At 40.5% G+C, this 144,179-nt stretch overlaps 1 long non-coding RNA gene across 1 annotated transcript; it reads left to right on the forward strand.

Moving 5' to 3' along the window:
• The first annotated feature begins 18,405 nt into the window (after positions 1-18,405).
• Positions 18,406-69,147, forward strand: LOC122464596. The gene is made up of 5 exons (XR_006288786.1): positions 18,406-18,689; positions 40,803-40,876; positions 48,014-48,167; positions 48,665-48,787; positions 68,902-69,147. It is a non-coding gene; the product is annotated as an uncharacterized LOC122464596 (long non-coding RNA).
• Positions 69,148-144,179: the final 75,032 nt, after the last annotated feature.

A 144,179-nucleotide genomic window follows, 5' to 3' on the forward strand; every position in this document is an offset into this window, starting at 1 on the left:
CTTCTTCAAACCCTTTTCCAATCAATTTTAGCCACTAACCATATCCCTTCCATACTGAGTACCTGCACTGGATGTCTGGCACAAGTTTTATGTGCTTAGTTGCAACATTACAACCTCAACCCTCTGACCCACCCTACCGAGTCCAAAACGTGCTGGGGGGAGATGAAAAACTCAACCCACCTTGGCCAGTCTGGCAGTGAAGGAAAAATTCCTTCCCATCCCTAAAAAACCAGAGGGCAATAACATAATGCCCACAGCAGATCATGAAGGTCCCCAGTCCTTTTTAGATCCCAGGAGTGTGAGGGGAGGTGCAGCTAGATTAACCCAAGTGAAAGAGGGCTTCGTCAGGACTGCATGGAGTAGAAATATTCCCACTTCTGATCAGAAGGGCAGTGCTTCCCCTCTTACCTGACCTGGTGCAGCCATTTCCTGCTCCTCCCCACTCTTTACAAGTAAACTTTGCTACCAGTTGCAGGGAAGCACTCCTACTGTCATTGCAAATTCATTTGCAAAACATAATACATACCATAGTTAAGGTGTTTTGGGAGATACATTTTGCAAAGACTATCCCAGATTAAAAAGCATGATTTTCCTAGTTGCCTTATTTTTTGTACTTTTCTTTCAAACTAACCATCTACTTTGATTAAATTCATTCTACACTTGCAAGCTTGGTGAATTTGGAGAACATTTTGTTTGATAAAGAACTAGCAAAATGGGCTGAGTTTTTCCCAGTTCTCAGAACTGTAATATCTATATATGAATAGTGGATACCATTGCAAAAATGTAGGTAATGGATATTCTTCAACATACACATCTCTACTTCATAGTGGTGGAAAATTCACTGAGCCATTATATAAACTGCATTATTAAAATTTCAATGGTACGTGACATTATTATGATGAAGTTTGGCGTATCATGCTGAATATTTATTGCTCTAAGATTTGCTAAGTTAAAATTAAAACTCCATTCTCAACATTGGTTTATAATTCTGATAACATAGTAGGTGAAACATCAGCAAGAAGAAAGATTAATGGCAATGTAATTTCCTTAGAAGAAAGAACCTCTGCTGTTAACATTCCAATTTAATTATTTAACTGACATTTTAAAAAATTAACACATGATATAAAAGGCTATACATTGGTTTACATTTTATTAATTTTGCCAAGATTGAAACTATGTATTTCAACACATTTTTATTTGGCAATCCTAATGTGAAAGGAAGTGTGTAGCTAACTGCTCATTTAATGACCTCTTGTTTAAACATGTCAAAATAATTAAAGGTTTAATCATTTTATCAGCAAAATCAGCTGTCAAAAAGTTATTTTATTGTTGATCCTATTGCCAGTGGTGAAATCACATTGTACCAGATTTTTTTTTTTTGGGGGGGGGGTTAGCATTCAAAGAATTTGAATGAATCTTAATCATGTAAAGAACATGGATGTTTTAGAAAGAGGAAGTCAGAGGGAAGGACTGATGGTTCATAACCACCAAAGGCAAGAGGTCACAGCAGTATTTTGCACAACTGGATATAGATGAGGGTGGGCAGGCTGTGACCATCAGAGAGAAGAGGACCAGGAGGAACTCCTCACATATAGAAGTGTCCAATCGATACCAGGTTCTCAGAGTGGAAACTGTGGAAGATACCTCTCAAGATCCAGCAGGTTCCAAGAGAAATGGAGAGATGTATGGGGACCCATCTGTAGGTGGCAGCTGTAAGAAAAATCAAGCTTGTCCATGAAGTGTTCGCCAACCATCCAAGGAAGACAGACAATCCTTTTTGGGCATTCAGTACTCAGAAGAACTAAAAGAACATTCTGACAGGGACAGGTGGACCACAGGAGGGAAAGCTGCCTTCCTGGAGCCAAGAGATGAGATGTAATTCTAAGATTGGATAGGCTTTTGAAGTTGATGATAAAGACTCTATTGATGATGGTTCATATTGGCACTATTGAAGAGCATTGTGGGATATCTCACATATGCCAGATGACTTCAGGGAATTTGGAAGCTTTCTGAAGAAGAAAAATGTCCAGGTGATCTTCTCTGAGATCCTTCCTGTGGCACACGCAAAGGAAGGCAAAAGGCAGAAGATTCTGGAAGTGAACTGCTGGTTAGGTAAGTGGTATGAGGTGGAGGATTTTGGCTTTGTGGAACATTGGTCCACCTTCTGTGTAGAGAAAGGGCTGTATAGTTTGGGAGCCCTCCACCATAGTAAAAAGGGGGACCAATCTTCTCAGGGTCAGGCTGCCTAGAATACTTAGCAGGGCATTAAACTAATTATGTGGGGGGGGGGGAGTAAAAAGAGGAAAGGTATGGGCACTCAGCACAAAATTGAGATTTTGGGGGGGAAAAATTAATCAAGGAACCAAAGGACACGAAGAGAATAAATTCTTGAATTGCCTATATACCAGCCTGGTCAACAAACAATTAGTATTGCTTATTACTGTAAATGTGATTGAGTTGGTATTATTGAAAATGGGTGGGATGATTCCCAGGACTGGAATGTTAAAATTAATGGTTATAACCTATTTAAGAAGGATCAAGTGGGCAAAAGGAGAAAGGGAGTGGCACTCTATGTCAAAAGTGGCATTACCTGTTTCCAAGTCACTGATAACTCAGAAAAAAAATGATCTTGAATGTTTATGGATCAATGTTCTAACAGATAAGAACAAGATGGATATTAGTTGGTGTCTGCTACAGACCACAAAATCACACTAGGGAACAGGATGACTGGCTCCTTATCTGCCTATATATGATGTATATGAAAAAAGCAACATGAGCCTGGGGGACTTCAGTTTGACCGACATATACTGAAGGTACATGTCTGAAGGCTGTCGGTATTAAAACATCCTTGGAATTTTTAATTATTTCCTAACTCAGAAAACTATTACACCCACTATGTGGGAATTCCATACTAGATATTAAGAGGAACTCATCACAGAACTAAAAATTAATGGTAATATAGGCACAAAATGATCATGATTTGATTTCATTTATAATGTGCAAAGAGAGCTGTATATATACTTAGTGTTTTAAACACCAGTTTCAAAAAGCTGAAAAGAATTGTAAGCCAAATCATCTGGGAGGAAGACTTTAATTTGAATAATGTGAATAATTATTTGGAATTGTTTAAGAACACCTTACTAGATGCCCCAAAAGCCACAATCTCACAATCGAGGAAGAAAGCCACGTTGGTTAGAAAAACAACCTGGTATAGAAGAGAAGTGAAGGCAGCTTTAAAAAAATAAAATAATAATAATAATTAATAACAATTAATAACAATATATAACCTTTCTTGTGTCTGATAAGGTTTGTAGTGCCCAGTTTCTCCAGCAGTGCAGCTTCCTCCTACAGCTCCTGACATGCATGCCTCACTGACTAACTGGGAGGCTTTTAACTAGTTCCAGACAGCTTTTGATTGGCTTCAAGTGTCCCAATCAACCTAGCTATCTCCACTGCTTTCTAGAAGGATCTTAATTGGCCCCAGGTGTCTTGATTAACCTGGAGCAACTGCCATTTGGTTACCATGGTACCTGGGATTTGTTCAGCCTGGGGCTAACATACCTGTTCTTCACTACTTTTCTATAGCCATCTGGCCTTACCCTATCACAGCTTAGACACCTAAGATATTAAGCAGATTTCTCCATTGATTTCCCACTGGTGATCCCATTTCCCTATTTTATTTTTCAATCCCCCCCCCCCCCAATATCTAGTCTTCTGTTAAGGGCACCTTTGTATGCTTAGCTGTGAGCTTTTGTCTCCTGCTCCCTTTGAACCAAGTTTAAAGCCTTCCTCACTAGGTTTTCCAGTCGGTATATGAATCCCTTCTTGGTCAGGTAGACTCTATCTCTTCCCAACATACCTTCTTCCTGGAACATCATCCTGTGCTGAAGGAAGCTGAAGGTTCATCAACTCTCTCTGTGCAGGCATGTGTTTCTCTCCAGGTGTGAATGTCCCTGTCCCTTACCCTCAACTGGGAGGATGGACAAGAACACAGCCTGCAACCTAACTGCTTCACCCTCACTTCCAAAACCTTTTAGTCACTGCTTATCTGCTCAGGGTCATACTTGGCAGTATCATTAGTGCCTACTTGGATGAGCAACATGGGGTAGTGATCAGAGGTGCAGGATGAGCCTTCACAACCTTTCCATAATCTCTCAGTTGTGGGCTTCAGACAAGCAGCACACCTCCTGGACCATTATGTCAGATCAGGAGATGTATGCCTCTGTCCCCCTCAGAAGAGAGTCCCTGATAACCCGCACCCTACGTCTCCTTCTCTGGGGTGAAATGCCTGTGATCCTCCCAGCTTTGGGGGCAGGTGGCTCCTCTGCCTCAGCCATTGTGGTCTGCTCCTCACCCCCATGTGTCAGCACAGCTTACCAGTTCTGCACCTGGATGGAGGGGGATCTTGGGGGGAGAGTGGAGCACTGCTACTGCCAAGGTGACCAGCAGCCAATCTCCTTCCCATAGAGCAGCCAGTTCTCCTTCCTCCTCTGTTGATGCAGTAGTCATCTGTTACCAGCTAGCATCCACCATCCCTGATGTTTCCACGTGCCTCCTGTTGATGAAGTCCTCATGCTCTCACATGCTACTTTGATGAGCCATCTGCTCCTGCCGCTTTTTATGCTGTTTTCTTCCCATTGAAGGCTTTTACTTGTAGAGTACCTGCAAGTTAAGGAAAGGGAGGAAAAACAACAGCAGACAACCATACCTTCCTGCCTTCCTCCACTAGTGAACTCAGTTGGCTAACTCTTTTCAGCTGCCTTTGTCTTAGCTTTTTTAAAGCCTGGGCCGTGCATAGAGCTGGAATGGATGACTCAACCCCTCTTGCTCAGATTCCACTAATCACTGCCATATCCAAACAAAAACTGCATTGCTCTGACTTCAAAGGGCCTTCTAGAAAGCAAATGCTAACTCACCTAACTGCAGTGCAACCTAGCCCAGACAGTCAGCAACCAGGCATAAATTTCAAAACACACTAAACGCAGCAACCAGCACAAAGTTCTACAAAAATCAATGACAAGTTCTCAGCACAGAAAATGCTCCTCTTTTGTCCCCCAAAGTTAATCAGTAGCAGTAAGACAGAAATGCCCCAGATATACTCAGCAACTGGCAAACTCCCTTAATCTCCAAGCTCCCTTTCGCTCACCAGCCATGTGTCTTAATCCTGAGTTGGTCTCACAAAATCATTTTCAGAATAATATTTTGTTTGGTCTTTCACAGATTTAGTAACATTTTCTGAATGGCAGTCCAGATATTAGGGGGAATTAGTGGGAGCACCTATTGCCTCACCATTTTTCCCAACCAATTTGCTGCCCAGACCACTAGAACCAATATAATACTCTTGCATTTACTCACAGAGCCATGCTCACCTCCTTGACCTAATTGTTAGGGTGAAAACTAGAGTGCCTAAAGTTAGGCACCTGAATTATATTTAGTCCCTAAACTAGGTCCGTGATTTATTTTCTAAAAGGGTTAGCACCCACAGCTTTCATTGGCCTCACCACCATCCGGCAACCCCCTAAGTTCTCTGACTCAGGTCTACCACTGGAGGGAGCAATCTGGACTGTGGATTCTTTGTAGCTGGTCTTATAGTATAGTGCCCATTAATCAGAACTTTAAAAATAGAACTAAAAATCAGAACTAAAAAAACAGGTCTTTAAAAATATTTGTAGTTAATCATTCAAAACAAATCATTATACTCCTTATAAAAACCAAAACTGTCTGAAATTGAATCATCGTAGCCAGATTTTTTGAATGTGGGTATCTAAAGCTAGGCCTCTAAATCCATATTTAGGAACCTAAATAAAAATAGTCTGATTGTCAGAAGTGCTAAGTGTCTGCAGGTTATGTTAAAGTCAATGAGAGCTGTGGTTACTCAGTACATTTGAAAATCAAGCCACTTTTAGTTAGGTGCCTAAATATGGATTGGGAGGACTAGTTTTAGGCATCCATGTTTGAAATCTGTGGCCGTAATAAAGAATCTTGGTCTAATTCTGGTTTTAGATGTGTACAGGCGCTTCATATGAGAAAGCACGTCCCATCAGCTTGAATTCTAGAAGAGGGAAATAAAGATAGCTGACATGAGGATTTTTCATCTCTTTGCTGTTTGGATTCTTCCAAATGCCGATGCTAAGACACAAAAAAGTAGAGATCCCCAGGGTCAATGACAGGTTACTGCATCTCTATAATCTTTTTAAATCATAGACTAAACTCATTTGTGTATATATGTTGCCTGCTTTAACCTGTAACTAATCCTTTCATTTCTTTTTCATAGTTAATTAATCCTGGATGGCAAGATAGACTGGAGTGCCCACATGGACTGTCTGTGAGTACATGGTAAGAATGTTACAGTCATCCAGGAGTTCACATTTGTTACTTGGTTGGTGAAATCTAATTGTGTCACATATCACCAGGTTGGAGCGTCTGCCCTGCTTTTAACAGTCTGCCCAGAGGTTGTCATTCTTGGTCATGAGCTACACCATACAGCGTGACAATTGATGTAGTCTTGGCAGGATTCTCATGTCACAAGTCAATTGTGCTTATAGATCATAACCCCAGTGCTCTTAAAAGTTTAAATTTGATACAGAGAGTTTATAAGGGTTAAAGATTTGTCACAATGAGTGAATTGCAATCATATGAGGGTCTTGCGACAAAAGACCTTGGAGCAAGGTCTTGGAAAGAGAAAGGTCTTGGACCTTATGCTTGGAAATAGAATTATTTTTTGAGAGGAAAATCTTTGATCAGAAGCTGAGAGTTTTGCTAATAGACTTTGATCTGGTAGCAGGGATTGGAGCAGGGTCTGAGGTCCCTCCTGCCCCAGAGACAGCTGCAGGGGAACTGGTTTGGCTGAAGCCTCAGGCAGCCCATGTAGAATGTGAACACCAGTTACTGATGATGGAACTGTCAATCAAGAAGAAAGAAATGAAGGAGGCAGAGCAGAGGGCCTACCAAAGATGCATTGCCAATGCAAGTTTTTAATGATATGGAGGACTGTGATGCTAAGGTTTATAAGAAATATAAAGAAACTATAGTGAAAACTTTTAAGATTACCCGAATCCTAGCAATTGAATTATAGAAATCTTAAAATGTTTGACAGTATCACTCATGTTGAACATGTACACAAAATGTATAAATGTATGAAAAATGGATAATACGTGCAGGTGATAAAGGTAACTATGAAAAACTGTTTGATCTGATGGTGCAAGAACAATTGCTGTTGACATTCACTAATGAGGTGAAGGGAACCATCTGTGACAAAAAACCTTCCACAGTTTTAGAATCAGCAAAAATTGCTGATAAATATTTTGAGTCAAGGGTTCATGGGGGATGCAAACCCAAGCTAAAGGGAAATCTCCCTGTTCACCAGGTAAAGAGATAGGAGGGGGTCTAGGAATAAGCCTAACCCCAACTTTGATTAAAAAAAAAAACCTCAAGGGAGCCCAGATTGTAAAACCCCTTACCCTAAGGGAAGGCTGGTAGTCTGTCATCATTGTTGGGCTCCTAGCCATACAAAACCATTTCCCCCCAAACTTAATGTCACCCCATGAGCCATACCCACAATCCACACTGAGAATGCCAGTGCTACTAACATAGTTCCAGAGAGAGTAGTAAAAGAGGTGAATGGCCCAGTATGTTAGGACTGGGTCTTGTAAAGGTAGTGAAGAATTTATTAAGGATGCTAAGGTAAGGGCTGATAAGGTAAGGTAAGACACATTATCCCAAGTCATTTGGTTAAGGCGAGTTTTGTGAGAGAGAAGGACAAACTCCCTGGTATTAGCTTTGGCTGAATTTGCTGTGACCATGCTAGTAGCTAAAGTCCACCTTGAGTGGAAGGGCTTTAAGGGTGGTGGTATTGTAGGCATCAGAAATGTTCTCTCTACTGATATTTTAATAGGTAATCACATTTTAACCATTCTAAGTAGTTTCATGTTATAACCCGGAGCTAGAGAGAGTATGGCTCTGACTCACCTGCTTTGTCTGTGGACAGCAGGGAGGGCTGCAAGTGTGTGTGTGTGTGTGTGTAGGAGGAATGCCCTCTGTCCTTTGTCTGTTGACCATAGCCTCTTGTCTTCAAAGGAGGAATTTGAAAATTCCATCACCTTGTAACAATCTTTTATGTACTTGAAAACTGTAATCATGTCCCCTCTCAGTCTTCTCTTCTCCAGACTAAACAAACCCATTTTTTTCAATCTTTCCTCATAGGTCATGATTTCTAGACCTTTAATCATTTTTGTTGCTCTTCTCTGGACTTTCTCTAATTTATCCACCTCTTTCCTGAAATTTGGCACCCAGAACTGAACACAATACTCCAGTTGAACCCTAATCAGTGCAAAGCAGAGCAGCAGAATTACTTCTCATGTCTTGCTTACAACACTCCTGCTAATACATCCCAGAATGTTGACTTTTTTTGCAGCAATTTACACTGTAGACTCATATTTAGCTTGCGATCCACTTTCTGCAGTACTCCTTCCTAGGCAGTCATTTCCCATTTTGTATGTGTGCAACTGATTGTTCCTTCCTAAGTGCAGTACTTTGCATTTCTCCTTATTGAATTTCATCCTATTTACTTCAGACCATTTCTCCAGTTTGTCCAGATTATTTTTGAATAGTGTGGAGCCCCTCATTAACCTTCCAGGAATGGAAAGAAATATATACTTGTGGTGGTGGATTCTGCCACTGGGCACTATGAGGCTATCTAATGTGGATGTTGAGATTGTAGCGACTGTCCTAGTCACTGTTTTTAGAAGAGTAGGTTTTCCCAGAGAAGTTTTGTCAGACCATGGTACAATTTTGAAGTTGGTAGTCTTTAAAAACGTATAGGAATTATGTCGAGTGAGCCACCCCCTATCATCCAGAAACTAATGGTCTGGTAGAAAGATATTATGGAACTTTGAAAGCTTTGTTGAAAATGTATGTCACCAAGCAAGAGAATGACTGGGACATGTTACTTCCTCATTTGCTATTTGCACACACAAGTATATTCCCAGAATCTACTGGCTTTGCCCCCTTTGATCTCCTGTATGGGAGACAGGTGAGGGGACCTCTGGATTAAATTCAAGATTCTTGAAAGGGTAGTACTGAGGAGACCTTGAAAGAGGTCTGGAATTGCAGAAGGCTTGGTATTATAGGCAGGCTGAAGAAAGGTCCTCTGATATTGGTGATCTGATGTTAGTGCTGATTCCAGTAAGGAAAAACAAAACATAGGATTGTTGGGAAGGACTTTCTGAGGTGACAGAGTGAATGAAGTCACCTCTAGTGTAAAGAAGCCCCATGGCAGGGAAGCTATACAAACTGTACATATTAACAGACTAAAAGTTTACCATGAAAGGGAGATGAGAGTGAATATGATTTGTTCTGCTAATTGATTAGGTCAGGGACAATAAGGAAGAGATTACTCTGGAGAGCATTAAGATATGTGAGGATCTGAACTGCACCCCAAACCAGGAAATGTGAGCCCTTTCAAAGCATCACAATCAAGTATTTTCCAACCAGACAGGTTTACCTGACAGAACTGTACATTCCATTGAAACTATAGGGCCACATCCTGCTCCTAGCAAAGCATATTGTGTTAAAAGAGAGACACAGAAGCAAATTCAGGAGCAGATGGAAAGCATGCTGGAAATGGAGGTAATTACTAAGACAAAAAGCCTCTGAAAGCATCTCCTATTGTGATGGTACCTAAAAAGGATAAAACCATGAGGTTTTGCATAGACTTTGGGAGGTTAAATGCTACCACCCTGACACATACCTCACACCCCACAAAGAGGACTTACTAGATCTTTTTGGGGGGTGCAAAATTTATATGCACATTGGATTTAACTCGTGGCTACTGACAAATTCCCTTAGATGCTGATTCCCAAGAGACATCTACTTTTATAGTGGAATGTGTTTTATATGAATTTGAGATTATGCATTTTGGATTAATCAGTGCAGGTGCTACCTCTCGGAGGCTTGTCCACTAAGTATTTCAGTGGTTACAAACCTTTGTCAGGCCCTATATAGATAAATTGGCTATTATCAGTAGCTCCTGGCAAGACCACTTGAACCATGTGGAAATTTTGTTCCAAAGACTTAAAGAAGCCAACTTCACTGTCAAGGTCTCCAAATGCAAAATGGGGGCTTGCAGAGGTATCTTACGTAGGACACAGGATGGGCAGTGGGTTTGTTTACCCTGATCCTTTAAAAGTAGAAGCTATGAGGAGTTGACCTGCTCCACAAACCAAGAAGCAGGTTGAATCCTTTATTGGTCTGGACATCTATTACCAAAGGTATCGAGTGACATTGTAGCCCCTATAACAGACCTTACAAAAAAAAAGAGGAAACAAGACCAGATGGTATGGTGGAAGCCTGTGAAAGAGGCTTTCAGAACATAAAATAGGTCTTGTCTAAAGAACCAGTTTTAGACTGCCCTGATTTCAGCAGATCCTGTGTGCTGTGTACTGGTGCTTCTAACATTGGGTTAGGTGAAGTGCTAATGCAGGACAGGGTGGGAAACAAAAGGCATCCCATTTCTTTCTTGAGTAAAAAACTGACTCCTGCCGAACAGGACTTAGCTGTCATAGAGCGAGAATGCTATGCCATCATTTGGGCTGTTAAGCATCTTAAACCTTATTGTGATACAGCATGGCCAGAAGGCAGCAGGAGAGTGATATAGGAGAGATATGTAAGTCCCAGGATGAGGAGAAGCCTTATTCCTTGTAGAGGGAAGAAAGGTTTCTATAGATTAAGTAAAGCACCTGAAGCCAATTAGAGCACCTGAAGCTAGTCACCTGATAAAAACCCCCTGCTTCAATCAGCCAGGGGACGGAGTTGGAGTAGAGAGCAGTTTGGAGGAGTTGAAGTAGAGGAGAGTTTGGAGAAGTGCCATGGCTGGCTAAAAGACCAAGACCCTAGGTAAAGTGACACCTGGCTTGTGCAGAGAGAAATGGCAGGAAGCCCCACAAGCTGAAGAGCAGAAGAGGGAAGTAGCCCAGGGGAAGGAAGCACTAATTCAAGTGGTTTACCACTATCCTTAGGGCCCCTGGGCTGGGACCCAGAGTAGAGGGTGGGCCTGGGTCCCTCCCTCTCCACTACCCTTCTCTGGGTTACTAGTGGGACAGTAAATACCCTAGTTCAGGGGCAGGGAATTGTGCCCTGAATCCCTGCCCCCCCCCCGCCAAGAAGAGGAAGCGTGGGACCCATCATAATCCTACTGGCAATTTGCCACACTTATTTATTAATTTTTTTTAAAAAAAATCAGGTTTTGACAGATCTTTCCCCTCTAGTATGGTTATATCAAGCTAAGGGGCACACCAAATCTAGATTATTGCATTGGAGTCTAGCTCTACAGTAATTTGACATGGAAATAATTCACATTAAGGGGAAGGAAAACATAGTGGCAGAAGCCTTATCAAGAACAGAGAGACTCTATGGCATATTCATGAATGTCGATAACACTCCTTCCTACACCAATTTTGTGTTGGGGGTGTGATGCTGGTAAACCAGGTGCTAGCTCTTGCCAAGACTGAACTCATTTGTGTATATATGTTGCCTGCTTTAACGTGTAAATAACTCTCATTTCTTTTCCTGGTTAATAAATCCTTAATTAATTTACTATAGGATTGGCTACCAGAATTTTCCTCAGTGTGAGATATAAGGTACAAATTTATCTGGGGGAAGTGACTGATCTCTTGGGACTGGAAGCAATATTTGTGTTTTTTTTGTTGTAAGTGACCATTTATCACTAAATCTAGATTTCCTGGGTGGCAAGATAGACTGGAGTGCCCAAGGGGACTGTCTGTGTCTCCATGGTAAAACTGTTAGTGATCCAGAATTTCACATTTGTTACTGGGTTGGTGATAATTAACTGCTTTTTAACAATCTGCCCTGAGGTCAGAATTTGGCTCTTTCTTTTATTTCCCTCTCCCCCAAAATTTTGTTTGATGCTTCAGACTGCTAAACTGGGACCATTTATTTTATATTTTATAAGGTGGCAGTTCTTTACAACTAAATTCTATTCTTGGCAGTGGCAGATTATCCAGTGGGCCCATAGGGCCCATGCCCAGGGTCCCAACCAATTGGGTGGCCCTAGAAAAATGGGCACCCAAGCAGAAATCCACTGCAGGGCAGTGGAAGACTGGAGCCCTCGCAGAAGCCATGGGACAGGGAGGGGAAGCCCCAGCACCCCAACCCCAATCCCTGGCACAAGCACAGGGTCGGTGGGTGCGTCGGGGGAAGCCCCAGCGCCCTGACTCCAGTCCCCAGCAGAAGGGCAGAGCGGCAAGGAAAGCCCCAGCATCTGGACTCTAGCTGTGGCCCTGGGACTGGAAGAGCTCTGGTTCTGTTCATTCCCTCTGGGGCACCTGATATTGACCACTGTTGGAAGACAGGACACTGGCCTAGACAGACCTTTGGTCTGACCCAGTACGGCCTAAACTGATTTAAACTGCTGAGGGGATCTAGCCTGATAGCTGCTTTATACATGCATATGACTAGTAAAGATAGAATCCAGGTTTGGTGATGAAGTTAAATTTGATCATCCAGTAATAATATAGACGAAAACGATCACATTCAAGTAGACTAGAGACAAAGATCATTTAGTGAAACAGCTCCTCAGTCAAGCCAGAATTCAGTGCTCTGATAAATTCAATATAACTAAAATGGCAGCCCCTTCTTTTTGGTATCATGGACAATTGCTGTCCCCTCAGGTCAGACCTAGACATAGGTAGATTAGAAGCATGACTGGACACTTTACTATGGGCAAGTACAAGGTGATGAGTTTAAGTGTTAATTATTAAAATATGAATTAAATGTGAAGAGCACATAGCAGGAGAAAGACAGGGAAGTGGCAATGAACAAAATATGAAGCCTTAAGTACAATATATGACTGTTCATTAAGTAAACAGGAACACAGAAAACCAGTGGGAAGAGAGTTGTTATACCAAATGCAATGAGTTTATAAAAATGCTTGACTGTCTTTTCAATTACAATATATTTTTGTACAAAACTGTACTTGTACAAATTGGTTCCAGAATTATTCCATTTTAAAGTATGCTAAGATGTTCACATAACATGAATATAAACATGTCTTACCACACTGCTAGTTATTAACTTTTATGTCTGTGAAAAATATCTCATGCACATTCCGTCTTCAAACGTGTGAAGAATTATTTCATAAAGGGGCTTTCCCGAGCCTGGACATGTTTTCCATATTTACTATCACATTTAATTTGTAGCTTTTGATATCAGATCTTGAGTCAGCTTAAAACATTTTCTTTCTAATATAAACCCATAGTAATTATGTAAGGCAACTCTTACAAAACTAAATCCCAACATTCAGATTTCTTTTTTCAAATTTTCAAATAGGCTTATGAAAGCACAAAATGTCTGATTGAAATGTATCATTGTATGTTTGTACTTGTTCCTTACTGCTCTTGCCTTTGCAAAGTCTAAATTTCGGTTTGTCTAAGATATTACAGGTGATAAAATCATTTGGAGTTAACTGTTAGTTGAAATAACAGCTTCAAAGTTTTGATATTTACCTGCAGCTTTTGGGTCTTTAAAATGGGACTGGAAGACTTTCAAGAAGAGAATTACTTCTGGAAATTCACTTCTTTTGGTCCCAGCCCAGATACAAACAGGAAGTAGAAAAAATGTACCTATGTATTTTAGAGCCTTAAAAATTGTATGTCTCAAATTCAGTTCTAGAAATGGGTGCATATTTGGAAGAAGTGCCTTATGTTTTTCAAGGTGATTTGCTCATCTGTTGTAACTCCCCAAGCCTACCATCTCCCCACTACCATCACAAATAGACCAGACTTCTTCCCTACTATCCTACCTGCAAAGATCTGGAAAATCAAATTCATTGTTGAAAGTAGTGTTGATGCATAGTGGTTGTTTGAGTGGTGAGCTCTATGTCTCTGGTGAAGGAACAGAACGTATGTACTGTTAGCTACTATAACTTTTCATCTCTTTGCTTGTGTCATTCTGTGTTGGGTGAGTTATGTGAACCTAACCTTACCTGGAACACAACACAATGCTTTTTATTTATTACACAGTTTGTATTTATTTCTCAGATTTTTAAATTTAAAAACATCTCCAAGACAGCTATGGGAAATTTCACAGAGAATTGGCCCCATCTAGCTGTAGAGCTTTGCTATTGTGAAGGAGCATTTTCATGAAGTGCTTCTTATTCCTAGAAGTAGCTTATGCTTTGTCATAAGTATAAAGGGAAAGGTAACAGTGCTGTATACAGTGCTATAAAATCCCTCCTGGCCAGAGGCAAAACCCTTTCACCTTTAAAGGGTTAAAAAAAAGCTAAGATAACCTCGCTGGCACCTGACCAAAATGACCAATGAAGAGACAAGATACTTTCAAATCTGGAGTGGGGGGGGACAAAGGGTTGGTCTGTCTGTGTGATGCTTTTGCCAGGAACAGATCAGGAATGCAGCCTTACAACTGTTAGTTAGTAAGTACTCTGGCTAAAAATGTGTTACATTTCCTTTTGTTTAATGGCTGGTAAAATAAGCTGTGCTGGATGGAATGTATATTCCTGTTTTTGTGTCTTTTTGTAACTTCAGGTTTTGCCTAGAGGGATTCTCTATGTTTTGAATCTGATTACCCTGTAAGGTATTTACCATCCTGATTTTACAGAGGTTTTATCTTTTCTTTAATTAAAATTCTTCTTTTAAGAACCTGATTGATTTTTTCATTGTTCTTGAGAGCCAAGTGTTTGGGTCTGTGTTCACATGTACAAATTGGTGAGGATTCTTATCAAGCCTTCCCCAGGAAAGGGGGTGTAGGGCTTGGGGAGATATTTTGGGGGAAGACGTCTCCAAGTGGGCTCTTTCCCTGGTCTTTGTGTAAGACGGTTGGTGGTGGCAGCATACAGTTCAAGGCCAAGGCAAATTTTGTACCTTGGGGAAGTTTTTAACTATGCAGGTCCCCACATCTGTACCCTAGAGTTCAGAGTGGGGAAGGAATCTTGACATGCTTTGTTTAAAAAATCTCATAATATTCCATGTTAATTATATTTTTGTTCTCATTTTTGAATTTTTAATTTTCAATTTTTTCAGCTTTTGTTTTTCATTTGTAAGTTTTCTTTTGTCTTTGTTTTCTCTTTTTCTTCACCTTTCAGATTTTCCTTTTTATTAGTTAATAAAGAACAGGATCATTGACAAAGTAATAGCTAATTTCATGAAGAACAGGATCTCCAGCAGAGGGTTTACTGATCTCAAGGGCCCCACTCCTGAACTGGCTGAAGAGTTTCAAAAAGAGCTTGGACTTCAATAGAGTTGCCATTCTTTTGTTAAAGATTTTCTTTTCTGACACAACACATCACTCAGCTAGCAAAATCCATTCCCCTGTGTGTTGTTCTTTTTAAGACTTCAAAATCTTGTATTTGTCATAGTTCAGGACAATTGTACTTGTGTTTCTCCTCAGCAGTCCAGCAAGGTTACCCACTCTCAGGATTCTGGGTCCCCTGGAAATCACCTCTCTTGAGTGGAGACACACATCTTTCCCTTCTGACCAGGGTATCTCCAAGCTCCACAGTTCCTTCCTTCACTGTATTATTCCCACCAAAAACAGGTTGCTCAAGGACACCTGCTTGCTTTCTCCTCAGAGACAGTAAACAAGTGTAATTGCTACAGTTATAAGTACCATGTGGCTCTTTCTATGCAAGCCTATTCTAGTTTCAAGATAAAAAGCTTTAGAGACAACATATAAAAGAACCTACACATGTGCTATTAAGCTTACAAGAGATCTGCCCCTGACAATTCTAACATGGATTCTGGCACAAGTAATTCTTGGAACCCCCACCCAAGAAGAGTACTTGTGGTTACAATTTCATTACAGCTTCAGTTCAGAACAAGCACCTAGTCTTATGTGGCTTTCCAATTTGGATTGGGATTGGGGCCCTCTGTGGACCTGGATCCTGTCCATTTGCTGGATCAGGAAGAAGACCCTGAGTGAGGTTAAAACCAGTCTATTGATTCAAAAATCCTTTCTTTGTCTACTCATGCCTGGAGAATCCAGTTTGAACTAGTATATGTTGATCTCACCAGAATAGTCTTCAAAGGGCTGATACCAGCAACTACATTAGCATTCCCCTCCCTACCTGAGAAGGTACATGCAATGTCACAATAACACATACAATATACAGCATAGGCATTATCCCTAATTCAATAAGGTTAAACTTAATTCTATAAAGAATATCTTATTCCATAAGGTTTGTCCAGGGTATGACAGGATATTGTCAGTCTGTCACAGTATTTAATGTTTATATTATTTTTATTTAAACATCACGTGGCTCTAACATAACAGCAAGTATAGCCTCGTGCTGACTGTAGCCTGCAGCTCCCTGCAGGCCCACACTCTGCATTCCAAAATGGAGGATGGTTCTGCAGATACTCCTCAAGTAACATGTGGTGTTTAGATGTTGCTTGTAATTATTAGAATTGGGAGCACTGGCTGTTGGGAGTCTGAAAGGACCGGAAACAGGAAGGAGGGGGGAGGAGTTGAGAGGCTGGGAGAAAGCTACGCCGAGTGCAGCAGCAGCTTGGTAAAGAGGTTTCCACTTTGAAAATAAAGTCTTGTTGAAGCTTGTTAGTACCTTGCCTGGTTAATACAACATAACAGCTACTTCACACACTGTACACCAAATTAGCCCCCCATTTTGGATGCAGAAAATATGACTGAGTGATAGAAAGAAAGAAAGTGTTGTATTCCTCTCATAAACTGTCAAAAATATCTTCCACATAAGTGCATCATTGACATACTCCATTTCTCCTTTGGCTAACTGTTGCACATTAGAATACAGTTTTTGGTAAACAATACTATTTTTTTTCCCTAAAGTCTGCAGTTTGTAAGCATAGGTGCCCCCAAAAGTCATGAGAATCAAAATGTGAACATTTCTAAAGGCCAATTTTTAGCTAATTAGAAAAAAGAAATTAATTAACTGATTTACTTGAAAATACTTAGAGTCTTAATTTCTGCCTGAAGTAAATCATACTGAGAGTTAGGAAAAGGGGAATGTGATGGAGTGTTCACCACCACACTAGTCTGGAAAGGGTTAATGTGGCCCAGGAAGCAGGGGGAGGGGCGGGGGAAGGAACACAACAGGCCACACCTGAGGGAGAGTTAGTCTTGATAAGTAATCTCTAATTAAGAATGGAGCCCAGCTGAGTAGGAGCAGGCAGTGCTGGTATAAAGCCAGGAAGTTTTGAGCAGAAAAAGGCTTTAGTGTAGAAGCCTGCAGTCACTTTCTGGGTTTACAGAGGGGAAAAGGAGAAAACCCAGCAGGTGAGCAGAAGCCCTGAAATTCTGTCCCTGAGGGAAAGGAATACACAGAGACATGGTGGATAAGGAAGCCTGAAAGAGGTGGAATAGGAAAAGGCCTAGCAAAATGGAAACAAGGTTTGGAATGGTACAGACCTTTGCTACTGATTTGAGGGTCCCTGAGCTGAAACCTGGATTAGTGGGTTGCCCCAGGTGGCCCCAGGTTCCCCTACCAGCCAATGGGAAAATGGAATGGTCTGGACAGTGAATTGGAAGCCTGCCTCACACAGTTTGTACAGAAACCCTTTGATACCCCTAAAGGGTGAAACCACATAGTGACCTGGTTGGAGGGACAAGCCATGAAGAGGGAGCATCCTGACTCTCAAAGATGAAGCACCATAACTCGTGGAGCATGACAGGGGCTTCAGCATGAGCGAGAGACAGAAGGAGGTGTCAGATTGCTTGGAGCTGCTTTCCAGATTCAGCCCCAAGGAGGTGTCCCAGCAGTGAGTAGAGTATCAGTTTAAAAAGCCTGAACTCAGATCTCAGTTCTCCACTGAATTTATTGCATACAAAATGCAAGAGAAGAAATGGTAACCTAACTAATCAGATACATGCTGCTATTTGTTCACCCTGGATTAATTTTGAAATGTAATTAGTAAAACAAAGAATCAAGAAAAATGGATTAAATAATTCCTTGTAATACCTATACTGTATAAGGTATTGGTATTACCTTATTAAAACTGGTGTTAAACTGGTAATTAAAAGGTTACTTTTTATAACATGGCAATTTATTACCAACAGAGTAAATGCTTCTTTATGTAATCATTTTTCTTAAACACTGTGGGTTAGATGCACAAAGGGATTTAGGCCCCTAAAATGGCAGTCAGGTGCCTAAATCCAAAATCTAGATAATAAAAATCCCCACTCAGCCCAATCCTGTAGGCACGATTGGATTCACAAAAGGACTAGGAACCCAATTACCACTTTAAGAGTCTAAATCCCTGTGATGGGGTAGAGAGCAAGGGGTTAAGGAACTGCTCTGTGCTCAGCCAGCCCTGCCCCACCACACATGTAGGAAATGCTCCCACTGGAGGACAAATTAAAAGGCAGGGAAACAGCTCTCATAGTGGCAGACCAGGGTGGAGATCAGAGCTGCAGTTCCAACAGAGAAGAACTGAGGAAAAGGCAGAATCTCTCTCCTCATAACCAACTGCCCAAAGGTCCCTCCCTGAGAGGGAAACATTCCCCTTTCCATCTTGTACAAACTCTGGACTTTGGTAATTCTTTGTTTGGTTTGGACTACCCCAGCAGGGGAAAACCCTGAACTAATCTGGTCCAGGATAGTGGCCATACTACAGAAGGAGGCAGTTGTCACAAGAGAAAGGAAGAGAGTTAGCCTGCTACATGCAGCCATGAGAACGTGCGTTGTGGTGAGTAGACACCCTTCATGCTGCCTAGATCCAGACAGCGACTTTGGGACAATAGTGGGGCAGGGGAGGATGAGGTGCAGTGATAGGAAGTGGTCCAGGGGAGGGTAGCCTTAAGCAACTCATTGGCTGTTAGATCATTGATAGCTCTTCAAGAGACCTGGGTAGGAGCCTGGTGGAGTGGGAGGACCCAGGCTCCCTTACCAACAACCCCACTATAAGTCACAGGCCTAACCCCTGTCCATTGTGTGAAGATATCCTACCAAACAACCCCCAAGCAAGGACTGTCCCAATCCCAGGATCAGGCCCTACTGGGATTCACAAAACCCCCACTCATCTGCCCCCAAACCCTGTTACATGCCTAAATGTGCTTAGTGCCTAATTTTTTTCAGTAAAAGTTCCTGAAGTGCTTATGTTTCTGCCTCTGAGGATGCACGTTGCAGCTCCACACCAGGCAACTGGATGTCTAAGCCCTAGGCTGATGCACAAATTGGGAGAAATGAAATATTCCTCTATCTAACTCATCATGCAGCCTGATCTGGCAAGTAGGCTCAGAGCCCTCTTACCAGATTGGGCACATATAGACAAGCTTAAACATAAATAAAGGAGGAAGAGAATGAAATATCCCCCATAATTGCAAACCCTCTCTTGGTATTAGGCAATTGCCAATAGCTTAAAACTCAGCCAAATATGAATGGAATTTTGGGACCTGCAAAAGGCACCTCTCTGACCTCTGGGATACCCCTCCTGCTGAGTTACTTGAAGTCCTGATTTAAATAATGGAGGTAGGAAAGGTTCTCAATGTTTCACAAGAATCCTTTAAAATTGGAAGTGCTAGGCAACCTAAATGGAGGGGTCATCGCCAGCTCCCCATAATATACTTTTTTCATTAAAAAATTGCTATTTTATATTTAAGGCCTTCCAAAACTAAAGAATTATGAAATCACCAGTTATGGTAAAATTATCATCCAGGCCAACCTCAGGTCACTCAAATATCATGACAATTAAATCACATTCACACATCACGACTTCAACGCCAATTGCAGAGTTCGGTCAGACACATTTCAGGTGTTGCCACTAACCCCCCTGGCCCCCATCTCTTCTCAAGTTTAGTGTTGCTTTTAAGTACTGTTGGCTCATCTGTAAACCAAAATGCAAGTGAAGTTTTTGTTTGGACTACTATCCCACCCACTTTGCAGTGAGGAGGCAGGCTAAATCACTCAAATGCTCATAGTCTTCTGATGCCAGCGTTCACTGGGAAAGAATCGGAGCACTCAGCTTAGTGCCGCAGAAAGGATAGTGGTCTGTGACCCCAGAGGTCCTAGCAATGCACATGGGTGAATGCAGCACCACAGAGAACATAATCACTCAGATAGGGCTTTGTAGTGTGGCTGCTCAGACCCAGACTGTGCTAACCTGGGTGCTAATCACCCAAGTTCGCTCTGTAGTGAGGACATAGCCACAGAGTCCGTCCTCCACAACAAACTGCCTTTCATCTGCAATACACAATCACACTGATACAAATATAGGAATATTTTTCATTGCAACCTATGTTACTTTGCATGAAAAGGGCAGCTGCAGTTTTCTCTCAGCTTGTTTCTGAAAAGAATGTAAAAGAAAAAATAGATTATTCTCTCCTAGCAAGTTTTGCTTCTTTTTAAATTGCAGTTGACTAAAATATAAAATAATTCTTAACTATACAAACTGTGGACTTCCTTTTTTCAGTATAAAGGTTAGTGTTAGTGTTCTGTTAAATACTTTATCATGACAGCCAGATTGTGAGAGAAAGATTAGTATAATATTTATACTGATTTTAATGAATATTGGCTGTCTTTAAATGTACAAAATTTCTGTAAAACAAAACTTCTAGTGTGGTGGTTTTTTTTTTTTTTTTAGTTTGTCAACAAATTAAATGAAATTGGGCCTGAAATATTTGTTTATATCTCTGGTGTATCTCTATTGGATTCAGTGTGCGAGTCAGGAACACTGGAATTTGTTTGCCATCTCTACTATATCAAGTGTCTTTAAAAATACCTTGCACTCATGGCACCTTATGAACATGATTAAGATATACCTCAGAACACCACTATGAAGAAATTATACAGCACATAGGATGACCATACCATTTTGGCCGATACAATCCCTTTTTTAAGCCCTATCTCGGCCGTCCTGACTTTTTTTTTCAAAAGGAGGCATTTGTCCCCTTTGGTAAGAACAAATGGAACAAATGCCTGCTTTTGCCAAAAAAGTGGGGTGAGGGCGAGCGGAGATGCCAGCCCCCTGTGAGGGGGAGGGAGGGCTTGGGGGGAGGCAACATTCCAGCATGGGGTGGGGGAGAGGGGAAGCAGGGTTCCAGCAATGGGCAACAGCCTCAAGTGGGGGGTAAGGGAGGCTTGCCTGGGTGGGTGTGTTGGGGACACTGGGCACTACACTAGGTAACTCGGGAGGGTGGAAGACCACGAGTGACAAGGAAGCCCTCCTGATCTAGGCCCGGATAAACTAAGGCCCCTTTGCTCCTTGAACCCTCTGTGATCGTGCATAACTCTGAGGAAGCTAGCACACAAACAGACAGGTTTGCACACAGCTCGCCAGCCAAGCCCAGCTTCAGCCTGGGAAACAGATAGATAAGGCAGAAATGTTTAGCAAAAACTAGTAACAAATAGGACCAAATAAGGCAAGGCTCTGGCAATGCTACTGAGGAAAAACACAACTGGCTGCTTTAGATGATTGGCTAAGGTATTGTACGGGGCAACAGGTAATTGGTTGCATAAGCTCGTGTAGTGAAATAGGCAAAGGTATAAAATGTATACTGGAATCTGCCGCAGGATTTGAGACAGCTCAGTCTCCCTGCGCCCTATTTGGAGCTCCAAATAAATCTCTCTGCTTCTCCTCCCCGTTGTGGTCATTGGCGCGATGCACACCAGGCAACGAACCCAGCTGTTGCTTGCCTCGGGCACTCTGTGCTGGCAACAGGTGTGTCCCATTTTCTCTTTGAGAAATATGGTCACCCTATGCACGAGTCCAATTTTAAAGGTGGTGAAATTGAGGCCCAGACAGTTTAAGTAACTTGTTGGCAAATCAGTCCAAGATTAAAATTTACTTTTTCTGACTCCTGATCCAAGGTTTAATCTATTAGATTACACTTCTCACACCCAGACAAATTACTTAACTTGCTTCATTCACTGCAGGATCAAGCTTTAATATTATTAGCCAAGTAGGAAAATGGAGAATCAGAGAACTTAAGGGACTTATCCTGCAAACTTCCCATGGGGAATTTAAGGTGTTCACAACTTCATAGGAAACTTCCAGGTTTCATTTGATTTTTTTTTTTTTAGTTTGTCACTGAATCAGAAATTAAGCCCAGCTCTGCAAAACATTCATGAACCTAGATTGAGTTTCAAGCATACTTTCACTAACTTCTCCTCCTTCTCCATAGGCTACCTAACTTCCTGCCACAGACCTTCATCTCTCAATCTTCAGAGGGAATGTCTCTGTTTAACACTTTCTTTCTTGCCCCAGTCTACACTTAACGCCTCCTGGAATCATCTGGGCACAGAGTGGCAAGAGACATCCACTGTCTGAATCCTTTATATTTGTGGTGCCCAAACTCTAGGGAGAGGTCCAAGATAGGATACTTTGGTTTAAGCCCTTGTTGTGCCACATCCCTCTGTGATCTCGGGCAAATCACTTAGCCTCTCTATGCTTCACTGTCCTGTCTGTAAAATGGGGATCATCGTATTTTGCTATCTCACAGGCATGTTAGGATAAATATATTAAAGATGATGAGATGCTCTGTTACTATGGTAATACGGGACATATCTTAGATAGGTTTTCAAAGGATATCTTGGATAGGGGTTTGGGCAGTGGCTCAATTAGAAATTCCAAAAAAAGCTACCACCTGGAATCTCAGAAGATTCATGTTAGGGCTAATAGAAGACTGGAGCCAGAAAGTGAGAGTACATACTTTGGCACCTCTAATAATGCCCCATCATTTACAAGTTGCTCTGTGAGAAAATGATTTCCCTATAAGAAGTCACCATTATATTTCCAAGGGTTTTATTACTTTGTGATTATAATTTTGGGGGTTGGACTAGATGACCTCTTGAGGTCTCTTCCAACCCTAACCTTCTATGATTTTGGAAAATCAGACATTTTATGTAACCTGTAAACAATGCAATTTACATAAAAATGGAAACACCTGCTGCTGCTGCAAATCAACAAGCAAAGATAGCAATACAAGCCATATTTTAAAATATATATAAATTTTCCATGTCTTACTGAGCAATCCTGATAATAGTGTTGGCTCCACTTTCAAGGGCTTATTTTGAGTGCCTGGGACACACACAAAGCTACACAATATGGAGATTAACGCTGACATATTGATTACAAAATACTGTACCTGTTCTTAACACCCTGCAACAGATACTGAACAAGATAATAGAAGCCCTGAGGAAGAAATTCTCGTTTCACAACTAATTCTAAATTTAAAAGGAAAAACTTGCACACATGATTGTAGACATCATTTCAACTACAAAGTGTCATTATTATGAGATGCTTTTAGTTACTCTGCTTTTGCCAGCATGATCTGTATGTGTTTAATGTTTTATAGGGCCATTAGCAACCATACAGAATCTTCGGCAATATAGGTGGACATCTCTTTTGCCCTTTGTCTCTTTCCTATTTAAATATTTGAGAGAAAAATTGTCAGCACGTTTGATTTGAGATCTAGTAAAATTACTGTAAATTAAGTTTAAGTATTTTTCCAGCAGGAGTTGCAAAAATATAATACCTGTCATAAAAAACCTAGTATTGCATTTTGTAGATTATGCTCTTTTAGTCTAAACATAGCCCTCAGAGGAGAAATATTGTAATGGGGCCAGGTGCATCACATAAAACAACATATAAGCAAAGTGCTCATCAGATTAGGCACCTAGTATATAGGGAATATTTCAAAGTACAAAAAATAAGACTGAACAGAGCTCGGTGTACAATCGTAGCATTACGTTTTCCATACAAAAGTTTCCAGAATCAAAATAAATATGAAGCTCCACAGCATCAAATGCTTTGATGTTACCTTTTTATTTTTGCCAGTAGGTTGATGGACCAATGGCATTTAAAACAGCTTTGGCCAATGCTGGTCATATGAAGTGAGAAAGTACACATTAGATTACTTATACTTGAACTAGGGAGTAAACCATTTTTCTGTATTTTATTATCTTTCTTGAAGGTCCACGCAAATAAAAAACATCTAAAGTCTTGCCAGTGACCATCAATAGATATAATGCTTCATGGACAGTTTTACAAAAATATTTTTTTAATAAATAAACTTCCATAAATATGTTGCATGTGCTACATGACAAGATTAATTAGATGCTTGTCTTTCTCTTTTTCTCTTTGCATTGTTTGTCTGTCTGTCTGGGCGGGCTTTTGTCTCTGGTAAGGGGGAAAATGTCTGTGCCCAAGTTTGAGAATGTTTGGCCTTTCTATGTATCTTTAATAAAGCTGAATTTTTAATAGTAAGATTGTGCAAAATATTTGCAAAAGAATCCAAAATTGGGTGAAACGCCACTGGTTTCAGGCTTTGTTTTTACTGCGAGTCCTTTATACATGAACATCATGACCCACGCAATACAAAGTTCTTAATTATAATTTATTATAGTATAGGCAGATCTGGCAGTGACTCTATAGTTAAGGTTATCTAACTCTTTCCATTGAAGACCTAGTTTTTAATTGTTAACTTTTTGCCAAACTTCAATAGTTCAGGCTGACATTTTTCATACCAGGTGTTTACCTCTTAAATTCTTTCATTAACAAAAACCCCACAGTACAGACACTTCATATCACAAGATTTAAAAAAAAAAAAGCTCTTTTGCCAATGTTAAAAAAATTACTGTTAAAAATTCTCACATCCATTGTACTGAGGCTGTAGTGCCTTCATGCTTTGGAGCAGGGACTTGAAATTTGGTAGCGGGACAGCTGTGGTGCCAGGGATGTGTCTTTTCTGTCCTTGTGAGAACCTACCAAGTGTTTAGCCAATTTATAAGCCTCTTGTCAGCTGGTGGGCTCTCTCATTAGATATGGAAGGAACTAGTGTTTGACAGGGTGAAACAGTCAGGAAAAGGTCAAGGGCTGCCTGCCTGTCACATGACTCAGTGGGGGATTGAAGAAAGGGACATGTATTCTTTCCAGGTTGAAGGGGATCAAGGGAAGTGCTTGGCTTTGTGTTAATCTGGAGTTTGTTTGTGTTTTGAATAGTAAATTGTGCCTAGAGACCAGGGCCTGAAACATGGCCCCTCTTTGATAGTGAGTCCAGTGGTAGCTGGGATTTTAAGCAGGTTGCCAACATTCCACCAGATTTCTGGCCTTACTCTGCAACTCAGGTCCACATAAGGCTGGAATACAAAAATTACAGTAGCTATGCCTGATCTTTAGCCTAGCAGCCAGTCTCGTAAGGGAAGCAGCTGAGACCATACAAGAGTTGAGCAACCACACCAGGGGAAGAACAAGCCAGTGGAGATCTTTCCCTTCTCTGATCCTGAACTCTTCAAAGAGAATGTCACCATGCCAGGAGGGAGGCCCTTGGAACCCAGGCTCTTGGAGCCCTGGAAAAGGAACTGGAAAAGGCGCATGTATGCAGTGTAATAATGGACCCTACTGGGGTGTCTGCACAAGGGACCCTTTGGTGTTCTCCCCACCCCCAGGGGTCAATACTCAGACTATAGCTAGTGGACCTGACTTTGAATATTCCATCATCCCTCTATCTTTGAATAATCAGCTGTATGGCTGGCTGGCTAGGGTGAATGGGTAAATGGCTGAACCTGGCCTAGTTTCACAGTACTCCCACTTTGAACTCAAGGGGGAATCCTGGCAACAATTGCCCAAAATACCCAGACATGGACATGCCACACCCAGCTCCTTATTCCCAAACTGTACTGGAGAAAGTTATTGAACCTACTCCATGATGTGCTGTGTCCAGGGCATTTAAGGGTAGAGAAGATCAAGAAGGGGTGCTAGGTTGGTTCTGTTGGCTGGGAGTCTATCAAAAAAATCAAAGAGTACTGTCCTTTCTGCCTTGAATGCCAATTGGTGGCACCCAGGCCTGCCTGCATTCTCTACCACATATAAGCTAGTAAACTCCTTCATCAGCCCATGAAATAATTAGTCCCCTGCCTGAGTCCGTTTCGGTCCCTTGCCTTAAGGTATTTTACTATTCAAACACACACAAACTCACAAAGCAACACAATATAATTCCCCTGACCGACACAGGCTGCAATCCCTAGAGCCATTTCCCTTGTCTCTCTCAGCCCTGGGAGAGAGGACATGCTCTTCCTTCAATCCCTTTCTGAGTCAAATAATAGGCAGGCAGCCACTAACCCTTCCTGACTATTTCAGCCTCTCACACACTTGTTCTTTCCTGAGCTGCTGAGAGCCCACCAGTTTACAAGAGGCTTATAAATAGCTAACTTTGGGTGGGTTTTCACATGGGCAGAGACAAAAGCAAAGAAGCGCACACTATTGAAATACAGCACAGAATTCCTGAATCCCAAGCTTTGTCCACTGTCAACGAATAGCTGTAAAAATGACTGATCAAGTGTGTGGTTTTTGGTTTTGGTTTTGTTTTTTTATGGCTGGTCCACAGAGAAGGTAACAGCCAACTACTACTACAAATTAATCTGTTAACTCAAGTCATTAGATGTTTGTGCAGTAGGTCTAAAGGTTCCAAACCTGCTGATGATCAGGGATCCTAGAAAGCCATTTGCTGTGGAAAAATCTGGAATTTGTGAAGTGGGTAGCAAAGTGGGGATGTTAATTGCCTTACAGGTCAGGGTTCAAATCCTGCTGCTCCTTACACCCATACACTTGGGTAGGGGTGCCCTAGGCAAGGTTTGTCTTGGTGGGCTGCAAGGAGATGGGATGCTGGCTCCTAGGATCATCCCTCAGGGCTGTAACATCCCCGTCAATGAGATATCAAAGGGAGCCATGTTTCATTTTTAAGTCCAGTATGTCATTGACTACATATTCATCATGACCCTGGATCTGCAGCGGGGGATAAGGGAGCGGTGTTTGACGCACAAAGGGTTGTCAATGTATGGCTTTAATAGAGACACATGAAACACTGTGTGTACCTAGAAAGATCTGAGTAGTCGGAGTTGAATAGTCACAGGGTTAATCACTGTCTTATTGGGTATGTACCGAGATAGTCAACTTTGCAATAAAGCTAGTCTGTGCAGAGGCGTTGTGCAAACAGCCCCACCTTCTGTACCTCAGTAAATGCTGGGCCTTCCCAATGCCGAAGGCCAGCATGTCATTTGTAGTCCTCCTTTGCATTCTCAAGATGTGTTTTAAGCTCCTTACGGACATCATGGATCTGCAAGATGCAGTCAGCAGGTATGGGGTTTGTAGAGGTGGTGGACACGGTCAGTTTTAGATGGAAATGGAATCCAAAGTTCACGTAGAAAGGACTCTGCGGTGAAGATATGGTTGATGATGTTGTAGGCAAAGTCCGCTTGGAGAAGAAGGGCTGACCAGTTGTGGCAATAATTCGTAAAGCACAGCAGGTATTGTTCCAAAACCTCATCTACTCTTTCAGACTGGTCATTAGTTTGTGAATGGTAAGCAGAGGACATATGAGCATGGACCCAGACAATCGTGGAGTTTTGCACCAAAACTGTGACACGAATTGTGGTCCTTGGTTGGACCTGATCTATGTTGGGAGCTCCTGAAGATGGATAAGATGTATCACCAGGAGCTGGGCCATTTCTTCTGTGGAAGGCAGATGTGCAATGGGGGCAAAGTGTGTCATCTTATTTAATTAATCTGCCACAGTGAGAACAATTGTGTGTGCCCATATCCCTTTTTATAGATTTTTTTCCCCCTTCTTCAAGAAGCATCTCTAGCGGAGGTTCAGGTGACAAAAAAAGTCTGTGTGGATGGGTACCCCAAGCTGTTTCTTTTTAAGATAAAGATTTTTCACCCATTTCCCCTTTCCCGCCAATGAATAGCCACTTAAGCAGGTGATGACACATTTGACCTTTTTTTATGCCTGACTGAGGCATCATTTTGTCTTTGTCTCTGAGGAACTGGTTTGGCGCTACCCAGACTTAAAATATCTTAGTAACATTATACAGTAGAATCTAATAATTTTACACACAATGTTGCAACACACATTTTTCCAGGGCAACATTGACCAGTGAGTTATGAGTTTTCAAATGAGACCTCCCAAGGCTTACTTTGTACCAAGATTATCATAATAGTGTGGAAGGGGTGAATACAGGAGTACACATCATCACAAATGTATAAGTGATCCTTGACAGGAAGCGAGCTGTCCACACCTAGTGTTGTCCCTTACATACTGGCTCAAGGTCTCTGGAAAGTGGTTCCTCCTTTGTAGCTGAATGGATTAGGGACAGGAGGTCTTGGGGAATGTCAGCATCCAGGAAATTATGGGCTTGAGGATGTGCAGTGGCTCCATGTGGGAATGGTCATGGTCAGGGAGGTATTCCCCTTTTAGGGACAAGGTGGCAGCTGCCTTGTTCTGAGCTCCTGGGTAACAGGTGAAGGCAAAATTTAAAGCATATGAAGAATAGGGCACATCAAAACTGTCTTTGGTTCAGTGCCTGTGCTCTATGGACATACTCCAAGTTTTTATGATCTGTGTATACTTGTATTGGGTATTGTGCATCTTTGAAGTGGTGGTGCCATTCCCCAAAGGCAGCTTTTAATGCTAGATGCACCTTATCTAAAATCTTATAAATTTTGTTCTGCTAGTGTGAGTTTCTAAGAGCAATAGGCACAAGGGAGCAGATTCTGTTGGGGGCCAGATCTTTGGGAAAGTATTGCCCCAGTTGTAACATTAGATGCTTTGGTCTCAGTGACAAAGGTCCACATTGGGTCACGATGTTACCAGATGGGCCTGTTGCTTTGGGGTATGCTCATTTATTAGGGTTACTCTTCGGGGGGGGAAAGGGGGATTCTGTAATTCTATTAATGTACTGCTTATGTCACTTGTGTGTTCATATGGAGCTCTACTCCTTCCTTCTGCAAGTCCCCTCCCAATGGAGCTATCCTGCAGTACCTAGGTTCCCTAGGACTGGGTTCCTCCAGCCCTAGAACTAGATGAATGCACACACAACACATACTAACAGAGCAGTCTGAGCGGACCGGGTCAATCAGCACTCTCAAGTTGATCGCCTTATCTGTCACTGTACTCAGTGGGCTGGATTAAGCAGCACTTTCAAGCTGTCACCCTCATGTGCCCCTGGGCTCAATAGGCTGGGCTGAGCAGCACTTTCAAGCTGCCCACCCCTTTTGTGCCACAGGTTTAACATGTCCCTATCCCCACTTTCACGTATACTTGTTACTGATAGTAATCCACTTGATGAGCAAACCCCACAGTATTTTTGGGCACTACAGGGATCTTTATCTTAGGTAAAAGAAGTGTTGCTGCAGAGTAATTGGGGGAAGCTAAAAACACAAAAGAGTAGAGTTCAGAGAGAGAGAGAGAAAAGCTTAACCATAAGTTATTTATTGAATAATAGTTATAGCTGCACAAGGAGAGCCTAAACCAACATAACATACATTATTAAAGGTTAATACCTGAGGTAGAAAGGAAAACAGAGAGAGAGAGAGAAAGAGGGGGATCTCACCCACTCCAGGATGCTTGAACTGGTCAGGGTTCCCAGGTGATGGTGGTAGCTCAGGGTCCTGAGGGCAGGAGACAGGCAGAGCCCCCAGCACAATCAGTCAGGAGAAGATGGAGTCCCAGTGGAACTGATGCATAGTTTGGATCTAAGCATCAGAACCCTGACTGGAGGGTGAGTAGGGATTTTTGTACAGAAAATACAATGGTTCAAGGGAGAACACTAGATTTGTTTATAGGTAAACTGATGACTCAAGGGTTTTCTTTAGGCTAGACAATAGGAGCTGATCACTCTTGGCTCTGGGTGGTGGTTTCTTCAAGGGAGCTCACAATGCAACTAGGCTGCTTCAGTATTTTGGATATCAATCAAGGATTTATTACTAGAATTGGTTTGATAATTGCTGAGCTGGGTGTGTGCAGGTGTAGGTTCATTAACATCTGGAGTCAGAGATTCCCATGATGCAGTGCGTCCCTACTTTTCTGGTCCAGAGTTCAGTGCGGTTCTCTGTTCTCCATTCTGTATGCAAATTGAGATGTCTCCCTGTCCCATCTTTAATGCAGATGAGGCTAGGGGAGTCATCTCTGGTTTCCATTCTGTATGCTAATGGAGATGTCTTAATCTTGTCACCCTTGTCAGGAGGGGTCTAGGTGTGTCCTCCCAACACTCTTCACTGCTCTCGTCCAAGTTTTTTTTTTTCTGATGGGTTTTGGTTTAAACACAGGCTGGTGGGGGTGGTCTTTCATGAGTCAGACAGGCTGGATACTGCACCCTGGTTCCTCAAGAACACAGAGCTGACTGGTATCAAAGATGAGTGAGGATTGGAGTGCTGGTGAAGGCCATCTTGAGTTTGTTGAATGTCTATTGAGCCTCCAGAGACCAGATAAATGAGGGGAGTTTGTAGAGGAGCTCTGTCAACAGGACTATCAGGTCCAAAAACCCAAGAATGAAGCACTTATTAAAATTAGTGAACCCCAGGAAGCATTGCAATTCCTTGATGTTCTGGAAGGCTGCCCAGATCCGAACAGCATCTACCTTCCTGGGATCCATTTGGAGGCTCTCGGGGGACAAGATGTTATCCAATAACTACATGGGGTGCCGGTTGGAACTGCACTTCTCAAGCTTTGCATATAGCCATGTGTCAAGTTTCCTTCCCCACTCTGAACTCTAGGGTACAGATGTGGGGACCTGCATGAAAGAACCCCTAAGCTTATTCTTACCAGCTTAGGTTAAACTTCCTCAAGGTACAAATTTGCCTTGTCCTTGAACCCTATGTTGCCACCTCCAAGCGTGTTAAACAAAGACCAGGGAAAGAGCCCACTTGGAGACATCTTCCCCCCCAAATATCCCCCCAAGCCCTACACCCCCTTTCCTGGGGAAGGCTTGATAAAAATCCTCAACAATTTGCATAGGTGAACACAGACCCAAACCCTTGGATCTAAGAAACAATGAAAAAGCAATCAGGACCTTTTAAGAATTTAATTAAAGAAAAAGTAAAAGAATCACCTCTGTAAAATTAGGATGGTAAATACCTTACAGGATAATCAGATTCAAAACATAGAGAATCCCTCTAGACAAAACTTAAGTTACAAAAAGACACACAAACAGAATATACATTCCCTCCAGCACAACTTATTTTACCAGCCATTAAACAAAAGGAAATATAACTCATTTCTAGCTAGATTACTTACTAACTAACAGTTGTAAGGCTGCATTCCTGATCTGTTCCCGGCAAAAGCATCACACAGACAGACAGACCCTTTGTTCCCCCCCACTCCAGCTTTGAAAGTATCTTGTCTCCTCATTGGTCATTTTGGTCAGGTGCCAGTGAGGTTATCTTAGCTTCTTAATCTTTTACAGGTGAAGGGGTTTTGCCTCTGGCCCGGAGGGATTTTATAGTTCTTTATACAGAAAGGTGGTTACCCTTCCCTTTATATTTATGACACCATGTCACTGGAGTTAATCCAGAACTCAACGGACATGTTGAGTGTGCTGCTTGGGAATCTCCAAGAAGATGAGTATATCATCAAGATAGACTATGACGTATTGGTCTAGGATGTCATGAAATACCTCATTCAGAAAGTGCTGAAATGTTGCTGGGATATTTTTAAGACTGAATGGCATTAACAAATATTTGTAGTGACCACACTGGTTCAAAAGTCTGTTTTCCACTCAACCCCTGCACATCTGCATCAAGTTATACGCTCCTCATAGGTTGACCTTGGTAAACACCTGGGCTGATTGTATGCAGTCAAACAATTCCAGAATGAGTGGGAGATAGTACCAAGTTCTGATGGTTAGCTGGTTGAGGGCCTAGTGATCCACACACAAAACACAGGGTCCCATGTTTCTTTTAAATGAAAAGAATTGGAGCCCAGGCAGGGAATGTGAAGGGATGGATAAATCCCTTGACAAAACTCTCGTGGAAATAGGATCACAAAGTAGCCAGCTCTGGCTCTGATGTGGCATAGATGTCGCTGAAAGGTATCTTGTTGCCAGATTGCAGCTCAATCAGACAATCATAGTCATGTGCGGTGGTAGGGGCATCCACGTTCTTCTTCACGTTCTTCTTCAAAAACATGCCTGTTGTCATGGCAGTCGGAGGGAAGAGCAGGAGTCGGTTCTGATGGGGGTCCCATCTGGGCAAGAGCCTGGGCCCACAGGCTCCTCGACGTCCTCCTGGATTTGGGCTGGAAGGTTGCATCTTGAAACCAATATTCATCTGATCGTGCATGCAGGCAAACTTGCTGACAAGAAACTGACTTTCTCCTCACACCAAAAGACATGCAGGTCATGATTGGTCAGCCACAAGATGCCAAGAATTATGGGGCAGTGGGGTCAATGGATTGTTCTGATTCCATTCTGTATCAGAGACAAGTTGCCTGAAATGGGCAGTGTCAGAGTCAGCCAGTCCCTGTCCTTGATGTAGATTTTGCAGGGCTGCTTCTACTGAGTGAGTGTGGTGTCATCTGTGATGTTATCTGATTAGAATATGACCGTGCAAATCATTGTTGCGACCAACTATTATATTATTGCAACAAAATCTATACAAAGCGTGACGCATGGCCAGAAAGGGTTAAGCAGCTCGCAAGCTAAATGGCCCGATTCAACCTTTAGGTACATATTGGTAGATATTTTTTGTGTGTTGACATATATATTTTTAGAGGTTAACACTGTAATCAAAGGTTTCAGAGTACCAGCCGGGTTAGTCTATATCTGCAAAAAAACCAAGGGTACTTGTGGCACCTTAGAGACTAACAAATTTATTAGAGCATAAGCTTTCATGGGCTACAGCCCACTTCACTGGATGCATTGAATGAAGCATATAGTAAGAAAATATAGATAGATAGATAGATAGATATATCTATATATATACATACAGAGAAGGTGGAATTTGCCATACAGACTGTAAGAGGCTAATTAATTAAGATGAGCTCTTATCAGCAGGAGGGGAAAAAATATTTTGTGGTGATCAAGATGGCCCATTTAGACGGGGGAGGGGGAAGCGATAGCTCAGTGATTTGAGCATTGGCCTGCTAAATCCAGGGTTGTGAGTTCAATCCTTGAGGGGGGGCCATTTAGGGATCTGGGGCAAAACTGGGAATTGGTCCTGCTTTGAGCAGGGGTTTGGACTAGATGACCTCCTGAGGTCCCTTCCAACCCTGATATTCAATGATTCTATGACAGTGGACAAGAAGGTGTGAGGATACTTAACATGTGGAAATAGATGCAATATGTGTAATGACCCAGCCACTCCCAGTCTCTAATCAAACCCAAGTTAATGGTATCTAGTTTGCATATTAATTCAAGCTCAGCAGTTTCTTCTTGGAGTCTGTTTTTGAAGCTTTTCTGTTGCAGAATTGCCACCCTTAAGTCTTTTCCTGAGTGGCCAGAGAGGTTAAAGTGTTCTCCTACCGGTTTTTGAATGTTATGATTCCTGATGTCAGATTTGTGTCCATGTATTCTTTTGAGTAGAGACTGTCCGGTTTGGCCAATATACATGATGGAGGGGCATTGCTGGCACATGATGGCATATATCACATTGGTAGATGTGTAGGTGAATGAGCCCCTGATGGCATGGCAATGTGATTAGGTCCTATGATGGTGTCACTAGAATAAATACATGGACAGAGTTGGCATCGGGCTTTGTTCCAAGGATAGGCCCCCCCCCGGTCAGTGCCCTTGCTGTGTGGTGTGTGGTTGCTGGAGAGTACCTGCCCCAGGTTGGGGGGGTTGTCCGCGAACGAGGACTGGTCTGTCTCCCAAGATCTGTGAGAGTGAGGGATCATTTTTCAGGATAGGTTGTAGATCTTTGATGATGCGCTGGAGAGGCTTTAGCTGGGGACCGAAGATGACAGCCAATGGCACCCTGTTGTTTTCTTTGTTAGGCCTGACCTGTAGTAGGTGACTTCTGGGCACTCCTCTGGCTCCGTCAGTCTGCTTTTTCACTTCAGCAGGTGGGCACTGCAGTTCCAAGAATGCTTGACAGAGATCCTGTAGGTGTCCATCCCTGCCAGAGGGCTTGGAGCATGTAATCAAACAGTCCCTGTCTATAGTGTATTCTGTTAATTCGGATATCAAAAGGACATCTTAACATTTAAATGAACTGTAAACATAGTGATATCACTCTTTGAAATATATAGCAAACCACCTGCGAATGGTGGAGGACAGGCATTTGCCTTATGTTAATCTGTATAGCTAATTACTGGTGATGCTTAGGAAATAGATGTACTTCAAAGTCTCAATGATTGCCTATTGTTCACCTAAGGACCCCAACCTGTCAAAAGAAGGCCTGGAACTATATAAAATCCCCTTGGGTCCTGATCCCTTTTATCTCAGATCTGCTTGAGGCTTCATGCAGGGGATGCTTAAGTCATAAGGCTGAGATCTCCTGTCCGATCTGGATCACCCTGAATATGGACATTAGACTATAAGCTATGGACTAATTCTGAAAGAACTCTTTGCAACTACAAAGCTCACCATCTCTACTACTATAAATCTGATCTCAGAACTGTACTCACATCTGTATATATACTGATCTTTTAACCAATACTCTCTCTCTTCTTATTAACTAAACTAAAATTTATTAAAGAATTGGCTGTTAGTGTGTATTTGGGTAAGATCTGGAATATTCATTAACCTGGCAGGTAATGTGTCCGAGCCTTTGGGACTGGTAGAACTTTCTTATATGATGAATAAGATTTTCAGTAATACTCATCATATTTGACTTGGGTGTCTGGGTGGAGGCCTAAGGCTTGGTTGCTTAAGGGACCTGGGTGTTGTTGGCTTCCGGTAACCAGTGAGATATTATAGAAGCTGTTTTGTGCTGGTTTAGTAAATCTAAGTATTGGAATATCCACCAGATTTGGGGATTTGTCTGCCCCATTATTTGCAGTTCAGCTAATTGAGTGACCTCAGGTGTGGATCCCTGGGATTCTGATCACATGATCTTCAAAAATAGATAAGAAGGCTTCAAAGAAGGCATCCAAGTTGACAGTATTGGCTTTGTCACTCCATTAGAGGCAAAGACCACTCCAGCATCTCTCCCATCAGGATATTAATTAAGAGTCCCACTTTGCCCTGGTCAGTGGAGTAGAACAGGGGCCAAAGCAAAAACAGAAGGTGACATTGGTTGAGGAAACCCTTAAATTTTTGGTAGTCTCCACTGAAATGCTCTAGGAGGTGGATAGTTGGCCCAGGGTCCATGTGTGCTGTTGTGTGCTACAGGCATGTGCCACTATTCTCATCCTGCAACTGGGCACCCTGCACTCACATTATCTGGTTAATGGTGGCATACTGAGCCAGCTGGGCCCTTACCACAGCATTTTCATCAAGTAGCTGAGAGGTCTAATAAAGAAATTACCAACTAGTAGCTCATATCCACTAGAAATAGACGGAAACTTTGGACATATCTGAGTCATGTACTCTGGATGCGAACACACAGACACTCACATGAAGCTGTCAAATGGAAACCAACTGGTGCAAGGAAATAAGGCCCCCAAGAGAAACCTTAAGAAGAACCCTTTGCACGGAGGGCAAACCAGTCAATTTCAATACCATTGAGCAGATAGAAGCAGCAGCTAATGACAGAGGGGAAGGAGGAGACAAGTTTCTGCCCTGTGTGCAAATTATGACTGAGTTTTTCCCATGCATAGAAGCATGGCAGAAGAAAGCACTAAGGTGCTTGAAAGAAAAATAGACAAGCAGGCAATCAATGCTGCCATCACTGGCAGGGTGAAGGCAGAAGAATTTACTGGATCTGATAGACAGGGCAAAACTAACTAGTGAAGTACCATACAGGGGAAGACAAAAAGCTTGTGGTATATGCATTGGAGGACTAGGAACCAGTGGAGGGATGCAAAGAAAAGGATGCTATAGGCTGAGTAGTGAGCCAGGAAAATGATCCTAGCAACAGCAATATGAATGGACTCAAAGAAGGCAATGTGCTTTATCTCTCTTTGTCTGTGTTTCACATCACAACTCATGCCAACCCATCAATAAAAAGAAACATGAAATTTTGTGCAGTTCATCCTTTTCTCCTTCTTCATGGGGTTTGGGGGAAAGTGAATGTCCACATTAGTGCACAGCAGAAAAAAAAACACAGGAAAAAAATATAGCAACTAAAACATAGGAAAACTCTAAAAATATAGTATGCAAAAAATAGCATTAAAAACCTAGCACTTTAAAAGAATTGGGCTTAAAACATTGCTTTATAAAAAATAATGCAAGTGAAAATAGTAGAAGTACTTCCTTACTCACTTTGGTGAGACCTTATTCATATGAGTATTCCCATTGATTTCAATTAGACTGCGTGAGTGAGTGCTCCCTGCCCTGAATAAAGGGTTGCACAATATAGCCTAAAGCCTATAAACATATACCAGAAAAAAATATTGCCAACTTAAACCTGCCAACAGAAACATCTAGTAGATAAAACATTTATTGAAATATGCAATTAAATCCAATCTTTTAATTAATGATGATAAAGGTGAAAAGGTTTGATTGTACAACAGAGTTTGCTAATTGCATACTAAGTGCAGTAATTATATAATCAACTAAGGACCCAATTCTGCAATCCTTGATTACAATAGGACTATTTGAGGAGTAAGGTGTTACTCAACATTGGTAAGGGTGACTTTGTCAGATCTTATATATATCACTGATATAATGAAAATGAATTTAAATTTAAACGGAAATTCTGGACATCTATTGAATTACACACACACAAATATTTTACAGGAAACAAACCCTCTGCAAACAAAACTATTTACAAATACAACAGTAAATTTACTAGCATGAAAATTTGTGATTGGAATTCATGATCATCTTCAAAGCTAAATGCAAATTATTCAGCTAGCTTTTAAGATGATTGTGCTTTTCAGTCACACAACATGTGTGCATAGTGTCTATTAGTTAATTACTGCTTCAGAGCCAAACAGTGTGTAACATATTTGCTATTGTTTGATTCAAGGACAAAAGTGTTTCATCAAAACACTTCAGTTTTATATAGTTTAATGAAGCCCCTTGATAAGTTTAAAAGTAAAAAAAAAAAAGGAAGACTCTTCTTTTCAATCTAAGCTTGGATATCTTTCTGTCAACAAGTTGTGAGAGTAATGCAAAAAAATCCCCTGGGATAGTGTGGTTCAATTTAGGAAATAATATGTAAGGATCTCTGGGACTAGAATTTGGATCTGCAGAGGCAGGGCATCTGTCATTCCTATATCACCACAGGGAAGGCATGCAGAGCTACATCCAAAGGAGCACTGCAGAGATTAGGCACCGCACAAGTACCACCCAAAGGATCCAGAGTGATAGCACCCTGTGGCCCTCTGATTAGCTGTGCTCACTATTTAACCCTGGAGGGTGCCACCAGAAGTTGCTCTGGCCTGCTGTAACATCAGACTGCACCTTACTCTCTGATCTCCAGTCTCCGACCCCCACCTGACTCTGACCCAGACTCTTGATTCCAGCCTCTTACTACCTTGTATCTCTGGTCTCTGACCCAGCCTGACTCTGACCCTGTCTCTTGGTTACCAATCCCAAATCTAGTGATAACTCTTAACCCTGATTGCTGCCTCATGTCATCCTTGACTTGTGGAAACCAGACCAACTGCGACTGCTAGGCCAGTCCACCTATGTCCTGGTCCCTTAAAATGTAATGTCTGTAATGTCATTTGTGCCTTAGCTAATCAGCTAAGGCTCAGGCAAGTAGGCTATAACCAGAATGACTGGAAGACCTTCAAATAATATTGCTTGCATAAAAAAAAATTGCAGATGAAGAAAGAGAGGCTTCCAAATCCCAATGACTGCCTTTGTGCCTTTGAAAATTTCTCGCCCTACCCACAAAGTCCTGACTTAAAATAAAACAAAGTTTCCTGCTATTCAGCTGATGGACCCTTCCAAACAAATATGACATTAACAACACCTCTTACTCTTCTAAAAGTTTTTCTCAGGCTTATAATTCGATTAGTAACAGCTAGTGGAGAAGATTTTCTGCTTTTTAACATCGGCATAGACTAGATCTTCCTATTTCCCTCCAGGGTATAATACTAAAACACCAATAGTGTGTCAGTGATGACATCTTCAAGATCATTGTATCATTATTGAGCAACTCTTCAGGGAATAGTGTGTGACACACCTTAATGCTGAGCCTAGAGTTTTTGCACAGATGCCAGCAACCCATGTATGTCAGGGTGTTGACTACAGTTAGCAATATGTGCTCTTTACATTAGCCAGTTTACATCATGGTGGACTAAAGCAAATGGTACAAAATGTAGCTGGAAAAGTGTGCAATGAATATTCAAATCTGAGGCTGTTTTTAATTTCTTTGTCACAGTGAATTGATAATCCTGAATGATGGATGGAATCACTCTTTTAGTTCCCTATTGATATCTGATAATCTTGCTATTTGGACATCCAGTAGGACCTTCAGTCTTAAGGTCCAAATGAGCTTAATATGCAATAGCTCACTGAAAGAAAAGATCCTATATGTGATATAGTAGGAAGAGGGACAGAAACATAAGCCCATGTATCAGAGGCCTGGTCTGAGGCCTGGGCTAAAGTAGTCAAAACCTCGCTGATATAAAGCAAAGTTAAGTTATGAGCAAGAGGAAGGCCTTGCTCGTGGAATTTGACAAGCATAAGGTTAATATTATAAAAACACATAATTCCAAGAGGTGCTAGGCAACAAAACACTCATGCAAGCACATTCCAGAAGGGTGGTACCAGAACGCCTCGATAAACACATTCCCGAAAGATAGCAGGAACATGCTGACCCATCTTAAGGATAAGGTCAGGATGGCAGCATGATGAATATAGATGTTTTGATTGAACCTACAGGTAGAAGGCAATGGTTGGTACCCTAATACGTCAGAGGGTGGCACCCTGATATGTCAAGGGTAATACGTAACTTATTGTATTGGTATATAAAGATGTAACTCAGCGGGCATGTCTTTGTCCAGCTGAGGGGGCAGTGGAAAGCCCTGCCATTGACTGAGCTGTGTCCATTGTCATAGGCATACTTGTCACAGGCATACATGTGCTCGTGTAATTGTCAACATTGATCCGGGGAGCTAGGACCATGCTTTGCTGACAGTAAACCTGACCAAGCGCCTTCGCACCTTCCTGGATTTTGTGGGCATTGGGCAGTTCACTCCTCGAGATCTGCTGTGCTAGTTATCTGTGGCAGAGCTGGGACAAAACATAGGGAGAACAGACCATACACACAGCCAAACATCTGACGACGTGGGAGAAGAAATTATAGACACACCACAGAAAGAATTCAAACAATTGCTTGTGATTATACAAACTGTGACTGCCTGAAGTTCCTTTATGGGATTGCACACATTTTGCAGTTTCAAACATAGGATATTCTGGGGACTGAACCAGTCACTCATCCTTAGAACAAAAACCGAACATAACTGCATCCTGAAGATCTGGGAAAATTCACGTCAACTCTCTCTCCTTCCCCCTCAGTTTTGCCCTCTGGTCCCCTCACATTTTAAAGGTAATATCTAACCTGCTGCTACAGAATTTGAAGGCTTAACTGGTATTGAGGCACCAGCATGCACCATGTACCTGAAGAAACCCATATCTCATACAGTCAGGCTTCTCAGGCATTCTGCGCAGACTGAACATCGCATCTGGGAAGCCACAGGGTGAAAAATTCAGCAGATACAACATAGAGCCCAATACTACTGACACGGCCTCCTGCTGCTAAGTATGCTAGTAGGCACTACTTTCTGCTCTCAAATAAGCAGTGGTCAGGGGAAAATCACAGAACCTGTCCTAAACTTTCTGCTGACAGAAACATAGGGAGAGGACAGCAGTAGGAGTGTGTCCTCAGAAAGTTTGGGCAATCCTTTCATTTTCCAGCCATGTTTTAGCATGTCCTCAACAGGCACAGATTAAGGCAATTATGGTTGCCAGTATAGATCGATTTTGTCAAACAGATTAATTTTCATAAATAGGTAGTTTAGGTTCTGATAAAATCAAGTAGGTAACATCTAGATTCCTTAGCGATATAAAAACTAATGTATCTAGATTCATATTTTTAAGAGCGGAAATTTACCAAAAGCAAATCTATTAAAGCTGTGACAGCAGCCAACAAAATAAAGGAAACCAATTATTATGGGGCTATTATACCATATATTTCCCAATGTCTATTTACAATGGGACAAGCCTTAAATGTTTTATTTAACTTATTTGTACCATGGTCTAGAGGAACACTTCTCCCTTAGTGATGCCTTTCCTTCCTTGTGTCACAAGTATGCTCTTTTACTGTGTTTTTGTGTGAAAATATAATAATATTTGGTATACCAATAGTTTATTAATATAGTTGATGTCTTAAAATTGTTTTACTGTTGCAGCTGTTTTCGTTGCGTTCGGTATTAATAAAAATATTTGAACTATCATAAATGTATAATCGATGTGATGTTGTACTACCTCCCTCTTGTTACCAGGACATACTTTTCATAAATTTATCAGTGTGTTAGTGCTCCTAAGCCATAGCACTAAAGCATGTGACAGTATAAATCAAAGTTCCTTTATCTTTCTACTGCACTAAAGAGTTATTTTTAAAATCAGGATCATTTTGTTTTCACCTTCATCTTACTTATCTTCTCTTAGTAATGTTGAATATTAACCGTCACCTTTATTTCCTTTTTACAATAAGTATGCCAGCCATAACTAGTCTTGTTTACTCCAGAAAAGAAATGCGGCGATGTAGATGCCTGGGGAGGGGGAGTATATTTGCATAGCCTCTGGCTATAGGTTAGCTTCTTTTGGTAATAAATCATCATAAATAAATAAAATAAGTTGACAATGCAGGGTAATTGGCATGACATTCATAGTGCCATAATAGTGATCTTACTCTTCACCTCTCAGGGACTACTCTTTCCATAGGAGAAATATTTCATGCTCATGAGTGGTGGAGTTTCTTATCCGATCGTTTTAATGCAATTATTCCTTTTTAAATCTACAGTAAGAATAAACTCCATACACTTCAGAGGCTAGACCTCACGTTGAATTCGAGATACTGGCATTGTGGATGAAAAGGTAGGCTTATGATGTTTTTCAGTGTATTTTTTTCTATTAATAGTGGCAGCATTTAGTAACGTCCTCCATTCTGAGTCCTGTTGTAGATGCCAATATCTGGTGTTCACCTTGCAGTTTGTTTTTGACAGTTGCTAGAAGGTGAGGATCATATTTCCTGAGCAACTGCTTTTCATATGCAATAATTTTGTCCTTTCCAGAGTAAAGTCAACTGGCATTTCAAACCTTATTCAGAGCTTATAAAGATCAACTGTTTGAAAGGAAAGTTGATTGTATAAGTCTCCATTCCCCCTTCAACTGAGAAATTTCCTCTACTTCTGAGTTAATTCTCAACACTTACAGTTTTTCCTGCAGTGTGTGTCTCCCATTTTAACCTAATATACCTCTGACACCCTTTAATTTGTTTGTTTGTATTTTTTACTTGATGTATACAATTTACAGTAAATCATATTCTTCTTGAACATGCTCTCCACTCCACAGCAAGTAGCATAACTTTCCCTGTGTAAGCTGTGTGCCTATAGAAGAGGTTGACAGCATTTCATCCCCAAAATTAAGGATCCCAGATGTAAATCCTGTTGGTTTCATTGGTGTGGCTATACGCTGAATATAATATTTCATCAGATGGCAGAAAAATTTGGTCAGGTTCTGGCTTTTTGTGGCATAAACATCAAAGGCATTAATATAAATTAATTTCATAGTCAATACAGTGCATCACAGCCACATGGTTTCCAGATACACTTTGCGTATTATTATCCAGAATGCTCTTTGTATGATATCCACACCCAGGTTATCCTCTGCACCTCAGTGAATAACACCCAAGTGTACATCAAGGAATGGTGGAAGATGATGAGGTAAATAATAAAACTCCATAACACATATCTAGAGACCTCATCTCCCAGGTACACAAACTGAAACCAATGGCTTTGACTCCAAAGGAGGACACACTGAGAATTTCTGTGGGCTACATCTCTCTTCCTACCTAACCTATGTCCTCTCTGCCCTGACACCAAAAGGATATAATTTGGATGATCCTCAGGGAGACTTATCAAGGTCATAAACAGAGGTAAGACTAAAGTCACTCAATGTACAGCAGAATATATGGGCACACCTGATAAAGGGGAAGAACCAATCATCCCTGGGCTACTCTTAGCAGAAGATTTTAAAAGATTTGCTTTTCAGAGGGTGAGTACTCAGCACTTTCCAGAAATTAAGCCCCTTTAACAGTGACCCAATTTGGACACCCAAAAATTGAATCACCCAAAGCTACTAGCCATTTTTGAAAATCCTGTATTGTTATTTATAACTCAGCCATTGGCTCAATGGCCACAGATTGTAGCCCCACTATACTGGCAATGAAAGGAAGAAATTTCCCACCAAGTCCACATATAATTGGTTATATATACCATCTGCAAACACTTGAGCTAAAGGCCTCTCTCACTGTCACACCGCTTTGTCTATTTTTCTGAAACAACTATTTAAAAATATGCTTTCTGTGTGACATTTGATATCAGGATATGGCAAGATGCAAAAAGCTGAAGGAATAAATGGCCTCCAAGTGGAACAGCCAATCATATAAGCAAAGGTTCTTTTTAATAGAGGTGGGCAAATATTTTTTGGGCAGTTTATTTGCCCCAAATGCAGTTTCAGGTTGACTGAATTTTTTTCATACATTTGGAATGAATTTGGTGAATCATTTTGGCTGGGAAAAAAAATGAAAAAAAAAATCAGAAAGGTTGAACTGTTTCAACTTTTTCAAAATGAAACCTGTTGACTTTTTATTTGAAAGTGCTTCAATGTTTTATTTTAGAAATTTAGCTAAATTTATTTTTAAAAAAGCAGCCAAAGAAACAAATGTTTATAAAAGAGTATAAACACCCCAATACCACAAATAATAATGAAAAATATCCTTTTGAGCAAACAAAATAAAATGTATCATTTCAGGTCAAACAAAACTTTTTTTATCCAAAACAACATTTGTTTACTTATTTGTTTCAGTGCAAAAAATGAAACATTCCTGTTTCAGGTTATATTTTTCTCAGATTTTTTATTTTACTACCAAACTAAAACATAAATGATTCGCTCGAGCAATACTTGTAAGTTACTTTGTGGCAGGAGGACTTGGGGGATATATTTCTTGTGCCCTTCTTTTGCCTCAGGTGTTACGTGCTGCACTTTTCTGTAACTTGTTTCTGCAAACAACTTGTGGGCTAACTCTTTCAAACTACACAAATCTCTTGCTCAGGTCTAGGAAAGATAACTCCCATCATCACAACTAAATACAGGGTCAAACAGATAGTTTAGCTTAATGACAGGTTTCAGAGTAAACAGCCGTGGTTAGTCTGTATTCGCAAAAAGAAAAGGAGTACTTGTGGCACCTTAGAGACTAACCAATTTATTTGAGCATAAGCTTTCGTGAGCATCCGATGAAGTGAGCTGTAGCTCACGAAAGCTTATGCTCAAATAAATTGGTTAGTCTCTAAGGTGCCACAGGTACTCCTTTTCAGTTTAGCTTAGTAGTTAGCGCATATTCTAAGGACCATTCAAGGTGAAGTGGCCAGTTAGCACCCTCCCCTGCCATTGTCATAGGACAAAAAGGTGGGTTAGTGGGTTAGAGTAATTGCAATATTGTGTGTTTTTTGGAAAAAAAAAAAAAAAGGGGGGGGGGGGGTGTGGGGGGGGTGAGAAAAACCTGGATTAGTGCTGGAGGTGACCCACCTTGATTATCATGCGCATTATAAAGAGGGGTTTCAAAGAGGAATGGGCTGTTGCCAGCAGGAGAGTGAGTTTGTATGTGTATGTGGGGGGCGGGGGGGAAGGGTGAGAAAACCTGGATTTGTGCTGGAAATGGCTCTACTTGAGGATCACTTTAGATAAGCTGTTGCCAGCGGGGGAGTGAGGTGGGAGGAAGTTTTGTTTCATGGTCTCTGTGTGTATATAATGTCTTCTGCAGTTTCCACGATATGCTATGCATCCGATGAAGTGAGCTGTAGCTCACGAAAGCTCATGCTCAAATAAACTGGTTAGTCTCTAAGGTGCCACAAGTACTCCTTTTCTTTTTGCAATATGCTATGAATCCAGTGTCTTTATTAAGACTGTAATTTTTATCTATCTAGCAAAGTTATGAATTTAAGCTGCCAACAGTCTGTAACCCACTAACTTCTCTGTTTTGTCCTATGACTACAGGGGTGTTAATGGGTCACTGCACCTTGAATGGTCTCTTACAATGTGTGCTAACTACTTATGCTAAATCACTTGTTCTACTTTGTATTTAGCTGTGAAGCTGAGTACCTTTCTCAGACCTGAGCAAGAACTCTGTGTAGCCCGAAAGCTTGTCTCTCTCACCAACAAAAGTTGGTCCAATAAAAGATTTTACTTCACCTACCTTGTCTCTCTAAGATCCAACACAGCTACAACAACACTGCATACAACTTGTGGACTGTCAATCAACCCCTTCAGCCTAATACACATGATGCTATCTAATGTTATTCTTTCATCTATTCTTCATAAACCCACAGACCACACTAAATTCCCTCCTAATTGCTGACAATCTCCATGACAAGAAGACCTCTGTGTATCACACTGATGACCGCCTACACAATGCAGTGCTGAAATGAGGCATACTGGATCCCTCAAGGTCCACATGCATGTCTTTCCTTTGATCTACACACAAGGGCATAGCCTTGCAAAATGGGGTTCAAAGAGCTCAGAGGGGGGTGGGTTTTTTTTTTCTTCTTGCTCTTTTCTTCCATCGTGGGCCCAAGCCAACTCCAGTTAGTGTCCTGAATGGTGCATTTGGATCCCCAGTTAGTGCCTCAGATGGACCACTTGGGGCCCCTGTTTAAAGACCAAAATGGTATATTCAGAGTCTCATTTAATGCCCCAATTGGTGTACTCTGAGCCTCATTTAATGCCCTGAATCGAACATTCAGGCCCTGTTTTCAGCCCCAAAGAGTGTATTTTGTAACCCAAATGGTGTGTTCAGGGCCCTGTTTCCCTAAATGGACCTTTCAGGGCTCCGTTTAATGTTTTGTAGATTTCATTGATATCAACAGCAAAGCACATATTAGGGTGGTTATTTTAGAGAAGCTAAAAAAAGACAGTTTAGATATGGCTGCATGCAGGGGACAAAACTATGATGATGGAGATAAAATGGCTGCACCATAAAACGGTGCTCAAAATCAGATTCGGCAGGTAAATCAGTATGCGTCTTTCATCCTATGTGCTGCCCACTCACTGAATCTTGTTGGGGCAGCTTCTGCAATGGTTGTTCGCCAAGTTCTATTTTTTGGAATTGTTTGAAGAGAAGATTCTACACTTTGTTTTCTGCTTCTACTAGTCATTGGGATGTATTGAAAAAGTATATTAACATTACATTAAAATTCACAGCAAGATGGTCAGCAAGGGGTAGATACAGTCTTTCCACTACAAAATCAGGTTCAAGGTGTTCCTGACACAGAACTTAAGTTGGAAGCTGCCAGCTTGCAAACAAACATTTCACAGTTTTTGTTTGGTTTTTGAGTTCGCTGCTTGTAAGGCTGAAATACTAGGAACAGCCATGCAGTTTGAAGAGAAATGATCTCAGAGAAGGAAAGTAATGCCAAGCAAACTTGCAAAGGACAAAGGGTCATCAGATCTCCCTGCCCCCACAAAAAATCAGTGAGAGATTTTCAGCCCCATCTTAGGCACAATATTAACACAATTGGACAATAGGATGCGCAAGTATGATGGAGTCAGAAAAAGGTTTGCTTTTTTGATGGGCGAGAAACTGAAAAGTCTCAGTAGCAAAGATCTAAGATGGCATGCTCGAAACTTAGCAAGCAGTTACCCTGAGGATTTAAACTCTGAGAATTTTGAGAACAAGATTGAGCTATTCAGCAGTTTTTGCAGTTGCCTCTTTAACGATGACTAGGAAACGAAGGTGTTCATTGATCTCCTTAGCTGCATTCACAAAAGGTCTTCAGGTATGAGTTTCCCTAACACAGAAACAGCACTGCATATTTTTGTTATTTTCCAGTAATCATGGCTGCTAATGAAAGAAGTTTCAGCAAGCAAAAAATAATCATAAGCTTTTGAAGAATGTCCATGGGGCAGGAAAGGTTAAGTGATCTGGCAGTTATTTCTATAGAGAACTCAGAAGCAAGGAAGATAGACATGGATGAGCTAATTAATGAGAGAGAGAGCTTCAGAGAAGTCTAAGAAGGTCCCTTTGTAAAAGTACTTAGTGGTGATTGTGGGTTTTTTTGTGGTGGGGGACAGCAAGTCCCAGATTTGAGTCTTCAAACTGGGCCTAGGAGACTCTTGGCACAGCATTGTACATGGAGGTCAAGGAGAGGGGCTCCCTCTTCCACACACACACACAAGGGCACGGTCTCTCAGATCATCTCATATCACAATCACAGCCCTGCCAAGCTGCTCAAATAAATCTCTCCACCATTCAGTATAGCTACACTGAACACAGTGAATGCCACTGGAGTGTCTGTAGAAAATTTCCAGTTGCTATTGCCAGCTTCAGGGGAACAGAATTAAGGTTCCTTGTTTTCAGAAGTTTGTTTTCCTGAATATGGCATTCTGGAAGGGCATAAGATGCCACTAGGCAGCCTTAATTATGTGTTAATTAACCTTTTTGTCAGTGAATTGACAGTGATATTCTGGTAGGTGCCAGGACATAGCATAGTAAGTAGCAAAACCATCAGTATAGTAGCCACCTTCAACTTGTGTCTCAGAATGTGCTGATGGCATGATGATCTGGGGCTGTCAAGGTTCCTTCCCCACTCTGAACTTTAGGGTACAGGTGTGGGGACCTGCATGAAAACCCCATAAGCTTATTTTACCAGATTAGGTTAAAACTTCCCCAAGGTACAAACTATTTTACCTTTTGCCCTTGGACTTTATTGCTGCCACCACCAAGCGTCTAACAAATATATAACAGGGAAAGAGCCCGCTTGGAAACGTCTTTCCCCACAAAATCCTCCCCAAACCCTACACCCCCTTTCCTGGGGAAGGCTTGATAAAAATCCTCAACAATTTGCATAGGTGAACACAGACCCAAACCCTTGGATCTTAAGAACAATGAAAAAGCAATCAGGTTCTTAAAAGAAGAATTTTAATTGAAGAAAAAAAGTAAAAGAATCACCTCTGTAAAATCAGGATGGTAAATACCTTACAGGGTAATTAGATTCAAAACATAGAGAATCCCTCTAGGCAAAACCTTAAGTTACAAAAAGACACAAAAACAGGAATATACATTCCATTCAGCACAGCTTATTTTATCAGCCATTTAAACAAAATAGAATCTAACGCATATCTAGCTAGATTATTTACTAAGTTCTAAGACTCCATTCCTTTTCTGTTCCCGGCAAAAGCATCACACAGACAGAGAGACCCTTTGTTTTTCCCCGCCTCCAGCTTTGAAAGTATCTTGTCTCCTCATTGGGCATTTTGGTCGGGTGCCAGCGAGGTTATCCTAGCTTCTTAACCCTTTACAGGTGAAAGGGTTTTTCCTCTGGCCAGGAGGGATTTTAAAAGTGTTTACCCTTCCCTTTATATTTATGACACGGGCATCCAAATCCTCCACTGGCAACATGAGCCTCAGCTTCCTATTTGGTTTACCGTGTGCTCCTGTACCAGGCTATGCATTTACATGAGATGACAGAGGAAAATTAGAAGTGCTAAGCTGGGTTTTGGCTCTCTCCCTGACCCCTTTTTGTTTCTTTTTTCATGGACAATTGATTGAGATATATTAAAAGTTGCACATCAATACAGGTGATGCAATGTACACAGGACGATGGCTTATTCTTTGGTCCACACTGGCTGCTTTGTGCTGCTCTGTCATTGCAAAGCAGTCACAAAGTAAATTTTAACCAGCTCCCTATATGGCATTGTACCAGTAGCAGCTTTATGCCATATGCTCCTGGCCCTCAAAGTAGGGGTCATTTGTGGCAGGAAAGGCAGGTGGCCAAGGCACTGATCTCAGGATACCTGAATGACCCCCTAGGAGGCAGGCACAGCTAAGTATAACTTATAACATCATTTCACTGATCAAAATCAGTAAAATAAACAAGGAAACCAAACCCTATATCCCCTTAAATAATGTGCACTTTTAACATTCTTTGTTTGCTTTTTTCATGACTCCTGCAACAGAATGGTGAAATCCTTAATTACCTGATCTACGCGGGTGGCCTATTAAGATTTGGAATGGCTTATCATGGTGAAAATTATACACAAGAGAGACTTGTTCAATGCCTATTTGGATATTTGGGCCAGATCTTTATGTCCTTACTTACTCTTTACCAAGGTAAGAATCCATTGGTGTCAAAGAGTGCCTGATGGGTCTACACTTGCAGCCATATCCTGAAGTACCTATTAAGGCAAGGCTCCCAACTCTGAGAAGCTCAGTAAAGACTTCAGAATTTGATCCATGGTTACCATTATTTACATATGCCTGAAAACCAAATCAGGCTCAAACCTTCTTGACATCAGCGTTTAATGATTCAATTTAGTGCAGCTCTGTTTATCTCATGATTATTATTACTGCATTATTTTACATTTATGTTGAAATATTTTGTATATAACTATAACATTCCTATTAAATGTGTGCTTGGCTATCTATCTATATACATAGATAATCTCCACTCTACTTTACATAAGTAGCACATCAGATTGTAGGACATTTTCTAGTGTTTTATCCAGTATAGTTTTAAAAATCCCAGTCAGTGGAGCTTCCAGCACTGGAGATTATTCCAAAGACAGTTTTTCCTGGTCTTCTATGTTTTGTTTTGTTTTTCACATTAGGTTTGCCAAAGATGCAAAATATATCGTAATAAATCATCTGTGAAAATGAGAATGGAAGAATGTGTTTTTAAAAGTCATTTTCCTTCTGAACATATGTTTTCCCACAACATCCCCATTTCAAAGGTACTGTACAACTCTCCTTCTTGAATTCTATTAAAAGAGAAAGCTAAATATTGTATTATTTAGTTTGAGAGAGCATATAACAACAAATGTGCTGGCACATTTCCCTCTATCCTTCTCACTTCCACAAGCTTTCTGATGTCTTTCCAGTTAGGAGCTCCTGCTTAGATAAAACAGATGACTTTCTGGGCCTGCTTCTGCTAACAGCAGGCAGGAGCAACGGTGACTGATTGGTTGAAACATGAGGATTAATGGGTATTTATATTTCATTAAATTTTATGCTCACTGGAGAATAATGTATCACTTGCAGATATTGAAACATATGTCAACCCTATCCACTTACATATAATTCAATTTGACTTAAATGCATTGATCAAATTTTATTAAAGTCCAATATATCTTCCAAAAAGGCCTGCTAACACAATATTGCTGCTTCACATTCATCAGATAAAAGGAGGCAATTGTGTTGTAATTCTATTTATACCATTTTTCGGGAAAAGGGAGATTATTGTGGAGAGAATACTCATTACAAGGTGACTGGAGCTTGCTGAAGGACTTGTGGCTGAGATTATTAAGAGAATTCTCAAGTGATGCCCTTTAGTTAAAATTTCCCCGGGGTGGGTTATGCTTGTTTTTGTCCCCATCGAAAAAGAGAGATCAGTATTGCTAACAATATTACCCAGGAAAGTTTGCCATGAGAGATTTGGGAGCATGCTAACAATTTGCCATGTGTTTTTTGTTTTTGTTTTTTTTTCCCCTAAAAGCTCAGTTTATGAATCACGCATAATTGGCTTGCTTTGAAAAGCTACTACTCAGTATTTATTCCACTCCTCTCTTCTCTCTGCACATCTCTCTCTTTTATTAAACTTTTACAATTTTTATGTCCGTAGATATGAAAACTATTTTTATATTTGTATTTGTTTATGAATCCTACATAGAATAGGAGTTTTAACCTTCTCTCAGATATGGTTACTGTTGTTCGAAGATCATAGGCTTGATCTTTCCATCCAGTATGCACCATGCACCTTAGCAAAAATTGTGTAGCCATCCTACTGAAAAAGAGTGGAGCATACCTAAACTATGATCCAGCAAAGCTCTTGAGCATGTGCAAAACTTCAGTATTGCCAATTTAAAGCATTTTAAAATGATAAGTCAGACCACTCCCCAAATTATGAGCTTTTTAAAATAATAATTTGGGGGGAGTTATTTAAGCTACTGGGGGGAAAACCACCTGTCCCCAAACTGTATGTGAACATCTCAAGCTCAAAAATGTACATGCAAAAATATAGGATTCTCTTTGGTTGCTTGGATGGGAACTCCACTTACCCTCTCTGTTCCCCTGGCATATCAGCACCTGTCTCTTCTTTCCTTCCCTATCCAACCCAGATATGCCACCTCTCATTCTTCTGTCTTCCATTAGCATTCATCATTCAACATATGGGATTTTCCCTTCTTTTTCCCTTACAGGAACATACCCCAGAGAATGTCTCTTTGCCACTCAGTATTTGTCTATACCACAGGCACTGACTTTACAAAGTGCCGAGGGCTGCTTGACCCCTGGCTCAGCCCCAGATCCTGCCCCCACTTCACCCCTTCCCCCAAGGCCCCACCACTCCCCACCTTTTTCCACCCCTTCTCCCAAGCGCACCATGTCCTCGCTCCTCCCCGTGCCTCCTGTATGCCACGAAACAGCTGATCACGGCAGGCCAGAGGCATGGGAAAGGAGGGTGAGGCACTGATTGGCGGGGCCCACCGGTGGGCAGGAAGTGCTCTGGGGAAAGGTACTGAACACCCACAGAGCAGCACTAAAGATAGGGGGGCTGTTGGTGGGTGTTCAGAACCCACCATTTTTTCCTCCGTGGGTGCTCCAATCCCAGAGCACCCACGGAGTTGGCGCCTATGGTCTATACCTCTCCCAGTAGCCTCCTGTACCTCATCAGTCTCCTTTCTGCTCTTTAAATTTACCTGTTCCCCTGAGTCTCCTCCTAATCCACACACTGACTGATTTGTAGAGTTTGAGGCTGGAAGGAACCACTAGATCAAGTCTAAACTCCTGTATATCACAAGCCAATAAATAACACCCAATAATCCCTGTATTGAGCCAAATAACTTGCGTTTGTGTAAAGTTTGAGGAGTCCGGTGGAACCTTTAAAGACTAAAAGATTTATTTAGGCATAAGCTTTTGTGGGTAAAAAGCCCACTTCTTCAGATGCATGGAGGGAAAATTACAGATACAGGCATAGATATACTGGCACATGAAGAGAAAGGAGTTACCTTACAAGTGGAGAACCAGTGTTGACAAGGCCAATTCAGCCAGTAGGAGAACACTTCAATCTCCCTGCACATTCAATAACAGATTTAAAACTGCAGAGCTACAATTCATTTGCAAACTTAACATCATTAATTTGGGCTTGAATAGGGACTGGAACTGGCTGGCTCACTACAAAAGCAACTTTCCCTCTTTGGTGTTGACACCTCCTCATTAATTATTGGAGTGGACCACATCCACCCTGACTGAATGGCCTTGTCAACACTGGTTCTCCACTTGTAAGGTAACTCCTTCTCTTCATGTGCCAGTATATCTATGCCTGTATCTATAATTTTCACTCCATGCATCTGAAGAAGTCGGGTTTTTTACCCACAAAAGCTTATGCCCAGATAAATCTGTTAGTCTTTAAGGTGCCCCTGGACTCCTCATTGTTTTTGTAGATACAGATTAACACAGCTACCCCTCTGATGTCTTAAGCATGTTTTCCAAAAAGGCATCCAATCTGATTTGAAGACATCAAGAGGTGGAGAATCCACCACTTCCCGTGGTAGTTTGTTCCCGTGGTTAATCACCCTCACTGTAAAAATGTGTGCTTTATTTCTGGTTTGAATTTATCAGAGTTCAGTATCCATACATTGGTTCTAGTGATGCCTTTTTCCACGAGAAAGAAGAACCTTTTAATATCCAATATTTTCTCCTCATGAAGGTACTTATACATTGTAATCAAGTCACTTCTCAATCTACTTTTGATAAACTAAGCAGATTGAGCTCTTTAAGCCTCTCACTGTAAGTTGTTTTCTTCAGATATGAAATAATTTTGTGGTTATTTTCTGCATGTTCTACAATATTTCAGTATATTTTTCACTATGTGGACACCAGAGCTGTACACAGGATTCCAGTATCCATCAAAACAATGCCATAAACAGAGGTAAAATCACCTTCCTATTCAAACTCCCTACTCCCTCCCACCCCACCACTACAAACATCCCCATTGGAGATGATTCCCTAATGATTATTTTTTGAGCTCTGCCAGTTATCCAGTTGTCAGTCCACTTAATGTGTGCTTTATTTATGCTGTATATATAATTTTTTAAAATCAGAATCTTATGCAGTACTAAACTAAATTCCTTACCAAAGTCTGAGTATATTACTTTTATGCAGTCACCTTTATCAATGAAACTTGTAATCTTATCAAAGAATGAAATCTGGTTTGCCTGACAAAACCAATTTTCCATAAAACCATGCTGACTGGCAGTAACTATATTCCTATCCTTTGTTAATTCTTCGTTAATTGAATCCTGGATCACCTTTTCCATTTTGCCTGGGATTGATGTCACGCTAATTGGCCTATGGTTATCCGGGTCATCATGTTTGCTCTTTTTGAATATTGGCACAATGTGAGCAGTCTTGGAGTGGAATTTTCCCAATATTTTAACATTTATTTTAAAAGGAATGTCAACACTGTAAAGGTTTCCTCAGCTACAATTTTTAGAACTTTTGGGTGCTCCAAATTTACTATACCTCGTAGCCTCCTTTCTGAGCCCTACATTACTCTGTCCCCTTTACCCTCATTTTAACCCCCACTACTATGGTTCCTCTGTCTCCTCCTCCTGTATCCCAGATCCCTGTATGTCTTTAGTCTTCCCATGTCCTCCACGGTCTCTGATCAATCTCCCTTTGCACCTCTTCACCCTACCTTCTGCTCTTCATATTCCCCTCTCTCTTCATAGCATCCTGTCTAGCCTCCTAACCACAGAGCAGCAGACATCTTGTCTGAAGGCAGCCTAGCTTCAGTCTTACTGAAAACAAAGGGAGGTAGCAGCCGGCTTACCAGGGACAACTTTAAGCATGTTAGTCTAATGTGTACACAGCATCGCATGGTTAAGTGTTTTGCTGGATCAGGGCTGATCAAATGAATCAGGCTGTCCCTGAACTTCTCACTATGTAGATGCAAGAGTGCTTTTGATGCACACAAGTAAAGATTGCTGTCAGAAAATGTAGCATGGTCTGAGAAGATGATGTGGTCAGGATGCAGGAAGCTGCGTTGCATGGTCTCCCCTCAGAACCAAAAAGTTAATGGGAAGCATTATGTATATCTGCCTCACACAGCTCTGAATCATGGGTTCCAAGTTACACTGAAGGGTTTGCAAGGCCAGTAGATAGAAATGACATTGAGAATGGGACAGAATATTGATATGCTGGGAGAGTCTGGTAACTAGGAGTATTAAGAATAATGCTGTTGTGGCCAAACAACCACAGAATCTCTTATATCTGATATGTGGTCAGTCAAATAGGTCAGAATAGTGACTGTATTACAGAGGGTCTATGGACATAATGAGGAAGGGAGACAGAATACAAGTGTAATGAAAATGATGTTCTGAGCAATTAGATTTATAATAATTTTAATTAACCTTTATTGGCATGACAAACAATACAGGTGTTGCTAAAAGGTAACAAAAAATCAGACTATTTAAGTATCTCTCAGGGTGGTTATGACCTAGCTGGGACAGTTACACATTGTGCCCGGGGGTGAGCCCTTGTGTCCATTTATCATTTCTACCCATTCCTGATTCAGAGACAGGTTGCTACTTAGTGTGTGGGATCAGTTCTCATTGACTTCAATTGAAGTTTTACAATTGATTTCAATGAGAGCTCACTTAGGCCAATGTCAATTGCTTTTCAAACTGTCACACACAATGTGTGCTTCTCAGTTTGTGTGTTTTCCATGAATTCCATCTTTGTATATGCTTTTTTGTGCTACTAAGAGTCGCTGACATTAGACAATAACATCAAAGTGCCCCTTATAACTCACAGAGGTAACACAACTTGTAGATATCCATTTTAAAAAAAAAATCTGTATTCAAGTTACCAATCAGTCTGTGTTCCTGTGACTGCTGTTTCTCTCTAGACACTGTCCATTCTGTTCTGTGTCGCTGTGTATTTTTAACTCCTCCCCGAACATACTAAAACTTTTGTATTAAAGGTGTGACTGAAAGTGAATGTCTCCCGCTCCAGCTAGGTATCATGTGTCATTCAAAACTACTCTGGGGCTGCAGTTGTTAACCTTTCATATAAACCACAGAGAGGTTATACATTTAACTTATGGGTTTAAAATAACACCCACCTTTGAGACAATTGAAGAAGCAACGTGTGAACCACTATACTAATTCCTCTCTTGTTTATCTTTTGAGACCTTGATCATTACCCCAACTCATTAAGACTTTCGGAGGATCGCTTGTAATGATTTTAAGTCACATTTTTCTACAAAGATTCTTAACACATGTATGTATTTAAATAAAGTTAGTGATTTTCTATACTTATTAGTTATGCTTAACTACTATGTGGTAATTGAAAATACTGGTCAACTTCTGGGACATCAGGGGCTTTGTATGTGCTGACAAAAGATCACATACACACTTCAGCAACTGTGTAGGTTTATCAGAAAATGACCACTCCGAATGTATCCCCATAAAAAAGGGGAGAGGCCATTCTGAAGGGGAGAGGACACATGAGAAGAGTCCTAGAGGAGTGTATGGAGTAAAACAAAAGGGAGGGTGGTTAAGGAGTGTGCTTTGCCTCTTTATGGAGTTGAATTGACTGAGCCATGGTCCATATTCAAACACCTTTAAACAAATAATTTCTAATCTGAGAGAACAGATTGTATGGGGTCTTTTCTTCTGGCTGTTCAGAGCCAATAAATAGGTGCATGTTTATTAATATTGCTGCTTCATATGGCCATAACATTTAGATGTTGAAATAAAGGCATGGATGTGACATACAATGCACATCACTCCTGTTAGCTCTTTGTGCTTGAAAAGAAAACTACTCCGACAGCCCTACTCCTCTGAAAATGTCAGCATCCCACTGTGATATTAGTTAAAAGAGATGTGAGAAATACATAACAATGTGAGTTGCCCCATCCCCTATCACTAATAATGTAGTATTAAAACATTGAAATGAAGAGCTGCAGGCACTTAATACACAGGCATTCCTTTAAATAAGAGGCTTCACGTGCCTTTGTTCCACTGAATCTGTCTTGTTACTATACCCACGATAAGGTGCCCTAGATAAATAACTATTTTCTTTTCTTTGCGCCTCTCCCCTTTGTAGCACCCCTTCTCTCCTTCCCTCCCCTCTTCCCCCACATTGCAAGTTGGGTTAGGTGATGGGTCAGTGGCACTACTTAATGAAAAATGAGAAACAAGTTATAAGCAATAGTAGAACGGAGTGAACAAAACAAAATGTTCTCTGAATATTCACTCCCTTTTTAAAATAAGTTTACTCTGTATTTCTATGCCAATTTCTGTTTTGTTTCCATCAACTGCTGTGTGAGCAATCTGTACTTACACAAATGTTCACAAGAAAGTAAATGTCAGTGTTGCATGCCTATGTATTCATCATGGTAACCAAATTTTAAATTCACTCACAAATATTTCTGCTAGAAGTGCTTACTCACTCATGCAACCAGAAATCAGAAATAGTACCATGTGACTTATCCGTGTGACTGTACCATGTGACTGATCTATGTGTGTGACAGTGCAATCTAGTGAATCACAAATAACCATTACTACTCAAATTGTGAATATGGAACACTGAATAGGCACAGAGAACTGGTTGCATTTACTTCATAGATTAAAAAGTTTATTGAAAGTTTCTCTAATATTTTCAGCTTTTTTTACTTTACATCTGTTCTGCAAACCCAATTCACCCCTTTCCTCTTTCCCCCTTTTTGTTTGTTTTATGCCACTCATGTTTTTAAGTCTTTCTACTCCCCCTCAATTATATTCCTCCTCTCTCGTTGTCACTCTCATCTATGTCAATTAATGTGTCTGAGCATAAGAGCCAAAAATAAAATATTGAGAATTTTCTGGTATTAGCCTTAATAGGGATTCAGTCATCCCTCTCTCACTTTCCTGTCTCCCTTTCATCTTTTTGTCCATTCACTCCTTTTCTTTCTGCTCTGCCACTTTTCTTCCTTTCAGTTTGTCTCTAACACCTATTGATCCTTCCAACTCCACATCAGGACATCAACTGAGGTGCATCACATGCCACACAGGTCATATATTTGCTGTTAATGAACTAGATGGTGTTTTGGCTTAAAAACCTCAAAGTACAAAGATTACAGATATTTGGGAAGTACCAAAAAGTAGTCCCTGCATTTGTTTACAGTATTATTATCATTCTATATGTATATTGTGCCAATGACAGTTACCTTTGAGAATCTACTAATTTTTTAAAAAGTGCTTTTTGAATTTTTCTGTTGATGACTGAGTAGTTTGCACTTTTCCCTGCTCAGTAGTGAACAAGGGCTCCATTCTGGCACTAGGAGTACTGCGCTACAGGAAGTGCCCTCTTTTATTGATCTATATAACTGAAGTACTGTAGCTTGTAGTCTGAAACTCCTGTTGACACTTCAGAAAAGCAGGAAAGAAAGTTAACCTCAATATCCTGGCTAAATTCCAGCTTAGCAAATTACATTCTTTCTACCTAAAAGTCCACCTATAGTTTGAACCAGAGATGTTTGTGTTCACTTTTTCTATTTAATTGTGTTGCTAGTGCAGAAAAGGTGCCACATTCTACCCCACATTGACTGCATTTTAATGGGTGTGTGTGTGGGAGGGAGGGGGCAAACTTTTAAAAGACAATAGATATAGATGGACCAACAGGGGAGTACAAGGAAACAGTAAGACAGTAGTGGTCGGCATCATAAGCAGTGGTCTCAGTTGTCATCTTTTGCCACAGAGGACAGGACAAGAGGCAATGGGTTCAAACTACAGCATAGCAGATTTATATTAAATCTCAGAAAAAAACTTCCTAAGAACAGTAGGACTGGAACAGATTGCCTAGGGAGGTTGTGGAAGCTTCTTCACTGGAGGTTTTCAAAAAAGAGGCTGGATAGCCATCAATCTTGGATGGTTTAGACACAACGAATCCTGCATCTTGGCAGGGGGTTAGGCTAGATGACACTTTGAACCCTATGATTCTATAACGGGGAACCGGCTAAGCATATTTTAGCAGATGTTCCAAAAGCCACAATTCCACAATCAAGAAAGAAGGCTTCACTGGTTAAAAAACAGCCTGACTTAGAGGGGAAGCAAAAGCACTAATTCAAAATAAATAATAATGTATAAAAAATGGAGAGAGGGAAGTTGATAGCAATGAATATAAATCAGAAGCTATAAATTGTAGAAAATTGGTAAACGAAGCAAAAGGAAACATCCATGGCCAGGACAGATAAGTACAATAAAGAAGGAGTTTAAGTATATCAGGAACAAAAGGAATCCTAACAATCCTAATGCAGAAAAGGCAGAATTGGTCAATACATATTTTTGTTCTATATTTAGGAAAAAGACAACGTATTCATACAATATTGTTAAGGTGTTTAGGCAGGTTATATTACCTCTGTATTTGGTGTGACCACTACTGGGGTACTGTGTCTAGTTCTGGTGTCAACAATTCAAAAAGGATGTTGAAAAATTGAAGAGGGTCCGAGAAGAGCCACATGGATGACTGAAGGATTAGAAAATATATTTTATAGAAGAAATTCAAGGAACTTGATCTATTTGGCTTTCAAAGAGAGTTAAGGGGTGAATTAGTAAGTCTATAGGTAATAGAGGGTTTCAAGGTCCCTGGCCAGACTGCCCCTTCTGAGACCCTTTTCCAGTTCCTCAAATGCATACCTCTCAAGTGGCAGGCCCATGCATCTAGTTATCTTTGGTCTGAGAGCCTGCAATCCAAACACTCTCTGACTGGGTCTTCGAGCTCTATCCCCATGGTTGTCAACTGTGATATCTAGCAAGCACGGCTCCTGGAAGAGCTTTCCTTCAGGAGCCTGTGGACAATAACACTTTGCAGTGACACAGAAGCAGCTTCTTCAAAACTCAGTGTGATTTATTTTGCCAAAAGGTACACAGCCCTCAAAAAATTGATTTAAAACAACAAAGGGACCTGTACACATATTGTCTTACCTGTGCTTGGCATTGCCCTCAAGCACCTAGATAGACATGACCTAGCCTTGGTGTCCTCTCTTCTCTAGGGGACCAAATTACAGCTTGCCCACTGCAGACCCCTAACTCTTAGTCAGTATCTCTTGTTTCAGTCTGCCGTGACCGACAACTTCCCCTCCCCAGTCTCTAGAGCAGATCCTTTAACAGATGAGTGTCTTTTGGTCTCCAGTTTCTCAGCCTTGGCAAACAGCCCTGTCACCAGGATTGGAGCTATGGAGTCCCTCTTCATGGTTACAAATCTGTCTATTGTGTTTGAGGGGAAATGTCTTATCTAGACCATTGTTTTACCTTTCCTGCCTGGTTTCTTTAACAACTCCTTTTTTATCTTATGATGTAACCAGGCAAAGTAATATCACACAGATACACTGAGGGCATATTATGTTTATAAAAATTAATACAGATATTTCCCTGTTCTCCATAGAGGGTATAACAACATCCAAATAATGTCTGGAAATGAAACTAAACACATTCAGACTAGAGATAAGGTGCATTTTAAAAAAAAGCAGTGATGGTAATTAACCATTGGGACATATTACCAATAGATGTGATGGATTCTTAATCATTGGTAATGTTAAAATCCAGATTAGATTTTTTTCCTAAAAATATGGTCTAGTTTCATTCCATGATGGTTTTTAAACTAACAAAGCTGTTGAAAGGGTATTGTCTCACTTTGTGAATTAAATAAATTGTGTTTTAAAGGAAATTTGAAAAAAAATTAATGCAATCATAAAGTGCACCCATATGGGTCAACAGTACAGCCTAATCAATGGACATTCACATTCTGAGCTCAGACCTCTATAAATTGAGCTATAGGATTAATTCCTATTTGGATGAAGAATCTCTCTTTCTTCTGAAACTTTTAAACTATTGATAACTAGTTATACAAAAGATACAGCATTTAGCATTCGTGTAAACTACACATATTAAAGAATTTCACATATTAATTTTTTCTTGTAAGTCTTTATTTCTACAGCTAGTCAGAAACTAGAATTTCCATTCTACAGGGAATTCTGACATTTCAAAATTTGTCCTCATTCCAAATTGGAATGAAAAGCTCAAATTTTGAAATTTCCTATGATATGAAAATTCTTGATTCAGAACTATATATTATGTTTTGATAATGTCAGAATATTATAATTTAAAATATTAGCCATATATTAAAATATTATATATAAATATAATGTAAGCCATGCCTGCTCAGTGTAATACTCTGTTCCACTCTAATGGTGGCTAGGCCAGCTAGAGATTGATGAGCCTGCTACAGCCTCGGCTGACAAAGCTGTGTCTTTTCTCTTGGACAGTAGAGGCTCATGCATTAAGATCAAGATTAAAATTAATGTCCAGGTTGATCCCCACTGCCAATGACCCACCCAAGGGCAACAACATTACAGGTGGCTCCCCCATGACCGGGATTGTAGGCAATTTCCTGACTGCCTCTCCCTAGTTGAGGGACTGTGAGTGATTTCCTTCCTGAAGTTAGCAGTCTGGGCAAATTGGCGCACTCATGACACTCAAGCAACTTCACTCCTGCAATTAATTATCAAGACACATGGGTTCCTCCACATTACAGAGCTCCCTAGTGTAGAATAAACTGGACTCGTGAATCCCGGGAAATCTATTCTGGGAGCTGTGTTACTTGCAGGTTGTAGGGTGTTACTGATGTACCATTCCAAATCTATCTTCCCCTTCCCTCTATATTTCTCCTTGTGCTTAAAGTGTACCTTGATTGTTGGTTCATCCATTATGGAGATGTCTGAAGAGTATATGTATGAAGTATCAGGCTAATTATACAGATAAGTACCAAGTCGGGGATAGTCAAAACCACACAGGGAGGTACGGTAGGGTTCCTGTTTCCCTTAAACAGTCAGGTGGAGGTACCACCAGTTAATAGCTAAGAACACAGGCCATTGAAACTCACTGTGGCCAAAGAAGAGGAGCACCAGGGAAGGGCTTCTCTTGATGATTAATTGCCCTTAGACAACAGAGACCTTACATTTTTCACAGACTTCCCAGTTGAATTCCATGTACAGGCCACTACTTGTAATGCCAACACCTCTGGGTGTGTGTGATGGGGTCCCTGGGTTGCAAACTGGACTGTGGGATTGCTGAGCCCCCTGTCCCACCAACCTGGGCTGAACCTCACACTGGGATGCTGATGTTGAGTTACAAACCTCTGGCAGGTACTGCACTTACACAGCCATCCACATGCAGGGATGCAGCCAACTGAGTTATGCTCTCCCAGCCACTCATGGACCAACAATAGAGATGCTCAATTGCTTCCAGCTCCCCAGCCTTGCACCCCAGTATTCTACCATCTTGCAGTGGTCAGAAACCTAGCCAGTGTAAGTTCATTATCCAGTTCACCACTCCCTCAATATGGAGTGAACGCACACTAGCCTTTGTAAACTGAGGCAAGCACTTCAACCAAAATACAGTTTTAGATAAAATATAAAACAGATGTATTACTACAAAAAGATTGTAAGTGATTATAAATAATAAGCATAGAGATCAAAGTTGGTTACTGAAGAAGTAAAAATAAATTTGCAGTCTAACTTCTACAAATTAAATAGGATTTGAACCCAGCAGTGTCTCACCCAGAGAGATGGTACAAGCAGGTTACAGATCCTCAATAAACAGACTGGAACTACCTTCCAGCCTGGGATCACCCTTCCTCAGTTCAAAATCTTTGTCCTCCAGATGTTCCTCCAGGAGTTGAGCTGGGGGTGGAGGAAGAGAGGCCAAGTGATAATGTCATTTCCCCTCCTTTATATTTTCTTCCAGCTTGCTGGAAAGATCTTTGCTGTGATATGAGGATCAGGCAGTTCCCATTGGTCAGGCAGTCTCCATTGCATACATACTCTTTCTGAGAAGTGTCTGTGATGGCCATTCGGAGAGTGGATTCCCTTTAATCAGCCATTACACATCTGGCTGGTCCTTCTTTGCAATTGAAAGGTTGGCTGTGGGTGTCTTCCAACCTCACAACATATTTTGGTAACAAATATAGTAATGCTTCATAACTTCATATAATGATAGCACATAAAATCCAACCAGATATTAATGTTCAGCAAATCAAGACTTTAAAATGATAGCTCACAAGGTATACTTTGTACAAAACATATTATAATCATATCATCTTGGTGAATGGCGGGGGCTCCAGGGTGCTACTGTGAGGTACAGAGTGTCACAGTGGATTTTCAGTTGTGGGGAACAAACCTGGGACCTCTAGATCTTAGTGCATGAGCCTCCACTGCCTATCAGCTGAGGCTGTAGGAGGCTCACCAATCTCTAGCTGGCCTACCCACAACTAGAGGGGGACAGAGTGCTAATATAAAAGTCCAAACAAAATGAGTCAAAAAAGTTAAAGTCAAAACAAAATGTTTTACCTTATTAAAATGAAATGACTTACCTTATTGAGATTAAATGCTTTGAAATTACAAAAATGAAACATTTTGACATCGAACAAAAATGAAAAAGTCAAAATGATAAACTGTTGAAAAATTTGTCAAAAATCAACACATTAGCATGAAACCTTTTGATTTCAACCAAACTGCATTTTTGAGAGAAACGATTTCAACAAATTGTTTCAACTAGCCTATTTATTATATTTTTATGAGGTCTGTAGGAATGAGACACTGCAAAAATTTTGGTTACAAACAGCTTTCTGAAATAGTTACAACTAAACTCAGATTAGTTTTGGATTTACACACACACACGCACACCCCGCCTTCCCCCAGGAAAATGTCATAGAACATTCAAGCACTTCACAAACTACATGGGGCATTTTAAATTAATTTTCTAACTCAAAATACACAATTGTAGAGAACTTCATTATCTTGGTTATAAAATAGAAATGCTGGAGCAACCTTAACTAATGGGGCACTATATAGTGTGATGTAATAGACTTCTGTAAGGCATTTGACTTAATATCACACAATATTTTTATTAAAAAAAACAAACAATATAGAATTAATATGGAATACATTAACTAGATTAAAAACTGGGTAATAGGGTAATTAAAATGGGATAGGCCTCAAAATGTAACTATAAACAGGGAATTGTTATTGAGTGGTATGTTTCCAGTGGAAACCTGCAGGGTTCTTTGCTATTTAACATTTTTGTCAATGATCTGGAAGAAAACTTAAAATCATCAAGGGATAAAGTTTGCAAATGCCCCCAAAATTGGGGGAGTGGTAAATAATGAAGAAGACAGGTCACTGGTTCACAATGATCTGGATCACTTGGTAAACTGAGTGCAAGCAAACAGTCTGCATTTTAACACTACTTAATGTAAATGGATACAGCTAAAAACAAAGACTGCAGGCCATACTTGAAAGATGGTAGACACTACCCTCCAAAGCAGTGACTCTGAAAAAGATTTGGGAGTCATGGTGGATAATCAGCTGAAAATGAGCTCACTGTGTGACACTGTGGCCAAAAGAGCTAATATGATCCTTGGATGCATAAACAGGGGACTTTTTAGTAGGAGTAGAGAGGTTATTTTAGCTCTGCAGTTGGCATTGGTGAAATCATTGCTGGAGTGCTGTATCCAGTTCTGGTATCCACAATTCAAGGACGCTGATAACTTGGAGAGGATTCAGAGAAGAGCCATGAGAATGTTTAAAGGATTAGAAAACATGCTTTACAGTGATAGACTCAAAGAGCTAAATCTATTTAGCTTAACAAAGGGAATGTAAGGGAGTGATTTGATTACAGTCTTTAAGTATCAACACAAGGTACAAATATTTAATAATGGGCACTTTGATGTAGAAGAGAAAGATATAACACAGTCCAATGGCTTCAAGTTGACGCTAGACAAAGGCAGACAAAATAAGACATTTTTAATGGTGAGTGTAATTAACCATTGGAACAGTTTACTAAGAATTGTGGTGGATTCTCTATCACTGACAATTTTTATATCAAGATTGGAAATTTTTCTAAAAGATAAAGTGAGTGTGAGAGAAGACATGATGATGTGTTTTCGTATAAGGTTTAAGCCAGCAAGAGTTTGGGATAAGTGCATCACTCATGAGACATGAAGCTATCAAGGGGTTATCCAGATCATGCTATCACTTGAGAAAGACAAAAGTGACTATTTGAAGTTTTTAAATTTTCCTTATGAATACAGAAAATGACAAGTTTAATAATAAACAACAATACATTTTCAGCTCATATAAAGGCTTCTTTTTCAGTGAAAACAAGGCCTTGTGAAAGCCAAGTGAAAAAGGCGCCTTTACATTTGAAATGTGAATACTTACATATTTTCATCTGCTCCAGAATTTCATCATGCAATGGACCACGTCAATTCTGATACATATAGGTGGTGTCATTACAAGAAGATCTTTTACTTTTTGTTCACCCTTCATCCCCACTTTATCAATTATGTGCCTTAAGAACTGGAGTTGAAATTGTCCTGGAATACTTTTTTCTATTAAATTTTAGTGAAGAATTCTCAATTACCTTCAGAATTTGTCATAGCCTTCTGTTGTGTTCTTCTTAAGACTTTCCCCAAACTAAAATATTATCCATATACATTTTCATTTCTTCTTGTCCTCATAGAATCACTTTAATTTTTCTTTGAAAGATTTGCAAGATGCTTGTGTAGCAAAATGAGAGGTAACAAAAGCAATATCTTCTACATGGCATTATGTTAGTTACCATGGAAATTATATCTTCCATGGTGAGAGAAGGTACCTTTCTATCCTTACTGCTTCATTGAGCTCATTTATTTATATGTAGGGTGAAACATGTCTGTAAAGGGGCTAGCCGGGGCTCGACCCTCTCCGGGGTGGCAGGGAGCCACACCGGCTCACTACACACAGCTGAGGATTGGGGAATTAGTTCGGCCATGGAAGTTTTTGCTGGCGGCTCTTGTGGAGGCAGAAAATAAGTACACTTATGCCGGGACCCTAGCTCAGGGCAGGGCAATAATGACTCAGGCCCTCAGGCAGGGCTGCGCAGTAATACTAAAGCAGTAGCAATATAAATAGTAGTAAGCCCTGGCCCTAGGTCAAGGCGGGGCAATACTGAGTCAGGAGCTCAGGCCCTCAGGCAGGGCTGAGCAGTAACAGTGCAAACAGTAGTGAGCCCAGTCCCTAGGTCAGGACGGGGCAATAATGAGTTAGGAGCCCAGGCCCTCAGGCAGGGCTGAGCATAACAGTAGGCCCAAGCCTCCAAATGGTCTGGGAGAGGGGGAGACTGCCACCCACAAGTTGGGTGGCAGGGGGACGCAGGCCCTCCCACTTCACCGCGTCCTAGCCAGGGCCCTAGCAGTGGTAGAGGATCTGCTGCTGTGTCAGTGGGGATCCTGGCCGCAACACACTGACATGGGCTCTGGCAGTGCTACAGTCAGACTAGGGTCAGCTGTCCCCGGGCTACTTCCTGACTCCCCCTCTGGTGGTACCTGAATCAAGGTGGAGTCCTCCGGGGGGTCCAGCACCATGGGTTCCTCGGGGTACCGGGTGAGCTGCAGGCCCGGCAACTCCTCTGGGTAGTGGGCACAGTGCAAGTCGGGCCAGTCCTGGTGTGCACTTTGGGCCGCAGGAGCTTCCCAGTCGTGGGCTAGGCTGGAGGCATCTGGCCTTCCCAGCAGCTGGCCCTCTAGCGAGCTCTAAGGGCGAGCCTTTAAACTTTGGGGTTGCTGCCTGACACTCTGGCCTCCGGATGGGCTCGTCCCTCTCTGGGGTGGTGGGGAGCCACACCGCCTCACTACAATGTCCCTTTCTCCCCATAAAGACTCCATAGGGGCACAATACTTTGTCGATTCACTACTGTGCTCTATCATTCCTCTCTATCCTACGTAGCTCTTTCTTCAGAAAGTAGTGGGATTACCTCATGTCCCTAAATCTGTGCTGAAAGCAAAGGCCACTGCACTCTACTTTAATCAGCTTCACAGTGTTTGTCTTTTAAAATGGCCATTTTCAGTGACACTATCTCATCTTTTGTTTGGACTAGGAGGTTACTTGCTGTATCCCTCCTCATTAATGACAAAGGTGTCAAACACTTACTCCTTGTCTTTGAATTTAATTAATCAGGTGAATTATCTCTTTCCATGGTCTACTGAGTACTGTGCAAGGCTGCTCCAATTTACAGCTAGGACTCGTATCTTTAGAAATCTTTTTACAAGTCACCTTTGTCCCCAAATCAATTTTAAATGTAACAATATGACTGCAAACCTTGAGATTAACAATCTATACCTGTTGATGAATGCTGTCTTTGGACACACATCCTAGGCAACAGACATCATTCAACCTTTCTTGGACCATCGCCTAGGTTCCTGTGCTTTGACTGACATGCTTCCAATATCCTGTTTTCTTAAAATTCCTGCTCATGCTTCCACTGGTTGGGCCAGTGTCTTCTAACCTTTGTTGTTCTTTGTCACATCTGACATATTTCTGTCATGGAAACTCACTGCTTTTCATAGACTTTTTTGAAACTTTTCTCCATAGAATTTTTTTGCTTTGCAATTTGTTGCATCATGTTTCCAATATCCGCTTGATGGCTAGCGTGCACTTTCACTAGTTAAGGCTGTTGTGCCAGTTTCACTGCCTGGTTCAGAGATAATGCAGACATTAACTGTATTCTTCCTGAAAGTTCTTTGTTTAAAATAGCAGTGATTATGTGATCTCTTTACATGTTCTTTCTTACTAATACCAAGGTCACAGTGCAGTGCTGTTCATTAAGGACTTCACACTGGATTAAAGGGATTCTACACCTTTTCTTTGGGTCTCTGCCTTCTTGGCTGGGATTTCAAAGGAGCCTTAGGGAGTTATCTGCCCTATCCCATTGAAATTGGATCAGTTTGGCATAAATGATTTGTGCCTTCTGATACTGTGGGGCACACTGTAAACGGGAGGACATGTGACTGCCCCACATGTATCCTCTGACCAGTGACCTCCCCGCAGGTTCTCCCCACCCCAGCAGAGTTACCTGTGGGGGGGGGGCTCTGTCCTTCTCCTGCTGCACCTCTGCCCTCACACATTCGTCCGCTCTCCTGGCAGCTGGGCCATGTCAGGAGCGGGAAGGGGGGGCTTCTTACATAGCTGAAGATGGCCGCCCATGGTCACTGCCTCTGGGCAGCATGGTGGCTGCCTGAGAGAGAGCCTGGCTGGGGAGGTCACAGCCCTCCCTGCCCCCTCTGCTCCCTGACCAGGCCCAGCTGCAGGGGCAGGGCGAAGTGAGCCAGAGCATCCCTTCTCCCCTGACATGTTTCTGGCTCGCTTAGCCCCTGTCCCTGGCAGCCTGGCCCAGGTGGGAAGCAGAGGAGGTGTGGCAGGCCACCACGCTGCACAGAGCAGCAATCCAGAGTGGCCGGTGTAAGAAGCCATTGATCCCACCCCTTCCGCTCCCTGCTTGGGCCTGGCTGTCAGGGACAGGGGCCAATCTGCTGGGAGGAGGAAGGTGGGCTTCAGCTCACTTGGCAGCTGGGTCTGGGTGGGGCGGGCTACCGCCCCAGCCAGGATCTCTCCCAGGCAGCCTTCTGCACAGAACAGCAACCGAGATTGGACAGCGCAAGAAGCAGCTGTTCTCGCCCGTTCTCGAGGCAGCAGGCTGGCACAGCGGGAGAAGGACAGAACCCATCTCCCTCCCCCCCTCCATCCCCATGGCAGGCCAAGCAGAAATTGCTAAAAGGGGACTTGACCCCATATCCTGCCCCCCCAGCACGCGTCACCTATGGTTTGTGGTATCTGACTTCCTCACACTTGTTTGAAAATCCCAGCCTTTGGAGAAAGCATACCTATTTGGGTATTAAATTTCTCTTTGGAATTAAGTACTTCTCTTTTTTTCTTCAAAAATTATCATAATTCTTCTTCTCTCCTTTAGCAAAGGTTGCTAAGTTTTATTCATATTTTTTGCTCATGTCTGTCTTCTCGCTATCGTTTTTAAGAAGTAGGACCCATATCTTCACAGGGATCCAAGAAAGGACCATCCACACTGAGGCTTTCTGCCCTTCTCCTGTCCCCACCCCAGATTTTGTGGCAGAATAGCTCCAATGAAGCCATACTACCAGGGCTTCCCCTGCCAGCAGATGGACCCAGAACCATGTCAATGTTTTAAATCAAGATTGGATGTTTTTTCTAAAAGATATGCTCTAATTCAAACAAGAAATCTTCCAGGGAAGTTCAATGGTCTGTGTTATACAGGAGGTCAGACTAGGTGAGCACATTGGTCCCTTCTGGCCTTAGAATGTATGAGCCCCCTCTAAGGCTAAATTCCCAGCACAGTGGGCACGAAACAAAAGTTAGTGCAGGCTTGGATTGCATTAACTTTTGGGTGTGCATGGGTGGTACTATATATTTCCCCAGTCCTGCTCCCAAGTTCTCCTTGTTTTCCCTACATATGGATTTTTCTCCTCAGACACAGAGAGGGTCCTCTGCTTAGTCTGATAATAAGCTGTGGAAGGGATGGAATTCTGATGGCAGCTGCCCCCTCTTTCTGTATAGGATGGGGGAGATCTACCTATGGAGTATCCCTTCCATATTCTTCTCTTTGGGGGAAAATTACCTCTCACCCCAAATAACCTACTGCACTGAATGGAAAAGAAGAACAATAGCTTACTTTTAGACCAAGGCTATGTATATCTAATCTTCCACTAAGGTGCTTTTCAGCTTCCCACTGTTTTACCTCTACTGGAAGACTGCACAAAATGCTTTCACAACATTGCTTCTCAAGCTGTTACTGGTACAAACTATCTAGATATTTAGATACTATAGTATTTAATAGGATGCCATCAATCTTTCATAGTAAGAGAATACATAAATTATAAACAAATATGTCCTTTGGTCTAGTAGAACAGCATAATGATCAAAGACACACAATAGAAATGTATTTGCTTCTACAGTAAGCTTTATTCCCTTAGCTCTCAGTATGTAGTGATGGACAGGCAGTGAGCTGTCAGTTTTTGTTCTGTCTGTCACACTACACTTACCTCCTGTTGTTTTAAGTAATCAATATGGGGGCTGAAATCACCTACCACTACCTCTGCTACCTCCTATTTTGTCCATTCATAAATTATGAATCCCTGCACAACATCAAGTCTACAATTTCGATTGCATTTGCTAATCATTGATCAATAATTCAAAAGCCTCTTCTTCTTCAAGGGTCCCTGGTTTCCTGGAACATATGGCATAAGGCTGACAGTGTTCATGAGACTATTCCCTTATCACAAAAAGCAGCCAGGGAAAACAAGTTGTTTAAAGTTCTTTCTTTCTTTCTTTCTTTCTTTTCTTTTCTTTTTCTTTTGTTTGTTTGTTTCACTTGCTTGTTACATTCAATTACTGCACAAGCACAGCAGCTACAGAGTGAAGTAGCAGCCGGTATAATTTACAGTTTTACAGCTTGGGTAGACATGGCACTTATCAATACATGTGTATGGCTTATTTTTTACAAATTATTATTATTTGTGTGTTTATTGTGGTTGGATTACAACTCTCTTTTCCAGAAGTCTTACTTTCCATGTTTATATTATTTATTCTAAGAGATTTTTAAAAAATGCTATATATCTGTGAAAACACATACAGTGGCAATGAAGAACTGGGATGAAAGCAAGTATAGTGTTTCCTGGACTGTCAGGCAGAATTAATTTGAAGTCCTTAGCCATGATGACAGCCCAACAAACTGCTTGCTGCAGTGTTTCTTTTGCTAAGATTGTTTTATTAGCTATTATACTGCTTTAGTGTGACTATGAATAATAAATACTGTTATATAGAAGAGTTCTGATTACTTCTCCATGGAGACCTCTTAAAGGGCCTGATCCTGTAAACACATGCACAAAAGTAAATTAGTGAACAAAGGGACTACTCAGTTGCAAAATTACTAATATACCTAAGTTTTTGTTGTTGTAGGATTATGCTTAAAGACATCAGTAGCCTTCCAAAATTGTTTTAATCCATTGTTGTTTCAAGTTAATTTGAGAAGAGACACACCAAACACCATTTAGAATAAGAAATATAAATGATGCCTCCTTCAACACAATGGTAATGTATATTTTATTTTACTGCATTATTTAAGAAATAGTATATGACCCCATGATTTAAAATGATCATATTTAGACCATCTGATTTTTGGGAGGTTTTTATTTATTTATATATTTCTCCCTATATATTTATTTGTTAAATCTGATCTTAAAAATAAAGCTTTTGGATTAAAAATATGCTATTTCTAATTTTTTTTTCAAATCTTATGATAAATTTAGTAATTTTATCTCAACGTGTATAATTTCTCTAAGGAGAAAAGAAAATAACAAAAATGAGTTGCTATGCATCATCAGTTTCACCTCCTATGCATGTCTCACCATGTTGCTTTATTCATGATGGACACATTCGTAAGCAATATTGCTATTGTATACCATAGCAACTGGCTCCAATGTTGTGATTGCAGTGGATGTTCATTGGACAGTGAAAGACAACATGTTTATTTGCAAACTAGATAATAATTACCATTAAAAAATTGAGCCATTGATACCTAATAAGCCAGTGATGCAGCAACAGTCTAAGTAAGTAAGATGACTCCCAGCCAATGAAAAAAGAAAAAAAAGTTGTGTTTTCTCAAGTTTAATAGTAATTTTTATTTGTATTCAGGGGGTTATAAATCTTGGGGGCGAGGGGCAGGGTTGTTTTGTTTTATTTTTGATTGCTTTGGTTTTCATTTTAAAATCAGATTTCTTCATTGTTTACACAGATGCACTAAGGGTCAGCATAAAGGCTATTTGTTTAACTTTAATTTTCACATATCACCACACAGGTCGTGAACCCCTAATGTTTCATTAATATAGTACTTTTGCATTTCTTAGTTTTTTTAACAAAAAAAGTTCTAAGTTCTCTAAGTTCTCCATCCAATAGGTTTCAAACATGCCCAGATGAGTGTCCATCATTCTCATTAGTAAACTATTCTACTAAGCTAAAAGTTGACTAGTGTCTTCTAATAATGCATAATAAGGGCCTCATTCTGCTCTTGGTTCATTACTGTAAATCCAGAGTAACACCACAAAAGTCACTTGAGTTATTCCAGATTTACAGAGGTATAAATAAGAACAAAGTATTAATTTCCCTATCCATTTATGTTTCAGTTTTTACCCTAATAAGTGCATATGAGTTAAAGTGGGCCCAAGACTTGAGAGCTGTAACCTTGAATAACATTACAACTGCTGCACCAATTTTCTCCAAATTTGCCTTGTCTTCTCTGAGATGGAGTGAACTGTAAAATAATCACAGAGAAAAAAAAATTAAACTAAGACAAGCTATGACCAGAGGGCTAGTATTTGATCTCCATTGATTTAATTAAAAATAATGTATTATATTTTTCTATATGTTTTGTATTGTGGTAGACCTTGGCACTGTGGAAACACATATGAAGACAGAGTTCCTGGCCCAAAGAGCATAAGTCTAATTTGTAACATGAAACAACAAATGAGTGTAAAAAACAATAAGAGGCAAGATGAGAAAAAGAGCAAGAACAATGGCAATAAAGTCCCATGACTACGTAGATTAACAACATTCATATTCTGATGGTTACAAAAATGGAAGTCAAGAGTTTCCTGCATCTATCAATTTATGGAAAGGGGGGAAAAAAAGTTTAATTACTATGTAGATAAGACATGTAAAGCATGATGAATAAACAATCTGAAGTCATCATTCATGGTTTCCCATTCATGTGTAATAAGCTGATCTGTATGAAATAAGATCTCTCAAAGCCATCTTCCAACACTCTAAACAAGCCAGAAACAAGGCTATTTTGAGGATAGAACAAGTTCATTTTTGTATTCCTTTCCCCCAGCCCTGATTCTGACCAGAACTGGAAATGCTGAAATAAATTCACCCAAGAATTTCTTCGGGACAATACCCAAGGGTGAAATTTGCAATGCAGTGATGGGCAATGATAAAAAAGGAATTTCAATCACACCTGCAACCAATTCCCTTGCCATGTCCATTCAAAGAAGCTCAGGAGGCAGATCTTAAATTTTCCAAGGCACAGTGAACTCACCCAGACAACAGAGCCCAGGCAATAATGTTGGTGTTGTCACAAAGGAGCCTCAAAAGCACTGGCAGCCTGATAGGGCCTTATCCCCAAGACCAGTCAGCTTCTGTCCTTTCAAGGATAGATAGTTAGAAAAACTTTGATGGAACAATTTTCTGTTGGAAAATCCACTCCGTCTAAATCCAAATGCTGTGCAAAATTGGGTTAATTTTGCCAAAATTATGTTTTGGAGAAAAACTGGCGAAAAAAGGTCTACTAATGCCAAAACATCCCATTTCAACATTTCCAAAATGAAACATTTTGCTTTTTTATTTTAAAATGACTTTTTATTTCAATTTTATTTTATTTTGTATTATAACAAAATATAAAAGAAAAAAGTCTAAATAAGATCATTTGTGACACTAGTTTAGTATTTCAGATCTTGCAAACTAGCTCTGATTCTGCTTAATATTATTTTGACATGTTAAGCAAACTATTTAAACAAACAGTTTAACTGAAATTCTGGTTCTCTTATCATAGAAGCAGCCTTATTGGCTTCTATGAGACAATTTCTATGAGTACAGTGAGCAGGAGTTGACTCTGAACGTGTTCCTCTGATTTTTAAATCAAACTATCCCTTTTTCTTTTCACTCATGAAGATAAATGTTATAACAGACACCACTGCATACACATAAAAGTTCAGACAGCAAAGCTAACACACAAAATGAGAGCAGAAAATGTCTTCTAGACTGAAAGGTACTAATGTACTAATTTAAGCCAATGTTCAGTTGATGTAAGCTATTGAAGTACAAAAGCTATAACATCTTTGACAGTGGATAACCCAATGTAAACTAATCAAAATTAAGTCAATATAATCTAACCCTTCATTGTCCATTGATCTTTTTTTCTACAGGCTATACACTGCCTGACCAGGTTAGATCAGAAGTACCTATCAGAAGAAGAAGAAGAAGAAGAAGAAGAAGAAGAAGAAGAAAGCTGTTACCACAAAAGAAGATTAATTAAAATTGGCTGGTATAAAAGAAAAAAGAGAATTACCCTACTGGATCTCCTCAATCTACAGTCATAGAATATCTCCTTTTTTCATAGGCACCTGGTGAGAAGTGTGTCACCTTTTCTTTCCCATGCAGACCTTGCTACAGTTATTCATGGCTTTTTCACTGTTATGCACTCCATATGGAGCTATACATTGACACCATTTAGAAACTGAAATTAATACAGAATGTTTCTGCCTGCTTTTTAAGTGGAGTGTCATGGTAGAGCCACATCTCCACCACTTCCCTGAGATTTGCATGGGCTGTCAATAAGTTTGTGGATGAAGTTGAAGACATTGATTTTAAATACAAATCCTTAAATGGTTTGGGACCTGATAAACTCAGAGGTCAACTCTCTCTTCATACAACTCTGAGATCAATTGAATCACTCAACCTCCTGGCTCATAAATGGAATATTTCTTGTGTAATTAAATTATGTCAGGATGCCCAGAGTTTGGGTTGGGTACCTCCTTACATGTTTAAAAATAAAAATAAATAAACTGCAAAAATAAGTAAAAGAAAACGGCCAATGGAGCCTTATGTTTTTTATACTAATACCTTTGTCAGATACCCACAGTTTAAAAAAGATACATTCAGTGTTTTCAGACACTCCTAATATGACTTTTTGCATGTAAATGTAATGGTTTATTCAAAGTACTTTTTCATAGCTCATTATTACTATGTGAAAGTTCTTTTCCCATTAAATTTACTTTTAGGCTGGGATTTTCAAAGAAGGCTAAGGGAATTAGGTACCCTACTCCCACCGAATTTCAACTGGATTTGGTTACCTATCTTCTTTACACTGTTTTGAATATCCCAGCTTTAATACAGAATACACTGTGAAGCAAGAACATGTATCTGAACTTAAATTGACATTCTCACTGATACCTCCTTGAAAGTAAGGATAATTAAAGGATATCCTTCTTATTGCCTCTCTAGGTTTAGTCCTGAAGTCCTTGTTCCAGATGCGAGTCCAGATTCAGGAAGGTACTAAGCACATGTGGAATCCCACTGAAGCCAATGGTTCTAATTATATGCTTAAAGTTAAAAACCTTGCTGAATCTAGTATCTGTGTCACCCTTTGTGTACAAGTGTAGAAGGAAGCCTGCACCTGCAGAAGGGATATTCTGCCTATAAACAAACTGCCTTGGGGATCAGAAGGAGCTACCCCAGATCTTCCATTATTATGGTTGCTGGAAGAACATTTTATTAAAAAGCTCATTTATTAGATTTGAAGACAATATTGTTTGAAAATAATTCAATGTTTTGTTGTTTTGAATTTCTGGCTGAAAATAACAGTATTGTGCACAATTTTAAAACAGGTTTCAGAGTAACAGCCGTGTTAGTCTGTATTCGTAAAAAGAAAAGGAGTACTTGTGGCACCTTAGAGACTAACCAGTTTATTTGAGCATGAGCTTTCGTGAGCTACAGCTCACTTCATCGGATGCATAGTTTCCACGATATGCTATGCATCCGATGAAGTGAACTGTAGCTCACGAAAGCTCATGCTCAAATAAACTGGTTAATTTTAAAACAGTATCCACACATCTTTGTTTGAGATTTTTTTCTTTGATACAGTAATTACATGCAGAACCAAACTCTGTTTGTGTTGCTCATGTGAGTTGTCTCTTTTCAGCTAATAGGACTTAAGCCAAGCAAGTTTTGGCCTGCAATGAAGAATGGATCTAGAAAATCTCATGCTCATGTGCTAGAAAATCACTCCCAAAGAATTTCTTTGTGTGTTTGGAAGAATTAGCTTAGTACCCTTACACTAACCTACATAGAAATTTCATATTTTAGAGTATACCTGGCCTGCTACATAGTGAATGTCTTCCTTAACAGGACAGTCACACACAGTCTGAGGTCCCATCAGGATAAATTAATGTATACCGAAGAATTTGATAGATTATCAGTTTTTCATATGCCAGAGGAAAAGAGAAAAATACCACAATAAGGAAACATCCCATTCTATAGGCAAGAGAAAGGCTACATAATACAATGTTATTGAGTCATGAAAGTACTAGAATACAAGGGGGTGTAACTGAAAGCCACGCTTTTTAGCTTATTCAAATGAAGTAGCCTCAAATGGCTTAGTTAGGAATTAAGTTAATTGGGTTTGGTGTAAGGTTGGTGTACTTCCTGCTGGAAAGTTTCCATGTTTTCCTCAATTTAAGTAGTGGCTGGGCTCCCATGTCACCCTGTTAGCCCAGACTTTAATTAGTTCTGGCATTCGCCTCATAATGATAAATGCTGAGATGATGAATGGAAATGCAAATGAGTGTGAAGTGGCTCAGCCATCAGAGCTGAATATCATTAATACCTTCCTACTGTTAAATCGATCAATGTCATCCCAGGATCCCTCTGTTCAGCGGGTGCAGATGGCTGTCCGCCAGAATGCCTTCCGTTATAAAGGCAGTGCAAACTTTGTGGGTTTTTTCTCCCCATATGCTTTTATTCATCTTCTGCTGAATATTTGTTTGGCAAGTAGATTTCTAATATATTTCCAGCTGAGATGATAACTATTTAGGGTCAATAAGCAAGTAGCTAATTTAGAGCAAAATAAATACCAATATGGGGCTGTTCTCACATCAGAAGAAAATTCCTATATAAATTCAGTAACCTGGGAAGAAATTGGATTGCTCACCATCCACTTCTAAATGTTTTTAGCATTTACATTTGGCAATTACTCTATTAAAAAAAATGAAAGGTTTATTCATTTCAAAGTTATTTCCATAACAGTATGTTACAGTCTCATGTTTTACATATCCCAGACACTACAGAACTTTTACAGTACTGTGAGGATCAAAATGGTTGCAAAAAGTTCAAGATGTTGTAAAAAAACAAACAAAATTTTTTTCCAGCAGATAATGATCTAAGAAGAAATCAAAATGCAAAACTGAAAGTGTTAGAATTTTTAATTTTGTCAGATTAGCTTTTATACAATTACTCGGTATATACCATTCACAATTTATAACAGCATCAGACAGTAACAAATCAATAAAGATAGATTGTATTAATTTAAGATGAAATTCATTTCATCCACAGAAAATCCAACTAATCAGGCTTTATGAAAGTGCACAAGGTCTTGGGTGGGTGAAATTCACTCCCCCAGTGATCCAGGGAATGGGGCCGCAGCACAGCCCCCTTATGGCTACAACTCCCACCTGTAGTAGCCACAGTCCATTATTTCACTTCTTCAGTGAGTTAGAATCACTTGATCTGGGAAATCATGAATCCCATGGCCTATCCTTCTGTTCATCCCTGGCTTTGGAGGACATAAGGAGAGATTCTCTGTGGTGTGTTCAAGGGGTGCAGAGAAATGCTAACCGGACAGCTGCCTTGTTCCTCCTTCTCCTTTCTGTCAGCACACATCCACACTGTGGATCTTTAAATGATTCTTAGGTCCTTTCACAAACCCTCTGTTCCTGAATGAATTCCATCCTCTAAGTATTGCTGGGATTGATTCAAAGAGAGACTTACGTATCTGTCACTTTAGGCACCACTGACATTCAGAAAACTGCTTGGCTGCTGTTACCGAGAATCCCAAACTCACTCAGTGCCTACATTTTTGCTGAAAAAGTTCTGTAGGTACCTCCATTTCTGGGCACCTGCACTGCTGCCTCACTTGAGGTGTCTGGATGTCTAAGCCCCAGTGCAACTGTCAAACCAGTCAAAGATAGGCATTCCCCTGCCTATCTTGCCTGCGAGGCGTGATCTGTTATGTGTGCTCTGAGCATGCCTACCAGATCAGGGTCCATTTAAAATCCAGGCAAAGGAGGACAAGGTGCCCACCTTATAAGTTTTAGCATACTCACCTGGAATGTGGGAGACCCAGGTTGAAGTCCCCCCTTTGCCTGATGGGGCAAAGTGATATGAACAGGGGTCTTCCATTTCTCAGGAGAGTTCTTTAACTACTGGACTATGGGATAGTCTGATATGGGTTGCTCTGAGTCTCTCTTATCGAAGCTGTTCTACTGCGTATAAACAATTAAATAGCCATTGGAGCAGGGGGACTGAATCTGGGGTCTTCCCCCACCTAGGCAACACGCTATAAAATTATTCTCACTCACTCTCTAACCCATGACTGTGTAAGTATTTAATCTGACCTGTAGTGTTTTAGCACTTCACTGTAGAAGACATTTAAGATACAGGTGCTGGGCAATTCTCAGGTGGTGTTCAGAACCTCATTGGATTGGGCCCTTAAAGAATAAATCACATATTAAAATATACCACTCTTTTTATTATGTTGATTTTCAAAACTTTTATGTTTATAAAGATAAAGAAACCACCTTTACATTCATCCTATGAAGCCATTAGTGGTGTGATTAATCTTCCTTCTGATTGTAGGTTAAATATTTGATTGTGTTAGTCTAATGAAAAAAGAAATATAAAATGAGACAAAATATTGTGTTAGTTTGGTGCCTGTTAAGGCTTTGGCATCCATTCTAGTGAGGCACTAGCCAATTTCAATAACATCAAGAACACAAGGAAATAAATTAGACATTTTAATTGTGAGATTATATCATGCTGATGTGAGGGCTGGGGAGAATCCAAATAAAATTTTAATGACAAAACACTAATTTAAACAGAATATATCATACTTATGTTTTTTCTTGTTGTTGCTAGTTTTTATGTAAAAAAGGAAAAGTTAATAACTCCTCATGTACTGGACATGATAAAATAGCAATTCTTTGCTGGTTTATGGAATAAGTGTGAATTTTACTGACAATCATGACAATTTTACTGACAGTTGGATAAAGCTTACAGTAGAAAATTCAAATCTGGCTGAATGCTATTTGCAAAACAAAAAAGCATTAATAGTTTGATTAACTTTAAAAATCTTATTCTAGAGATTATTTCAAATTTAAACATTGTACAATCAGCAACACAATTCTGGAAAATGCATGGACTAAAAACTGTAAAGAGTTATATTCAATTATCTAGTGTAGAATTAGCTTCACTTTCCACAAAACTTTTTTTGAATTATTTTATAATAGTGCTTGACAACTATTTTTGAAAAATATTTTTATTCTTATTTTACTTTATTTTTATGTAAACAACATAAGTGTACATAGCACTTTACAAAACATAAAAAGTATATGTCTGTGTACCCAAAGAGACTCTAAATGGAAATAAATGAGATCTGCAGTTTGGAGATTAATGTAGGAAGGCTTTGTGAAGATTTCATAGGAAGGCTTTTGCAGAAGAGTTTGTAAGTAGTACAATTTTACTATTGTTTCATAGTCCCAGGCCTTAAAGTGTTACAACTGACAAATATACTGTCAAATACCATGTTCCAGCCTTGCTGTCTTACACCTCTACAAAAGTATAGTGTGCTCTTAAAGAAGTTGGAAAATGGTTTGTGCTGAAGTTGGCTGCAGGCAGTGTTACAACTGTATTTGACTGTTCTTGTGTTACTCAATTTATCTGCTTTGTATCCCTGTTTATAATCTCACACCTGCAGTTATGAGAACCTTTGTCTGCTCAGCTCTTGTAATCTGGAATAAACTTCCTGTATCTCTCTGTTTCTTTGATTCTCCATCTCATCTTGAAATGTGTCTGTTATACCTACTTACATTTAATTTATTTTTCCCTGTGCTAATCTGTAACAATATTATAGTATTCTATAAATGCTATTCTCTATTTTATATATTATTAATTAATTCTTTAATTTTATTAAGGGCCAGATCCTGTTCCCAGTGTAATTTTGCCATTGATTTCAATAGGATCATAATTAGGCTCTGTATAATTATTTACTTATGGGCCATATTCTGAGGTCATTACTCAGATTTTACTTATTGACTTCAAGGAGAGTTTCTCTGAAAAAGGGCTGAATATAAACTGAAGGCTTGATTTTGCCACTCGTACTCAGTGGGACCAGTTGTAAAGTAAGGTTCTACTCAGAATGGGTACAGGTGACAGAATCTGACCCTAAGTATAGATAGATAGCACTGCCTATAGTTACACTTTCCCAACATTTTCTATTTTAATACCCTGCTTCCCTCTGCTTATAACTTCACCAAATTTTAACTTTTCAGGCTGAAATTTTCCATGCAGGGTGTCTGCCCTAGGGCTGATATACATATCCTTCAAAGCAAGCATTACACCAGTATAAATCTGGAGTAGTTTCATTGACTTAACAGTATCCTAGATTTGCAGATGTGCAACAAGGAGCAGAATTTAGTCCCCAGTCTTGCACTTCTCATTAGTCAGTGCCAAAAGTATGTATTCCTCTAAAAAACAGAGAAAATTTCAGGAATAGAATACCCATGGAGAGCAATGGTGCCTGAAAATATAATTAGAGACTCTTCAATGTATAGGAATAATTAAGTAATCTGAAACTGATTGAGAATTTCTGTATCATAAATCAAATCTATGAAAATTAAAAGGGTAGGCTGTAGTGAAGGAAGACTGAAGGAAAGCAGATTGAAGAGAAAGATGTGTTAATGCAATACTTCTGGGACAGAAGGAGATTTATATGGTAAAAATTGCATCAGAGCATATTGAGGAATATCCAATGCATCCTAATATTTACCGACAGATGTCTACACTGACTATTTTCTTGAATCAACTTTACTCAACACCTGTGAGCATGTGGTTAATTTAAACAGAGTACACAGTATACTTTTCTTTCAGTCAAAAAATCTTGACCTCTGGTATTATCAAAGAAAGACAATCAGCTAACCTAATAGGCCCTTTATTTGCTAATCAAACCTCTCATTAACAATTAATTGGATCAAAAGTTCACTGGCCATTATTGCTGTGTCAGTTAGACTCTGAGGGCCTCAGAGGCTGTAACTAAAAGAGCTGGTCAGGTTATAAATAATTTCAACTGGCTACTCCTCTTACCTCAGGCTGTTCAGGTAGAGGTCAATGTCCTGCCTAGTGCAGACAGAAAAGACTGTCATTATGACAAGGGAAGCGGCATTCTTCCTTTCCTGAGACACACACACACACACACACACACAAAGGAAACTTCTCAGAAAAAAACTGCAAGGGAATTAAGATTGAGATTATATATCTGTAATTTAGAATAGAATACATTACAGGGATAAATTGGAATTATCGCCAAAACAAGCATTATAAACCCATAAAATTCATACTTAGGGGTAGTTCTAGAAATCCAAATATGTTAAGGTAAGGAAATGCATAGTTAGGGCATCCAAATGACCTTAACTCTGCCTTTCAATAACCATGATTATGATTAAGGCATTCTAGTGTTTGTAGTCCCAGACCTTAAGGCAAATTCCACATTTCTATAGCTTAAAATATTTGGATTTCTTTTAAGTTCAACCTTCATTACACATTTCTTTAATATAGAATCATAGAATATCAGGGTTGGAAGGGACCTCAGAAGGTCATCTAGTCCAACCCCCTGCTCAAAGCAGGACCAATCCCCAATTTTTGCCCCAGATCCATAAATGGCCCCCTCAAGGATTGACCTCACAACCCTGCGTTTAGCAGGCCAATGCTCAAACCACTGAGCTATCCCTCCCCCTGTTTTAGTTTTCATCTGGGAATTATCTTTTTGGTTAAAGAGTTAACTACTTATTGCTTGTATAGAAATAAATTTGTTACTGGATTTGTCTTTATTTCTCAAGGGTAGAGACTTGGGGTAAGAACTCTGTTTGCCAGAAGCTCGGAATGGACGACAGAGGATGGATTATTTGATGATTATCTGTTCTGTTCATTCCCTCTGGGGCACCTGGCATTGGCCACTGTCGGAAGACAGGATACTGGGCTAGATGGACCTTCGGTCTGACCCAGTGTGGCTGCTCTTATGTTCTTATGGTCTGTTTGGTTTCATCAGGCTGCAAAAAGTTTACTAATGGAGTTCCTCAGGGATTGGTCTTGGGACCAATCTTATTTAACATTTCCATTAATGATATTGGCACAAAAAGTGGGAGTATGCTAATAAAATCTGCAGATGACACAAAATTGGGAGTTATAGCCAACGCAGAGAAGGACCAGAATATCAAAAAAGAAGATCTGGACAACCTTGAAAACTGGAGTAATAGAAATGGGATGAAATTTAATAGTGCAAAGTGCAAGGTCATGTACCATACTAACAACACGAATTTTTGCTATAAGCTGGGGACTTAGCAGTTGGAAGAAACAGAGGAGGAGAAAGACCTGGGTGTATTGGTTGATATTGATTGATCACAGGATAACTAAGAGCCACCAATGTGATGAGACCGTGAAAAAGGCTAATGCAATCCTAGGATGCATCAGGTAAGGTATTTTCAGCAGAAATAGGGAAGTGTTACTACCATTATACAAGTCACTGGTGAAACCTCATCTGTAATAATGCATGTAATTCTGGTCTCCCATGTTTAAGAAAGATACATTCAAATTAGAACTGGTGCAGAAATGGTCTACTAGGGTGAGCTGAGGAACGGAAAATCTGCCTTATGAGAGGAGACTCAAAGAGTTTGGCTTGTTTAGCCAACCAAACGAAGGCTGGGGGGAGATGTGATTGCACTCTATAAATACATCAGAGGGATAAATTCCAGGGAGGGAGAGGAGTTATTTAAGTTAAGCACCAATGTGGACCCCAGAACAAATGGATATAAGCTGGCCATCAACAAGTTTATGCCTGAAATTAGATGAAGGTTTCTAACCATCAGAGGAGTGAAGTTCTGGAACAGCCTTCCAAGGGGACCAGTGGGGGCAAAAAACCTAACTGGTTTCAAGACTGAGCTTGATAAGTTTATGAAGGGGATGGTTTGATGGGACTGTCTACAATGGCATGTAGCCAATCTGTGACTGCTAACAGCAAATATCTTCAACGGCTGGTGATGGGACACTAGACGGGGAGGGCTCTGAGTTACTACAGAAAATTGTTTGCCAGATGGCTAGCCGGTGGGTCTTGCCCACATGCTCAAGGTCTAACTGATCACCATATTTGGGGTCAGGAAGAAATTTTCCTCCAGGTCAGATTGGCAGACACTGTTGGGTTTTTTCGCTTTCTTCTGCAGCATAGGGCATGGGTCACTTACGGGTTTGAACTAGTGTAGATGGTGGATTCTCTGTAACTTGAAGTCTTTAAATCGTGATTTGAGGACTTCAGTAACTCAGCCAGAGGCTAGGGGTCTATTACTGGAGTGGGTGGGTGAGGTTCTATGGCCTGCAATGTGCAGGAGGTCAGACTAGATGATCATGATGGTCCCTTCTGGCCTTAAAGTCTATGTATCTATAACGCTATATAACATAGTATTCTACAATATACATTAAAAGAGAATATCATATGTGGAAACCATATTGCTATCTTTTTACTTCTTTGTGTAAAGAAAAAATAATACAAACATATTTAAAAATTATTTTCCAAGTAATTTGTTTCCTTTTTCATTAGAGGAGGACAAATATGAACATGAGAAAGTTTTGCACTTTAAACACTTCTCTAATTTTAAACAAGAAACTTTGCAAATTATCCAAATCTAGGTGTATCTAGAGAGAAGAAATTTGGCCATAAGTGAACAGGGACATAATCCAACAATCAGTTTTTAGACACTACGTTCAATGTGGAGTTCCTCTTAAAAAGCCTAAGTTATCATAGTATGGCATCATATGGCCTATAGTTCAGAATCAAACTAAAAATGGCTTTGTTTACAGAGATGCTGAACACCCCCAGCTCCCAGCCCAGTCAGTACACAAAGGCCCATGCTGTATGCCAGCATCGGGCAGAACACTGAAAAGCAGGAAGATAAGTGTGAGGAGGGATAAGAAGGAAATATGGTCATTTACAAAAATACATGGAAAGTGCTCAGATACTATCGTACTGGATGGCAGTATAAAACCCTAAGATAGATGGATAGATAGAAGTGAACCTTTCCAAACTCCAATTTAAACTAATGAGATTTGAGAGCTTGCAGCCCCTCACAACAGGCGCTACTCAGCATCTTGCAGAAACAGTCCCATAGTAATGTTACTAAGGAGCTCAAAAGTTTAATACTAGCTATAAAACATACATCTAAATAAAGCTATCCATCAGAGACCCATTTCTCCAACAGTCAGTGTTCACACTGACACCGAGAAACTGCACCTCCAAACTGCAGGCCACAACTGGGAAAAGGCTCTCCCTTTGGCAGCAGTCATGTGAGGTCCATGGAGTGGCATCTGTACTGGAGCCTGTTCCTGAGAGGTTGTGAAATCTTGGCTGCAGTTGGCTTCAATAAAACTACGGGACACTCTGAAGTACCCACGCAGAGGTCAATACCTTGTAGGATGGGACCCTTGGTTTGGAGAGAAGCCAGAAATACGGCAGAAAAATTTGATCCCATGTTCCCCCTCTGCCCATGAGTTTTGCAGTTTACTCAAAAATACAATTGCCAGACAAGATTTGCCCAATTATGATAGAATGATAGTAAACAGTACATATGACTCCATTCCTGTGACAGAATTACAAGTTTTATTGTCCTGCATGTATATCATAAATCACATCACTTTTATATTTTGCTCCTTTACCTACATATACTCTTCCTTCTGGTTACATTTTTTTAACACAATAAACTCCCCTCAATGCCTGAACTAAGGGCCTGGGAGCTGGATGAGCCCATTCTCAGAGTTTAAATTTTTAATATTAAAATGCACTGAGATTTGCTGTACACATGCTCAAGATGTATTGCCCCAAGCAAAATAGTGTTTTATAGATGGACACACAATTTTGTTGCTTTCAGCAAAGGGTCAGATTGTTTTAGTGGGTTTGGGATGTGCAAAATAATGAATGATACGTATAAACAAGTGTAATTTCCTATAAAAAAATCAAACCTGTTTTTTTTTTTTACATGTTGTAGCAAGACTTGAAGTACTTAAATTCAGGTAAAAAAAGGAAATATTGTGTAATTTTTCTTTCATAAGACTACATTTTATATCCACGGGGTGAATGCATGCACTCATTCCCTCTGACAACATGCAATTTTCCAAACCTCAATCATGTCAACAATTAGCCCTAGTTTTTCCACTGTCCTAAAAAGCAGAGACATCCGTTCCAGTTTGAGCATAACAGAAATAAGGGTAAAAGGAAGTTACATTGCATCACTTCTGTCGTCCTGATTTAAATAACATCAGTATTTAAATCATATTGCACCTTTCTGCATTCTCAGATTATAATGTATTAAATATTTCCAAACATGTCCTATCATTACAATTGGTTTGCATTTGGGTATACAGACACCATCTCAATCCTTTGTTGCTAGACATATGAAAATAAGATTGTCAAGCACATAAAAAGTAATTACATAAAAAGTAATTGTATGTACTGATTATATACTATTCTTCAGCAAAAAAGCTATTCTAGTGGTTTAACAAGTTTGAGAAATATTTGGTTAAAGTTTCACCTTGACTACAGTATAAGAATGTCAGAGTCCTGTTTGAACCCTCCATTTTACCACACACAAAAATGTGAAATCAGTTCAAGATGATGCAGCAACGAATATACTACAAGATGTAAGTAGTCTTTCTAATTAATAGAACACCTGTTCCCCAAACCTAAGGAGACACAGTTTCCTGGAAATGTGCACAAAGGGACAGAGTGGGTGGGGAGAGTGATGTTTGTGGTGAAGAGGGGAGACTTTAGGGAAAGTACTGCTGGAAGGGTGGCATTCATAGTGGGTCAGAGTTAAGGCTCTGGTTCATTGTCTGCAATGTATAGTGGTTGTGTTAATGGTGAGGTGCACATCTCTGGGAGAAAGAGTATAGGATATGCACTGTTGGGTGGCTTAACTGTTCATTTCTCTGTCTTTGAGGGTTTTGTCTGGTATTTTATGTGAGCAGAAAAACCTAACTGATACACAATGTACCGCTTGTATATGTTTGCATATCTACCTAGATGGATAGACAGACACAGACACAGATATATAAAGGTTGAATGATAGACACAACTATATTAAAGTTATTTACTACTTTCCATTATAATCCTATTTTCAATTGTTTCAGTCACTTTTTGACAAACTTTAACTATTTGGTGTGAGTTTTCCATGCTCAATCTCAGTCACAGATCCATCACACACCCCATCTTGGACGCACACCAGACTGCTGTGAAGGGGATCCAATAGCTAGATTCCATTTGTGTTAAGCTTCTGGAGTCTGAACAGAGTCCAGGCACTGCCCAGGTCTTGGGGCCTCTAGGCACACTCTTTGGGTGCAGACTCTCTGTATAGCACCTCCTCCTGAAAGCTGCAAGTAATGATCCAAGTGCCTAACCCTGGGGACCAGTACTGACTCCCCAGATCTTCCCATAACTTAACTATACCCTGTCCCAGAACTCCAGTTTTGTGGGTGGTCTGCGTCCACAGGTGAACTTCAAGGGCAGCCAGGTCTAACAATTAACTCACAGACAGACTTCATACAGGATTCTTAAACACAACTGTTCTTTACTTACGTGAACGAGAAAAGCATAGATGTATATAAAAATAATAAACCGCATATGCATTTCCCTGCCACAGTTTCTTTAGCGCTCCGGCGCAATCTGGGCTGGGGTCAGAGTCCTCTTGGGGAATTTAGGGTCCCTTTGCTGCAGCACATGGCTTTTCTTAATCACGGAGCCTCACTAGCCCATCAGACTTTCTCTAACCTTGACTGGCCCATGCCCTTCCTCTCTCTTGTCCAAAGCTTCCTTTTCCTGACTCAGGGAGTCCCTCTAGTTTATATGTCCTACCAACAACACCTGGTTCCTTTGTTCTCTTGCTGACAATTTTCCATTCTCCAAACCCCAACCCCTTACAGACAAGCTGAAGGAAGTAGCTTCTCCCAGCTCCAGCCATCCTTTTTAGAATACCTCTTGATTGGTACAAGAGCAATCATTAAGGTTAAAGCTCTCCATTGTATCTAGTCTGAGAGAGACATGCTTACAGCCTTGTAGTAATTGGTGGATCAGATAAACATAGAAGCATTCCATGATACAGCAATTGTCATAAGAATAGCTTCATAATATCAACCATAATTCATAAGTTTCACAAACAGATTTCCCCAAATTGTCAGTCTCTTCCTCAAGCTGATTTTTTTAAAAAAATCACAAATGACTGTTATAATTATCTAGAATGAAGATATTGAAAAATAGAGAGTTTCAGAACTTCTCCAACTTTGGAAAAGTTACAGTGCAGGAGTTACAGAATTTAGTTTTTCTTCTTGTCACTTTAATCATTCCAGTTGCAGAATTTTTGAAAAGTAAACAATGTGGAAAAAGAAGGGGAAGGAGAAAAGTGTAAAGAAATCTAGACATTAATTTTATTGAATTCAGTGACAAAAAGTGTGGGGGGAGCAAATGGATGAAAAATGAATATTTACATTTTTGAGAGTTGAAACAAAATGAAAATTTGTATTTGAAAGTAAAATGAAATGATAATATTCAGTTTGTTTTGAAGATATCTGTCAAAAAATTGAAAAAAAAAATCAAAAATATTTTTTGTGGGGAAAAATAATTAGTTTTCCATACAACTCCATTTTTCAGCCAGACAAAATGTTTGTCAAATTTTTTTTACCTGCTCTGCTGAAAGTTACTTACCATGAATGATACGTTTTTGTACACTTGTACATTTTCAAACAGCTACCAAGAAAGAAATCTTCTCCTTTTCCCTAAAAGAGAGAGAGTCTACTGGATAAAGTGTGGGACTGGGCCAGATCCTCCAGTTCATGCCTTTTTGTGTGCACCTTTATGGGGATGTAAATGTGGATGTCTGTATCAAGAGCCATTGGGTTCTGGAACCATCTTGAGGCAAAACTTAGAGCAGCATGAAGCTACTCTAAGTTGTACTGACTACCCATACCTGAGAAAGTTGGGGCTTTAGGTCATCCTTGTCATGCCCCCTTTTCCCTGGCCACACACACTGCACTGGTGATCAGGAGGTGGTATGGTACAGAAGCTGCTCTACACTGCCCAGGAATTCCCTCTTGCAAAGGGAACCTTCCACCACTAGCTTTCAGGCAGCTTTATACTACTGGAGGAAGAGAAGTTGCCATGTCACAGGGTGATTAGGATCAGTGAGGTCTCTTTCCATTTCTGACAATAAATGACCTTAACACTTCAGATTATAAAACACTTTATAAATTCTGGGACACCACTTCCCCTGGGATAAATGAGTGAAGTGTGGAACTAACATGAAGTTTGCCTCTACCACATTGTTCAGTCTACTTGTATGCTATTCCTTTCCCCTTCCTGTGTCTCTCCTCTCCATTTAGATAATAAACTCTTCAGGATAGGGAAGGGACTGTCTACTACTCTGTATTTATGCAGTGCTTCGCACAAGAGCACCCCATTCTTGATTGGCTCTTAGGCACTATTGTAATAAATAAATAATACACTAATTTATGTCACATGAGGATCTAGACATCTATCTGGAAGGTAAATATCAGATTCCTATTTTACGGAGATTCAAAGATGCCAATATTTTCTAATGTGGATACTAAGTTTGACTGTCTCAAATTCTGAGGGACCAAAATGGGACACTTTTTCCCTGATTTTTAAAAGTGTTCAGCACTTTCAACTCCAGTTGAGATACACAGCACAGTTATATTAATTAATATTGGTATTTATATTATTAGCTAGAACATTACCATGACAAACAAAAATTTCCAACCTTTGAAAAATATGAGGGGGGCTATGCACATTTATGTGTTGAGTTTAGTTTATGTTTTGCTTTTGCTTAGTGTTTCCAAGAAGTGAAGCAGAACAGGTAAATGGTACTATTTATTGAAATCTTTATTGAAGTTTTATCTTGCACGTGTGGATTTCAACAGATTCTTTGTTGCACCAATTATAGAACACACTGGTTGTATAACTAGATGCACTCAATCATATGGTACAACATTTAAATAAACATCAGAGTAGATAAATGTGTTTCCATATCCTCTTTATAAAAAAGTGACAATGCTTCATTTATATGAAAATATATTTTAAATGATATAATAATTTTAAAGAGTATATTAAAAATAGTAAAGAAATCCTATTGAGTCATTCTGGCTTACATGATGAGAGGGAACAAACTCTTTGTGCCTGTTTGGCTGTGTCATTCTAGAAACATGCAACATTTCCTGATTAATCATTTGCACAGCAATGGAAGGGAACAAGTTGGGGAGGTGAAGCAGAGTTATAACTTAAGAGAAGTATCCTGTAATTAATCTCTCTTTTACCTTGTTCTATTTTTTTTCTTTTTCAAACATTAACAGAATCAAGTATCACGAACATAACCCAGTGTGAGGATTGAGGTGCTGCCTTATCTTTTCATTACACTTTTCTTTTGTACTGTGAATGAGGAAAGAAGAAAAGAGAACCAGATTTCCAGGCATTTTCTATGTGCATGAAGCAAATCTCACTTGATGTCATTGAACAGTTAAACTGTTAAGAAGCACTTGCTCATTATTCTCTTTTCTGAACCATCTATGAAATGCAGGATCACATAAATGGTAAATGCAGTTCTAGGCACAAACACTCTGGGTTCTAGTGACCTCAGACATCCTTAAGTCATGGCATATTCAACGAGCAATCTTGGATAACTGCCCAAGCAGTCAGTGCCAAAGAAAGCTCTGACAGCTCTTACAGTGGAGATTATAGTTAAATCTAAACTGATTCACATTGCTTTCTATTTTCAGAGTCTGACAGATGGAAATAGATATGAAGGAAGTTTCTAAACTTCACCACGTGTTGACTTGTTTCACTCATATTCTGTATGTTATATGGAAATGTGAAGGGTTACTCTGATTGTTATGGTTGAATCTGACCTTTATGAGATCTTCTATTCTGAGCAATTGAATATATCCACCTTTGATGAGAGCCCTGGGATACCATTAAATCAGAATAGTGTTAGTGTGCAGGCTGTTGTGACTGAATGTGGATACTGCACATCAGTTGCACTCTATGATGCATGCATGAAATACAAGGCTAGCTGTTTGCTGTTAATTGCTACAGAAGGAAATGATCCTTTACTAATAGACATAAGTTGATTTAACAAAATAAAGCTGGACTGGAGCACAATGCACCATGTGTTAGATCTAATGGCAGAACCAAACCAACCAAACAAAATCGATACAAATGTGTAAAGCAGCACAACAAAGCTACATGTTAAAATTGGCATATGCAAATTTCTTCAGGGATGTTCAGTAGTTATACTTGAGAAATTTGGTAAGAAGAACTGCAGAAACATGTTATAACTGCACCTGTATAATTTAGGAAATGAGCTGTACCAATTATATGTGTGAGAATTAGTGAGTAGTGGACTATAAGGCCTCTGATTGGAGATGGATCAGTATCCAATACCAAACCCGCCAGATTTATTACCCAAACTATCAGGAAGAGCAATGTTTAAAAAATACCCTTGACTTGTCTCAGGCTTCTCAACAAATATCATTAAAACCAGGATCCAAAATATTTCTTATGGTGAATATACATAAAAGGCTAATTAGGAATGAAAGACAACAAGCAATATGGCATAGCTAGTGCACTTGCCATATTCCAAAGAATAATGAAGCTGGTTCTCCAAATTAATATTTTGAAACTAAGACACTTAAAAAACCTTAAAGTGTTTTTGAAAAGGATAAAGAAGTACAGAGTTACCATTAAGGAAGAAAAGTATGCTTTAACTGGCACTGCAGTCAGGCAGTATTGGTTGGTGGCTGGCTGACGAGAGATGCTGGGGAAGAGGAAGAAAACTGAACTTTTCTTTGGGTTCATTTTGAGTCTGAACTGAAGATTTGGTGATGATGATGGACTTCCAGATTGAAATACATTTGCAAATTTTGATCTTTTGTTTATGTCTCAATATTTGTTTCAGAAACTTGTTTTGAAATTTTGAGTTTTCATTTTTGAAAACTGCCATTTTTTTCAAACAGTTGACAGCAGCATAATGTGAAAAAGTAGGAAAATTGTAAACTGCAAACATTAAAGAATAAACCAAATATAATGGCACCACACCCATCCACCCAGCTGTGTGATAGTTTTCCATTATGTTTAGAAGAAAAAAAAAAGAAAAGATGTATCTGTTCTGTACTCCCCCAAACACCAGATTTGGAGACAAAGAGGGTCAGAGAAACAGCAAATTGGCAGATAACTAACCTGTCTGTCCCTCTCATTCTCAATCTGGGATCCCTCACTTAAATAAATAAAAATGATTAATTTAGTCCACATGATGTTACCATGTTCTGAGGTGTTCATCTATGTGCCCTAAGGTGGTCACTGATGACAGTCACTGCACATACTGTCTTTACTATAGGATGGGGACTGTGACGGGGTGTATAGGCGCCACACGGATGAGTATGGGGCAAGAGAGGCCCTTGCAGCAAAGATAACGCTACCCCTCTGGCCCTGTCAATCATGTATGATAGGGAGAAGGCCTTTAAAAGTGAGGAAGCTGCAGTCAGCAGGGGGAAGGAGCAGGATTGCTCTAAGCAGCAGACTGCAGGAGTGACTCCAGAAGTTGTAGCTGGAACTCCTAAGCAGGAAACCTTCACCCCAATCCTGAGGAGAGTACAGCAGACTCCCAGGGTAAGACAGACAGGCTGAGCCTGTCTCAGAGACCCAACCAGAACAATTTCCGCATAACATTTGTGCTGGGGCTGTATCGTTGGCAGCACTGTGGATTCGCCACCCTCCCTGCCTGCCTTTGCTGAGACTGCAGGGAGGGAGTACCCTGACTATGTGGGAGTTTATGACTTTCATTTTGATCTTCCAGCCAGAAAGAGTTAAGGAGGACCACAAAGGGAAGAATCCTCCCTTGTAAATAGTGGGAAAGTGGGGCCTGGCTTTTGACCAACCAGTGTAGCTAACTGGGCATGATCCTGTTCTCCCCCTCTTCCCCACCCCCGCCCCCAAGGGGGGAACCACTAAGGACTTGGTTACAGGGAGTATGAAGTGCACTAGTAGGCACAGATTCAATCACCTAATACTGAAATATCTCCAGTCATACTGTTCTCTCCCACCCCATCCATGGCCTGCTGTTTTTCATCAAGGCTACTGGTAGTCAGATGTTCCAGAACAGTGTACTGTCAGGGTAGCAGATATCTATTCATGCTAAAGCAGCCCCTCCATGCCATTTTGGAGTGGCAGGTGCATCTATCTGTTACAATTTTACCTGTCATACTAAACAGGGACTCTGAATAGATGCTGAATGGTGAGTGGGTTAGGTGGAAGATGGACAGCTATGCATCCCTCTTCAGCTGGCACTACTGAAGGGGGTTGGTGTCAATGGACTCCATTGTGGGATCCTGCAGGTATCACTCCAATACCCAGAATGCTTTATCAGCTGCAAACTGGTCATTAGGAGGACATGGAGCTGACGAGCTCTGAGACTCTAGGCTATCTCAAAGTGATCTTTTTACCTCAGCATTAATACAGTAACATTTTGCCCCTGCTGCATTTGCACTAGTCTTGCTTCCTGATCTGGCTGCTGGGTGTCACGGACTGGAAGGTCGTGTTCAGTTACTTCAACCTCCAAGTCTGTGTCTTAAGTGGCCTGTATTCCCCAGGAAAAAGAAAGCCATGTTGGCTTAAAATCAGGTAGGTGGCCACAAGGTATTGTTCTTTCTCTGTATATTGCCTTGAAAGAGAGATTGCCCATCAGCACAGAAAGCATTTTCTGTACCAGGGATTTGCCAGTGCTGTCATTGTCTGGGTGGTGAAAGCCCTGAATATCAAGGAGCAAAGAAACAGTATAACCTGGCTGATACCTGTGTCATCCCTACTGATGAGCTTTGTGCGCTCACTAAAATGCCATAGGATGTCACTCAACTTCGTCATCACTGGCCAGACTGAGGGTTCCAGTTGCAGGATGGGTCTGTCTGTGCCTGAGCAGAGCCATGACATACAAAACCTATATAACTGCTCTCTGCTCTCAGTCTAGCATAGAGGTGGTGGAATTCCACCTTCTCACCACCTTCATTCAGTGAGAAGACCTTAATAATGTCACCTGATGCTGCGTGAGGCTATGCCTACATTACAAGCTAGGGGTGAGATTCCCAGCTTTCAAACACATAGTGGCGCACATATAAATAGTAGGGTAGCCACAGTAGCACAGGCAGCAGCTGTGGAAGCATGGCTTAACTGTGCTGAGTATGTACCCATGGAGTTCAGGTGGGTTTGCACTTGGTACGGCTAAGATGTGCCACCACTACCACTGCCTGCTGAGACTACCACTGCTCCATTATTAGTCATAGAATCATAGAATCATAGAATATCAGGGTTGGAAGGGACCTCAGGAGGTCATCTAGTCCAACCCCCTGCTCAAAGCAGGACCGATCCCCAGTTAAATCATCCCAGCCAGGGCTTTGTCAAGCCTGACCTTAAAAACTTCCAAGGAAGGAGATTCTACCACCTCCCTAGGTAACGCATTCCAGTGTTTCACCACCCTCTTAGTGAAAAAGTTTTTCCTAATATCCAACCTAAACCTCCCCCACTGCAACTTGAGACCATTACTCCTTGTCCTGTCCTCTTCTACCACTGAGAATAGTCTAGAACCATCCTCTCTGGAACCACCTCTCAGGTAGTTGAAAGCAGCTATCAAATCCCCCCTCATTCTTCTCTTCCGCAGACTAAACAATCCCAGTTCCCTCAGCCTCTCCTCATAAGTCATGTGTTCCAGACCCCTAATCATTTTTGTTGCCCTTCGCTGGACTCTCTCCAATTTATCCACGTCCTTCTTGTAGTGTGGGGCCCAAAACTGGACACAGTACTCCAGATGAGGCCTCACCAATGTCGAATAGAGGGGAACGATCACGTCCCTCGATCTGCTCGCTATGCCCCTACTTATACAGCCCAAAATGCCATTGGCCTTCTTGGCAACAAGGGCACACTGCTGACTCATATCCAGCTTCTCGTCCACTGTAACCCCTAGGTCCTTTTCCGCAGAACTGCTGCCTAGCCATTCGGTCCCTAGTCTGTAGCTGTGCATTGGGTTCTTCCGTCCTAAGTGCACTTGTGTGACTCTCACTGAGCTAGCATGACTATGTGAACTCAAGATCAAGCTGGGAATCACACCCTTACCTCCTAGTGTAGACATAGTCTATGAGTACTGTTTGCCATAGGCTTTCTGAAGGGACTACAAAGCCTGTCAGCTGTGGCAACAGAGAGCATAAGCCTCCAAGAACTCCTTGACCATAAATTTAGACAGTGCAGAAGACAAGCAATGTGTCAGACACAACCATCACTCACTGCTTTTCTGATGTGCAAACTATTGTCAGAAGCCACAAACCCAGGTGACAGAAAGGGACTTCAGCTGCTCCTCAGTAATAGATTCAAGTTTCTCCAACATGTTACTTGAGGTGTGTTGTTTCCCAAAAACACATATGCAGTGTGGTATGCTGTTAATGGAGTGTGATGCTGCTTGTGATGCTGCTGCTCACCAATGTACAGTGCCACATAGTGACCTTCTTATTTACTCCTTCTCTTAACACAAGAACTAGGAGTCATCAGATGAAAATAGCAGCAGGTTTAAAAAAACCAAAAGGAAGCATTTCTGCATACAATGCACAGTCAGCCTGTGGAACTCTTTGCCAGATGATGTTGTGAAAGCCAAGACTACGACAGGGTTCAAAAAGGAACCAGATAAGTTCATGGAGAATAGCTGCATCAGTGGCTATTAACCAGGATGGGCAGGGATGGTGTCCCTAGCCTCTGTTTGCCAGAAGCTGGGAATGTACGACAGAGGATGGGTTACTTGATGATTACCTGTTCTGTTCATTCCCTCTGAAGCACCTGGCATTGGCCACTGTTGGAAGACAGGATACTGGGCTAGATGGACCTTTGGTCTGATCCAGTATGGCCTTTTCTATGTTCTTATGACCTGACCACAGATTCATGTGTCTGTGATCAGATGTACCCTTCTGCCATCACAGTTGTCTAGCACTGCCTTGGTCACTGCACCACATAGTTTTGGCACTGCCTTTTTGGCAAAGAAGGACTATTTAAGTATCTGCTGAACTGGAGCACCAACAGCAGAAAACTCCTTGAAATCCTTATCCTCCATGTGGGAGAAAAGCAGCAGGTCCATTGCCAATATCTTACCACAGACTGTGGTCACCAACATAGCCATAGGGAACATGCAGGCATATTGCTGTCTCCTCTGTGTACTCCCAGTTATTATCTGGTGATTTCTGTTGGAACTATTGGATGGTATCCTTGTGAGCAGCAGGGGCACTGGCACCTGCTGCTCTGTGGACCCAGGGGATGTTGTACATGCTTGTTCATGCTTGATGTCCCTAAGCATTTGAAGTCACAAGCAAGACTGACCTGAAACCTGCACTGTGACACATTGCCCTTGAATCTTCACTGTCACCAATTTTAAAATAATTCCACACCCAGGAGGATGTTTGCCTTATTGGTGTTGCATGTTGGGTTACAAGGTTTGCAGTTGCAGATGGTTGCTGCTGAGAGTGACAGATTGGAAGAGCTTTGCCTTCATCCCTAATGCTCCCAGCAAATCCCTTTCCATATCCCCTCCCCCCCAAGAGCTATTATTAATGCCATTCCCAGGGTTGTAAGGTAGGTCCGTAATACAGCTTACTGAAAATCAGAATTTCTGTCCCACAGGAAATTCCAATATTTCAAAACTTGTTTGCATCCTGAATCAGGATAAAAGGTTGATTTAAAAAAATAATTACTATTTTTGTGGTTGGGGAATAGAAAGTTCAGAACAACTTTGATTCAGAAATGTAAAAATATTTGTTAGCTGTTGTTCAGAATCTGTACTATGAAGTCTAAGGGCAAAATCCTAGGTCATCCTACATGCATCCTCCATTCATAAGGAATTGCTAATGTGCTTTCTAAGCTTTTTCTTAGCAGCATTCATGAGTAATACTTTCCATCATCTCCTGTTGTCTAGGAAACTCCATCCCATTGTGGTGGACAATGATCTGGCCCTGGTTATAGACCCTTTCCTAACCTCTTATCTGGACTATGGCAATGCAATGTACCTGGGCATGACACGTCAGCCCCTAGTGAACTCCATATAGTACACAACACTGAGGTACATCTCCTCAGCAAACCTGTTCTCCACTCTTTACACTGGCTTCCCATAGATATATAGTCAGGTTCAAGGTCTCAGTCTTTATCTTCAAGTTGCTCAGTGGCATGGGCCCAGCGTATCTAAAAGATCACCTAGTGCTCTGGGATAAACACTCTGATCGACAACTCCACTTCTCTGGCACAAAGAACTTCACCATAAGGGTAAAGCTCACCTGTGCAGGAGACAGAGCTGTTTCAGGGGTTGGTCTGAGACTGTGGAACAAACTTCCACAGGAACTAAGGGCCATCACAAACCTCATCACCTTCCACTTCAAGTACAAGGCTTACATCTTCATCCTTGACTTTATCTAACACAGTTAGATACTGATGTTCACCTTTCAAAAAGTACACTCCCCAGCTCTATCAAAACAAAACACTACACTGCACATGTAATTCTCTGCATAGGGGGAAGATGAGAGACCAAACACATATGATAGATGTTAGTCACTTAAAGTTTGACTGGAAGGCATTCAGATATTACAGTGATTGTGTGTCTAAATAGGACAGAATCACACATTTGGATACGATGAAGTGAGCTGTAGCTCACGAAAGCTTATGTTCAAATAAATTTGTTAGTCTCTAAGGTGCCACAAGTCCTCCTTTTCTTTTTGCGAATACAGACTAACACGGCTGCTACTCTGAAACCTGACATTTGGAAGGTGACACAAACTGAAGGTGAAACAAAATTTGTTTATATAAATAAATTATCTTTTTTTCTGGATATTAATACTTACATCCAGGTCAATAAAAGGAAAAGTATAAATGATTACACATTAAGCAAGGCAGTGAAGAATCAGGCCTTTAATCCTGAAAACAATGGACATTTTGATTTGTAATATACATCTGAAATAGAGATATGAGTAAATCTTCATGAAGCACATGAGTCATTCTTTGCATCAGTAAAAATTGACTTTGTTTCTGTGACTTAGTAAATCTGAATAGTAAGAAGTTTATGGGAATTTTTTTGTTGTTTAATATTTTACTTTCTAAATTATTTGCACAGTGATTTAGTAGGATGTTTATTTACAGAGCTACTGAACAGCAGCCTAGAAAAGTTTGAGAAGTTTATTAGCCTTTCCAGTATTTGCAGTGACTGAAACATTTTCCTAAATATAAAGATTTGATCACTTCCAACATTTAAATAGCAAGTAAGCTACTCAGTCTTTGCTAGACTAGTGATATAGTAGTTCAGTAACCCACAGAAATATGTATCTTAATTACTGTGAAAATAATGTGGAAAATGAAAACATAACAAATAAGCTTATAGCAACTTTGGTTTGTGTTCAGAAGTATTGCTTTAATATCCTTAAATCAAAACGTCTTTGTTGAGAAGAAGTTAGTAACCAAAATGTCAAAGAAAATGTAATGAGAATTATGTAGTGTATAAATATATATTTTTATTATATTTTCCTTATTGATGTTCTCTGACAGAGAGGTAACTAATAAAATATTAGGTATAACATATGTCATTGCTATTAGTGTAATAAAATTATTATACTGCTTTTCTCTTTCCTTTTTCATGTATTCCCTGTAATGCACCACTGGTGGGCAGCAGCCAAGTGCTGTCTGGGTGAGAAGGACTGCAAGATCGAAGTGAGTCTGTGGGTGAAAATCATGTAGGTCACAGAGACCATACTGTACAGCTAGGTGTTCCTGCTGTCAGATGTTCTACTTTAAAAATTCATAACACTTTGCCCTTCTAAAAGCCAGATTGTCCACTGGTTTAATTCAGAAAGTGATATCACAAATGTCACAGAAAGAAACTGAAGTAAAAAAAAAATCAAACCTACATAATAATGATTTTATAACTCAATTACAGTGCCTTTAGCTTTCAAGTGTATTTTGGCATGGACTGTGTATGTCATACATTGTCAAATAATTCATTTTACTATGATCTTAGCTCATCATATCATTAAAATTAGAGGGAGGAAAAGAAAAAATAAAGTTCTTCTAAAGAGATATAGGTTCAGGAAAGGGGGTGATAGAAGCAGTGTGGTCCAAAGCATGAAACGAGGCCTGCCTTCTATTCCTGGCTCAGTTTCTAACCTGTTGACCTTAGGCAAGTCACTTAGCCTCCCACTCTTCAGCTTTGTCTACACCACAAGCTAGGGGTGTGGTTCCCCTGCTCATGTATGCATACTCACAGTAGCTCTCATTGACCTCCTGCAAGCACAAGTAGCAGTGTAGCCATGGTAGCACAAGCAACGGTGGTATGATTTAGCCAGGCCAAGTACAAGTCTTCCTGAAACCAGTGGGTACAGCTCAGCCATGCCTCCGTTGTAGCTGCCCATGATACTGTAGCTACACAGTATTTATATTCATACGAGCTCAATGAGAGCTACTGTGAGTATGTGTACATGAGCAGGGAAATCACACCCCCAGCTTGTAGTGTAGACAAAGCTAAAGAGTGGGAGGCTAAGTGACTTGCCTAAGGTCAACAGATTAGAGATTGAGCCAGGAATAGAAAGTAGATGTAGCCTTTGTATATGTTGTATATTTAAATTGTAAACTCTCTGGGCTTTTTGTACTCTGCCTAGCAGACCTCCAGGCACTACAGTAAAACAAATCATTGATAATAATAGATTCAGATGCATTTTTAATCACAGTTTCTTGCTACATACCTATGCTTGCTTTTCACTAAGTAAATTTTCCCAAGCCAAAGCACCTTGATGACCTATTCTCTCCCACAGTTAAAGTAGGTATCGAATGGCATTTCCAGTCTTGGGAATCTGTTCCTCCCTGCAATGGGGTTTACAGGCCGCACAATAGCTTAGGGGAGTAATAGGGCTGTACTGCAGCATACCCCCCAGCAGCTGTGGAGCATGCTCCAAATGGAGAACCTACTTAAAAGGAAGTAAAGCAGGGGAGAGTGAAGAAGAGGCTGTCTGCAGGGAGGAAGCCAGTTTTCAGCTTCTGGGACAAAGCAATCCAGAGGAGAAGGGTCTGGACTGTGCGTAAGCCTGACCAGGAGCTGACCCTTTTCTCACCTCTGCTCCCTGACAAGGGAGAATAACTGGACACTGAGAAGTGAGCTGAGAAGTACCCATTTGGCTATCTGAACCATTGAGATTGATTGGGAACTATCCGCTGGGTTGGGGCAGAGTGCTGTGACCATGTCCCAGACTGAAAATAGAGCAGGGAGATAGAAAGCGGTGCAAGGGAGGTTGGTCTGATGCATTAGGAGACTGAGATACTCCTCGCCCCTTCCTCCTTTGGCCCTGGGCCAGGACCCAGTGGAGAGGGAAGTCCTGCATGCTGCATCTCCCTAAATTTCCCCCCATCCATCTGAGAGAAGCCAGGGAGCACAGGGGGATGACAGACCATTTCTCAGCCTATATGCCTGTGGACCACTCAGCAAGAGCATCCCAGGACTTTGGGGACTCTTGAGCTATGGCCTGCTCTATAGGCCTGCTGGCCCCCAAGTGAAACCCACTGCACTCCCATATGTCCTTCACCAGCTCTGTGATCCCTGTGGTCTGTAACACAGAGTGAAAAAAGCCAATAAATGACTGAAGAACCACTCAGACTGCAAAGAGAAGAGATGACAGCAGAGGGTCTAAGTGGCAGGGGTCAGGCATAAGGAACCTTTTTAGCAGATTTTTTAGGGTCTGATTGAGCCATTCCTCTAACTGGAGGCTCTTTTACTCTTTATCTTGATAATTTCCTTCAAAAGTCCCCTTAAACTGGTCCCTTGATTCATCAAGATCTCACATGATACCTCTATCTAGACAAGGAGCTTTTATAGCCACAACACTCTAAAGCATGCTGGCATTGTCTAGAGCTATTTTGTGGTAGGATATATTGGTTGTTGCTGCAGTCTTCTGAGGGGTCCCACTAAGTCTATTCCTATTGACTCAAAAAGGGTCCCCATAAGCAGGTTCAGGACCAAAGGGGTTTATGTGGCCCGTCCTTAGCAGCCAACAAATGGCACTCCATGGAATTGGCAGACATTTAATTAGCTTCTTTAGATATTCCTTGCTAGAAGAAATAGATCAGTAATCTGGATAGGGAGTTCTCTCTCCCCAGCTGGGCAGAAAATTAAATTACATAGACCAGGTAGAAGAGTTCAGACCTGTATAGTTCAGGAAGTCTGAGCTGTGTTCTTATATCTTTCCTCTGCAGTCAAATGTACCTTAGCATTTGAGTCTGGCCTAAAATCCCTCTGGCTGTCTTCTATGTGACTGCCTTCATTGAGAGGTCCTTCTGCTGACATTCAGATCAGGATTTGGTCACAGCAGGAGTCAAACTTGACTCTGCTTTATTCTCTCCCTCAATCGCTCCTATTGAAGTTGTTCTATATTAATTGTATAATTGAATAATTATTAATTGACTGGTGAGACAGTTAGAAAGACTTTATAGCCTAGTGCTTTGGGCACTCACCAGCAAGGTGGCTGATCACTGTTCAAATTACTATTGCAAGGAGGAGGGTGGGGACTTGATTCAGGATTTTTCCATATTCTGGACGAATACCCTATCAAAAAGGCTAAAGGATATAAGGGAAATCTAGCTGCTTTATGTGAACTCAGCCAAGGGGCCCAATCCAGTCGGCACCCTCTCAGCACACCTACTAAATAGGGCCCCTGCCATGTGGCTTAGGCTTTCACTTTGCAAACCACGGAAAGTAGGCAACTGTAAGCCTAAGCCCTCTGTGGGCAGCATCTCCTATTGACTATCTTAGGTGGCCTCTACCTAGTGTGCTAGTTCTGTGGACCACAGTCTATCTCAACCCCCTGGGTGTGTAACTCAGGCTTTGTGGAACACAGTGTTGTTTCTGTGATTTTCTAGGTTCCTAAAAGTTAGCTGTTGTGACAATTAGCACTACAACACTGAAGTCCCTTTGTGGATCCCACGCCATGTTCTTAAACAGGAAGTTAAACAAGAACAATAAGTGAGATTTGCATTCTATCACTGACATAGAAGACATTTCAGTGGGGCCACAACAAGGCCATAGATTATCAGAATGAACTCTGACTCATGGAATGTACAGACCAGTATCTTCCCTCCAGGAGACGGATGAACTAGAAGAAACACCCTGGTACTAAACCAGGGATCTCCCCAGAGCAAGCCCACCCTTGCACATCTCTTTGTGATTGCCTCCTTAGGCACCAAATTAATAACTACTGTATTGATCTTCTGTTGCAAATGATTAAACCACTGTACCAAAGGTATTTGCACCCTGATTGTCCTTGTAAACAAGCCTTTACTTCTAGGTGTGCATATTGAGCAACCAGAAGGTGATAGAGCTGATAGGCCCATCACATGAGTACCTACAGCATTTGCCCCCTAGCTCATGGTATACCTGGAATGCTTCCAAGTATCTGAAAAGTTTAGGAGTACCCTGCCGCTCACAGGGGTCCTCTTGTGTGAGATCAATTACACTGGTGGCAAAGAAGTATCACGTACATTTCTAGGAATGGAGTAGAAGATTTCAACTGGCAAATTTGAATAGCAGAAATTAGGCGACAGGTGACACAGATCAAATATGCTATAACTGCAATTGAAAAATATCATATATTTGAAATAGAAGATATGACTGTAAGTGTCAGTAAGCTCAGTGAACAGCAAGGCAGTAATGCAGATCTCTTAGAAGGTACAGAGAGTACAGAACACACAGATTTAAATTGGTGACAATTGTAGCTAAACATTTATAGAGTCATAGAGTTGAAGGACAGAAGAGACCTATACATACAGTATGATGACAGAAGGGACCTATACATACAATATGATGGGGGCTAATTTAGCTACAACTAATCAGGAGAAAGATCTTGGAGTCATCGTGATAGTTCTCTGAAGATGTCCACGCAGTGTGCAGCGGTTTTGATGAAAAAAGCAAATGGGATGTTAGGTCTTATTTCAGTTGTTGGGTTTAGTGCACAGGTGCTAGGTGGTATTGGTGGCCTGTAATGTACAGGCAGTCAGACTGGATGATCTAATGGTCATAAGACTATAAGAATGGCCATACTGGGTCAGACCAAAGGTCCATCCAGCCCAGTATCCTGTCTACCTACAGTGGCCAATGCCAGGTGCCACAGAAGGAGTGAACCTAACGGTTAAGGATCAAGTGATCTCTCTCCTGCCATCCGTCTCCACCCTCTTACAAACAGAGGCTAGGGAATCATAGAATCATAGAATATCAGGGTTGGAAGGGACCTCAGGAGGTCATCTAGTCCAACCCCCTGCTCAAAGCAGGACCGATCCCCAATTAAATCATCCCAGCCAGGGCTTTGTCAAGCCTGACCTTAAAAACTTCTAAGGAAGGAGATTCCACCACCTCCCTAGGTAACGCATTCCAGTGTTTCACCACCCTCCTAGTGAAAAAGTTTTTCCTAATATCCAACCTAAATCTCCCCCACTGCAACTTGAGACCATTACTCCTTGTTCTGTCATCTGCTACCACTGAGAACAGTCTAGAGCCATCCTCTTTGGAACCCCCTTTCAGGTAGTTGAAAGCAGCTATCAAATCCCCCTCATTCTTCTCTTCCGTAGACTAAACATCCCCAGTTCCCTCAGCCTCTCCTCATAACTCATGAGTTCCAGTCCCCTAATCATTTTTGTTGCCCTCCGTTGGACTCTTTCCAATTTTTCCACATCCTTCTTGTAGTGTGGGGCCCAAAACTGGACACAGTACTCCAGATGAGGCCTCACCAGTCTCGAATAGAGGGGAACGATCACATCCCTCAATCTGCTGGCAATGCCCCTACTTATACATCCCAAAATGCCACTGGCCTTCTTGGCAACAAGGGCACACTGTTGACCCATACCCAGCTTCTCGTCCACTGTAACCCCTAGGTCCTTTTCTGCAGAACTGCTGCCGAGCCATTCTGTCCCTAGTCTGTAGCGATGCATTGGATTCTTCCGTCCTAAGTGCAGGACTCTGCACTTGTCCTTGTTGAACTTCATCAATTTCTTTTGGCCCAATCCTCCAATTTGTCTAGGTCCCTCTGAATCCTATCCCTACCCTCCAGCGTATTTACCTCTCTGCCCAGTTTAGTGTCATCTGCAAAGTTGCTGAGGGTGCAATCCACACCATCCTCCAGATCATTTATGAAGATATTGAACAAAACCGGCCCCAGGACTGACCCTTGGGGCACTCCACTCGATACTGGCTGCCAGCTAGACATGGAGCCATTGATCACTACCTGTTGAGCCCGACAATCTAGCCAGCTTTCTATCCACCTTATAGTCCATTCATCCAGCCCATACTTCTTTAACTTGCTGGCAAGAATAATGTGGGAGACCATGTCAAAAGCTTTGCTAAAGTCAAGGAACAACACGTCCACTGCTTTCCCTTCATCCACAGAGCCAGTTATCTCGTCATAGAAGGCAATTAGATTAGTCAGGCATGACTTGCCCTTGGTGAATCCATGTTGACTGTTCCTGATCACTTTCCTCTCCTCTAAGTGCTTCAGAATTGATTCCTTGAGGACCTGCTCCATGATTTTTCCAGGGACTGAGGTGAGGCTGATTGGCCTGTAGTTCCCAGGATCCTCCTTCTTCCCTTTTTTAAAGATGGGCACTACATTAGCCTTTTTCCAGTCGTCCGGGACTTCCCCCGATCGCCATGAGTTTTCAAAGATAATGGCCAATGGCTCTGCAATCACATCCGCCAACTCCTTTAGCACTCTCGGATGCAACGCATCCGGCCCCATGGACTTGTGCTCGTCCAGCTTTTCTAAATAGTCCCGAACCACTTCTTTCTCCACAGAGGACTGGTCACCTCCTCCCCATGCTGTGCTGCCCAGGGCAGTAGTCTGGGAGCTGACCTTGTTCGTGAAGACAGAGGCAAAAAAAGCATTGAGTACCTTAGCTTTTTCCATATCCTCTGTCACTAGGTTGCCTCCCTCATTCAGTAAGGGGCCCACACTTTCCTTGACTTTCTTCTTGTTGCTAACATACCTGAAGAAACCCTTCTTGTTACTCTTAACATCTCTTGCTAGCTGCAACTCCAGGTGTGATTTGGCCTTCCTGATTTCACTTCTGCATGCCCGAGCAATATTTTTATACTCATCCCTGGTCATTTGTCCAATCTTCCACTTCTTGTAAGCTTCTTTTTTGTATTTAAGATCAGCAAGGATTTCACTGTAAGCCAAGCCGGTCGCCTGCCATATTTACTATTCTTTCTACACATCAGGATGGTTTGTCCCTGTCACCTCAACAAGGATTCTTTAAAATACAGCCAGCTCTCCTGGACTCCTTTCCCCCTCATGTTATTCTCCCAGGGGATCTTGCCCATCAGCTCCCTGAGGGAGTCAAAGTCTGCTTTTCTGAAGTCCAGGGTCCGTATTCTGCTGCTTTCCTTTCTTCCTTGTGTCAGGATCCTGAATTTGACCATCTCATGGTCACTGCCTCCCAGGTTCCCATCCACTTTGCTTCCCCTACTAATTCTTCCCAGTTTGTGAGCAGCAGGTCAAGAAGAGCTCTGCCCCTAATTGGTTCCTCCAGCACTTGCACCAGGAAATTGTCCCCTACACGTTCCAAAACCTTCCTGGATTGTCTGTGCACCGCTGTATTGCTCTCCCAGCAGATATCCCAGATTGAAGTCTCCCATGAGAACCAGGGCATGTGATCTAGTAACTTCTGCGAGTTGCCGGAAGAAAGCCTCGTCCACCTCATCCCCCTCGTCCGGTGGTCTATAGTAGACTCCCACCACGACAACACCCTTGTTGCTCACACTTCTAAACTTAATCCAGAGACTCTCAGGTTTTTCTGCAGTTTCATACTTTAGCTCTGAGCTCTCTTACATACAGTGCAACTCCCCCACCTTTTCTGCCCTGCCTGTCCTTCCTGAACAGCTTATATCCATCCATGACAGTACTCCGGTCATGTGAGTTATCCCACCAAGTCTCTGTTATTCCAATCACATCATAATTCCTTGACTTTGCCAGGACTTCCAGTTCTCCCTGCTTGTTTCCCAGGCTTCATGCATTTGTGTATAGGCACTTGATCACTGATCACCCCTCTTTCTCAGTATGAGGCAGGAGCCCTCCCCTCTCACGCATTCCTGCTCGTGCTTCCTCCCGGTATCCCACTTCCCCACTTACCTCAGGGCTTTGGTCTCCTTCCCCCGGTGAACCTAAGGACATCATTCCTTACCCATGCTGGCTAATAGCCATTCATGGACTTAACCTCCATGAATTTATCCAGTTCTCTCTTAAACCCTGTTACAGTCCTAGCCTTCACAACCTCCTCAGGGAAGGAGTTCCACAGGTTAACTGCCAAAAATGAAAGGCCATGGACAACTTCTTAAGACTAGTGAGAAAGAAAATAAGATATAGTTTTCCCTTCTTTTAAGTTCCTTAAATGAAACTTATATCTATATACCACCTAGAATGTTTGCTCGTGGTACATACGGCTTTTTAATCATTTGACACAAGTCCTCGTTTCACCTGGTTCTTGTAAGTCTTTTAGGACAACGAAAATCTCTTTTCCAACCCGAATTAGGCAAATGGATCTACTCTTGTGACTTTCTTCAGTTTCACTGGTATAAAAATAGTGCTGTAACTTTGCAACAAATTTCAAACTTTTTTTATTACTGCTGCTGTCCCCTTGATTGTATGGATTCCTGTTCCATCCACAGGCAAAGACCTTTCTTCTTTTATATAACTTGTCCCCACAAGTGCACTGTCTATCTGCAGTACATTTTTCTAAGGGGGACTCAAACACCAAGATATTCACTGCTCCTTTAAAGTTAAGAGCTTTTCTGTGACCAGTATTCTGCAACCTCTCTCTTCATTTTGGATTTAAGATCCATGAAGACATCTGGAAGATGTGTGCTGAGTGAAGAAGAACTTCCTTTTATTTGTTTTAAACCTGCTACCCATTAATTTCATTTGGTGGCCCCTAGTTCTTATATTATGGGAACAAGTAAATAATAATAAATAATGTAGTTATAATTCATTTAAAAGGTGCGATTTTATGTCAGGAGTTATAAGAAAAAAATCTTTCAGGTGAATGAAATACCATTAAATAGGACCCTTTTTGAAACAGCAAAATGGTCAGTGAAATTGCAATGCGGAAAACCCCTCTGCTTATATATATGACTTATGAGGAGAGGCTGAGGGAACTGAGTTTATTTAGTCTGCAGAAGAGAAGAGTGAGGGGGGATTTGATAGCAGCTTTCAACTACCTGAAGGGGGGTTCCAAAGGGGATGGAGCTTGGCTGTTCTCAGTGGTGGCAGATGACAGAACAAGAAGCAGTGGTGTCAAGTTGCAGTGGGGGAGGTTTAGGTTGGATATTAGGAAAAACTATTTCACTAGGAGGGTGGTGAAGCACTGGAATGGGTTACCTAGGGAGGTGGTGGAATCTCCATCCTTAGAGGTTTTTAAGGCCTGCTTGACAAAGCCCTGGCTGGGATGATTTAATTGATGTTGGTCCTGCTTTTCGAACCCTAATCTTTTATGATTCTATGAATAGGACAAGAAAATATAACAAAACAAAATAAATCAGGTTAGCAAAAAATCTACTGTTTGTAGGTTACTTCAAGCCTAACTTTTTAGCTTCAGTTTCCAGCTTCTGCTAGTTTCTTGCATACTCTGTACATTTTTACAGGGAAGGAGTGGTTTTGAAGTGCTGCATACTTATAAGGTTGCCAACTTTCATTATACTTTCATAAGTGCTACCATTTCTTGCATTAAAACTGCCCTCTCATGGGAAGGGTTTGTGCCTGAGCTTTAACTGATACTATTCTGGCTGCATCTGTAGAGGCTGTAACTGAGAGACTTAGCTGTCGTATTTGGACTGCAGCTGCCACCAGCAGAAGCCATTTATACTGAAATAAGAGTGTCTACAACAGGTTGGGTGTGGGAGGGTTATATCAGTATTTTTGAGTGTTATTTATAGACATAGAAAAGTAGTATGGAAACGGACCTCAAGAAGTCACCAATTCCTATATTGGTATATCTGGTAAAACTTTCCTATTTAGACAAAGGTACAGGATGAACTAATGATTTTGACCCCCACTGTGCCATCCTTGCTCACACTGTGTAGCACCGTACTCTGTGAATAATCCCACTAGTTTCAGTGAGCTAGATTGTGCCTCAGACACATCCCTGTGAGGTACAATTCCCTTCCTGTCCCCACCATGATCCAGGGGACGGGAAAGTTATACCAGAAATAAATAACAATGTCCCACCACCACTGGTTTAGTGCACTGGCTAATGTGTTCGGGAGTGGAGCCCCAACCCCATCCATTTTTTTGCTACTCCCTGCACACCTCTCCTGGTCCAAGGACCTGGACAGCTCATGTAAGAGGGGTTATTACTCCTCCAAGAGGGAGCAAATACCTTGCTGCACTGCCTCACCTCCGCTCTATGGTTGTAATGCCCTCAACTGGCTATTTATAATACTGCACCTGTGTTGAGGGACCTGTCATAAATATAAAGGGAAGGGTAAACCCCTTTAAAATCCCTCCTGGCCAGAGGAAAAATCCTCTCACCTGTAAAGGGTTAAGAAGCTAAAGGTAACCTCGTTGGCACCTGACCAAAATGACCAATGAGGAGACAAGATACTTTCAAAAGCTGGGAGGAGGGAGAAAAACACAGGGTCTGTGTCTGTCTGTATGCTGCTTTTGCCGGGGATAGAACAGGAATGGAGTCTTAGAACTTTTAGTAAGTAATCTAGCTAGGTATGTGTTAGATTATGATTTCTTTAAATGGCTGAGAAAAGAACTGTGCTGAATAGAATGACTATTCCTGTCTGTGTGTCTTTTTTGTAACTTAAGGTTTTACCTAGAGGGATTCTCTATGTTTTGAATCTAATTTCCCTGTAAGGTATCTACCATCCTGATTGTACAGAGGTGATTCCTTTACTTCTATCAAAAGTCTTCTTGTAAGAAAACTGAATGCTTTTCCATTGTTCTCAGATCCAAGGGTTTGGGTCTATGGTCACCTATGCAAATTGGTAAGGATTTTTACTAAACCTTCCCCAGGAAGTGGGGTGCAAGGGTTGAGAGGATTTTGGGGGGAAAGACGTGTCCAAACTACGTTTCCCAGTAAACCCAGTTAAAGTTTGGTGGTGGCAGTGGAAATCCAAGGGCAAAAGGATAAAATTAATTTGTACCTTGGGGAAGTTTTAACCTAAGCTGGTGAAAGTAAGCTTGGGAGGTTTTCATGCAGGTCCCCACATCTGTACCCTAGAGTTCAGAGTGGGGGAGGAACCTTGACAGGACCCAATATTTATTTTTCAGCCCCACCCATTTCTACTACCTCACTTTTTGTCTGTTGGAGTTGGGGAAGGGTGTCTGTTTGGGTTTGTGAGGGGAGGGAAGATGCCAATTTGATGTAATTTTCAGCAGGAAAAAATATTTGAATTTTTTCATTACAGTTTTTTCCCACAAATCAGTATCTGTTATAATTTCAGGGTCAGGATTATAAAAGCTGATGCTGATCTATGGTAGGCCAAAATGATTCTTTCAAAACTGAGAGCACATGGAGTGCATGTCACAGAATAACTATTATTTTTTCTTATAGTATAGCAGAGTGGAAAAAAATATCCTCTACATCATGCTAATAAATTCACATTGTAATTACCAGTTCTCCCTTAAGACAAATTTATACTCTTTACTACATAACTATATATTTTCATACAAGAGCCAAAACCTTCATTTTATTTACATAAGTCACAAACTACATTAAAGAAGTAGTTATCATCGGAGAAAATAACAATAGCAAAGATATTCAGAGTTCAAGGTGAAGCATCCTCATTAATTCACTAATATTAATTTGCTATTTGTGATCTCCTACATCACAAAATATTGTTTCTCCTCCCTAATCGAATCCCTCTCAACCCCACAAAGAGCTTTCAAGATGTCCTGGTGCAAATAGTCCTGCAAATGCATATACCATACAATTTTACTCACATGACTTTTTGAAGAAGAAAAAAAAGGCATGAGTATCACTGAAGTGTATTTGCTGTGTTTTGTTTTGTGAGTAAACATTTGCAAATTATTTGTTGCATTATTTGCTCAATATTTTTATTGCTGCTGGGATAATCATTTTCAGCAGTATGAACCATGATTGTAATCAGGAAAGTGCACAAAAAGGGAGGCAAGCAGGGGCACAGGCCTCCCCAGTAACTGTCAGGGGCCCAGAATTCCTCAGGAGTTAGGGGGGAGGGGAAGGGCATAAGCTCCTCCTGGCCCCAGGGCTGCGCAGGGGCACAGAACTTGCAGTGCCCCTCCAAAAGGGATCAAATTTAAATTTCTATGCATGCCCCTAATTGTAATTATTTAATAAGGCACAAGAGTATATGTGTGTTATATTAAGACATTGCCACCCATTGGATGTCCTGTTAGGTGGAAGCAGTTGTCTATAATTATTAATATTATAAAATGGACATATGCATATAAAAAGGATATTTAAAAATATTAAAACTAATGTATATTACTAAACCAATTAAAATAATGCATTAATATACATTTAAATCTTTTAAAAAAATTAAAACATCTCTGACCCTTACATTGAAGTAGGAATATTGACCTCTACAGTCTCAAATTTACAGTCTCTTTTCTGAGGATTACCTGAAGGATCAAATTTGTCCAAACTATTGCAGGTTGGTACCTTATGCTTTATTTCTGAGGCTACCATATTGTTCTCCAGAATCTCAGGTTGTAGTGGTGGTGTGTTTTTTTTTTTAAACGGAGGCAGAGATGTCTGCCTGAATCTGCAGAGAGCTTGGAACAAAAGCTTAGAAAAACTCCCTTTTGTATGAAGTGGTGTTAACACAAGAGTCCAATGATTATCATTTAAATTTCAATATTGTTAACTATTTCAGTGCTGATGAATGCACAAAAGAAAGAGCTACATAATTTACTGTGACTGACACCTCAAACTGGTGCCACAAGTGGATGATGCTTAGCAGAATGCCACTACTTTTCTCCTATTCTGATCCATAAGGCAAAAAGGCCAGAGGAAAGGAGCAGCCACAGGGGAGCATCTGAGCCCCACCAAGAGGAAGCCAATTCTGCAGAGCTCAGTGGAATATTTAAGTCCCTTTACCCCCAGATCAGATCAGGGTTTCACAGAGCAGATTCAGAATCTGGCAGCTATGACTGCATCAGTTGCATTTAAGTCATGTTTTCATTTTTGTTCATTACAGCTGTGATAAATGAAGGGGGAGGGAGCTCCCTTTTATGGACACCCAGCCAGCCAGTTAGCTATAAAATCCCTCTTAGTAGCTGTTCTCTATTTGCTTTACCTGTAAAGGATTAAGAAGTCCACAGGTAAAAGGAAAGGAGTGGGCACCTGACCAAAAGAGCCAATGGGAAGGCTAGAACTTTTTAAAATTGGAAAACACTTCCCTTTATCTGCTCTGTTGTTGTTCTTTGGAGAGAGGGGAGAGAGCAGAGACAGGGTTGGGACTATGCTGTAAAAAGTTTTTTGTCAGGTATGGAAATCATCAGATCATACCTAAAACCTACTCATAAATCAGAAAATGTCTAGAAAGACGTGATTTGGTTTATTCCGGTTTATTTCTTATTGGCTTGTGGACTCCTGTGTGCTAACCTCAAATGCTTTTTGTTTAGCTTGTAACCTTTAAGCTGGACCTCAGGAAGGTTATTCTTGATGTTTTAATTTTTGTAAGTGGGTTTTTTAAATCTAGCAAAAGCCTAAGTTCCAGATGTATTTTCTTTCTTTTTTGTTTTTAATAAAATTTACCTTTTTTAAGAACAGGATTGGATTTTTGGTGTCCTAAGAGGTTTGTGCATATGTTGTTTAATTAGCTGGGGGCAACAGCTAATTTCCTTTGTTTTCTTTCTCAGCTCTTCCCCGGGGGGGGGGGGGGTGAAAGGGCTTGAGGGTACCCCACAGGAAGGAATTCCCAAGTGCACCTTCCTGGGTTCCAAGGGGTTTTGCATTTGGGTGGTGGCAGCACCAGAGAGAAGCTGTAACCTAGGGAGTTTAATAAAAGCCTGGAGTGGCCAGTATTAATTTTTAGAATCCTTTCGGGCCCCCGCCTTCTGCACTCGAAGTGCCAGAGTGGGGTATCAGCCTTGACATGAAGGCTAGAAATAGAATTAAAGAATTAAACAAACAAAACCAAACCCCCCCCCCAAAAAAAGCTTAGATTCTGACATAATCACAGGACTCTGGGATCCAGAGTCTTAGGCAAGTGTCTATGGTATCTATACCTTAATCCAGTGGTTCCCAAAGTTGTTCTGCTACTTGTGCAGGGAAAGCCCCTGGTGGCCCGGCCTGGTTTGTTTACCTGCCGCATCCACAGGTTCGGCCGATCACGGCTCCCAGTGGCTGCGGTTCGCTGCTCCAGGCCAATGGGAGCTGCTGGAAGTGGCGCAGGCTGAGGGACGTACTGGCCGTCACTCCCAGCAGCTCCCATTGTCCTGGAGCAGTGAATCGCAGCCACTAGGAGCTGTGATCAACCGAACCTGCGGATGCGGCAGGTAAATAAACTGGCCCGGCGCAGCAGGGGCTTTCCCTGCACAAACAGCGGAACAAGTCTGGGAACCACTGCCTTAATCCATACCTGCCCATAATTGTATCTTAACCACTTCTGAGAGGGAGGAGAGTCTTAGGAGTCCAGTAGAGCACATGCAATCATATTCTGAGCATTTGCCCAATCTACTCTGAACAGTATCTCAAGTTGCCAGAACTTCTTTTGTGGGACAGAGCTTGGGGAGAGTACCATTGATTTGCCATTGTCTTCTTTTTTCTAAATCATACCATACCTCCTCCTACTCCTCGAGAGCACATAACCTGCAAAATTGCCTTGGCCATTTTCCCTTTCATCAGACAGTATTGATACACCATGTTATACCAGAGACACTCTGTGCTCTGTCATGAAGACTTTATTTTTGTTCTTGGTTTTTTTTCTTAATGCAAGAGGATAAGGCAAATGGGACTACTTTGCTTAAAGTTATGCACATTCTTAAGTAACTTGCTGAGTCAAAATCAGGCTCTACATTAGGATTGCACTACAGATCATAGAAGAAGATAAAGTAAACATATATGTGATGAAACCTGCCACAGTCTGGTAAATTCCCACTTACGTGTGAATGTGTACTTTTTCATTCTATTTGATATGCCAATGTCAACACTAAATATGCCCCCAATGTTCTGTAGACTGCAGTAGACCAACTGCTGGATTAACACAGTGATGAAATGCTTCAATACAAAACTCATAATTCCTATATTAATACCACTATGAATGCCGTATGTTTCTTCATTTGAAAAAAAGGGCATATTCAGGCTTTTGAACCTTGACTTTTATAATTTCTTTTAGTTACATAAACTGATTTTTTCATAAATTCATATGAATATTCTTTCAGGCACTTCTCAGGATTTTGTTGTAAAATTGCCATTAACCCACTTCCAAACCAATCATCCATTTCTCTCTAAAGATGTCATTTTTAATTCACTTAACACCTTAATTAAATAAAACTACCTATCTTGCCAAAAGACTAATAATAAGACTCTTGTAAGAGATTTCTTATGATAATGGGTTCTGGAAGTGATTTTTGTATAGACATATGTAAACATTTTCACTCTATCATTAGCTGTTATGGTGTTAATTTATACAGATTAAGAAAAAATAAGATTTTGCATTACAAGTGTAATCTTGCATAACCTAACTATGACAAGTACAATTTTTTGTGCATGTGAGAAAGAAAGTCAGGAATTTTTTCCTGCTGTTTCCATTGACATTTTTTGCTTACAGTACATTAACCCAATAAGTAAGACATTTGGGAAGGAATTATTCCACTTCTCCATCAGGGGGTTCCTTTCCATGTCAAGAGGAATTTTTGCAAACTTTAAAAATGCTTTTGTAACTATGAGCAGGTACATCACTGTGCACTTTGGGTGTTTCAGTGCCAATGTTATTTGAGAAGAATACAAAAGAAACACCTTAATTTGGAAGTAAACTTGTTCTCTAGTTTCCACCTGGACCATCTCTTTACTGTTTCATAATTAACTATGTCATAATAAGGCTTAAGGCACAAGAGAAAGAATATGTTAATATAATGTATCTATTCAACATGGTACACCTACACATCTAGATAATATGATTAATTGCGTTGCATTCAAAGTACAATGTATGCTTTGCAACTTCACCCTGACAGGGGTTTGCTAAGAATCTACAGTAGGGAATTATTTAAATGCAGCCTCTTACAGCCCACTGATTGCTTGATACCAGTATATAAAAGAGGAAGCCATGATGAGGAGCTGTTTGAGCAACAACATAGACTGCCTGCTTGCTTCAGCGACTGCTCCACACCCTGCTATATAATAGTGTGACAGATTTCTGTTATCAATCTGCCTGAGGCATCAGGTGATCAGGCTGAGGCCGCAGGATCATTTGGGGAGGAGATGACGGAGCACACCAAGTAACTGAGTTTTAAAGCTTTATTGATAAAATGATAAAATAACAGCGGAGAGTGCTGGGGATTCCGTTCCCCACATCACTCAAAGAAAGGAAGAAAGTGTTAGTGCCCCAAGCCCTAACCCACTTTCATACTCACACCTGCACTACCCAAGGCTGGCCAAGCCTGGGTGTAACATAAGAGGGGGAGGGGTAGACGGGAGTTCTTGTCCCGTGCATGGGTCATCCAGTCCGCTGTTGATCTCCGATTTGCCTCAGTTCCCAGGAGGGTTTTTAAGTCCCTGGGGTTTCTTGAGGGCGTCTCCTTCCAGGACCTTTGTTCCCCAAGCTCTGTGTACCAGTTCAAACTGGCCTTCTGTAGCTTCCTCAGCTTTCCCAAAACACACCGGCTTTAGAGATGCAAGACTTTGTTTTCCCCCTTGCTGGCCTTTGCTGTCTTCTAGTTTTTGCAATCTCTGCAGTCCTGTCCGGCTTGTTTCTTTTTTCTCATGGTTAGCTGGGGTTGGATGAGATACGGACGCAATGGCAAGCTTCTTGGCTGCAGAGAGTTTGTTCGAGCGCAGTGACCTTGGACTGGAGACAGCATCTTATCTTTAGGCTGAGCTGAAGCACTGAGTTAACCCGTTCTTTTCTCTCCCCCTCCCTCTTCAGCCTTGTACAACCTGCAAAGGAACCTTTCACTTACACTCACACCTTTAACCTTTCCCAGAATACTTTGCAATGCCTGCAACAGAGTTAGCAACATACAATGCTGATCTGCCTCCCCAGGGGACCCCCTGAGGGAGGGGACCATTGGGTTGTGACAATAGAACCTATAATAGAACGTAGATTCTGGCTTCTGAGTCTGGTTTGTCCTCGACCTCACTCTCTGATTGCTGTATGTAATCTGGTGCCTGACCTTGATCTCCTGTTAATCTGACCCTGCCTTCCTCTTGTTCTGAACACTCATTCAGACTGCCCACATCTCAGTTGTGACACATGCTGTGTCACCAACCCAACATTACTAAGCCCAGTTTGAGCCCTGGTCCCTCTTACAAATCTCAAGTAGTACCTTAATCTGTGAACAGCCTCACTTGGATTAATGTTGGTGCATTTGTGGAATAAGGTACTATTCATCATGAATAAAGATAGTAAAATGTGTCCTTCATTGATTTTAGTAACATAAGTGCTCAGTTTATAAGTAAAAATATTTCATTTTTTTTCCTAAGTGCCAGCCCTGCAAACTTAGCAGGATCTTTCAGAGTTCTTTCCATCTCACACAGCATCATTGGTAATAGCAATTTAGTTACATCTGTGCATATTGTATAGGGCATACCAGGTGAAAGTGCAGCCCTCAGCTATGAGATGGTGGATGTAACCATGTCACCTTCAGTAACTTGGTAAAATCAATAACTTCAGGGTGAGAGGTGGCTACACCTATACCAGAAGTAGCAATGGGTACAGTATGGGATAAATCAGTTCTGCATACAGTATACACAAATAGCACCATCATATAATTTTAGAATTGAGAAAGGTCCCACATGTAATCAAGGATGAGTAGTAGCTAAACTGTATTGTTAAAAACTGTTCTTAAAACATGGAACAGGAAGAGCCTTATAAGAAGGGTGATATGTAGTGGAAATGACCAGTATTTTGTAATAACAAATATCAATATATTTTTATGGTCAATTGGAGTGCAAAGTCACTGGGTCAAAATTTTTGTTACATCACAAAGGCACATATACTAATTGGGCAGGTGCCAATTCCCCATTAGCTGTCATCTATTGTGTTATTTAAAAAGCATGGGTTTAAACCAAGAGTAAGGACCTAAATTTATGTGATAGGGCTCATTAACAATTGCCCTATTGGAGGGGTGGGGGAATTGCAGTCCATAGGACTACCTTGCCTTTATTATATTCACTGCCTTGGCGTCATTATATTCATATATATTATATTCATTATAATCAGCAGTAATGCAAGGAACCTACAGCCCTGTATCCTGTGACACATTAGGTTCAGCAGTGAGCATAAGGTTTGAGGCCTATGAACTTTAGCACAGATAAATGACCTAATGGTCACCCCTAAATTCTGTGGAACTGAAAATAGAATGTGAAAGGGGGAATTGTCGGAATTTACCATAATGACACCTACCAACCATAGGAACAGGAGTCAACATCCACAGATGACTGACCACAAGAGTGCCATGGCAACAAATTTACATATATGATAATAAGTTGAGATCATTGATATACTAGCCTACAGGAGAAGGGCACCTCAACGTTAGTAGCGTGAGGAAATATGAATAAGGAAGAGGGGAGAAATCCCTACTTAATATGCATCAGACATAGTGGCATCAGCGTAACATATTATAAAAGTTGGATCCCCACCTATGGGCAGTCGGAGTGAGACAGAGGTAACCCTTGGAAGTGATAGTCCCTGGTGATGAGGGGGAAAATTATGGTGATGAGGAAGCTGATGACTAACATTCTAGGTTATTCTGCAAGGGATGGTGTGAGTATATGGATGTGCAGATGTACATTTTGTAGTGTCTCTATGTACCTTACTGAGTTGCAGAATTTGTGACTGTGCTAAATGTATTAATAAACTATTTGTAAACATAGAAGAGTCCCTGCTGCAGCTCTGCACATGGGGGTTCCCAACTATATAATTATTTTAATAATACTGGGCCTCATCTTGGGACAAGAACATGACAACCCTCAAAAATAATAACCAGGAATTCTTAAGTAATCAATATAATTAATACATAATCTATAGATAAGACTACACAGGTCCTGCAAGAGATATTTCCTGCTGAGCTTACATTTGCAGGGTCCTCCCGGGGATGCCCAGCCTAAGCCTCTGACGGTGATGTGAAGGCATCAGTGGCCCAGAACCCCCAGGGGCCCACATTCTAGTCCTGCAGGTTCTTATAGTATGGTTCTGGTGGTTTTCACCTTGTTCCCCATAATCTCAGCTTAATTTTTTTAAGTCTCTATCTCTTATAGTTGTGAAGAAAAGCTTCAAAATGTAAACCAAGTGTAACTGATACAGTCATTGTTGCCTGTGTTTGCAGAAGGTATGAAATAAAAGCTCTGAGGTTTCCGAATTACCCAATCATATCAATTAGTGTCTCCATTACTGAAGTATTTTGTTCAGTTCTGGTGTCCAAACATTTTGAAAAGGATGTTGACAATTGGAAAGGTTCAGAAAAGACCTACAAGGATGATTCAAGATCAGAAAAAACAGCCTTATAGTGAGTGGCTAAAGAAACTCAGTTGATTTAGTTTATCCAAGAAAATGTTAAGAGTTGATTTGACCATAGATCTTATGGTACCCTAAATACCTACATAGTGAAAAGACTTCTGATAATAGAGGGTTTTATAGCTTAGCAGACAACACCATAACAAGATCCAGTTACTGGAAGTTTAAACTGGATAAACTCAGACTAGAACTGAGACACTTTTTTTACAGTGAGGGTAATTAATTAGTGGAGCAATTTATCCAGAGATGTATTAATTCACCTAAAGTCTTTCTAAAATATGCTCTAGTTCAACAAGGAATTGCAGACTTAATGCAAGAATCATTGGGTGATATTCCTTGGCCTGTGTTATATAGGGGATCAGATCAGACTAGATAATCATAATAGTCTCTTTTGGCTGTAAAATCTATTAATGTGTGAATTCTCATAAATCTACAGCTCATTCTTGGGCTGTGAGTGGATAAGACTTGGAAGAACAACATGAGTTCTTGCCCTCACCACAAAATGTAAACCATGTAGCCAAAAGACCAAAGAAGGGGAAAAGAGCCAAGCCTGGGGGGCATCTAAACTCCATCAATGATCAAGCATCCAGTGCCTCCCCCAAATCAGCCAGGGGCCTGGTCTGCTCTGATGGATGGTGAGTGTGTGGCTAAGTGACTTCCAACCTGGCTTTGAAGGCTGCCATTCCTCTTTCTGCTATCGGCCATTTGCAGTCTCAGGCAAATATCATTGCCTCAGTTATACTCTGTTCAGGTTTCCAGGCTTTTCTTCAAAAGGGTTAGAACCAGAATTTTACAAAATGAAACTTAGATTCTCAGATTGGCACGTCACTCTAGGAGCCAGCACCCTACATACATACCTCAGCCTAAATCCAGCCAACCTCAAGAGTGTATCCAAATGTCTCTCTGGATGGAGGGGATTACTTGGGAGGGGAAGGGATAGCTCAGTGGTTTGAGCATTGGCCTGCTAAACCTAGGGTTGTGAGTTCAATCCTTGAGGGGGTCATTTAGGGATCAGGGGCAAAAAATTGGTCCTGCTTTGAGTAGGGGGTTGGACTAGATGATCTCCTGAGGTCCCTTCTAACCCTGATATTCTATGATCAGGTATAAGGGCACAGCAAAATGTGCATGATCATATTTTGAACATCTGCACAATCTACTGTGAGTTGCATCTCCTTTCTACTTCAAGTGGGTGGAGCATAGTTTATGCGTAGAGTTTGGCGGAGTACTGCTATTTCTTATCTTCTAATGCAAGTCCTGTGTGTGGCAGAATCTGGCCCTGGGAGACAGTATACATGGAAGCCCATGGTCCCATTTTTACAGAGTCACTTTTATGCATAGAACTGCAATCTAATCACGCTAACAAGATGCTAAGCGAGGTACTCCACTTTTTTGAGCCAAATTGTGTTTAGCTTCTGCACACCTGTGCAAGACATGGGGGAAAGGTCTGAAAGATCCTTCAGGAGACAGCCACAATTATAGTCCCTATGTTTTCCTTAGTACATGAAGCTTCCACTGATGTCTTCTCCTGGCATGCACTTTTTGAAGTATAATTCCTTCCGTGGAGTACATGGTTCCATACTACTGCCCTCAACACTGGCCTATCCTTTAAAGGCACAATCTGGTTTTATACCACACTCCTACTTCTGGGGATAGTAAATTAACAAACATGCATCAGGTTGGGTTCCCTGTCTTACTCACAACACTCAGCACCTCTGCTGTGGAGGATCATGCCTTCAGAGCCCCAGCTCCATCCCCTCACATATCTTTCCATTCTCATGTATGTTCATACCTTCATATCTAGATCTCTGCTCTGTTTGGAACCAAAGTGTAGCTTTTTAGGCCATCATTTTAATGCATTTCCATTTTTCTATAGGGAATTAGAATAATCAAGTCTGAAGGTTACGCATATGTGGATCAGTCTGGCTAAGTCTGACTCTGTCACGGTGGCACAGACTGCTTTAGATTTAGATGTGTTTTCTGAAATATTTGCTTTTATATACGGAAGATACTAAACAATGTTCATTATGTACATTCAGGATCAGCTTTGAGCAACTATTGTATAACCAGACAAAGAAAACCAGTACTAGACATCATTAAATGCAGAGTAAAATAAAACAATAGCACATAGAAAGGATGAAAGTGGCTTTTTGGTCATTTATACTTGTTTGGTCATTGATACAGTTTCATGGTTCATTCCATAGCTCTAGAACATGATTAAGGCTTGTCAAAAATTACTGTTTATTTGAATTAATAAAGCTCTGTTACAGTAGGAAAACTTAGGTCATATTGAGCCAAATCCTGATCCGTGTTATGTTACCACAATTCCCAATGAAGTTAATGGGAACTGTGGGTGCTGAGGGCCTCTGAAAATCAGGGTTCAACATGGATTGACATGTCTAACTTTAGGCACCCACTAAGGATCTGCCCCTTTGGCCTTGTCTAGTCTAGGATAAGAGGTGTTTTTTTAAAAGTGTATTAGCAAACACATTATAATTAAGTGCTGTTTAAGGGTCTAAAACTTCTCTACATTAGGTGCTAATGTTTTTAAAGATGTGTTATATGGTGGTCGTAGCATATGGTGATCCCCAGAACTTAATGTATTTTTAAATAGGACATAGTTAAAAGTATTAGCCTACACTTTTTAAAGCAACACCCCCCTCCACCATCTAAACAAGCTTTTCTTTCTACCCTTTTGTCATAAATATAAAGGGAAGGGTAACCACCTTTCTGTATACAGAACTATAAAATCCCTCCTGGCCAGAGGCAAAACCCTTTCACCTGTAAAGGGTTAAGAAGCTAAGATAACCTCACTGGCACCTGACCAAAATGACCAATGAGGAGACAAGATACTTTCAAAGCTGGCGGGGGAGAACAAAGGGTCTGTCTGTGTGTGTGATGTTTTTCCAGGACCAGAGCAGGAATGCAGGTCAGAACTCCTGTAAAGAGTTAGTAAGCAATCTAGTTAGATATGCGTTAGATTCTGTTTTGTTTAAATGGTTGATAAAATAAGTTGTGCTGAATGGGATGTATATTCCTGTTTTTGTGTCTTTTTGTAACTTAAGGTATTGCCTAGAGGGATTCTCTATGTTTTGAATCTGACTACTGTGTAAGGTATTTCCCTTCCTGATTTTACAGAGGTTCCTTTAGAGCAACATTTACCTAGAGATCATATTTTGGGCACCCCTGCTTGAAATGCTAATTGCATTTTGGATGAAAAATCAAAAAAGAAGAACTCTAAAGAGGAGCTTGTGCATTTTAAAAGTAATAGCAAAGAGCTTTAATTAAGAATAACATAAGCTTTATAACCTAGAGAACGTTTTTTTCTGTTTTTTTAATAAAAACCAGAATTCTTGATTGCACCTTGCACCCTGAAGAGTCATTTACCACCAGTGCAAAGTGAATACAAAGAGGATGTGAGGCACTATCAAATCACAATAGTAGAGTTCACACCCACTTTGCCAGATTGAACAGACTGCACACAGTGCAAGGCAAACTGTGGGGATTCAAGCTTTGCAGAGTATGTGGGGGGTTCTTGTCTCACTAGCAACTCTAGTTTGTTTATTTGGGTTTTACACTTGTAAAAAAGTCCTCAGCTTATTACATGCTATTGATGTAAAATAACAATGATAAAAAGACAATAACAATGATAAAAAGACAATACCTTCCTTTCTTTAAGCTGCCCTGCAGTCAATGAGACACACGAAGTGAGTATACAATGTCAAAGTGTTGTAAAAATAAGTCAGCTAGAATATAATTGGCTTGGATCACAGGTCTATGGGGCTAACACACCAGAGCCACTGGTAAATTACAAAGCCATTTTTACTTAGTTTCCTTTTTGTCAGCTCGACAGTGATAATTCTGTTGAAGAGGATAAAAACTGTTGAGGAGATTTTATTTAATACAGATGGACATCTTAATGCAGAGTGATCTACCCATCCCTCCAATTAGCCTACTAGGTGCAGCTTGATATAAAGCAGAGACTGGAGCCCTGAGGACACAAAGCAAGACAGGGAGAGCAACACAGCTCAGCATGTTTTCAGGAAATCCAATTATTTGTCTGAAGCTTTGAATTCAAAAGTGGATTCAGAAAGTCCTAAAGCAATTATGATTTGCAGTGAAAGAGACTGAATAAAGCCAGCAGCTAAACGTTTGTATTGTTTTTGGCTTGCATGCTCCATTTATACAGTAAGACCCTTTAGCACAATCCCTTCAGCATGTAACTGAAATACGTTTAATTTTCAATAGCATTTCGATTTCAAATAAATTGATTTAAAAACCCTACATGTATTTTCTTATTTTTACTATGGACAGAAGAACTCAGATGCATTCTGAGTTTCACAAATTATTTTAAATCTTTAAAACTTTAGAAATAATGTTTGCTTTTTAGACAAATTTACACAGAACAACAATACTACATCAGTCATCTATATCCCCCAAAACACACCAGAAATTGCATGGGTAACAAACCAACACAGCTACACCATAACTGAAGGCAGCAACAGAAAGAGAGAAGATACCCTAACTAGGTATATAAATAGTCCTCCTCTGATTGGTATACTTTAATAGTTTTACTGAAGCTTACCAGTTCACTTCAGGGCAAAACCAAATATACACATTATATTCCTCAGCATATTTGCATACTGATATTATTTAGATCAGAAGTTGCTGCTGGGTGCTCAACATTTTTGAAAATCCCTCAAAAATTACTTGGATGCCTAAATATGGATGTAAGAGCCTAACCTTGGGCCCATTTATCAGAGTCACTTTGCGATATATCAAATCATTCTAAAGGAATTAAGATATTAATATATGTGTTTTGACAGAGGTCTCCTGATTAGATGTCTGAACATGGACAAATTCAAATTTAATTCCTTTATCTATGTTTATATGTATGTATGCTTTTTAATATTTTGGTAATGAAGGCCATCCCTAATATTTGTCTTAAAAGTCATTTGCACATTATGGGGAATAAAGAGCTGTAAGGCATGGGTACCATGAACTTTATGGATTTGGTTAATATTCATTGTGCATAGTCCTAAAAAGTCACTGAATGCTCTTTTAAAACATTTCTCTGAACATTTTCAAGACTAACTAGAGATCAGTGTGTATTTTCCATTGGTCTTTTTTAACTTGAATTATTTTATACTGCTCTTTTTGACAATAAAAATCCATTCCAGAAAAAACACCCTCTTGATCGGCAATTGTTAATATTTACTAAGATTTTTTTTTTAAATGGTAGTAAAAGCAACGAGGGTAGGCCAGAAAACATTTCCAGTTCATGAAAACATTTTGCGGTTTCAGAATTTGTTTTTGTTCTGATGCAGAATGAAACTAAGGCCTTTTGAATTTTTCATGAAAGACCATGTCAACAAGAGACACTCTATAGTTTAATGATTAGTGTAGAAGTCTCTGCTCCAAAGCAGGCACAGCAAAGACTTGAAGCTCTCATATCACAGGTGAGAACCCCAACCACTGTGGTACAATCAGTTTCTCTCATGTGCTTCTGTAAGTCCATAAATCATTAAATGTTGATTGGACCAGAAAGAAAGACTAACTCTGAGCCCGGTCATTAAAGGATGTAGGTGAGACCCGCTCAATTCTGTGCTCCGAAGCAGGGACTTAAACATGGGTCTCCCACACCCTAGGTCTGGCTACTAGCCTCATCATAGTTTATGAATGGATTTATCTAGCTCTGTTTGGCCTGGTATTTAAAAAGAAACATTATCCACCCCCTCCCTATTAGCCCAAGTAATCTACATAGGATACAAGAACATAAGAACAGCCATACTGAGTCAGACCAAAGGTCCATCTAGCCCAGTGTCCAGTCTTCCGAAGGTGGCCAATGCCAGGTGCTTTAGAGGGCATGAATAGAACAGGTAGTCATCAAGTGATCCATCCATACATCCAACAGAGCATGTTAAAGTGCTATGGATGGCCTCGTGGCTAAAGCCCAAGTCTAGTAGTTCAAAGAACTGAATTCTGTGCAATTTTGCCACAAACATTCAGGGCTAGATTCTCAAAGGAACCTATTCATGGTGATGCCCAGCATCTTCACACCTACCATTTATGTGTTTAGACAATCACTGGCATTCACAAACCCTGAGTTTGGCACCTAGGCTACCTGTACAATGAATGAAAGAAAGGCCCCTTAGAATGGGATTCACAAAAGGTAGGTGGTTCCTCACCTAAGCTAGCAAATGAGATACCAAGCCGAGGGATGTGTGCTAAGCTCCACTCCTCTCTCAGACACAGGCACTTAAGTCCAGGCTGCAGAAAGGCACCTTTCTCTGCTTGGGATTCTCAGCTGTGAATCCTCTGTTGGAGTTAGATGCCTACACTGTTTTTGCAAGGAAGGTGCGGGGGTGGGGCAAAAAAAGAGAGATGACATCCCTTATAACTTTTAGCCTTGAGGTTTCTTTTCTCTCTCTCCCCTAACGACTGTTTTAAATTATTTAGCCACAATGGAACAGCTTCAACAGGAGACAGAGGGAATCCCATCTCAAAATATCCCATGGCCCAGTGGTTAGGGCACTCACCCAAGAGGTAGCAGAGTCCTATTCAAATCTCTTACCTCTTAGTTGGGGCTTGAAATCAGGGTCTCCCACAATCCCTCCCCACTGGGCTAAAAGTTATGAGGGAGAGCTTCCTCCTACTTCCCCCTTCCCAGGTTGTTTTATGTGAGTTCACTTATGGGGTTCTGCTCCAGTAGGCAACGTCTGAGCCTTATCAGGCCTCTCAGGTGAGTTAGGTGGAGGAGTGCCAATCTTCCTCTGGTTTATGCATCACATGGGGGCTTAGGCATCCAGAGGCCTCATGCAAGGCTGCAGTGTGCATGCACACAGGCAGAAATTATAGGCATATAAGGAACTTTTAATGCAAAAGCTGAGGTGCCAAGTGAATTTAGGTGCCTACAGCATTTGGGGACAGCTGGGGGTTTTGTGAATCCCAGTGGGGCCTGATTCTGGGATTTAGGTTCCTAAAGTGGTTGTTAGTCACCTAGGTCCTTTTATGAATCTAGCCTTCAGTGTATGACCTTTATCTGGTTACTTAATCTCTCTGGCCTTCACTTTCTCATCTATAAAACTGGGATAATATTTATCTAACTCAGAGAGGTGCTGTGAATAGAACTGAGGGAATAATTCATAAATAATTTATTCAGCCAAATTTGCTTATTTTTATGATTACCAATTCTTATTTGAGTTTGTAGCTCATTTGCAAAAAGTGGGTTTTTTTTAATATCTGAAGTTTAATTATATATATACACATGGTATATTTGTTACCTGGTTTGATGTATGTAAAGCTTAGAATCAAATTTCCAGTGTGAAGAATTCCGTGAAGATTTTGGAATATTCACATAAAGTTTGCTGTTTTGTTCAACATTCCTGCCAGTGAATTTGTTCACTCAAATATTTGCAGGGTGAAAACATATATAAAAAGAGTTATATGTATATATATATATAAAGAAAGAGAATATAAAATATTTCTAATGGATATAAGTTATTCTAATAGCACTGTATGCTTATATCCAAGATATAATATTAACTGTCTATTACTTTTACCGTGAGAATCTCAAAGCAGTTTACAAACATTAATGAGATAAGCCTCAGAGCTAGAGCTGGGCAAATATTGCAAAAATATGTCTTCAGATATTCATTCAGTATTTTTTAAAAACATTACCTTATGTGTGTTTGTGTGCTTTATGTGATGTGATCAGCTAGCAGAAGGGGGCTCTTTGTCTCCCTCTAGTGGTCACTGATAGACATTTATGTATCTGTTATTGCCACTGTGTTAACAAACACTTAACTCAAGCACTAGTAGCTCAAGTATTTAGATCTAGGAGTCCCATGTTCAATCCCAGTAGGTGACCAATCAAAAGGCACAGTTACAAATACATTTGTGAAGTCAGAGGTCTTTGTTACCCTGAGTCTCACTATATGGGCTCAAATGAAAAAATGAAAATCTACAAAAATAAAAAAGACGTACAACAGCTTTTGCGTATCTCAAAATGTAACTGCTTTAAAGTCCATTATTCTAGCTCCTTCCAGGGCTAGAAACAAGTGTTGTGTCGCCCATTGGAAAACTGTGAACCCTAAAGTGTTGTTTCCAGTGTTGTAGCTGTATTGGTCCCAGGATATGAGAAAATCAAGGCAGGGTGAGGTAATAATATTTTTGGACCAATTTTTGTTAGTGGAAGGGAAAAGCATTTGAGCTTCACAGAGCTCTTCTTTAGGTCTACAGACGGAAACTAGAGTGTCCAAGCTAAATGCATGGTGATATAGATTGTTAAGCATAAACAGTTCACACATCTTGTAGGAGACCACTTACAATGAAGTTGGCAATTAATATCTCTGCAGTTGTAGGAAAATGGAGAAACAGTAGCCAGCTGGATGTGTTAGAAATTGTTGTAATGGGCTGTAAAACCAATCTCTCTCTTAAGTCCATGATTTTTGGTATCCAGTAAAGTTATGAATTTAAGTTCCCAGGCTTGTCTCTTGGAGGTATTGTGTAGGTTTACTTTGAGGACGAGGACTGAGAGGTCAGATTTGGAGTGATCCCTTTGTGAAAAGTGTAATAGTCTCATTTCTAGCACAGCAGAGTTGCAAAATAATGATTTTCAAGTTGTGACATTTGAAGGTATAGAAAAGGTGTCAGTGGTGTAGGAATGAATATCCATCCTTTTGGGGCCTTGGACAGAGGTAATCTTGGGAACTTATGTCTATTATCCACGCTCTACTCACCTTTTTTCTTACCTTTATGGGGCTGCACCTTAAAACTATTCTGCTTGAACAGATTGCAGCTGCCTGCTTGTGGAAGAAATACTTCACACACGTATTACAGAGATCAGTACTGGCTGTTGGTTAGTTTCCCAGCAGATTTTAAGATGCTGTTAGTTCTGACCTCTAAAGTCCTCAGTGGTTTGGACACGGTCTATTTAAGAGTGTTTCTCTCCTCATGTTATGTCACGGCAGTTGTCATCTTTGGACGTATTTAAATTAGTATGTTTTTGATATAAGAACAGATTGGTGCCAGCAGTGTATTCTCCATGAAAAGACCTCAACTCTAGGATTCACTTCCCTTTCTGCTATGACAGAAATTGGAGATGTTGACCGTCTGGGCATGCTACAAGGCTAAACCTTTCCCCATGCTTTTATAGGAAAGAAGTCATTGGGGGCATTAGTTATTTTTGTCAATGGCCTTAGCAGCAAGAGGGCAAACAAATTTTTGGCTGTATGGCACTTTAACAACAATGTTAATTTGTTGTGGAAAGTCATTTTGGCTGCACATTTTATGTTGTTAGCCATCTTGGGTCAATATAAACACTTTTAAAAAACTAACTCAATAAAAATACATGCAAATCTTCAGTGTTCTAAGGTTTAAAGTAAATGTTATCTTGAAGATTTCTTACTGTACTTTTTATTATTCTGAACATTTAAGTGAACAAGTATGCTAAGAATTTAATTAAAGTTTGTGTGCAGTTATTATGACTAAACCTTTGATGGAAGATTCATTTGCTTGAAGGTGATAGGATTGATTTGCTTGTGTCCAACTGGACACACCAGGATTTGTAATTATTCACCACTATATATTACAAACCCTCTATTTGTATTTAACCAGAATTCAAACCTTCACAAACCAGGGGGTAACATTTGGCTTTGTAGCGAGGCGGTGTGGCTCCCCACCACCCCGGAGAGGGTCAAGGCCCTCCAGATACCAAAGTGGGCGGAGCCAGGAAGCTCTGAGCCCAACCCTCAGAGGGACAGACGGCAACCCAGAAGTATAAAGGCGGGCCCTCAGCTCACTAGAGGACCAGCTGCTGGGGAGGCCAGACGTAGCCAGCAACTGGGAAAACCCCACGGCCCCAGGTCCACGCCAAGACTGGTTGGATCTGCCCTGCCCTAGCTATCCAGAGGAGTTACCAGGCCTGCCGCTGGTCCACTGCCCTGAGGAGCCCATGGTGCTGGACCCCCCGGAGAACACCGCCGTGACCCAGGTACCGGAAGGAGGGGACTTAGGAAGTAGCCCCGGGGCAGCCGACCCTCATCTGGCTGTAATTCTGCCAGAACCCATGTCAGTGTGTTGCGGTCAGGATCCCCACTGACCCAGCAGCAGGTCATTTGCCGCTGCTAGGGCCCCGGCTGGGACGCAGTGAAGTGGGAGGGCCTGCGTCCCCCCTGCCACCCAACTCCTGGGTGGCAGTCTCCCCCTCTTCCAAGTCCTTGGAGGCCTGGGCTAATTCACACATGCTGTGTTGCTCAGCCCCTGGCTGAGGGCCTGAGCTATTGACTGTTGGTTGCCCCACCCTGACCCAGGGCCTGGCCTGCTAAATTGGGCTATTTGCTCAGCCCCTGCCTGAGGGCCTGAGCTAATGGTCTTTGGTGCCCCGCCCTGACTCAGGGCCCAGGCCTACGGTGCTCATTCCAGTTACCGCAAGGACTGCCAACGGAGACTCCGGTGGCCGGACAAATTCCCCCAAAGTCAACTGTGTGTAGCGAGCCGGTGTGGCTCCCCACAGCCCCGGAGAGGGTCAAGCCCCGGCCTAGCCCCTTTACAGGCTTACATAAGATTTTCAAAACTAGTAAGCTCTACATTTCATGCACTGCCATTATGTGCACAAATAGATATAGTGCCAAGAAGTTGGATTTCTACACCTCCTAAATGTTTAAAGGATAAGCTATACAAAAGCACTGATGGCTTTCTGTTGCTGAGGACGGGTGCTGAGTAGGGGGCCCTTCCAACATCTGCTCCCTGGAATCTTATGGAAACACTCATGTAGCATTCTGTGTCCCGTGACTCATTTTTGTTTTGCTTGCTCAATCACTGCCACTTCTCACTGTTTCCCATCCCTCTGACCCCACCACCCCAGTGCCACAAAATTCACCTTGAGTTTTAATTTGAGTCTTTTTTTACCCCAAAATAGCTGGTTCCCCCCACCCCCACCCCCAAAGGCCCGATTGTTGCTCCTCTTTGTCAGTACAGGAATTATTGTTAACTAAGAAGAATTAACAGCAGGAAAACACTCCCAGGAAGCAGTTGTGTGCATTAAAAGGACAAACACTCGTGTTATACCTATCCTACCTTTCTGCTCTAGGGGTCAATTGTGTATGACAGGCATGGCTCTGAGCAGGCAGCTATTCAAAGGAAGAGTGGGAGACATGCTGCCCCCTGGAGTTAATTGGCATATAGTGGACAGAAGGCACCTACTAGAGTCAAGCAAATAATTAATTTGGCTGCCAAACTGAAAAGCTGTGGGGTGGGGGAGGTTCATTTCAAACCAAAGCTGAATTTTTATTTTTTTTCTTGCTGAAATGAAAAATGGAGAAAAAAGAATCATTTGGGTCAGACAAAATGTTTCAAACGTTGATTTCAAATGACATTTCATTTCGAAAATGTTTTGAAACAAAACATCAAAACAGTTGTGGGGGGGGGGGGAGGAGAGGCAGGAGCTTCCTTGACCCACCTCCAGACCCTACGATCTATCATACCCCCAGTTTATAGCACATGAGGGGTTTTCTGAGTCAAACACTTGGGCAAAAGAAAGGCTTCTCCCCTCTCCTTCCTTTGTAAGGGTGGAGAACCTGGGTGAAAATGAATAAAGGTAAAGGTGGCCTGTCTCTCAGGAAGTCTTTTGGGATTCAGCTCTATGAGCTTGCTCTATCAGAGTCTATTGCCTGTTAGTGCGGCCTACGTTCTGCCCCATCCTCTTGGGACATATTGCTTTACCACCAGCCAGTGCAGCTTCAGTAGCGCTGCAGCCTGTGACTGTCTCCTCGGCTGACCTGTCTCTGACATGAAGCAGCGTTCTTCCTATTCACAACCCCTTCCTGTGGCAGGTTTGCCTTTTAAAGCTCCTCCCCCTCCGGACTGAACAAGCCTCGCGGGTGCATCTCATTAGTACTGAATAGGCCCAGAAGAGCTCCTTAGATTCCTCCATACCAGAGTGTGGGTGTGTCCCTTCACAATGGCTCATTTTGACAAAGTTGAAAATAGACATGTCAACATTTTCTAATTTTGTTGTGTTTTAGCCAAAACTATTCACCAATTCAAACTGAAATCATGAACAGCTTCCGTGCCCTGAACAATGCATTGAAAAAAATAAATCACCCAATTCTAGTTTCTGCTGCATTATTCTTTAGTTAAAGCAACTCTGCTGGCTGGCGTGCAGAAAGGAACTAGGGCCACAAATCCACTTCCTCCCTCAGGTTTACCCTCCCAAAATGAGCAGCAAGGTTGATTTTAATCATAATTTAAACCAGCAAGCAGCAAACTTTGATTTAAATCATCAATTTTAATCTTGCTTTGAATTTTTACTTTCTAGTTATTTTGCTAAAGATACAAAATGGTCATTTAACCATTAAAACCTGTTGATTTGCAACCAAATATAGCCTTTATACTAAATTTGATACTTATTTTTGTTAACCAGGAGGATACACAATATCAATATACCTTTATTTAAGCAGTTATATAGCTTAACATATATTTATTCAGATTCTTAATTTGTTTACATTTACTATGTTAGAAAATGGTGAATGATACATTTCTCATTTACTAGACAATATTTTTTTTATTTGGGATTTGTGTCAAGTTGCATTTGGATGAAAACTGGAATTTAATATATGCGTACAAAAACAGCATTTTAAAATTTGTTTTATTCATTAAATAATATGACCTTAAATGTGTTGCCTATATTTTAAAAAAAGTATATCAAATATTCTCTTGAACCTGCTACTTAACTGAAACCAAAACTAATTAAGACAAAACATTTTCTGCATAACAGAAACAAAGTACTTCCATTTGGAAAAATGTAAATACCATGGTAAAGACTAAAAATAACATCAATACTTAGTTAATGCAGTACATGACATTTTGATATACTTATAAAGATTGAGTTGACCTCAAAAGTTAAAGATGCTTCCCCATGGTTCTTAAAATAAATTAAAAGGAAGCACTTTTTGAGTAATTAACATTTGAGGAGGGTTCACTGATGTAGGATAAATATTATTATATAATTTATTAAATGATTAGAATTACAGTAAGTCTATAAGCCTTAACATAGATTGTGATCATTTCAAATTTAATTTTAGAAAGGTTTAATTTTTAAAATAAAAGCATATTTAATTTAAATATAAACAATTAAATGAAAAAAAATCTAATTTAAATTAATTTTTAAAAAACAGATTGTATTTATTTATTTTACATCATAGATTTTTATCCACTCTTCTAGGATAGCAGTCCCTCTTTTGCATACCCACACCAGAGCCAATCATAATTTGGTTCTGAAATCAACTTTTTTACAGAACGTACATTGGAGACTTTGGCCAATATTTGACTTCCCCTTTCACTGGCTCATCAACCCAGCTCTCAGATTTCCATTGCTTACCTTATGATAGTTTCTGTCCTCTATACTTCTCCTTCCACATTTTGTCACCTATGATTTCTTTCTCCCTTTCCCTCTAATTCAAAAAAACCATACACAGTTCTATTACCATGCACTAATATAGCAAGAAAAAAAGTACAAGATACAAAATTAGAGAAGCTGCCCATTTAAATGTGATCTTGACAAGTATATTCTAAGGATTTCTCATGTATCATAACTTCCCTCTACTGAGCTTTCCTACATGGGCGCACAAAGGCAGGTTAGGAGCTGGCCACAATGCAAGTCCTTGCTCACAGGGAATGCAAGGATTCCACATAGACTAGCTTGGTGAAGACAGCCAGCTCCTGAACAGAATAGATATTATTCCCTTTCCGGTGATACAGCAACCACACTTCCAGGAGCTCTGACAGGTATGCTTCCCTAAGCAAAACCCTCCAGTCAGGGTCCTACAGCTACACATTTCCCAAACACAGAAATTTGGCTTAATGCCACAATTTAGCTCTTAATGTTACTGCCTGGTACCAATATTATCTTGCAAAACTGAGATTTCTCCTGGCTGTAGGAACAAAATTTTCAGACTGGTCCAATGGAGCCGTTATAAAATTTCTCATATTTTAGTGGCATTTGGCTATATTCAAACATTCTATAAGCACATGCAAGGTCAGTGAAATCACATGCAAAAATGGCACCCTTTTACACCAGGATTGAATTCATACTCCTATTCAACTGTGAATCCTCAATTACAATAATAAAAACAACAAGAAGCAAGACTTTCAAAGTGAAGCATTTTGGCTGTTCTACATGATTTTATTTCAAAATACTAGTAGGTACCAGTCCACTCTAAGCACAAATGATAAAGTAAGAATTATCTTAATTACCTCTATGACTAATCAGATAATATTGGAAACTATTAAATGTATCTTTGTTTGGTGCCTAACAACAACTGTTTGGTAATAAATTTAAAATGTAAACTTGCATGAAGTTTCTACATTAAACCACCAGGTTTATATTTGTTGAAAAAGCTGTATTTTAGTTAGAGCTACATGAAATAATTTAAATTTGAGATAAACTAAAAATTCCACCTGGTTTAACATAAGCACTATTGGATTTTCATCTCTCTCTCCCTACACCATACTTATCACTACTATATCTGAGTCAAGTGTTATGATGCCCAGATTTTGCATCATGGCTTGCATGTCTAACTTATATTATAAATTTATAGTAGACAATTATATTTTACAGCATCTGAGCCAAGTTGATGTCCAACACAGTTTAAAAAAACCCACAATTTTATCCTATAAATATGCAGCATGTCCTGTACTTTAGCTCGATAATTTATGCCACATTAGAAAAGCCATGCTTGGACTCTACACTGTAATAGATCTTTTCTCTATCTAGCTCTTGAGATTCTAAGGTGTCCTTAATTTCTGACAAAATCGTAAATCCTTATTTGAGATCTCTTATAAATGACAGTACTTCCAAAAGAGCTGAGCATCATACAGCTCCCATTGAAATCAATGGGACTATTTGATCAGTGAAATTGTACTCCGTTACATAAGAGTATGATAATCTGGACATAAATGAACAGAGTATATTTTGTGATGCAGTATCCTTGCTTTCTGCTGATTTTTAGAGGGTCAGTTCACATCTTACTATTCTGCAACATTTTGTCGGCTTATGAGTTATCTGAGTGAAATACCAAGCTTCAACTGCAATCACCAGTAGAAGTGCTGGCCATGATGCAAAATAGGCATCCTAAAATTTGACTTACAGATACTCTCCCCACTCTACAACAAATAATAAGATAGGCTCTTATATGCCATAGATTATATGGTCTAGTCAATAGAGCACTGTACCTGGAACTCAGGAGATCTCTGTTGGGTGACCTTGGTGGTGGTGGGGGGGGGGAGAGTTGCTATGCCTCAGTTTCCCCATCTGTAAAATGGGGATAAATATCCTGACTTCCTTTGTATAGTCCTTTGAAATCTACTCATGATAAGCCCTATATATGAACTAGGTGATATATCATATTATTGAAACCCAAGCTCATATTAAATCAAGTGAACTTGGCCCATTTCCAACTATACTATATTACCAAAATTTCCACCAAACGGAGGACCTGCAGTTGAGAGCTTAGAGCTGGGGAGCTCATCCCCCCTCCCCCATCCTTCACCACACCACAGATGGTGACACCATTGAAATGAAATAATGATTCTGTAGATTTTTATGAATTAAATTACCCTTCCCTTAACTTTCTATCACTAACTTGCCCACACAATGAGATTTTATTACATTATGTTTCCAGACTATTACAGCATAACCACAGCTGCATGGACACTAGTCATTGCTCATCTGAAGGAGGAGATCATTGACTAAAGAACAAAGGCATCATCTGTACAAACCCAAGTCTATATGCAGACTGACAAGGGTCATGGAGATCTGAGGCAGCTAGATACTGTTATGTTCTCTTCTTCTTCTTCTGGGATAGAACAACATGTTCCGTCAACTATACTATAGTTGTCATGGGATAAGAGGGAAGATCTCTCATGGATTGAGAACTGGTTAAAAGACAGGGAACAAAGGATAGGAATAAATAGTAAATTTTCAGAATGGAGAGGGGTAACTAGTGGTGTTCCCCAAGGATCAGTCCTAGGACCAATCTTTTTCAACTTATTCATAAATGATCTGGAGAAAGGGGTAAACAGTGAGGTGGCAAAGTTTGCAGAGGATACTAAATTGCTCAAGATAGTTAAGACCAAAGCAGACTGTGAAGTACCTCCAAAAGATCTCACAAAACTAAGTGATTGGGAAACAAAATGGCAAATGTAAAGTAATGCACATTGGAAAAAATAACCCCAACTATACATACAGTATGATGGGGGCTAATTTAGCTACAACTAATTAGGAGAAAGATCTTGGAGTCATCATAGATAGTTCTCTGAAGACGTCCACGCAGTGTGCAGTGGCAATCAAAAAAGTAAACAGGATGTTAGGAGTCATTAAAAAAGGGATAGAGAATAAGACGGAGAATATCTTATTGCCCTTATATAAATCCATGGTACGCCCACATCTTGAATACCCTCGTCTCAAAAAAGATATTTGAAAAGGTTCAAAAAAGGGCAACTAAAATGATTAGGGGTTTGGAATGGGTCCCATATGAGGAGAGATTAAAGAGGCTAGGACTTTTCAGCTTGGAAAAGAAGAGACTAAGGGGGGATATGATAGAGGTATATAAAATCATGAGTGGTGTGGAGAAAGTGAAAAGGACAAGTATTTACTTGTTCCCATAATATAAGGACTTGGGCCCACCAATGAAATTAATGGGCAGCAGGTTTTTAAACAAATAAAAGGAAGTTCTTCTTCACTCAGCACACAGGCAACCAGTGGAATTCCTTGCCTGAGGAGGTTGTGAAGGCTAGGACTATAACAGGGTTTAAAAGAGATCTGGATAAATTCATGGAGGTTAAGTCCATTAATAGCTATTAGCCAGGATGGGTAAGGAATGGTGTCTCTAGCCTCTGTTTGTCAGAGGGTGGAGATGGATGGCAGGAGAGAGATCACTTGATCCTTACCTGTTAGGTTCACTCCCTCTGGGGCACCTGGCATTGGCCACTGTTAGTAGACGGGATATTGGGCTAGATGGACCTTTGGTCTGACCCAGTATGGCCCATTCTTATGTTCTTGTGTCTTATTTAATCCTTTATGACAGGTATAATCTTCTTGTTATGTGTTTGTGCAGCACCTACCATAGTGGGGACCTGGTTCATTATTGGGGCTCCTACATGCTATGGTAATATAAATAATAATATTGTTCAATAAAAATTATAACAAATGAATGAAGCTAAAAATGGAAATATTTCATATTGGAACTATTTCATCAATATTAAATTCAAATTATTCTGTTCTTGCTGCTTCTGCTGCTTGGAAGGTATTCTTATTCATTCTTATTTGTGTATTCTCAATCATGGTGAGAATTTAGTTCAATGAGACTACTTATAGAATAAGGTGTTATCTTCAGAGTGAGTAAGGGTGCCAGAATTTGGCTGAAGATATACTGTACTCTTTAGGTTTTGTACCTCTGTATAACCTTACACTTCACCCTTTATACACTCTACTTTTTGTTTTAGTAGAATGAATTCAGATTACTTCAATTGCATTATTTTAATTGCAAAATTCCATGGGTTGATTAATAAATATTTAACAGAATTAAATCTCCTTCCCCCCCCATCCGTTCTTCATTTACACATCGAGCTAGTTCATTGGATTGTGAATTGTTCTTTCCTTCTTCCACTTAATTCTAGCCTTTTTCTCCTCTTCACATGCAAAGGGCACACATTCAAGATGTGGCAGGATTAACAATAATATTCTGTTTGCTGGTCTGGGAGAAAGTTTTCTGCTTCTTCTTCTTCCTTCAGTTTTTCCCAGTACCAAGCTCAGTTACCTGAGGTAGAGGGTGGGGAATGGATCTGTGACTGTATGAATATTGTTACTGCAATGAGGAGCTTATTGTCCAGTATAATAGTTCTGCACATGTTGGTGTCATTCTTTCAAATGATCTGATATCAATAGAGTCAGATTGTGACATAACACAAGCCATACTGAGAATGTATCCGATGAAGTGAGCTGTAGCTCACGAAAGCTGATGCTCAAATAAATTTGTTAGTCTCTAAGGTGCCACAAGTACTCCTTTTCTTCATACTGAGAAAGGTAACTCAATAGGACATCGATAATGGATCTGGTAGACTTTTTCCTCCCAGTCAGGTACTTGGTACCTCTTGAAATAGAAAAGATACAGCTCAAGATTTTGTGAGTAAAGAGAGGCAAACCAACATATAAAAGAGGCAGATATTTCTTAAAGACTGGTAAAAACAGTGAATAGTGATGAATTTTCAGCACATGTTTTATATTAATATGCAATGTTCAGTGACAAATCTGCAAAGGTTAATGTGTTAAAATTGTGTGATAAATTTGTGGTTCCATATAGGCTGTGTGGGTCTGTGACATACAAATGTAATCTAGAGAAGGATAGAAGCTGTCCAGGGTTCACTGCAGAAAATCCTATGAGGAGAATGTCATTAGTAGAAGGATGTTTGTAATTAATCCACCAAGCCATTATTGTGAACTATTACTGTGTCATGTTGCTGAATCTTGAGGCAAGTTTCCCTTGCTAAGTCGGAGTCACATTCCATGTAGATAAAATCTCAAACACCTGGGCAAAACCATGCAAAGTCTTTGTTCACTCTAATTTATTTCCTATCTGCCATAGTAACTAATAGTCATCTCAGGCAAATCTGTGAGATAAATGTTTTTTTAAAAAATATTTGAACACACTTCTAGCAATGCAACTAGGAAACCTTTACATATTTTTGTTTGAAGTATTTCTTCTAATTTTTATGCATATATTTCAAAGAAAAACTTAGAATATTCTAGATTCTGCTTTCAACAATTTAAGCACCCTTTCCATTTTGAATGCTAATATTTGTTCTTAAAATGTTCTGGTTTAATATTTGTTTTCAATGCAAAACTTCACACCTTAGTTTGACATTTCTAAACTATCATACAAATGCCCCCTCTGTACATGCCAGCTAAAAGGCACACATTTGTCTATTAAAGATTTTTTCATGGTTCTTAGGAGCACTTTACTCACATCTAAATAAATGAATTCAGTAATAACCCAGGAATGATACAGAATATTCTTGCTAGAGAGCACAAGTAGCATTTGCAGAATTCATTTAACCATTACTTAAACCCAGCTACAATTTAGCAAACTGTACTTCATACTGAATAATTTAAATACATAAAGTGTGTTTTTTATCTTTATATCTTTTTTTTAGATGGAAAGCGGAGAGCAAACAGGCTGTGTGATTTTGAAAAAAACAAAACAAAAACAGTGATGTTGAAGAAAATATAATTGTCAGTCAGAGGAGATTTGCTGATTTTGGACTTTCACTGTGAAATTATGTAACACCCCGGGGAAGCAGTCTTTGAAGATCAGTTCAATCTCCTAGTGAAGACTATTGGAGTTTGATTTGGCCTTGTACCAAATAAAAAGATTAATCATACAGCTAGTCAGAACACACTATTACCCATGTTTATCATGGAAATGAATACAGTTTATGCTTTAATTTATAATACTGTTGAACTTTCAAGGAAACTTGGTGCTTTTCTGGGCTTAGTGCAACTTGAAGGTCTTTTTTTAGTTTTCAGTTTTCCAAAACTTTTGAGTTTCATATTATGCATATCCATTTCATTTAAGCCATAGCTTTTTAGAAAAATGTTACTTTAAAAAACTTGTATTTCTATATAATTAAAAGCATATTAAGATGACCTCTGCCTTTTGGTCTGAGGTTCAGACTTTGGAGTGACCTAGCAGGCTGTCAGGATGACCTTCAGAATCTCAGAACTTTTGGCACTGAGACAGTAAAAGAGAGAGGAAATAGAAAATCCACTATAATCTAGATCACAATTCTGACCTACCATTTTATAAAATCACATAAGAGAGGCGGTATATTTTCTAATAATAAAAACAGTTTTGATAATATTTTATGTCCAACTTTTTTTTCAAATTGCTGAGAGAAGCTGTGGGATATTTGTGTTGTGGTACAGGCAGAATAGGGAGCACAAAGAGGCCCATGTTGTTGGAACAGAGGTAAGTACTTTATTAGTGCTATGCCAGGAATACAGCACTAATACCAGGTGTAGTAACACCTATAGTTTTATCTAGTCTCTTTTAGCTTCCAAAATGTTTATTAATATTGAAAAGCCTAATTATAAATCTTAGTGGTGGAGAAGGAAGACTACCTAAATGTCGATGTCTGCTGAGAAGATTATTATTTTCTTTCTTAATCTAGGATATTAGATTTGCCCATTTTACTTCCCTTTAGCTGCTGCTTCTCTTCAACTCTAAGAGTTGCTCCCCCAAGCTTAACTTTACATTTGGTCTTTCTTTCCTTCTTATACTTAACTTTTGGCTTGGAGTCTTCCTCCTCCTTGACTTGAGGTTTGGCCTTTTTTGTTCTTTTTGACTTTTTACCTTTAGCTTTATGCTTGGCCTTTTCCTTCTTTTTGACTTTAGCCTAGCCATTTTAGTTCTCTTCCACAGCTTATTGTGTTTGTCTTTCTGACTTACTTTCCACTTTTTTTTTTTTACCTGAGGACTCAACTGAGGAGCTGAATATTCAGAATTTAGAAGTGATCACTCAGACCCTCTATTCTTCACATTAACCTGTTCATCACAAAGATTGCCAATGGCAGCTGTTAAGATCTTTTTAGACAGCTGACCTTATACCCTATGAGGATTGGGTCTGGCAGAAAGGAAGCTATTTTTTTCCTGAATTCTGTAACAGTAATCTAAAATCTCTCCAGGGATTTAAAAAACCCAGTGTAGAACCAACATATTTGCTGGAAATTTACAAATTGTGTCCAGCCAATGAACTAATTTTACTTTAATCTGCTAAAACTCCATGCTCTTTGATGTTCTCAGTTTTTTTATATTTCCTCCTGCATCCAGTTCTAATTACAGCATTCAGTGAGATGTCTCTCATAAGCATATAGCAGAAGAACTTGTATTTGACTAAGGCATATCTTCTAGAAAGGCATCCAATCTTCATTTAAACACATCAAGAGACAAAGAATCCAGCACCTACCTGGATAGCTTGTCTCAATGGTTGACCATCCACACTGTTAACAAATTGTGCCATATTTCTAATTTCGGTTTGTCTGGCTTCAGTTTCCAGTTATTCATTCTTACTATGCCTTTTTTCATGGGATTAAAGAACTCTTTAGTACCTTGTATTTTCTCTCCATTAAGGTACTTAGACACTGTAATGAAGTCACCTCTTCATAAACTAAACAGATTGAACTCTTTAAATCTCTCACTGTAAGATATTTCTTCAACCTTAGAATCATGTTTGTGGCTCTTTTCTCAACTGCCAATTTTTAAATATCTGGGTCTGAAATATGGACACATGATGGGGTTTACAGCCCCCTCACTATACCAGACCAAGACATAGCTGTAGGGCATGCTCCAGGTAGAGGGACAGTTTATAATGGGCACTGGTAGCCCAGTGAGAGGGGAAAGGAGTTACAGGTTGCACCAGGAAGTGCAGCTGATGCCTGGAGTTATGAGAAGAGCAACTGCAGCCTTGGTAAGGCCACTCTGGAATCAGTGATCCATATTCCCCAATCCTCTCTGGAGTGGAGAACCCATGAGAGGCACTGAAGAATGGGATGTTGTTCACTGGGAGACACTACTAAGACTGTAACCATGTCCCAAATGGGGACGCCATCGCCTGGTAGGAAGTGACCGGGGGGATGTAACTGCGGTGGACCACTGAGTGGTCTGGACATTGCAACACGCCTTTTAGGCCCTGGGTCAGGACCTGGTGGAGTGGTAGGCCCTGGGTTCCCCTATCCTGCTTATCCTCCCTCTGTTGTGACAGAGGACACATAGGGGAGAATGAAGCCTTCTGTATATGACCTGGCAGGGCCCACTCCAGGATGGACAAACTGAAAAGAACTGTGAAGCCACTGCCTGACCACCAGGCCAGCTGGCTCTATGACATTAGAACAGTAGGTATTATTCCAATATCAGCCTCACCAATGCCATATACAGACGGAAAAATCACATCCCTACTCCTACTCACTGGTCCCCTCTTTATATATCAAAGGATCACGTTAGCCCTTTTTGCCATATAAGCAAACTAGGAACTCTGACTTGCTTGTCCACTGTGTCCCTAAATCCTTTTCAGAGTCACTGCTTTCCAGAATACAGTCTGCCATTCTCTAGGTATGGCCTGCATTTTTAGGTCCTAGATGTATTATTTTGCATCTGGTTGCATTAAAACACATTTTATTTGAATGGGCCCAATTTGCCAGGTAAATCAGAATACGCTATATGTCTGCTCTTATGATATCTAGTTTCTTGGCTGAGGCATACTTTCTATGAATGCTTTGGTGTTTCCCGATGTCTCCCACACATAGGTTTCCTTTCCTTGTCACCAAATTGTTCTGTGAGAGTTGCTTAGTTTTCTGCACTGTTTCATTTTGAGCTGTTTTCGTGCACTACAGCACATTACATTTAAACTTACAAGCTCATTTTCCCATTTATTATTTTGTTGAGAGAGCTAAAGTCCTGCTTCTCCTTCATTTACACAGACCAGGCTGAGTTTGTTGGAGACTGAACCTAAGAATGAAATGGGCCTGAATGTAACCTGTAAACATGGTAGCTACTCACTATGCTAACTCACTTCATTGTTGATCTCACTTCATTATTCTGATTATTATTCTGTTCTACATTATATCTACATTAACTGTAGTTAAATTAAAAGGCATTATTGGGTGACTGGATTTTTTTGCTAGCCAAGGTACTATATAAGTTACCACTGCAGCAGAGGTTCTGTGACTACTTTTTGAGTAAAATTTAATATGTGCATTGTTCATGTTAGATCTATCCCTCCCATCCTTCTTATTAAACACAACACACTTATTTTCCATCCAGAGGCTTATAAATTTGTTGAATGAATTGCAGAAGAGTATACTTTATAAGAAACAACAGAGATGTTCATTTACATTTTACTGAGGAATTATTCTGAAAACACATAGAAATGTCATTTCCTGAATCAAATTCATAAACCTTGACAACTTAAGTTATACAGGAAGTCAGTGTCAGAGTAGCAGCTGATGAAGTGAGCTGTATCTCACGAAAGCTAATGCTCAGATAAGTCTCTAAGGTGCCACATGTACTGCTTTTCTTTTTGAGGAAGTCAGTGGGAACTGTTGTTTCTGCTGAATGTTTGAAAATCAGAACACTTAATTGCATGCCTAGATAAGGATTTAAGATTGTATCTTTAGGGCCCCACTTTTGAAAATGTTAATATAGGTGTCTAAATAGGAGATTTTAGGACAACAGTTATGAAAGTTTCAACAAATTATGGGAGCCTCATATTTTTAGTGCCCAGCATGACCCAGGAGCTATTTTTGAGAGGTGCTGAGCACCCACAATTCCAGTTGGAGTCCTTGTGAGCTATGGGTGTCTGAAAAGCTGGCTTTAGGTACCATAACTGTGGCACCCAAAAATTGAGTCACCAACAATTAGTGAACACTCTTGGAAATTTGGACTTAAATGAACAGCCTTAGGCACCCACATTTGAAAATTGGCTTCATTAGCAGTAGTGTAAATCTACTATTCTGGAATTATACTGCTGTAACAGAGAAGAACTAGGTTGCCTCTCGTAAAACCAAGGATAAATACTCTACATAAAATTATGATTTCAGAACAGTTTGTCAGAATTGTACCACAAATGCATATATTTAAAAGTTTGTGCTCAAAACAAGAAGTACAAAACTTTTAGTGGTTGCACGTAAGTCTAGATTGCAAGTGCATGCAAAAGCATGTGCTCCCTTTTGACCAGTATTTGAAAAATATGAGGCCAGTGGTTCACTCAGTAGAAATAATACATCTTGCCAAATCTTTGCATCCTCTTTAGTCTCAATTTTTTAAAAGTTCTAATGAATTTTAAATGGTTAAAATTTATCTCAAAAGTAGATAACTGTGTCCCAATTAGTATTAAAGTTGGTACTTTGACATCTCTTGCAATAAACACAATTGTAACTGTAAAACCTTGTTGGGCTGTAATTTAATACTATCTTGCATGTAAATTATGTAATCAGTGAAGAAACTATTGTTCTTAAAGCTTTTTTTTTTTCATTTAAACAAAACAATGTCAGGCAATCTAGTTTTGATTAGTGCTACGGTATGAAAAGCCACTTTGTGAAAAGCTTTCTGGCAAACATAAGCCACTCTGAAAGAGGGTGCTAGTATCTCCCTTCTGAAACTTTTCTTCTTATTTTTTCTCTCTTTCCCTGAGTTAAGTAACCATATTTCAGGTCATAGCAAAGGCAGCAGCAGGCCAGAGTGAAGGCTGCTCATGCTGTTGCACATTGAAGAGAGAGTGTTGACCGCTGTGAGAATCATAAACCTCTCAGTTTGATGATCAACTGAGCAGTAAATTAATTAATCATCATTTTATGCCTCATCAAGCACTTTGCTGAGACTCTCAACAGGGGCCATCTCAATTAGCCAATGGGAAGCAGACTGTTTTGTTTAGCTGGGTGAGTCTTCCATAAACAGGGGAGGCTTTGACAAGCTAATAAATATGTCATCTGTCTGTGTCACTGGCTGCAATGTGTCTCCACCTGTAAAGTTGTGGGATTCTGCCAAGCATAGTGAATAGGAACTTGAAAGAGAGGTGTATCCTAACTATTTCATTAACAAAGCACTTCTCAAAGTTTATCATGATCCTTAGTCAATGTATCAGTACTTTGTTAGTGAAGGAATCTGAAGCTTTTCTATCCAAATATCTGATATTGTATTTTTAGTGTTTGTCTGGACCCATTAAAAAGGTTTCCTTATCAGAGGAAGTTAAAAACAGTTTAGTGTGCTAATTTGTATTTTGATGTGGCTTTCTCAAAAATGCTCCTTCTCATTTTCTGCTTAACGAGAGAAAAACTACTACCCTTCACCATAAGTGCTTATTGTAACAATCCAGGATAAGAGCTTTTGATTAGGTTCAACAGTGCTACTGACTGCTGCTATCCAGCTTCTGTTGGAAACAGAGTTCTGAGAAATCCTAGTACGAAACTGCTCTTACATATGTCACTGGAACTCCACTGAAATGGTTGGGATTGCACTAAAATAACTGAAAACAGAATTGGCCTGTATTACATGAGATAGTATTCCATTCAAAACAACAGACTGAGATGTTCCTTCTAAATTATAAACCTTCAACTAAATTCTCAGTTGTTGTAAATTTACACAGCTCCAGAAAGTACCAGTACGATAATTTAATCTGACTTTCTACATAACACAGGCCACAACTTCTAGTTGAACTAGATAATGCCCCTTAGGGAACACACTCAATCTCAATTAAAAAACTTCAGGTGATGAGGAGTTCATCACATCCCTTAGTAAGTTGCTTCCAGTAATTAGTTACCCTTGTTGTTAAAAATGTGTAACTTATTTCCAGTTTGAATGTATCTGTCTTCAACTTCCAGTCATTTAATCTTGGTATGTCTTTGTCTGGTAAATGTAAGAGCCTTTCACCATCAGAAATCTCCCTGTGCAGATACTTATAGACCATGATGAAGTCACCTTTTAACCTTTCCTTGGATGAACTAAATCGAATGAGCTTCCTTAATTTCTAACTGTAAGGCAAGTTTTCCAAATCTTAAATCATTCTTGTAACTCTTTTGTGAATCCTTTTCAATTTTTCAAAATACTTTTAGAAGTGAACTGGATATAATATTCCAGTAATGGCGTCACTACTGCTGTATGCAATGGTAATATTACCTCCCTACTCTGACTTGATATTCTCTTGCTTGTGCTTCAAAAATTGCATTAGTCCTCTTACCCACAGCAGCACTAGGAGCTTATGTTCAAATTATCCACCATGAGGCTGAAGTCTTTTTCAGAATCACTGCTTTCCTGGAGACAGTTCCCCATCCTGTAAGTATGCGCTGTGGTCTTTGTTCCTAAATGCATGACTTTGTATTTGGTCACATTAAAGTGCATGTTGTTTGATTGCACCCAGCTGATTAATTATTATTTGTATGATCATAGTGCCTAAGCACCTGAACCATGGAACAGGACCTCATTGTACTAGATTCTGTACAAACACAAAACAAAAAGACAGTCCCTACCTCAAAGAACTTAAAATCTAAGTATAGGACAATAGCCAACAGATGGACTGATGAGGGAGTATAAGGAAACAATGAGACAATATCGATCAACATGATAGGCAGTGGTATCAGCACACCAGCATTGTAAACATTTTTGTAGGCCTCATGGCAAAGGAGAATTTAAGGTGCGTTTTGAAGAAGGATAACAAGGTGGTTTTGTGGATGCTTACAGGGCACTTCTCCCAAGTATGAGGGGCAGCATGGGAGAAAGCACAAAGGTTTTTGTCTGACAATTTAACAAGTGGGCAATTGAGGCAGTAGTTGACCTTTTGATACTGCAGAGGAAATGATAGGTAAGGTGCATGAGAAATGATAGGATAGGTCAAAGAGCCTTGAAAGTGAAGACAAGCAGCTTATGTTTAATATGATAGAGAAGAGGGAGACAGTGAAGGGATGCAGAGAGGGATGACATGGTCAAACCGACAGGCTAGGAAAATGATTATCATCTAGATTGTTCTGTTTAAGAGACATGTCCTCATCATTATTTACAACTCCACCAATCTTTGTCATCTGCAAACTTTACTAGCAAAGGTTTTATATTTTTTTTTCCAAATCATTGATAAGGATTAGTATTAGGCTGAAAACAGATCCCTGCAGGACCCCATTAGAAATATCCCTTGTGATGGGTTGCCCCCCCCCATTCTGGGGTGCTACCTGAGGTACTGGGGTACCACTGAGCCAGCTTGTTCTACCAGCCTGGGCTCCCTTATATTCTCCTCCTGAGCCAGGCGCTCAAGCCTCCTCCAGCACACATACTGGATACACCCAGCTGCAGAAAGACACAGACACTGAAATCAGCTCTGCATGGGAAGACTCAGCTAAAGAATTGCCCAGCACTCAAATGCACGCCTCCTCTGGAGTGTAAACCCAAAATTGTATTGTCTTGCGTTGCACAGAAAACTGTACAGTGTAAGCTCATGAAATCCGTTCCCTTTCTCAATGTGGAGGAAAATATGCACAGCCTTTTGCCCACCCCCAGTTATGGATTCCACAAACTGGGTTTAGAGAAAACAAAAACAAGTTTATTAACTACACAAGATGTATTTTAAGTGATTATAAGGAATAATAAACAGATGAAAGTAGATTACTGAGCAAATAAAACAAACTTGCAAACTAAGCTTAATATACTAAAGAAACTGGTTACAAGTTGAAATTTTTCACCCTAAATCTTGTTTTAGGCAGATTGCAAGGTTCTTGAAAGCAAACTTCTCTTTTTTGCAGCTTAAAATTCCAAGTGTTTCTCTCACAGGCCAGACACCTTTTCCAGCCTAAGTTCAGTCCTTCCCAGCCCCCAGCCCCGCCCCCCTCCCCGCCCCCCCGGCTTTGTCTTTTTATTTCTTAAATGTTTTCAGCAGTCATCCTGGATGGGGATTCAGTGAAGAATGAACCACACTTATGGAAGGAAGGAATCCTTTGTTTCTCAGTGTGATTCCCACCCCCCTCAGTGGAAAGATACTGGAAATCCAAGATGGAGTACAGTACTAGGTGACCTGATCACATGATCCTGGCTCTGTGGATATAGGGAAAGCAGTGATGTGATATATCTTGACTTTAGCAAAGCTTTTGATACGGTCTCCTACAGTATTCTTGCCAGCAAGTTAAAAAAGTATGGACTGGATGAATGGATTGTAAGGTGAATACAGGTAGTGATCAGTGGCTCAATGTATAATTGGGGCCGGTTTTGTTCAATTACACCCTCAGCAAGTTCGCAGATGACACTAAATTGGGGGGAGAGGTAGATATGCTGGAGGGTAGGGATAGGGTCCAAAGTGACCTAGACAAATTGGAGAATTGGGCCAAAAGAAATCTGATGAGGTTCAACAAGGAAAAGTGCAGAGTCCTGCACTTAGGACAGAAGAATCCCATGCACCGCTACAGGCTGGGGACCAACTGGCTAAGCAGCAGTTCTGCAGAAAAGGACCTGGGGATTACAGTGATGAGAAGCTGGATATGAGTCAGCAGTGTGCCCTTGTTGCCAAGAAGGCTAACGGCATATTGGGCTGCATTAGTAGGAGCATTGCCAGCAGATTGAGGGAAGTGATTATTTCCCTCTATTCAGCACTGCTGAGGCCACATCTGGAGTACGGCATCCAGTTTTGGGCCCCCCCCCCCATTACAGAAAGGATGTGGACAAATTGGAGAGAGTCCAGTGGAGGGAAACAAAAATGATCAGGGGGCTGGGGCACGTGACTTACAAGGAGAGGCTGAGGGAACTGGGCTTATTTGTCTGCAGAAAAGAAGAGTGAGGGGGGGATTTGATAGCAGCGTTCAACTACCTGAAGGGGGGTTCCAAAAAGGATGGAGCTCGGCTGTTCTCAGTGGTGGCAGATGACAGAACAAGAAGCAATGGTCTCAAATAGCACTGGGGAAGGTCTAGTTGGATTTTAGGAAACACTATTTAATTAGGAGGGTGTTGAAGCACTGGAATAGGTTACCTAGGGAGGTGGTGGAATCACCACCATGAGAAGTTTTTAATGGCTGGCTTTACAAAGCCCTGTCTGGGATGATTTAGTTGGTGTTGGTCCTGCTTTGAGCAGGGGTTGGACTAGATGACCTCCTTAGGTCTCTTCCAACCCCAATCTTCTATGATTCTATGACCCTGCAGTGTCAAAGCAGCCATAAATCCTCAGGAAGACTTCTCAGGAAGGTGGGAGATTAGCATCTTCAAAGTCCTATTGTTCTCCCTAATGGCCCATCCAGACTGATTGCATTCTGTCTGGGCATTCCCAGATGTAAACCCACTTGTAATTGTTACATAGTCAATACTCCTAACTTTAGATACAAAAGTGATGCATGCATACAAATAGGATAATCATATTCAATAAATCATAACCTTTCCAATAATATCCCACAAGACCTATCTTGCATAAAACACATCTTAGTTATGCCATATTCATATAACAATATCTCTATAAAAAATATGGGGCGTAGTGTCACATCCTCATTCTCCTTTTAACAGTTCATTTTAAGATCTGTCAGTTAGACAGTTTTTAATCCATTTTCTGTCATGTACAGTGATTTTGTATAGCACTAATTTTTGTCTGAACGAAGCAAGGTCCTACACACAAGTAGATAGTATTTCTCTGTTGGTGTGTTTTTATGGGTGGCAGACATTAGCACCTTTCAGCATAACAGTACCCTCTAGCTCAGCTCTGCCCATCCTTCTAATAGAGTTTAATGTGTCAATAACCTGAATGACTTTTCTCCCTGACAGAAAGAGAAGAAATAATAATGGTCGGGGTAATGGAGGGCAGGGTAGCCATAGAGCCCTTGGCCTAGGTGGAGTGGGAAGGCGAGAACAAAAAGGAGATCCACAGCCCCTGGCATGGGGGAAGACAATAGGGGACAGTGGTATGGATGGAGCGGGACATGGGAGACACACAGGTCCCCTAAAATTGGGAGGAGGGGGTAGAGCCCTGCATGGATACAAAATTTGTATCTGC

Source organism: Chelonia mydas, chromosome 2 (assembly GCF_015237465.2).
Source record: "Chelonia mydas isolate rCheMyd1 chromosome 2, rCheMyd1.pri.v2, whole genome shotgun sequence".
NCBI classification, from domain to species: Eukaryota; Metazoa; Chordata; order Testudines; family Cheloniidae; genus Chelonia; species Chelonia mydas.